The 140,017-nt window shown below is 34.5% G+C and overlaps 1 protein-coding gene across 3 annotated transcripts; it reads left to right on the top strand.

The window, feature by feature from the left end:
* The first annotated feature begins 30,244 nt into the window (after window positions 1-30,244).
* On the top strand, window positions 30,245-96,848 carry UBE2V2 (ubiquitin conjugating enzyme E2 V2). Of its 3 annotated transcripts, none has more exons than XM_012541334.3 (4): window positions 30,245-30,445; window positions 78,465-78,613; window positions 84,604-84,729; window positions 92,607-96,848. In XM_012541334.3, exons 1-4 carry the CDS (start codon window positions 30,430-30,432, stop codon window positions 92,751-92,753), a joined length of 438 nt encoding a protein of 145 aa, XP_012396788.1. In that variant the 5' UTR covers window positions 30,245-30,429; the 3' UTR covers window positions 92,754-96,848. The 3 variants fall into 3 exon arrangements, with proteins under 3 accessions (XP_012396788.1, XP_031802286.1, XP_031802285.1); XM_031946426.1 differs by lacking the exon at window positions 30,245-30,445 and adding an exon at window positions 54,278-54,438; XM_031946425.1 differs by lacking the exon at window positions 30,245-30,445 and adding an exon at window positions 81,206-81,401 and having other exon boundaries at window positions 78,478-78,613.
* The last annotated feature ends 43,169 nt before the right edge of the window (window positions 96,849-140,017 follow it).

Genomic DNA, 140,017 nt, shown 5'->3' with positions numbered 1-140,017 from the left:
TATCTTTATATTGGATAAACTCCCTTAGTTTACATGCATTGTCCAAGGTCAACTAATAAATGTTTATTGACTGACTAGTAGTCTAAGAAATTTCCCTTGGAAGAGGGATTTATAGGATTTTTTTTCCCTCTTCTGCTACATGCTTCCAATTGAACTTTGAAAACTTAGAAGATTTGTTCTTCCCATCTGCATTGATAGTGGATTCTTGGTACAGCAGTAGCTAAAGATAGTTGGCGTGGAGTTTCTGAGACACATGCTAAAGAAAGACATCTTTAAAATTTTACTAGGTCAATAACCTCTAGAGAAAGGCAGGTAGCTTACTCAACTTCATGGGAATTCCATGAAAGGAATTCTAATCCTCAAGAACTTTGAATCACCCTTAGATCATACATCCTCTCTAAGTTTGAACCCATCTCTCTAGTGATGTTGTGTATGGCAAAATGAATAACTCCTCTAAAGTTTGTTAAAAGTTGGGCCCTAAATTACACTCACACAAGTCAGTGATGATAAAATGCTGCAGCCTGATTGTAGCCAGCAAATGCCTTTTGTATTTTCTGTGATTTGAAATTTTTTCTGAGAGTGTATGTGTCCTGGTTAGTAGTTACACGGTATTACTAAGGTTAAGGAGATGGGCTTTTACAGTTTCAGATCTTTAAAAATATTGTGTATTTCTTATAGTGCAATCCAGCTTAAACTCCTGTTTAATTTTTGATCCACTAATTTCCATCTATTTTTCTATATTGATAGACTCATTCAGAGATTCTTTCAACCCAAGTTTAAGACTTGACATTTTTCTATTTTTTGCCCCAAGTTTTAGTCTATCAAGATCTTTCTGGATCTTGACTCTGTCATTCATGGTGTTAGCTATTCCTTCTAAGTGTGTGTCATTAGCAAATTTTGTAAGTATCTCAGATACTTACTTTCTGTACCTGTTTCTTCATCTTAAAAATGAATAGAGTAATGGTACTTACCTCTCAGAATTGTTGTGAGGGTAAAATAAATTATTTGTAAAATACTTTGAAAACTTTAAAATATTAGATAAATGCTAGTTAGCCAGGTAGCTATTCCTTATCATTCATTCAATTCATACATTCTAGATGTAAGGTATCCTGCTAGATACCAGAGGAAAAGAATAACACAAAAAAATGAAATAATTTTTGCCTTAGTAGAGTTTACATTCTATTAAAGGGATACAATATAGAACAACTAAGCATTTTATATAAATTAATTTCAAGAGGCAGAACACTTGGGGAAATCAGGAAAGCCAATGTAGAAGATTGTACCTAAGATATATTTTGAAGGAAACTGGGAATTCTATGAGGTTAAGACTGGAGAAGTATCCTTCCAGTATCTCTTGTTATGAAGATGTCCAAACATGACTGAAGTGATTGAACAAATTTTGTCTGAGGACAGAATACAAGTAAATGAGAGATGGAATGTCATACTTGTTAGACACCTGGCATGTAAGTTTGACTAGAATAAAGAGTACATGTAGGGGAATAATCCATATAATCTCTCTACTCATGAATTGCTATTGGAAAGGTAGTTAGGAACCAGATTATAAAGAACCTTAAATATTAGATTAAGGATTTCATATATTTTCTTTTATCTCTCATCCAGGGCTCCAAGCTCTAGGCTTTATAGAGGTTAGGTGAAAATTAGGAGTCTGACTTTGAAACTAACAATTGTTTTGCTTTCCTTAAGAAAAAGGAAAATTTTCACATTTTATTGTCTATGTATAAATCCAACATGGACAAAATGGACCTTAGATGCTATACAAATACTCAAGGTATCAATATATATATTGAGCACAAGATTGTCTTTATTTCACTCCACATATTATTCAAACCACACATGCAATCTGTGATTTACTCTTTTTCATGAGGTTCTCATCTTTGGTGGTGTCTGATAACTCAATATTCTATACCTGTGAGAAGGGTAGAACTGATGAGAGTTTTAGAGATAGCTCCTGGTCTTCTGGCTTCTACCTCCACGAGTGTTTTCTCTATATATATCGATAAAAGGAGAAAGATTTTGGGAAGAAGCCAACAGGTAGAGAAGCCAGCAATGCCAATCATGTCCCTATGATCAGTTTATTATACTGGAGCCTTTGGTGGTATTTACTCTTGGTGAGATCTGAGACTCACTTGAACTGAGTTACCTTGTTCCTTGTTGGAGGAGTTCATTTACTCTTTGAATTGCTGTTATATGATCTCCTATGTATACTTTCTTTGATTTCTGTTTTGCTATTGAGTTGAATAAATCAATCTATTTGCCATTTGCAAATATGTTCATTGCAGAATTGTCATTTGGTAGGAATGGGGTCAAACGTTGGATATAAAGTTTAAGATACTCCTCCTAATCAATGAATAGCAATTAGGATCATGGCCTAATACAAAAAATTATTTCTTCAATATTAACAATATTTAAGGGAGTACGCAGATACAATTATAAATAAAAGATACCTTTTACTCTGAAATGAACAAAATGGCCAACCTCCTGATTCTCTTCCTAAAATGAATCAAAATTTCAATCTAGATATCTATTCCTCTTTCAAGCCACATCTAGACAGATTTGTGTGGCTATAAGTAACCTACATCATCAAAATAGAACACCACCCATATATTTCTTTACACATGAAAAGATTTACAGTTTTCCACATATAAAACTGATTGGCAATTTTCCAGATGAATCTTACTATTCAAAGGATCTTGGTTCTATATTCTTTCTGGTCCTGCCTACTGACACCTTATTGATAGAACCAAAGATATTTGAATAAGTAATAGTGACTGGAATTGTTTCTAAAATGAATTGCCTGGTTGGGAGCTTCCATTGGTGCCTTTTGAAAAACCATTCTCCCCTTTCCTACTGCCACTGCATATTGATGCCTTCATCTTTCCATTCTTATCTCTGCTGCCAAACATACCACACCATATGAGTCCATTTTCTAGTGTTTAATCACAAAGGAAAATAGCATACAGATATGTCAAAAAGAGGGCTTCAAGTAAATGAGAGTGCATCTAAAGGAAACTACTTCATGGTATATTAGTACTCAATTTTTGAGTTATTTTTTAATTGAAATAACTAATACTATTATTGTTATTATATATATTAAACATATATTAAATTATCATAAATAATAATTTAACTAAAATCCTTGAATTTCACTATTGAAGATTACTTATAAGACTAATCTGTCAGCTCAGACTCTTAGAAATGAATGGAATCTTTGGGGAAGAGCCATTATTTGTTTTGGCCTATAAAAGGAAATTATCAAAGACTCAGTTGCATTTTTTCCTTTTTCCTTTTTTATCTTTCATTTAGAAACACCCCAAGATTATAGCATTGTTTCCTCTCTAACCCAAAGAGTCATTAATGGCTTTCTTGTGGAAGAGGCAGATGTGTTTTGCTCACATGTGGTAAGTTTGTGGATAAGGTCATTCTTGAACTTAGTCCTTCTAGTTAGAGGAAGAGAATGGTTTCCTCAATGTTATATACCCAGAATTCAGTCTTTTTAGTCAGAGAAAGGGAATTTCCTTAGTAACTCTGGTCTTGGCGTTTGCCTCATGAGTAAGCTCATGAATGAGAGTTCAGGGATCCAGGGGAATTTTCTGAGCATTATGTTTCTTGGTAAAAGAAGACATATAGAAAGTTTGAAAGACATAGATTCTGAGCAATTAACCATTTTATTAATCTTGCTAACAATGATTAATAAGAGTCAATGTCACTCTCAATGCCAAAGAACCCTCATGGAGCCAATTCAATCCTTATATGCCCATGGAAGAGTGAGCATTTCTGAGGGTGGCAATCAATTCTGATTGGTTAACAAGTAATAAAAGAATGAATATTATAATAAGAGGTGGGCTTATTCTGATGAAGGTCTGGGGGCCATGACTGGTTACTCACTCTTGGCTCTTAATATAGGAAAGAAATAATAATTTCTCTCTGAAATAATAGTGTACATTAAAAAAGTAATGGAAAATATTCTAAAGTCAAGTTATGAAAGTGAAATGGATTTAAACTTGCAATCCATTATGTTGATGTATTCTAAAGGTATAGGTTTAATGGGGAAAGGATTTTCTGCTTTATTGTCTCAAAAGTAGTTCCCTACCAAGGGAATCCAAAGAGAAATTCTGCAGAATGCTAAGATATTTTCTGACTAGAAGCACAAAGTTCAGCATACTTCAGAGAGGAGTCCAAACCAAGGTGAATGTGGGTGAGGTCACTCTGTCATAACCTTTAGATATATGGAGAATGTTGGGGAAGGCCTGTTGAGCAACTCGAAGTTCAGTTTCTCTCTGAGGGGAGTTCAAATTATGAAGTGGCCAACACAAATCTTGAGCGAGGTAGAAACCTGTGGTGAAGTGAGTCTCACTATAATCTGTGGGTTGCCTATTTAGTGACTTCAAGTTGGACTGTCTGAAGGTAATCTATACAGTGTGTCATTAAGTCTGGAGGACTTTAGAACCTTATGGAAAAGTGACACTCACTGGAGAAGGAGAATTATATCGATTATTTGTGGATCATTGTGAATACTTTATGTATTTTCTATATTTGTTTATCGGTGCCATGAATCCTTTTCATTTTATATGATAGTGAAATAAAGACTATTCCATACTTGAATAATACACTGAACTTTTTATTAAGTACTTACAAAGGAGATAGAGATTCTACTACCCACATTTTTGTAAAGCTAGATGTAAGTCACATTCTGAAACTTCCAAAATAAACTCTTGGTCAGGAAAATTGCAGCTAAAGACATATATAAAGGTAGTCCCTAAAATCAAGTCTAGGCTGTATAAGCCTGGAGCTTAAAGGTTCTGAGCTATGGGTTCCACAATCTAAAGAATTGTCCCCAATTAGAAAGGCTCTTTCTCTTAAAGAATTTTGGAAATATTATGTCTGTTCACATATATACATACCCTTACATATATGCACATATATATGTATATTTATATATAATATTGATGTATTCTCTATCCATTTTTCTATACCTCCTAGTTGGAAATCTCTCCTACTGCTAATTATTGCCATGCTTTCATTCATATTCAACTTAATTTGTGGGCCCATATTTCCAACTTTTTATTAATCCCTTTCCCCTTAGCACTGAGATTTGTATAACACATTTTCTATTATATTTTTATTTTATTTTATTTTATTTTATTTTTTTATTTTTTAATTTAATAGCCTTTTATTTACAGGATATATACATGGGTAACTTTACAGCATTAACAATTGCCAAACCTCTTGTTCCAAATAACACATTTTCTAACATGAACAAATTTCCATTTATGCACATGGGGCTCATTGGACTTCCTATCTAACTGAATTCTTTCATTCCATGATAATTTAACATTTCTCACAATGGAATCTATTTCTTCAATTCTCCTGAACTCATAAAGGAAAGGGGGCCAATAAACCGTTGTTACCCCCTACTTTGACTTCCAACAACTATTACTCCATAATGACTAACTACCCTTTTGAAATTCATGTCATAGGCTTTGTTGACCATTTCAGTTTCCCATGGTCTCAGGTAATCTTAGAGTTGTTTTGTCCTTCATTCTTGAAGAGGACCATTACATCAGGGAAGTGTTGCTATAACATGCAAATGCATTGGATTTAAGTGAGGGAGGATTGTAAGGTTCTTAGTTTGGTTTTTTGGAGGTCTTGGAGCAGCCTTCTTTTCAGTAGATTAATCACTACAAGAATAGCCAGGTGTTAAAGTTATTGTCTTCTTCATCTGGTGCTCAGCTAGTTTTCTCCTGGCCTTCAGAGGGTACTTGGTTTCAGTGGAGAAATGCAGAAAGCCAGGCCAGCCATCATCAGGCTATGAAGATGGAAATGAATCTCTCTCTTCTTGGCTCCTAGAGCTTAAGCTCCCGCCTCCAGTCCACTTGTCTTCTCTGGCTCTGAGTCTGAGTCCCAGCTTATATGCTCTACACTGTGTATAAACCAATCATTATATCACTAGGAAACCACTATTTGTTGTAAGATTAAATCAATTATACTGAACTTAGAGAACTATTAATCATCATGCTAAACTAGATAACCATTGTCTCATCAATTCCACTGACTTAACACCTTGTAAGAATTCTGTAGAGTTCTGGCCCATAACAGAGGGCTGTGCAAAGTCATCAGCCTTATTTTCTCCTTCAGGGCCATCTGGATCCAGTGACAAGATATAGATCAGGAACATTGGTATGGCCCTGGATGCAGTAGATGGGGGACCGTGGCCTTTTGAAGCTAAAGCCTTTAACAAGCCTCAGATTGACTGAGGTAATGTCTCCTTTCTCAGAGACTGATTCAGAGGACTATAGTCAGGCCTTGCCCCAGGAGGTATTTTTTTTTCTTTAGTCTAAATTTCACTGATGTCTAAATCTCAGTGGGAGTTATAGAGTCTGATATTGTTGATACTTAAATCTGTCTCTTTGGGGTCAGAGAATTTGCCTCATTTAGTTCTTATGTTAAAAATAACACTCTTGAGACTGAAAATCAGATATCAAGGAAAATTTATCAAAGAAGAATCTTAAGGAATTGTTTTAATGTTTCTGGCCCGAAGCAGCTTCCACTCCTTTTCAGGAAAAGGGAGCCCTGAGTACAGAAATGAGAGAACCTTTATACTTGCTCCTGTGACACTGCTCCTCCCTTCAGAGAGTGGATTGGTGGGTTTTATTCGGGATTATAGTCTTTCTGATACACCCACTACATGTTTCCTCTTAATATGTATAAAACATCCCCCCTTCCCCCCATCATACATTCCATGTTCAAAAATAGCTGAAAACTCCTCCTCTGGGATGTGTTGTTTAATATTCAATTAGTCTATTAAACAGGCCCAATAGTTATTTAGTTAAGTCAGGTCAATAACCCCAACTAGTTTGGACTGGATAGACTATTATCTTAAATTTGTGGTTTTTCTCAAAACCACAAGACTCTTTTTGATTGTCTAAATCCACCTGTGCCTTCCTAGCCCCCCAATTTTTTGTTTGTTCAAAGCTTCTATTCTATTGATCACTTAATATTCTGTGAATCCTAATATTCCTTAGCCTCTCACATTCTGAAAATGTGGTCAGTGGTCACCTACTATCCCAATCCCAAACTATCTCAAAGCTTGCAATACTATGGAAACCCAACTTTTCAGCATTTCTCACACTTAAATTACCTTTTTTCCTCCTTCTCTTGTCACTGTATTTTAGTACTCAATTTTAGTCTCAATTCTTTTTTATCCCTGCTTCTAAGTACAGTATAGTATATGAGAATACTTTCTAGTGATTATTCACATAGAGTAGCCTGCAGAAATATAAAGAATAGGACTGCAAGTAATTCAGAGTATATATAAAAGAAACTACTTGGCACATTACTATGTAAATAGAAGTACTTTTGAGCTCTTCTCTAGCTAAAGTTCTCTTGGTCAAAGCTATGGGAAATCTGGCACCCCAGGCAAATTCAATTTGGTTAATTGAAATTCCTCCAAAGAGTCTAGTCATGGATCCCATTATATTTGATGATCCATTAATCCTTATGAGAAAGTAGAAGTGAGTGACAAAGGTGGCAGAGGGAGAGCATAGTGGTGGGAAAATGAAAGTTATAGGAGATGAGAAAGACTTTCAGAGGTAGTGCTATATCTTCAGGGCCTGATAATCCATTAACTGAAGGCACTATAATCAAAGGAGAATTTAAATTGCAAAGCCTTCCTGTAGGATGCAGGATTTTAGCTGGGACTTGAAGCCAGGGAAACCAGGAGGTGGAGATGAGTAGGGAGAACATTCCAGGCATGGAAGACAACTAGTAAAAATGCCTGAAGTCAGAGATGAAGTGTCTGATGAGAGGAAGAGCAAGGAAGCTAGGATCACTGGATAAAGAGGAGCGCTTAGGGGAATGGAAGGTATAAGAAAACTGGAAAAGGTCATATTATGAAGGGAATTTAAAACAAACAGGATTATATATTTTATATTTGAACCTTGAGGTGATAAGGAATCACTGAAGTTTATTGAAAAGGGTGTAAACATGATTATACTTTTCCTTTAGAAAAATCATTTTGGTGGCCAAGTGGAGGACGGTCTGAAATGGAGAGAGATTTATTGTAGGAAGACCAACCAGCAATTAGGTGTGAAGAGATGGAAGCTGTAACAGGAAATATCAGAGAAGGGAAGATGTTGCAAAAGTGAACTTGATAGCTCTTGGCAACTGATTAGATATGAGGGGTAAGAGGGTGTCAGGATCCAAGACCACTCATCTCTTTTTACTCTTAGGAGAGTTTGTTTCAAAGCTAAGATCCAGCAATTAAGTTATGGCCTAAAAACAATCCTTTGGCTGTCCTCTCTGAATGAACACTGTTGAAACTAAATCACAGAACTGATGGTCCCTCAGGCTGGGCAAGTCCCAACAGGCCCAGACATGAAGCCTTCCTATGAATGTACTTTTTGTCACTAGACTACCTTGTTTCACTTTTGCTATTAAGCAACTGTAATGCCAGAGAAACAGAGGCAAGATAGAGATTAGAGAGTTTTTAATATTTAATTTGAGAGGGAGAGATTGTGCTGGGGGCATGTTGCCCCCAGGATTGATGTGAGGTTCCCATGAAATATATATACAGTGGCTCTTAAGCTATCAGAGTAGATAGAGCCAGGGGTGGAGTCCAAGCACTGAGAGCAGAACAGACCATCAATCCGGTTCTAATAGGGTGGTGGGCAGGATCATAAATTCTTACAAATTGGAAGTAAAGGAGATAGTCAAACAAGAGCCAGGAAGTCTGACAAGATAATGCCAATTAGGTATCTGAGATAGGATATCTGGAGTTTTATCTTTTGGAATGCAAGTGGCCATAGCCCTAATTATCTCAACCCTGATGAGCAGGAGGGGGAGGTGTTCCAATCAGGGGGATTTAGGTGGAACAATAAAAGGAACTGAGGCAGAACAATTAGGGAAACTGAGGCAGGACAATAAAAGGAAACTGTGGCACAACACAACAACTGCTGCTATACTGCACTTTCTCATTCTTTGTCTAGCCAGAAATATATAAATCAAGGTTTAGCCCCTTTGTCTTTGGCCTTGACATATGTCTAACTTCTTTTCCCTGGGGAACTATATAACTTTTTGCTTTTAACTACTATAAGCTCGGGGAAGATGGTGGGGTAGGTTGGTAAATGTCAAACTCTCCAGATTCCACCACAAATAGAACAAATTTGCACCTCCGGGTGAACATAGATTGATGAAAAATCCAGGAGATTTGGGGCAGAGCAGCAGTCCCCTAGATACAACCTGGAAGATCTGAATAAAGACCCCAGGATGGGAATTAGCCCTAATGAAATGCAAACACTTCCCTGGTAGTTTAGTGAAAACATCCAGTGGAGAGCCCTGAGGCTAGCAGAGCCTGGCTGGATCTTCAGCAGAAACACCTCCTGGGTTGTTTGTGGACTGGGGTCTGAGTCTAGGAAGACAAGTGAACCTAGCTGATCAGGAATGAGACTCAACTGTGCTGTAGAGCTATGGCCCTGGGTGAGAGGGAGTTGCACAGTTCTTGAGTGCAGAGACAGTGAAGCAGGGACACTGCTGGCTGTGGCAGTGCTGGAGACTGAAGCTCTTGGTTTGGGATTCCAAGTCAGGAGAAAGAACTGAAGTGAAGTTGGAGGACCATCCTCTCACCCATGATTAGAGGTTTGTACACTAATACCTCTTATTTTGAAAAATGAACCCACAAAGTAGAGCCACACCCTAGAAACTTACTATGGGAACAGAGAAGACTGGGATTTATCTTCAGAGGAGGACACTGAAATAAAAAAAGCTTCTACCCCAAAGAGTAACATGAAATGGCTCCCTGCCCAGAGAGAATTTATAGAACTCAAAAAAGAATTTATAGCTCAAATGAGAGACATTGAGGGGAAAAAAAACCCATCCAAGAAAAACAAGATGATTATGAAAAAAAGTTAATCAACTAGAAAAGGAGATAGAGTTTCAATAACAAAAGAGAACACGATTCTTTATAAATTAGATATAACTAACTCTTTATAAATTAGATGAAAATAACTCTTTATAAATTAGAATTGGACAAGGGAAGCCAATGAAACTATGAGAGACCAAGAAATAAAGATTATAAAGAAAAACTATATAATAGAATGTGAAATAGAAATAGAATGTGAAACATAAGAAAAATGATAAATCTGGAGAACAATCAAGAAGAGAAAATATAAGAATAATTGGACTGCCTGAAAGTTGTGACCATAAAAAAAAGACCCTTGACACCATACTGCAAGAAAAATTCCAGGAAAATTGTCCTGAAGTGATAGAACATGAGGGGAAAGTAGAAATAGAAAAATTCCACCAATCACCATTTCAATGAGATCCTTTATGGAAAATACATAGGAATATTATTGCCAGATTTCAAAACCTCCAAATCAAAGAGAAAATTTGCAAGAAACAAGAAAAAAATTCAAATATACTGTACAGGATTTATCAGCAGCTTATAATAAAAGATGGCAGGTCCTGGATTGTCCATATCTACGGACAATCAAAAGAACTAGGCTTTTAGCCAAAAAATATCATATCCAGCAAAATTATATAAAAAAAAAATTGAATGAGAAAAAATGGGACATTCAATGAACTTGTGTATTTTTATGACTTTCTATCAATCAAATTTGAATTTAATAGAAAATTTAACATGTAAGAGTCAATATCAAAGATCAATTTCAAGGAACTCAACATGGTACAAATTGTTTTCTTACACTAGAAAAATATACCATTTGTTTAAGATTGGCATCAGGAATAAGGTAGCTCAAAAGAAAGATTAGGGCAAAGTTAAGATAAAAATAGTAATTATGTTATCCAAATGAGATGCAGAGGTAGACACAGAGCCATTAGAAATGGGGAGGAGGGCTTATAGTTCTGAAAACCTACTCACATTGGAATATGTTAAAAAGGCAACACTATATAAAGGGTAGAGCGTCCTCCAAAATTTATAAAGAAATAAGGAGGGGAGGGATAGGTGGAGAGGGAAGCAAAGGGTAAGGGAAGAAGACAAGGGAGGAATCCATAGGTGGGGGAGGTTAAGTAATGGCAGAATTAAATCAAAGAGCAGTGACAGGAAAAATATGTGTATAAGTGGGGGGGCAGTATGTGTATGTATGTATGTATATATTTACATATGTATATATAAATATATCCTTTCTTAACTATAGCTTGCTTGAGTTGGGGTAAGGGGAAGAAGGGGGAAGAAAAGAATAAAGTAAAAAGGAAGAAAAGAATAATTTACAATTAAGTAAAGAAAAGATGGACATTCACGAATATAATGGTAATTTTTTGTTATATATTTTGAATCCTCCCTGATGTTCTGCTGGGCATATAACAATGTTCTCTTTTATTTTGTTTTCCTTTTCTGTTTTTCTTTTTTATTCCATTTTAAAAAATAAAATAAATTCATAAAAATATAACTAGTATGAGCTCTTTGGTATTTTTGGAGTTAATAGTACTTGCAAAACCTCTGTGACCCTTTGGTCATTTGTTGCCAGAGTTGATTTTTGGTGGTAGCAGTGGAATTAGAAACAAATAATTACCTTCTACCCTACCCTCAGTGTGAAATGAAGGTGTCTTCAGGAGCCTTTTGAGCTGTTTGATTTATACTTGAACAGTAGAAGTTAAGCATTTTTCCTTCTCTGATTCTTGAGTTCCATCTTTGGTTAAGCTTTGTTCCCTTGGAGAATTGATATTTTATCTCAACTGAAGATAGATTTTATTTGGCCCCTCCATGGGAGAAGTATTGGATTTCTGTCCCTTAAAGGAACTTTGTTTCAACATGAATCTTAAGATTTTTAAAAATAAGTAACACTTTCTCTCAGTCTTGTAAACAAACTGAAGATGTTCTGCCTGAGAAAAGCTGCCTAAAGTCTATATCATAGGCTGAAAACCTGTCAGTATATAAATACTTTGCAAAAATGGGTTCAAGATGATTCCCATCACTATTGGTCAACTAGGAGTTTTTTTTTTTTTTTTAAATTGGGATAAAATAAACTACCTAAAGAAATGTCTTGAAGAAGCTTGAGAAAATTAAATATACCAAATGGGGTGTTTTTAATAAATGGCTACTCAAAACCACTCAAGTGAGAAACCTTTTGTAACTTTGATACCTTTAAGAAAAGCTTAGAATTATCTTATGTGTTTTACCATTTTGTGTTTCTTCATTAAATGTCAAATGTCTATGCTTGTCATTTGAAAAAATCCAACATTCATTCCTATTAAAAACACTAGAGAGTATAGGAATAAGTGGACTTTTCCTTAAAATAGTCAGTAGCATCTATTTAAAACCATCAGCAAGCATCATATGTAATGGAGATAAATTGGAACCATTCCCAAAGAAATCAGGAGTGAAACAAGGTTACCCACTATCACCATTACTATTCAATATTGTATTAGAAATGCTAGCTTTGGCAATAAGAGAAGAAAAAGAGATTAAAGGAATTAGAGTAGGTAATGAGGAGACTCAATTATCACTCTTTGCAGATGATATGATGGTATACTTAGAGAACCCTAGAAAATCAACTAAAAAACTATTAGAAATAATCTACAACTTTAGCAAAGTTGCAGGACACAAACTAAATCCACATAAATCATCAGCACTTTTATACATCACTGACAAAATCCAACAGCAAGAGATACAAAGAGAAATTCCATTTAAAATAATTGTCAATAGTATAAAATATTTGAGAATCTATCTGCCAAGGGAAAGTCAGGAACTATACAAACAAAACTATAAAACACTTTCCATACAAATAAAATCCAATCTAAACAACTGGAAAAATATCAAGTGCTCTTAGATAGGTCAAGCAAATATAATAAAGATGACAATACTCACCTAAACTATTTATTTCGTGCTATACCAATCAAACTCCCAAGAAACTATTTTATTGATGTAGGGGAAAAATGTTTGTGCTTATGTTGTTTATAGATTACTTTGAAAGATTTTAATTAGCCGGGAAAACTGCTAAAGGATATAGCCAAAGAATTTAGAAGAGTAAAAATGAACTTTCATACTTGAGGCAATTGTCCCAGGAAGATGAACTCCTATTTTAGGCTTTTCAAGGGAGATTAGGCTATAAGAAAATTGAAAAACAAAACTTGCAAAATACTTTATTTATTTTTTTTATTTAATAGCCTTTTATTTACAGGTTATATGTATGTGTAACTTTACAGCATTAACAATTGCCAAACCTCTTGTTCCAATTTTTCACCTCTTACCCCCCACTACCTCCCCCAGATGGCAGGATGATCAGTAGATGTTAAATATATTAAAATATAAATTAGATACACAATAAGTATACATGACCAAACCGTTATTTTGCTGTACAAAAAGAATCAGACTCTGAAATATTGTACAATTAGCTTGTGAAGGAAATCAAAAATGCAGGTGGGCATAAATATAGGGATTGGGAATTCAATGTAATGGTTTTTAGTCATCTCCCAAGAGTTCTTTCTCTGGGCGTAGCTGGTTCAGTTCATTACTGCTCCACTGGAAATGATTTGAAAACACTTTATTTTTATGTTATTTCAGCTTTGGTTACATTGGAATTACAGAAATAAAGTCAGATAATCAAAGTTTTTTTTTTTTTTCTTGCTACAAAATTATCAATTTAATAATCACCAAATAATCCCAAAAGTGAAAATTTAGAAAATCAAATGAGAAGTAAACAGAATTTAAAGCAAAAATACAGCAGAGCAAACAAAACAATTTTTTAAAGACTTAAAAAAATATCATTAGCTTATTTGAATTTTTATTTTTTATTATTATTTTTTTTTATTAAATAACTTTTTATTGACAGAACCCATGCCAGGGTAATTTTTTACAATATTATCCCTTACACTCACTTCTGTTCCAATTTTTCCCCTCCCTCCCTCCACCCTCTCCCCAAGATGGCAAGCAGTCCTATACATGTTAAATAGATTACAGTAGATCTTGGATACAATATATGTGTGCAGAACCGAACAGTTTTCTTGTTGCTCAGGGAGAATTGGATTTAGAAGATATAAATAACCTGGGAGGAAGAACAAAAATGCAAGCAGTTTACATTCATTTCCTAGTGTTCTTTCTTTGGGTGTAGCTGCTTCTGTCCATCCTTGATCAATTGAAACTAAGTTAGATCTTGTCTTTTTTGAAGAAATCCACTTCCATCAGAATACATCCTCATACAGTATCGTTGTTGAGGTATATAATGATCTCCTGGTTCTGCTCATTTCACTTACCATCAGTTCATGTAAGTCTCTCCAAGCTTCTCTGTATTCATCCTGCTGGTCATTTCTTACAGAACAATAATATTCCATAACATTCATATACCACAATTTACTCAACCATTCTCCAATTGATGGGCATCCATTCATTTTCCAGCTTCTGGCCACTACAAACAGGGCTGCCACAAACATTTTGGCACATACAGGTCCCTTTCCCTGTTTTAGTATCTCTTTGGGGTATAAGTCCAATAGAGATACTGCTGGATCAAAGGGTATACACAGTTTGATAACTTTTTGGGCATAGTTCCAAATTGCTCTCCAGAATGGTTGGATGTATTCACAATTCCACCAACAATGTATCAGTGTCCCTGTTTTCCCACATCCCCTCCAACATTCTGCATTATCTTTCCCTGTCATTCTGGTCAATCTGACAGGTGTATAGTGGTATCTCAGAGTTGTCTTAATTTGCATTTCTCTGCTCAATAGTGATTTGGACCATTCTTTCATATGAGTAGTAATAGTTTTAATTTCATCATCTGAAAATTGTCTGTTCACAGATAATCAAAGTTTATAAAACAGAAATATTTTGGTAGATTTTGGAGGATGAGAGTTATCATTTAAGGAATTAGAAGATTCATCATTTTTAAGATTGTAGGGGAGTATTCCTGGGATTTTGGATAATTATAGGAACTTGCTCCCTTAGTAGAATCTGTTTTAAAGAGAAAATAAGAGTTAAATCCTAAAAAAGTGAAAATGTCTTTTCAACTTCCCTTAAAAAATTGGTTTCATTGTTTTAGGGCAATGAAATAATTTGGAGAAAGTTTAGATGTAATCTGAGAGAGAGAAAAGAAAATGTTCTTATTTTAGAGAAATCTTTTATCAATCCTTCCTTGACCATGAAAAGACAAAACACTCACAAGGGTCCTCAAACTATGGCCCGCGGGCCAGATGCAGCAGCTGAGGATGATTATTCACCTCACCCAGGGCTATGAAGTTTCTTTATTTAAAGGCCCACAAAACAAAGTTTTTGTTTTTACTATAGTCCAGCCCTCCAACAGTCTGAGGGACAGTGAACTGGCCCCCTATTTAAAAAGTTTGAGGACCCCTGGATTTAAACCAAAGATCTGTGAATCCCCTTTCCCAAATCAAAGACTCTCTCTCTCTCTTTTTGTTAGTCCCTCTCATTTCAGATTAGGTTCCCAAATACAGATATTAAAAGAAAATGCTGTAAAAATGTAAACAAATTATGTTCTGGTTGCAGAAATTTATTAGCTAGATAATCTCAAGCAAATTGTTTTAATTCTGTTTGCCCCAGTTTCCTGGTTTGCAAAGAATAAAACAACAATGGTAGCAAGTTTGTTGTGAGGATCAGTATGATATACTGATGTTTAAAACTGTGATTGGCATATGCTAAGCACTTATAATTTCTTTAATTGAATGTAATTGTTACAAATCTAAAGTGCATTTTAAAATGTCAGATGAAATAAGATTACTCATTTTTTACATTAGATAATTTGGAAATGAAATTGGATGACATCTGAAATTGTTTCATGTTTTAAATACATAATATTGTTTGTATTATTTCTAAAGTTTCTTAAATTGTGAAATTTGAGAAGCGATGATAACAGAAAAACTGTTAAACAAAATATCCCTTTTAATCTGAATACTATTAGATTATGAAATGGACTTTAAAAAGAAGACATAAGAAATATATATTTGAAATAAATATTTAATGAGCAAGTTTGCTAAAAATAGCAAATTTTCATTTGAAAGAGTTTAGCTATTATGAAAATGTATATGTTGGCTTAAAAATATAGCCACAACATACTGAGTCACTATTGTATGTTTATTGTACGTCTAAAGTCCCAAGATATGGTTTTAATTTATAAAGATAAATAAAATGTTAACCATTAGGGAATTAGAAAAAATATTCATGCCCCAAGTTCTGGTTAAATATTTCGATGTAAAGTAAAAATTCTTGGGACTGTAACTGCTATTGTTTTGAATTTTTATTACAGGGATGGTTGTCTGAAATGTCATAAAACCAATAATAGAAAAAGGCTATAGGGGCAGCTAGTTGGTGTAGTGGATAGAGTACCAGCCCTGAAGTCAGGAGGACTGAGTTCAAATTTGGACCCATACACTTTATGCTTTCTGGCTGTTCCTGGCTCTGTGACCTTGGGCAAGTCACTTAACCCCAGTTGCCTCAGGGAAGAAAGAAAAAAATGCTGGATATACTCTTAGGGGATACTCTGTTTTCCAGAGCTAAGGCTTAGAAAGCAAACCATGCTCTGAACTTGGCCTAACAATCCTTTGTGCTTACTTTCTGTGCAACAACATTCTTCTGATTCTGCTCACATTCTTTTGCCTAAATACATGTCTTTCCAGATTTTTCTTAAACCACCCACTTTGTCAATTCTTTCAGTGCAAATGTGTTGTTACAATCACCATAACTTGTTCAGCCATTCTACAACTGATAGGCATTTCGTCTATATCTAATTTTTGTTTGCTACCATAAAAAGAGCTGCTATATTTTTGTATAGATGACTCCCTTTTCTTTTTCTTTGATATCTTTAGGTCACAGACTTATTTGGGGAATTTCTGGGTCAAAGAATATTAAATTTTATAGCCCTTTGAGTATAGTTCCAAGTTATTCTCCAGAATGGTTGAACCAGTTGATACCTCCACTAAAAGTAAGATTATATTAATGACACCTCCTTCAGCATGTTATTTTTATTTTTTGTCATATTAGTTAATCTTCTGGGTGTGAGGTGGTACCTTGCAAGGATCAACAAGCATTTATTAAACACTAAATTTCTGATAAACTTATTCTGTATTCTTGAGTGCATACAGTATATCTATATATCTATATCTATATCTATATCTATATCTATCTATCTATCTATCTACTCCACAGTGTATAAGACAAGTATTTACCTTGACTTCTTTTGCTGCATAAAATTGATGCTTTCTAAATAGGCTCCCTTAATCTCATCTCAAAATCTTTTCCCCTTTGGAAGGTATTATTCTCCTTACAAGTCTGTCTTGTATATTAAATGTCCTGAGGTCACATGAGTTCAAGTTTATGATTCTTCCACTCTCTCTGATCACCATTAAATGCTCACCCATGAGCACTTAAGGATAGAACTCATGGATACCCCCCTGAAAAATACATTTTCACAGAGTTTCTTGAAAAAGTAATTGTAGGCTAAGGTTCTGCCACAGGAACACTGATTATTGATGGTGTACCAGTACCACCTGGCTGCTGTTTCTTGTCACTGTCATCAGCTACAGGAAAAGTTGTGGCCACGTCATAGCATGTTGTGGATATATTGCTTTTCTCAGCAGATTCCTTTCATTATCCTCGATCCAGCCTCCTTTCATCAAGAAAGCTTTGAACTTTGTTCATTAGCTCCTTGTCAGCAATACAAGGTTTAATAACTAGTTTCTAAGAAGCCTTCTCAACAACTATCTGAGAAGGGATCTTGAAATAATCTATTTTAAGACTACTCACACAATACAACTATCACACTGTCTTATTTACAGAATGATTAAATATGTGACCCTTCTCAAAAGTGTCCATACCATGTAATGGTTTTTTCAAAATCAGGATTATTCTAATCCCAATCAATAGATGTCCCTAACCAAATATCCTTTTTAAGGGTCAAAGTCTGCCTCTTCCAGTTCTTCCATAACTAAATTACTATGGCAATTATTCACTCAGAACACAAATATGTAATGTATAAGAGTCTAACATAGTAACTTCAACTTTTATAATCATATATGTAATTTAAATTATATTTCATTTCTAGCCATATAAAAAGATGCTCCAAGTCATTATTAATCAGAGAAATGCAAATTAAGACAACTCTGAGATACTACTACACACCACTCAGATTGGCTAGAATGACAGGGAAAGATAATGCGGAATGCTGGAGGGGATGTGGGAAAACAGGGACACTAATACATTGTTGGTGGAATTGTGAATACATCCAACCATTCTGGAGAGCAATTTGGAACTATGCTCAAAAAGTTATCACTGTGCATACCCTTTGATCCAGCAGTGTTACTACTGGGCTTATATCCCAAAGAGATCATAAAGAAGGGAAAGGGACCTGTATGTGCACGAATGTTTGTGGCAGCCCTCTTTGTAGTGGCCAGAAACTGCAAACTGAGTAAATGCCCATCAATTGGAGAATGGCTGAATAAATTGTGGTATATGAATATTATGGAATATTATTGTTCTGTAAGAAATGACCAACAAGATGATTTCAGAAAGGCCTGGAGAGACTTACACGAACTGATGCTGAGTAAAACAATCAGGGCCAGGACATCATTATATACTTCAACAACAATACTATATGATGACCAATTCTGAGGGACCTGGCCATCCTCAGCAATGAGATGAACCAAATCAGTTCCAATGAAGCAGTAATGAACTGAACCAGCTACTCCCAGCAAAAGAACTCTGGGAGTTGACTAAGAACCCTTACATTGAATTCCCAATCCCTATATTTTTTCCTGCCTGCATTTTGGATTTCCTTCACAGGCTAATTGTACAATATTTCAGAGTCCGATTCTTTTTGTACAGCAAAATAACGGTTTGGTCATGTATACTTATTGTGTATCTAATTTATACTTTAATATATTTAACATCTACTGGTCATCCTGCCATCTAGGGGAGGGAGTGGGGGGAAGGAGGGGAAAAATTGGAACAAAAGGTTTGGCAATTGTCAATGTTGTAAAATTACCCATACATATAACTTGTAAATAAAAAGCTATTAAAAAATAAAAAAATAAATTATATTTCATTTCATCACAGGTATTTCAGCACAGAGTATCATGCCACTCAATAAACTAAAATAAAACAGAGACACTTCAATATGTATTGTTAATTTGAATTAATTTGTCTAGCTTGAAGTATTCACACTGAGAAAAAAATTGCCTTCCAAATAAATTATGGCTTAGACTCTGGTAGAAAAAGGAGGGGGGGAAGTTTTAGCAATTGTAGTGTGCTTTCTAAAGCCCCCAAATTAGCATGCCAAAATAGACTGTCTGGACTACCTCTCTGGAAGATCTCAGGGCCAGCCTGAGTTCTTGGTCTTAGAGAAGTGATGAGGCAGGGACCCACATGGATGGTCAAACATAGACTCCCTTTATTTCAAGTTCTTAGTCCTTATATACCTTAGTACAATAATGTTACTACAGCACATTGAACATGTACCAAGTATAAGCACCTTGCTATTAATGTGCAAATGCCTCTTTTACAGTGAATAGCTCTGTTTCAAGTTGAATACAGATTTGTCACACCTTGCCTGACTTCTCAAGAAAGGTGAGAACCCCAAAGGGAGATGGCTGAACCAGACATTGTCAGCAGGTTTCCTCTGGGCTGAAGGGTCTTATAACTCATCAAGAGTTCTCCCACTGTCTGTGGCTCTCTACAAGCAATGAAAAGATTGTTGCTCATTTTGGAAAGTTTTAAGCCACTGTTGGGGACAGAAGCCAAATAGGGATATAAGAAAATGAAAGTACTTATGAAGACCTCTGGAAGGTCCTAAGGGTAGATCATAAGGAGTAGTCTAGACAGCTGGATGAAATGTCAGCGTAGTTTAACAACAAAGTTGTTAGAAAGCCAGATTGGTAGATATTAAATGAAGCAGGTATGCATGTATGCACATACACACATACATATATATATATATATATATATATATGTTAAAAAGGGACTTTAAAATATATTTATTCAATATTTCTTAATCACATGTAATATTTTTAAACATTCATTTAAAACATTTTTGAATTCTAAATTCTCTTTCTCCCTTCTACTCTTCCCCATCCAATAAGACAAGCAATATATTATGCATGAGAAATCATGAAAAACATATTTCTATATTAGTCATGTTGCAAAAGAAAACCTAAGAAAAATAAAGTAAAAAAAGTATGCTTCAATATGCACTCAGTTCATCAGTTCTCTCTTTAGAGAAAGGTAGATACCATTTTTCATCATGGGTCCTTTAGAATTACTTTGGATCACTCTCTTGATCAGAGTACTTCAGTCTTTCATAGTTAATCATCATTACAACATTTACGTTAGTATGTATAATGGTTTTGCTCACTTTACTTGCATCAGTTTATATAATACTTCCTGGGTTTTTCTGAAACCATCCTGCTTGTCATTTCTTTTTTGGGTGTATTTGTGTATGTGTGTGCTTAATTTTTCCCCATAACTACAATTAAAGATAGTTTTCAACATTCATTTTTTTATTATAGCTTTTTACTGACAAAACATAATTTTTCAACACTGACCCTTGGAAAACCTTCTGTTCCAACTTTTCCTCTCCTTCCCTCCACCCCCTTCCTTAAATAGCAGGTAGTCCCACACATGTTAAATATGCTAAAGTATGTGTTAAATACAATATATGTATATATATTTATACAGTTATCTTACTGCACAAGAAAAATCAGATTTAGAAAGAAGGTAAAAATAACCTGAAAAGAAAAACAAAAATGCAAGCAAATAATAACAGAAAGAGTGGAAATGCGGGGACAGCTCCCACCCCAGCATGAGCGGGCTGCATGTTGACCGGGCCTGGCTGCCTGGGGTGCAGGAGGTCCATCAAGATTTTGCTATCCTTGAAGATGGAGCCCTGGCTCATTGTTTGCAGAAACAAGAAATTGAACAACATTATGCTTCCAACGGGCAGAAGAGTCAGCTTGTTCAGATGGACATTCAGATAGCCCAAAAGCTGCAAAATGTGGAAAATCAGGAAAGAGAACTGGGAAAATCTCACCAACAGAAAAAAATGGAAGAGAGTGACTCTGAGCTGGCTCAATCAATCCAGGAAGAAATTCAGAGGAAAGCGGAGGAGTGTCGGCAGAGAGAAGAAGATGATCAAGAAATAGCCAAGCAATTGCAAGAGTTAGAAGAAGAAGAAGTTCACACTCATTTACTAGTGTTTTTCCACTGGGTGTAGCTGGTGCTATTCATTACTGATCAATTGGAACTGATTTGGATCTTCTCATTGTTGAAGAGAGACACTTCCATCAGGATTGATCCTCATATAATATTGTTGTTGAGGTATATAATGATCTCCTGGCCCTGCTCATTTCACTCAGCATCAGTTCATGTAAGTCTCTCTAGGACTTTCTGAAATCATCCTGCTGGTCATTTCTTACAGTACAATAATATTCCATAACATTCATATACCACAGTTTACTCAGCCATTCTCCAATTGATGGGCATCTATTAAATTTCCAGTTTCTAGCCATTACGAAAAGGGGTGCCACAAACATTTTCCAACATTAATTTTTGTAAGACTTTGAATTCCAAACTTTCCCCCCTTCTTTCTCTAAGAAAGCAAGCAATCTGATGTAGTTTTTACATGTACAATCATGTTAAACATATTTTTACATAAGTTATGATGTAAAAGAATCAAAACAAAAGGGGAAAATCATGAGAAAGAAAAAAAATGAAAATAGTATGCTTTGACCTGCATTCATATTTTTTTTTCCTCTGGACATGCTTAGCATTTTCTATCACGAGTCTCTTGGAGGATAACTAGATGTGCAGTGGATAATGCACATTCCCTGGAATCAGGAAGGACCTGGGTTCAAATATAGCATTAGATAGTTAACACTTACCAGCTATATGACCTTGGGCAAGTCACTTAATCCTAATTGCCTTGCCAAAAAGAGCTTTTTGGAATTGTCTTGGATCATTGTATTTCTGAGAAAAGTTAAGTTTATCATAGTTGATCAAAACAATGTTGCTATTACTGTGTACAACGTTCTCCTGGCTCTGCTCACTTTGCATCACTTTAAGTCTTTCCAGGTTTTTCTGAAATCTGTTTGCTATCATTTCTTACATTACAATAGTATTCCATTACATTCATATATCACAACTTGTTCAGCCCTTCTCCAACTGAGGAGTATCCTATCTCATTTCTTTGCTACCACAAAAAAAGCTGCTATATTTTTGTACAAGTAGGGCCTTTTCCCTTTTTAACGATCTCTTTGGAATGCAGACCTAATAGCTCCATTGCTGTGTCAAAGGGTAGGAACAATTTTATAGTCCTTTGGCATAGTTTCAAATTATTCTCCAGAATGATTATATAAGTTTACAATTCTATTATCAGTGTACTAGTGTCCTAATTTGTCTACATTCTTTTCAGTGTTATTTTTCTTTTCCGTCATGTTAGCCAATATGAAAGTGTGAAGTAGTATCTCAGAGTTGTTTTATTTGCATTTCTCTAATCAAATCATTAGACTTTTTTTTTTGACAGGTTTGATGTCTTCTGAAAACTACCAACTCACATCCTTTAACTATATATTAAGTGCACATACATCAAATGGAAAAATTGGATTATTTTATAAATTTGGCTTGCTTCCTTGCGTATTTGAGAAAAAGGCCCTTTATCAGAGAAATTTGCTATAAAATTTCCTTCCCCAATTTCCTGTTTTTCTGCTGGTTGTGGCTGCATTCGTTTTGCAAAAGCTTTTTCATTTTGTGTTATTGAAATAATCCATTTTACTTCCTGCCATCTTCTCTATTTCTTATTTGGTCATAAACTCTTTCTTTATCCACTGATCTGACAGGTGCATTTTTCCATGTTTCCCTAATTTGTTCAAAGCATACATACATTTGTAAAACATCAACAAAAACTAGGAACCTAGTTTCATTCTTATCACACAAAGTATTGAGAAAAACTCTAAATATAGCCTTAAAATTCAACACAATTCAATCTAATAGGCATTAAATTTATATTTTGTGCTTAGGTGCTAGGGTTATAAATATGGGTTAGTGAAATGAAAGGGTCCTTGCCTCAATGAGCTAATTTTCTATTGACATTTTAACTACATACATTTTTTGTTGAAATAATATGTATCTTTTTTATTAAAGTTTTTTATTTTATTTTATTTTTTTTAAAGTTTTTTATTTTCAAAACATATGCAAGGATAATTTTTCAATATTGACCCTTGAAAAACTTTGTGTTCCAATTTCCCCCCTTTCCCTCCCCCCTCCCCTAGGTGACATGTACCAATATATGTTAAACATGGCAAAAAATATGTTAAATATAATATAGGCATACATATTTATACAATTACTTTACTGCACAAGAAATATCAGAGCAAAAAGTAAAAAAAAAAAAAAAAAAAAGTAATTAAAATTCAAGCAAACCACCACAAAGAAAGTGAAAATACTATGTTGTGATCCACCCTCAGGTCCCACATTCTTTTCTCTGGGTGTAGATGGCTCTGTTCATTACAAGATCATTGAAACTAGCTTGAATCATCTCATTGTTGGAAAGAGTCACATCCATCAGAATTGATCATAGTATAATCTTCTTGTTGACATGCACAATGATTTCCTATTTCTGCTCATTTCACTTAGTATCAGTTCATGTAAGTCTCTCCAGGCCTCTGAAATCATCCTGCTGATCATTTCTTATAGAACAATAATATTCTATAACATTCACATGCCATAATTTATTTAGCTAGTCTCCAACTGATGGCTATCCACTCAGTTACCACAAAAAGGATTGCCACAAACATTTTTGCACATGTAGGTCCCTTTCCCTCCTTTAAGATTTCTTTGGGATATAATCCCAGTAGAAACACTGCTAGATCAAAGGGTATGCACAGTTTGATAACTCTTTGGGCATAGTGCCAAATTGCTCTCCAAAATGGTTGCATCTGTTCACAACTCCACCAACAATGTATTAGTATACCAGTTTTCCCACATCCCCTCCAACATTCGTCATTCTTTTCTTGTCAGTTTAGCCAATCTGAGTAGTGTGTAGTGTTATCTCAGAGTAGTCTTAACTTGCATTACTCTGATCAATAATGATTTAGAGCACCTTTTCATATGATTAGAAATGGTTTCAATTTCTTCATGTGAAAATTGTTCATATGCTTTGACCATTTATCAATTGGAGAATGGCTTGATATTTTATAAATTTGAGTCAATTCTCTATATATTTTGGAAATGAGGCCTTTATCAGAATCTTTGATTGTAAAAATGTTTTCCCAGTTTATTGCTTCTCTTCTAATCTTGTCTGCATTAGTTTTGTACAAAAACTTTTTAACTTGATATAATCAAAATTTTCTATTTTGTGAACAATAATGATTTCTAGTTCTTCTTTGGTCACAAATTCCTTCCTCCTGCACAGGTCTGAGAGGTAAACTATCCTATGTTCTTCTAATTTATTTATAATCTCATTCTTTGTACCTAAATCATGAACCCATTTTGACCTTATCTTGGTGTACGGTCTTAAGTATGGGTCAATGCCTAGTTTCTGTCAGACAAATTTCCAATTTTCCCAGCAGTTTTTTGTCAAACAGTGAATTCTTATTCCAAAAGCTGGGGTCTTTGGGTTTGTCAAACACTAGATTGCTATAGATATTGACTATTTTGTCCTGTGAACCTAACCTATTCTATTAATCAACTAGTCTATTTCTTAGCCAATACCAAATGGTTTTGGTGACTGCTGCTTTATAATATAGTTTTAGATCTGGTATAGCTAGGTTACCTTAATTTGATTTTTTTCATTAGTTCCCTTGACATTCTTGACCTTTTGTTCTTCCAGATGAATTTTGTTATTTTTTTCTAGTTCATTAAAATAGTTTTTTGGGAGTCTGATTATTATAGCAGTTTATTCTGTTTTTAAAAAAGAGTTCTTCAGTGAATTTTTGTGTTTCTTTTATCATTAGACTAAGTTTTTAAATATTTTTAGTAATTTTTTTGTTTCTTTTAGCAACCTGTTCTCTTTTCATAATTTCCTTGAATAACTCATCTCTTTTCCCAGTTTTACCCTACCATTCTTATCTCCTTTTTTAACTGTTCTAGTAATTAGCTGGATCCTATTATCTTTTTTTTCTTTGAGGCTTAGCTTTTAAGCTGTTTTTATATTGTTAGTGAAGATTTTTTTTTTTTTTTGGTGTTGTTTATTCATTTTCCTAGTCCATTTCTTCACTTTTAACTTTATGTTAAAGTTGGGTCCTACTCACCTGGAAGTGACAAAGCATTTTTCCAAGCTTCAGACTTTTGCTGTTTTCATTCAGTTCATTCTAAAGTGATTTTATGTAGACCAAGCAAGGGGATTACTGGGTCAAAGATTATTATCAACTTTGAGACTATTTTATGCTGCCAGAGTATTCTCCTGAAAGCTTGCCAATAATACAATATTTTTCTTCCCTGAAGTCCTGCCAACACTTTAATAATTACTAGCTATCTTTGCTAATTTGATATGTGTAAATTGGTGCCTTGAAGTTTTATTTGCTGGTTTTTGATTATTATAGAATTTGAACTTTGCATCTCACCATCCCGGGCACCTACTAGTTTCTTGGACAAAGTAAATGCTTGATAAATTTTTGCTGATGTGAATTTTTAAAGTGGCAATTAGCAATATGTATTTTTTTCTCTTAAAAAAAGCTATATGGCCATTGACTTATTTCTCCATCCTATTATATACTTAGGGTTCTCAAACTCAAGCTTATGATGATAGAGCAGAGTGTCAAAACAGGTACCAGATCAAAAGTTTAATCTGGGTTGTATATAAATAGCTTTGTCACAGCCTCAGTCCCTACCAAACAACTAGCATATCACCAGGAAGGATACCAAATGCTGCCATGAGAAATCCAAAAAGAAATCTCTAATTACACAATTTCTTAGCTGTTTCCATGCTAGTTCAGTTTTTGGAGAAGTACAGAAACACTCACATTAGGAAACATCCAGAAAACTAGAGCTAGGCTCTAGCATTAATTTTCTCCCCAAGCCCTAAAGGCTTACTTGGGTCTGTCTAACCACTCTGGAATACTCTTAACCTACCTAGAGGTACCAAGATTGTGGCAAGCATACTTGTCTACCTGGGACCAGGGCTTCCCATATCTTAAACATCCCAGCTAACAATGGTTTCTGTGTGCCTCTGAGATCCTCCATTTCACCTGATCCCAATGCTGGAAGAATTACTGTAAAAAACAGGATTCCTAAAGAATATTGTGGAGGGAGGGTATACAGGCAATATAATTACTGTTGCTGAGGTATAAAATAGAGAGTTTGCTGGAAACGAACAAAGTTCAAGTACCAGAATTTAGTTACAAGTTTAGCATAGAAACAGTAACAAGGCTGAAGAGATGAAGTCAGATATAACAGAAAAAAGCACTTAAGAGAAACTTGGGTTTGAGAACCAATTGAAATAATAACCATTATTGAATTAGGATTAATGTGTTTCTTTCCTATTTCTTCATTCAGAAATCATTCTCTGAAGATTGTTGTTGGCCTTTCATTTTTGTAGAAGACCATGACATCAGAGAGATGATGCTATAACATGCAAATAAATGGGATTTAAGTGAGGGAGGGCTGTGGAAAGTTTCACTTTCCCTTTCAGAGCCATCTGTGGTCTGTGGTAAGATACAGAACAGCATGACTTGAGATGGCCCTGGATACAGTGAGAAACCTAGGTCTTGTGAGGCAGCGCCTGATCTGTAATTTAGTCAGTCCCTTTAGTATATTGGGTATATGCTTCTAAATCTTAAACGACCTTACAGACAGAACTCAGTCTAGGAAAGTTCTTGTTTTTAGGAAACATGCTCTATTCTTGGGATCTTACATTAGGATTTAGGGTGACCCAGCTTATGAAGAGGAAAACCAGCCAGAATAGTCCAGGCAGAGATAGATTCTTTTGTTTTAGATTGCTGGAAGTGGCTGAGATTCGTGATTAGATCACATTCTCAGCAAGGAGCTGAAGACCTTTGATTACTTCCTCATTAATATGTCCACCCTTCATCGACTGTTAATCAGAGTTGATTCCCACCCTCCAGTATACCTCTTTCCCAAAGGCCTTTTGTGAATTCCATGATCTGGGGATGCTCTTTTGCTTTACAAGAGAAAGCCACTGACCTCAATCTATTATTTGCTGTCCATAATTTATAAATTGATTAATTATCTAGAAACTATGTCTCTCTAGATTTTTCATTCTCGAGTTATTTCATTTACTATGTAACTAAGGGCATCTCTTCTTTCTTCTGTAAAATAAGGAAATTTGTATTGAGAGTAAAGTGTTTTATAAACTTAGAATTATGTAAACTATTTGAGTTCAAACCATTTGAATTATAGATATGAAAGACCTTTCTTTCACTTCTGAACAGAGGCTATTTAAGTAGATAAGTGCCAAAGAGTGGTGTACAGCTAAGTCAGCTAAATCTCTAGTTAGGTGACCCTGACTGGGAGATTTGAGAATAGAGAGCCAACTGGGTCACTACATATATAGTCTGTGAAAGACAGTCAAGTATCTGTTTAAATATTTATGTACCTATTATGTGCCAGGTAATATATTAAGTGACAGTCATACCAAAAAAAAAAAAAAAAAAAAAAAAAAAAAAGGCAAAAAACCATTGTGGCTTTGAAGGACCTCATACTGAGATAGGAGACAACAGACAATTATCTGCTACCATGATATATGTAAGACAAAGTGGAGATAATCACTGCAGGGAAAGGGATCTTGAAAAGGCTTCCTATAGAGGGTAGGATTTTATCTGGGATTTAGAGTTGAGGGAAACCAGGAAGCGGAAAGGAAGAAGGGGGAATCCCTGATACAGGGAATATCCACTGAAACTGTCTAGTTGAGAGACATAATATTTTGATTGATAAATGGCAAAGTGGTTAGTGTCCAGTTTTGTTCAGTGGCACATAAGTAGGAGTGAAGGCAGAGTATTTCAAGGCTAGGACTTGTCAGGGCAATAAAAGAGACAGGAAAAGAATAGTGTAGAATTGAATTGATTTACCAAAGGATCAAGATGGAGAACAGAGATTAAAGCAGTTAATGTAGAGGTGAAGGCATGGGGAAGAGCAGAGAGGTGGAGTGACTGGAGATCAGATGAAGGGATTGGAGGTGAGGTGAACATGAAGAATTGGGTTGTAACACTAAGGAAAAGGTGAAATGAAAACAGATTATTAATAAAGGCCATCCTCAGCAACGAGATCAACCAAATCATTTCTAATGGAGCAGTGATGAACTGAACTAGCTATGCCCAGAAAAAGAACTCTGGGAGATGACTAAAAACCATTACATTGAATTCCCAATCCCTATATTTATGCACCTGCATTTTTGATTTCCTTCACAAGCTAATTGTACAATATTTCAGAGTCTGATTCTTTTTCTACAGCAAAATAACGTTTTGATCGGGTATACTTATTGTGTATCTAATTTATATTTTAGTACTTAACATCTACTGGTCATCCTGCCATCTAGGGGAGGGGGTGGGGGGGGTAAGAGGTGAAAAATTGGAACAAGAGGTTTGGCAATTGTTAATGCTGTAAAGTTACCCATGTATATATCCTGTAAATAAAAGGCTATTAAATAAAAAAATAATAAAAAAAAAAAGGAATTTCAATACTGATGATTAAAGTGAACAATAATGATAGTTGAATTTCAGAACCAGCATTTGGTTTAAGATTCTGTGAGACTGAAAATTTAATAGTAATTAGCCTATAGACAAATTTCTCTCTCTCTCAGATAACCATAGCAGCCTGTTTTATTCTAGTAATGAAAACTGGCCATAATGATTCAACAATTGAGACATAGTGGAACAAATTGTGGCATATATCACTATAACAATATCATTGCAACCAATAGGAAGAATACTAAAAAACATGGGAAGACATAAAAGATGTAGTGAGAAGAAAGTAGAACCAGAAGAATACATACTAAAACAATACAATTTTACTAACAATCTTTGATTCTTCCTTTAAACATCTGTGTACTGTGCATTGTGAAAGATATTAGAGGAAAATAGTTATTAGATTAAGACATCATCTTTGCCCTCACAGAGCTTACATTTTACTAGAGGGTAAGGAACAAAAAACTATAATATATAAGTGATCTTATTTACATACTATGTAAGAATTAAGCGAGATTTTTGGAAGAGAGATCATTATAACGCATTTGGGTGGAAAATCGCGGACATCTGTAGCGCAGCATATTGAAAGAGGGACTTTAAAAAACATTTTTGACTTTTAAGTAGAAGTTATGTTTTTTGTTTTTTTTTTTAAGCATTAGATACTGCAGTATAACTCAGAACATTTTATATATATATATATATATATATATATATATATATTTTTTTTTTTTTTAAATAGCCTTTTATTTACAGGATATATACATGGGTAACTTTACAGGATTAACAATTGCCAAACCTCTTGTCAGAACATTTTTTAAAAAGTTATAGCTACACTGAATAATCTAGCATCTTATTTTTCAGATTATAAAGGGTAGCTACAAGTATTATCAACAGGATAGTTTAGGCTTTTTTGTGTGAAGTACTAAAGGGTCAGGCACGTGCCTCTAATGTTTAAATAACATTCGATACTAGCAACACATCATTTTGTAAAGCGGCCTGTATATGGTGATCTTAACTCTTAGAAAGTAGCACAGCTTTGCCTTTGGGGTGGTGCTACAGGTAGCTAGTCACACTTTCCCCCCTCTCTCCTGGCGGCCATACATCTAGCTAGAAAGATGCTCTTCCCTATCACTTTCTCAGGTAAAAGTGAAGGGGCTCCGAAGCAAGGGTCGCAAACCTTTCTCCCTTCCTGCTTCCTGTGTAGTCTCTAGAGCCCAACTAGGGTGGGGGATGGGGTCGGCGTTTCCTCAGATCCCTTTGTATGTCCTCTCCCCTCCCCCTCGAGGCATTCCAGAAGCTCCGCTGTGGGGGAGGTAGGGGTGGGGTCGACGTTCCCTAGGGTTCCTTTATGTTCCCCTCCCCCCATTTCCCAAGCTACGGGGCATCATCGAAGCTTGGATGGGGGGAGGGGGTGACGTTCTCGGGCTCACTAACTACTAACGCCTCCGCCCCGCCAGGGGACATCCACGAATCTTGGCGGTTGGGGGTGGGACTGGGATGGTGGTGTCGGAAGTGGGATGGTGGCCGAGGTCACAGAGTCAAAATACGGGTAGATAAGGACCAAAACTCGGGAAAGGTCTTCTCGCCCTCAGCCGCGAAGGCGACGGGTAAATACTGTAGGGAATAGGAGGGGAGCCTGAAGCTGGGAGGAGGGAAGCTATCGGATCCACCTCTTTCGAGTCAGTTGGAAACCCCGGAGAGGGGGGGGCAGGGAGGTTGGGGTCGGCAGCGTTAACAGCGGCGCGCGCGCGCCCGGAAGTGACGCCGCATGACGCGGCGGGGCGCGTGCAGGGCGGCAGAAGTCCGGGGTTGCAGGAGAAGATGGCGGTCTCCACAGGTCTGTTTTCCGTGCCGGTTTTCTTCACTTTTTTTCTCCTTGGCCCACTCCTTCTCCCAACTCTCATTCTGTTGCTGGTATGGATTTGGGAGGGAGGGCGAAGCTTTTCCTTCTTTTTAGGATTTGGGTTTTCCCAGTGGGCCCAGAGCCATGAAAGGCGGCCGGTGGATGGTCCCCGGGGCCGGGGCAAGGGGCCGAGGGGCCGAGGGCGCTTGGACCACCGAGACCGCTCAGAGGAGAGTCGGGGCCTCCGCCGCTCTTGCGCTGCTCCATGGCTTGCGATCCTGGCAGGCTCGACCCTGGTGGTGGTGGGGGGTGGGGGAGGAACGGGCCCTCCAGACCCACGCACACTCATTCGCGGACGGAGCTGGGGGGACGGGGCGGCTGTTTGTCCTTCTTCGCCCTTTTAACGGCAGAACTTGGGGGAGAGCAATAGGGGGGCATGGAAACCATAGGGGGCCTGACTCCTAGTTGGAAGGACTAGTGCCTGTGTCAAATAGAAGCTATAAAATTAAGTGGGCACCTGGGATTTAGCAGAGGCGGGGAAGGGAGCATTAATGCTACCGTTTATAGAGGTTGACACTTTTCAAAACAGGAATATATCTGTTTTACTGAAAGCATATAAGTGTTGTATTTATTTTGTTTTGTAACACAGTGAAATATTAGCTGAGCAAGATAGATTTGTTTTTAAGAAGGCTAAAACCTGTTATTTCTTAGATGACCTGTTAAACTTCCTGCCTGCCTTGTGTACATTTCAGGTTTCTTTAAACTTAGAGATATCGAAATTATTGCACTTGCTAGTATTAACAGAGGGGTGGGGTTTTTTTTTTTTTTAAGTTTGGTGTAATATTTTTAAAAATTTCTTTGTAAGCAAGTCTTGGTTAATAACCATTTCCTGACTTGTAGATGTAAGAATGTAAAACTTGTTAAACAGAATTTTTCTTCTATTATCATTCATTTTAAATAGTTATGATTATTTAACTAATTTGAGCACATGTAGTGGTATATGATAGATTTTATTTTAAGGAAACATCTAATAATACTGTGTAAATTGCTGAACATCTGTGGGCCTCCTAATCTGTAAAAAAGACTAGTTGACCTCTAAGATCTCTTCATTATAAATCTGTGAACTAGTGACACATTAGAAATAATCTTTTTCTTTTTTAAATTTATTTAATAGCCTTTTATTTACAGGATATATGCATGGGTAACTTTACAGCATTAACAATTGCCAAACCTCTTGTTCCAATTTTTTACCTCTTACCCCCCCACCCCCTCCCCTAGATGGCAGGATGACCAGTAGATGTTAAATATATTAAAATATAAATTAGATACACAATAAGTATACATGACCAAAACATTATTTTGCTGTACAAAAAGAATCAGACTCTGAAATATTGTACAATTAGCTTGTGAAGGAAATCAAAAATGCAGGTGACACATTAGAAATAATCTTTGAAGAATCTTTTAAATCTCATTTTCACTTCGTTTTCCATGCAAGTATTACAGCTGATTTGTTGCCTATCTCATGCCTTCTAAACAACACTTAAGTCTAGTAGTAGATGATAAAAATTCAGTAATTTATTTGTTACTGTTTTTTGAAGCAGATTTTTTTTTTCCAGTATAAAGTTACTTTAAAAAATTTAGTATAACTACTATTTGAAGAGAGGGGCTGTCTTATAGTTTATAAATATTGGTAATAAAAGTACATATTTAGTTCGATTTTAGAGTTTACACTTTTACTTAATTAGGGCAATTGCCCTTAGGCTATCTGATACATGAGAGAATATAAAATCTTCCTATTAAAATAGCAAAGATCATGAACTCATAGCTAATAGTATTTATTTAGAGCCTATAGTGTCTATATAGTGCACTTATTTAAGTGCCTTAAGTTTTGCAAAGTTAATTTACATGTTATCTCTTTTGACCCTAAGAATTTAGTGCTATTAATAACATGCCCATGTTACCCATGAGAAATTGAAACGCAAAGATCTTAGAGTCATTTAGTTAGAAAGTACCTGAGGCCTGATTTGAAAGATCTTCATAGCTCCTGAGTCTGGTAACTTATCTTGTGATTACTAATTGTTTTTAATATATCTTTATCCTTTTAGTGTTTTTAAAGTCTATGTTGTCCACCTTTTATTTCAGATGTATTATTTATAAGAAGAAGAAAAAAAAAACTTTCAAATTTGTCCTTATTGGTGGATTGAAAGTCTGTGTTCCTACATTTATGGAGTTTGGAATTTTGAAGTGATTAAAATCTTTATGTGAATTGAGAAGGATTATTATCTTTTTTGTGAAAATAATGAATTTTATTAAAAATCATGAATCATATTTTAAAATTTCCCTTATCTCTTAAATCCTGCCTTAAATTGCAGTTAAAATCCTATCTTCTACAGAAAGCTTTTTCCAATCCCTTTTTAAATTCTCCTACTTTGTTCTCTATGTTAATTATTTTTTCTTCCGTGTACATCTTGTTTGTACATATATTTGCTTGTGGTATCGCATATTAATTTTTGAGTTTTTCTGGGGGAAGGATACATCTTTTCCCAAATTCTTTATATCTCCAGTTCTTATCACAGTTCTTGGCAGTTAGTAGGCCAGTAATAAATGCTTATTGACTGACTGAAATTAGCATGGGTAAATTCCAGACAATCTGAATTAGAACATTGATAGGGTTGAATCTGAGGTGAACATAGAAGTAGCTTTTTTTTTTTTAATCACTCTGCAAAAGTAAAAATAAGTTACTTTTTCATCATAGTTTTGTCTTTCACATCTATCTAGCGTGTAGGAAAATTTGGAAATTCACTTTATTTCTATAATTTTAAAATAACTATCATACTTTAAGCAAATTAGAAATTGCAAAAATTGTATATAATATAAAGTTGATTTAATTTATAATGTGTAGATAGATAGTAATTTTTATTTTTATGAAGGTATTTAGATCTGACATACAGAATACAACCTTTGACACTTAAATTTGTAATTCTATTCTCGTGTTTCTAGAAAGCAAATTCTACAGACGTTTCTAATGAATTTCAGATCAGAAAAGCATCTTGAATTAAGCTATACATTTTTCATAAAAGTAAAATAGTTTCATGTTTTTTTAGAACCCCAGGTCTTTGCTTCAGAGAAAACATTCTAATGATTTTTTTGGGGGGAAGAATGTGATTGATCCAATATTTTTATATTTTAGTTATTTAGCAAGCATTTATTTAGTAAGGGCCTCCACTATGCTAAAAACCTGAAGCAAAAAGGTGAAAACAGTCTGTCCTTAAGGATGTTCATTACATATTCTAATGGAGGTGGCCTTATTTTAGGAGCACCTAACAGTTTCTTAATCATTTTAGTATTATAGTTAGCTAGAATGTTCGAAGATACAATTAATATTTGTAATAACACATCAATAACTCATAAAGTGTCTTATTATGTTACCATCATATTGTGTCTTATTATATTACCATCATATCCCTTCAAGTACATCAGGATGTATGTATATAAAGTATATCCCTATTATTGTAGCATGCTTTTATTCTCATCTGATATCAGTTACAGTGTTACAATGAGGTTTTATTGCACTTGAATGCTAAAATGAAGAGGATAATAAAATGCTTTTAAGAATGAAGGAGCTCAAGAAAGATATTGGATTTTTTTTCCCTTTTGAGATTTGGAGGAACTTTTCAGGCTTTCCGCATTTTTGCCTACTGTGTAGAAACTTTATCCTCAAAAATGTGTTCATGAGGTGAAATTATTTTTCATAGGCCTTATTTGCTTCCAATAGTCCTAACCAAGTCCTGAGCTTGTTTCATGAATTTCATGAACACATGAAGTTAAATCTGAATTTTTGAATTAATTTCAGTTAAATCTGAATTTCCCTCTCAGGGATACTGTTAAGTGTTGGATCTAAGTCAAATATGCAAATGATAATTTGACTTAATCCATCTTCTCTGCAAATAAACTCAAAAACTGAGGAAGGGCTGGCTGGATGGTATGGTAATTAGATCAACAGATTTGTAGTCAGGAGGACCTGAATTCAAACTTGACCTCAGACACTTGATACACTAGCCCATTGCCTACACACACACACACACACACACACACACACACACACACACACGGAAAACTACTTCTATGCTTGTCCATAGTTCTTAATCAATGATCCTAATTTAAGGTTCTTTTCGCCTCAACTAGTTTTTTTCCTGTCTAAGATTAGTGTACTTCCAAATCTCATGGCTTATAGACTGTGGCAAAGGAAAGAAGGGTATTAATAAATAATAATAATTATGACAAAAAAGGTATTAAATTAAAGAGGTATTTCCTTAAGACTATCAGAACCAACTTAGATTTTCCAGAGTAGCTCTTTGCTAGCAACTTAAAGAAAATCCTAAATCTTAATATAATGGAATTATAATCATTGAAGTATATATACATATTAACTTGATAGTTACAATTTTGTCATATACCAAGCTGATCTGAATAAAAGCCTAAAATATTTTAAAGGAGAATATATACATAGGAATACACTGAAAAAGAACCTGATAATTGGCCTCACTCAATTTTTATATAAGCCATGACTAATAGATCTCTATTTCAACCAATATGGCATTATGAACATGAAAAGTACCTTTTTTGGGCATGATTGCATTATTTTAAAACAATCTGTACAGTGAATAAGAGGTAAATAAAGAGAACATGAAAGGAAATAGAATTTTAGCATACATATTTGTTTATATATATGTGCGCGCGTGAGTGCACCAAGCACACACTTCTCACCCATCCTTATCTATTTAATTTCAATTTAGATCATTTGAAACCTGGCCATTCAAGTATCTATAGATTGTTTTACATTAAATTGTTGTTCAACATATTAGCTACTCTTAAAGGGAAAAACAAGAGTTCTGGATTTTCAGTTCCTTAATTTACTTAATTATTCAAAAACTTAGTAAGATTATGAATATACTAGTTAAAGGAAGGCCTTTCCAGATCTCTGTCAACATATGAATTTGGTATTTATTGTAGATCCACACATATTATGGTAAAGTTTTCTTGTATTTAATGTATCCTAATTCTGGTTAGCAATTACTGTAAATTATTGGCTCTTATACTAGTTGAGTGGATATAATCCTTGAAATTTGGGATATGCAAAAGGAAGTTGTAGAGGTCATATATATTAGGAGTAAGGTCAGGGTGATATTTGAAATCTTCATTCCAACCCTATTTAAATACCCTTTCATTTTTTTTTTCCCAACTTTTGCTTGAACCTATAATCTGGATGGGGGATGATATGGTTATCAACAGATTAGATTCTTATTTTACCCTTGCTCCCTTGCTTCTTAGTTGCTTTTTCAGTAGCCCTTTGAAGAATCATTGGGTTTGCCAATTCTGTCATAGTTACATAGATTATAAAGAAACTCAATGCCTTCTTCCTTTGTGCTTGTTGGGTAACACTATAATGGACTAACACTATAGAAAGTGATAGTGGATTTCCTGAAAGTCTAGAACTGACTAACCTAAGCTTTATATGAAGCTGCAACATTTTATTCCTTTGGGGCTCTGATTCTGAAGATCATCATTTGCCTTTTTATGATTTTTATACTTAGAGGAAATAAAGGACCATTGTTTGAGTTATGTCTCTGCCAGACTTAGCTGTGTGATCCTAGGAAATGACTTTAACTCTCTGAATCTTAATTTTCTGTTTTTGAAAATGAATGGTTTGGATGTAGATGATCTCTAAAGTAACTTTCAATTACAATTTTCTGTGATTCTAAATATTTGACTATATCTTCATCTTTCTACAAAATTACAAACTACTCAAAGTTTAGTGACTTATTTTAATAATCTATATCATAATAAATTTCTGGTGGAATTATTGGTAACCCACCTTTGTGACTTACGGAGTTTTTCCATGCAGGCACCCATTTCAAGTAGATGTCCATTGTGCATTGGATATTGAGTTTCTATTTCATGAGGTGAAATTATTTTTCACAGGCCTTATTTGCTTCCAATAGTCCTAACCAAGTCCTGAGCTTGTTTCATGAACTTCATGTACACATGAAGTTAAATCTGAATTTTTGAAGGCTGGATTAGCATTGATCTATCTTATCTAGAACTTACACTCTGCTGACATAGCCTTTAAAAACTTAAGTATGGCCCTGGCAAGAGACCAAAGACTAAGTATAAAAAAGAGTCAGTACCAATAGGATAGCCATTTTGGTGACAAATTCTTTGCCTAAGCAAAGAATCCATGAACCAAAGAAAAACACAAAATACCTCTCATCCATGTGCTGTTCCCCATTTGTACTCATTGAGTCAATGATAGGAAAAAAGGGGGTAAAGGATTCAGAGAATTATATAATTCTCTGTTTATAAATAGCAGTTTAGCTATGATATTCTAAAGATGAGATCCTTATTCAGTGACCAAGTAGATAGAATATTGGAAAAATGAATGTTTAACAGTTTTGATATTTTTATTGTGAATGAAACTCAGAGATAGAAAGTTGTAGTTGAATGGAGAGAAATAAAGCTCACAGATATTCCTTGAAGAGAAATTGATTTTATCATCTGTAGAAAAGCAATAAGAAACATATCTTGTCAAATACTGGTGATAAGAAATTTGGGAGTGATAACATACAGCAGATGATAGGGTTCAGAGAGAGTATTTGATCAAATAGAATAAAGATCAAATTTAAAGTTTATATTTGAGTTAAAAAAATAAACTTTGCAAATACACAGTAGGGGAGCATGGCTAGATAGCATTTTGTTTGGAAAAAGTTAGATCTATAAATTTTAGTGGAAAATTGGCTCAATTTGAATCAACAGTGTGATAAGACAGCCAAACTATTGAAGGCTATATTAGCTTTAAGATAAAGACAACTTCCCCTCCCCCCCAATTAAATTTATTTTTGCTTCCCTATCCCCTTGAAAAAGAAAAGCAAAACATAGATAACATATGCATGTCAAGAAGAAATGTTGCTGCAATGTCAATGTCCAAAAAATGTATATCACAATCCATGTTCATCACCTCTCTCTATCAGGAAATGCATAGCATCATGTATCCTCTGGAATTGTACTTGGTCATGAAAATGATTACAGTTCTTAAGCCTTTTGAAATTGCTTGTCTTTACAATGTTATTGTAAAAATAGTTCTTTCTGTTCACTTTATTGTATTATTTCATATAGGTTCATATTTCATTGCATTATTTCATATCTCTGAAACCATTCCCTTCATAATGTCTTATGTCACAGTATTTTTATATTCATTTACCATAATTTCTTCAGCCATTTCCCCATTTCCCAATTCAGTTTTTTGCCACCTCAAAAAGCTATATTTTTGTATGTACAGGATCTTTTCCTTTTTATTTGATTTTTTTGGGGGTATAGGCCTAGTGTTGGTATTGCTATATGGAAGAGTATATATATTATATTAGCGTTTTGAGCATAGTTTCAAATTGTTTGCTGGAATGTCTGGAATAGATCTTTTCTCTAACAACAGTGAATTCATATACTCATTTTCCCGCAGTTCCAGGATTTGCCATTTTTTTTTTGGGGGGGGGGTTCAGTTTTAATAAAGGAATAGCTTCAAGGATTAAAGTAATATAGTTCTGTTGTACTTTGCTCTGGTCAGACCATATTTGAAGTATATCTTCTATTCTGTGAATCATGTTTTAGAAAGAAAATGAAGGATTGTCCAGAAGAGGGCAAGCAGTATAGTAAAGCCCTGAATTCATGCCCTCTGAGGATTACTTAAAGGCAGTGGAGATGTTTAGCCATGAAAATAATGATTTACAGGGAATTACCTGATAACTATCTTCCAGTATTTGAAAAGCTATCACATGGGAGAGTTGGACAGGAAAATACTGGTATTACCCATGTAGTAGTCATTTCTGAATCAGCTGTCTTTGTACAGTCAGACCATCAGTATGAAGAAAGATTAGTGTCATTATGTAAAAATCACTTGCCACAATGTAGAGGTTAAAAGAGTTTAGTAAATCTTACTCAGTCACATCTTTATTTCTTTGCCAAATGGAGAGGGATGGACACACAGGGGAAATGCAAGTTTTGAATAGAAACTTGTATACAAAGTCTTAGTTAAATTATGAATAATATCAACTTCAAAAAATAGCAAGAAGAATTTTGGGATTTACTGGCTATATTTCTTAAGGACAATCCCTTAAACTAAAACCAATCTGATTATCATTGACTGGCAATTGGTCCTAGACTAAGCCCCATTTGGTCATTTTGTGGGTCCTGTTTGACTCAGTAATCCAGGATATATTAAAAATAGTAGAAATATATGTTAAATCCAATATATGCATACATATACAATTACCTTGATGCATAAGAAAAAAATTAAACAGGAAAAAATGAGAAAATAAAATGCAAGGAAACAACAACAAAGAGAGTGAAAATGTGTTGTGAATCTGAATCATACTCAGTTCCCACAGTCCTTTCTGGGTGTAAATGGCTCTCTTCACAAGATTATTGAAACTGATATGAGCTGTCTCTCTGAGAGAGCCACGTCCATCAGAATTGGTCATATAATCTTGCTGTTGCTTTGTAATATAGTTCTGCTCACTTCACTTAGCATCAGTTCATGTCTCTCCAGGTCTCTCTGAAATCATTCTGCTGATTATTTCTTATAGAACAATAATATTCCATAACATTCATCTACCAAAACTTATTCAGCCATTCACCAATTGATGGGCATCCACTCAGATTCCAGTTTCTTGCCACTACAAAATGGGCTGCCACAACCATTTTTGCATATACAGGTCCCTTTCCCTTCTTTAAGATCTCTTTGGGATATAGGCCCAGTAGAAACACTGCTGGATCAAAAAGTATGAACAGTTTGATAATTCTTTGGGCGTAGTTCCAAATTGCTCTTCAGAATGGTTGAGATCCTAAATTTTTAAAAAAAGGTTTTGTTCTCTCAAATATGTCCTTCAAACAATAGAAATATTTTTTGTTACTTTGAATGTACTTTAGATTTTTAACTCTAGCAATTGAAGTGTTTTTGTGTGATGCCAATAAAATTACTAATGCACATATCGAGAAGCAGCATTGGTATAGTGCAGAGGTTCAGGATGAGCCAAACAAGATTAAAAATATTCTTGGGAAACATTTTACAAAATAAATTTTTTGCCTCTTCATGTGATGTAACTTAGCCCATTTTCTCTTCTAGTACAATCCCTTTTTCATCCTTAGTTTCTTTTTTATTTCATCATCATCATTTTATACCTACACCTGATAAGTATACCCTTAACAAAGATACAGTTCTCAAGAGTTACACATATCTTATGTAGGGATGTAAACATTTTAATCTTGAAAAAAAATAATTTTTTTTCTTCCCTTATTCTCTTCTTATGTTTTTCCTGAGTTCTGTATTTGAAGATCAGATTTTCTGTTCAGCTCTGGTCTTTTCATCAAAAATAATTGTCCATTTTTTTCTTCTGAAAAATAAGGCTTAATTTTGCTGGGTAATTGTTGATTCTTGGCTGCACTCCAAGCTCCTTTGCCCCTAGAATATCATATCCCAGGCCCTTTGATTCTTTAAAATGCAAGCTGCTAGGTCCTGGGTAATCCCGATTTTATGGCTCCTTGATATTTGAATTGTTTCTTTCTGGCTGCTTTTGTAATATTTTCTCCTTGATCTGATAATTCTGGAATTTATGGAGTTTTCATTTTGGGATCTAAGGAGGTGATGAGTGGATTTTTTCAATGGCTTTTGCCCTCTGGTTCTAGGATATCAAGGCAGTTTTTCTTGCTGATTTCTTGAAAGATGTTATCCAGGCTATTTCTTTAATCATGATTTTCAGGTGGTCCAAGAATTCACAAATTGTCTCTTAAATTTATTTTCCTGGTCAATTGTTTTTTCAATGAAGTATTCATATTTTTCTATTTTTTCATTGTTTTGGTTTTGTTTGACTGATTTTTGTTGTTTCATTGAGTCATTCATTTCCATTTGTCCAATTCCAATTTTTAGTGAATTATTTTCTTCAATTAGCTTTTTTACCGCCTTTTGCATTTGGCCAATTGAACATTAAAGTGTTGTTCATTTCACCAATTCTATTTTTCCAAGGAATTGTTTTCTTTTTCCATTTTGTCAAATTATTTTTAAGGAGTTATTTTCTTTTTCCATTTCACCAAACCTATTTTTTAAGAAGTGTTTTTTTCCAGTATGTTTTTGTTTCCATTTCACCAATTTTTTAAAAAAAGAGTTTTCTTCAGACTATTTCTGTGTTTCTTTTTCCAAAGCTCTCATGTTCTTAACCCATTTTTTTTCTAACTTTTTTAAGAACATTTTTGAATTCTTCTAAGAGTCTTTGGAGTAGGAGACCAATTCTCATTTGGAGACGTTTTGCCTTTAGTGTCCTCAGGGTTTGAGATCTGTCCTTCTTTGTCTCCATAATAGTTATTTATTGTCAGAGCTCCTTTTGCTTTTTTGCTCATTTTTAAAGGTTGAGGTCTGTTCTTAGGGCAAAGGGGAAATTGTCCAGAGCTTCCTCTACAGGTGACTTGGCTTCATGCTGTGTTGGTGGTGGTGCTGCTAGTTTCCTTCCCATGCTGGGTGGGCGGAACCGTCTTGCTTATTATACTGGGATTCAGGGGCTCATTGGTAGTTCTTTGTAGGTGTGTCAGCAAATCTGATGATCCGCTGTCTTCTGAATCAGGTAGAGTAGCCAATGCTGTTGTATTCTGCCTAAGAGCCTCCCACTAGATTTCCCTGATGTGGGGAGGCCCTCCCTGCATTGCATCTGTATTGGGCCACATCACCCCCTGCCCAATTGAGACATGCCTTTTTTGAAGTACTTCCAAGATAATCTTCTGCTGGAAATTTGTTACATTTCAAATATTTGTGGGTTCTGTCACTCCAAAATCTGTTCAAAGGCTTAATCTGGTGTGCATTCTGAGGGAAATCAGGAAGAGCTCAGGCAAAGACCTGTCTATTGTACTTCATCTTGGCTCCATCTCCAACAAAATAAATGCAAAAAAAAAAAAAATCCATAGAAAATGTTTGTGATTTTCTGATTCAGCATGGATTTATTTCTGTTTAAATTTGACACTATTGACAGTGGATAGAGGCTTCCCTTAAAGGAAGAAAGTTGGATTCCAGTTTTTAATTTCCACATACTGGCTGTGTGACCTGGACAAATTCTTTGAATTCTCTGTTCCAAGATATTCTGTAAGTTATAGTAGAGTTGTGGATCTGCTAAAATTAGTAGAGAGAGTTTTCCATACTGCTGTTTCCTTATACCAGTTAAGTCATAGATATTGAGCAAAAGAAAAGCAAAAATCTATTAGACCATACCAGACGCTATTCACAGGTGTTCTTGCCATTTGATACTTCAGTTATAGGATTGTTAAGAAAGAAGAATTGTAACAACTTAATTTGACCTAATTTGAGCCCTAGTTTCACATGTAAAAAGGGCATAACAGCACCTAGCATTATTCTGGGCTTAAATGAGTTCTAAGTTGCAAAATTTTAAGAGTTGTATAAATGTTATTATTAGTGATAATAACTATTAAATTTAATATTTCTCTTAACTTAAGGGACAATGCTCTTTCCATTGAAACATGTTTCTCTTGGAATCTCTTGATTCTGGAACTCAAAATCAACCTAATTAATAAATTTATTCAGCCCTAGTAAATTAAAATCTTTTTTTACTTATTTCATGTAATCATAGGGTTTAGATCTGAAAGGAAACTTGGGAATTAATGTAGATCTTGGAGGCTAGCACTTTATTGAATAGATGAGGAAACAAGTTCCAAAGGGGCCAAAAAAGTCTGCCAGAGGTCAAATAGTTGAATCGTTAAAATAAATAGTACTTAAATTTTGCCGGAAAAAATATTGAAATTATTGGAAAATCTTAGTTTGACAGAATTTGTTTTTTATATATCAACTATTTGATGAAAAGAAAAACTTGTAAAATGTTTTTTCTCACTAGAACATCCTTGAGGTTATTATTATTATTTTTAGTTCCTTTGATATAGTAACCACGCAGGGATCTTTTATGTAGAACATTTCACAGAATTTACTTAAGCCTTTAATGTAATTCTTACTATATGTTTGATGTGAAAAAATTTAAGTAGTTGCCAGTGTTTTGTTTAGAGCACTTAGTTATAAACAAGTAAGCTTTTGTCATCCTTTGTGATAGTTGATTTCTCCATGATGATGATACACTTGGTATTAGAGTACAATAAGATTATTGGAAATCATTAGAACCAGAAAAATGTATTCTTTTTATTCTTTTTCTCTCTTTTGTAATGTTTGTGTGTTGCTTCTGTTTCTATATTATAGTGTTTTACTAATAAATTTCTCTTCAGGTGGTTTTCTTCTGTGAGATAGCAGAAAAAGTAAATTACATTCTTATGAATTCATTTTTCAGTTTATTTAAAAATATTTAGTAAAGTTGGTGTTAAGTATGCATGCAAAAGCCTAATGTGTAAGGCTAAATGGGGATATATGACCTTATTGTCATCTTAAGATGATGTAATTGATCCATGCATTCAACAATTCTTGCTTATCTAAAGATGAAAATATTATAGTTCATTAAGATCAGTTTCACAACTTGAACTTGCCAAATCAGATTAAAATGTAAATGAGAAATATTTAACAAAATAAATAAAAATATAGTACAATATATAAATTTTTAATTTGTAATTTTCTAAGTCTGTATCATTTTCTTCTATTTTTCTTTTAAAAATGTTTTTAGTGATGACTTCTGTTATTTACATCATCATAGTTACCCCAATTATTTCTCTTGAACCCTTTCTAGAGAGCCATAATGTATAGCAAGGTTTTTTTTTTTAAATAATGGAAAAAAATAAACATGACTGACAGATTGAAAAAGTCTGACAAAGCTATGCAATGTGTAATACCTGTAGATCTCCTATGTTCACAAAGAGATGGGTTGAGGGTGTCCACTCAACTCTTCAAATCCTACTTGATATTTGTAATTTATACATTTATAAATGTAAATTGCATTTACATTTAAATTTTTGGTGCTTTCTATCCCATCTCGCCCTTTCCTATTTGACACTGCTGTTGAGGTAATTCAAAATTGAAATGTTGAAAAAATAGTTTAAATGAAAAAAAAAATCTTCCCAACTCAGATATATTTGAATAAAATGGTCTGAAAATTTTGCTTTGCAGTTCAAATAATATAATTATATGATAACCTGTGAATATCTCAACTTTTGGGTAAACTTGGCCCATTGAAATAAAGAAAATTTTTGATTCAGAAGATCTTTTTGTAAAAATAAAAAGGAAGACAACTCCTAGTTTTTTCAAACTGGAAACTGAGTTTTTCATTTCAGTTCTCTTCAATTCAATATCTTTAAGATAGGCAGCTTGTGTAAATAGCTTAGTGGAAGAAATGAGAAAGATCAGAAAAGAGTTGAGTAGAGTCAGGCACATTGTGACAATCAAGATTTTTTTTTTTTTTTTTTTTTTTTTTTTTTTTTTTTGATGAGAGGGGGCAGGGGAGGAAGGGGAGTTAAGCATCTGTAATCCTTTATAGATGTTTTTTTGAGACCCAACCATGTTTGTTTTAGTTAATGTTGTTATTCAGTGGTGTAAGTAGTTACTTTTAGTGTGGAGGCTGTTTCCTGTTTTAGGTATCCCATACCACCATAGCTATGATAGGATATTTTTCGTTATATGAAACCTTAATTTGCCTCTTCATAACTTCTATATGTTGTTAAATTAATGTTCTTAAGTTAAGCAGAACATAATGAGTCTTTTTTTTCTAGATGATCAATTTTAAAGTCTTATCTCCCCAACTTGACTCTTCTTTGAAATAACTATTCTCAGAATGAATTTGACAGCTGTCCTGATTGTCTACATTTGATAGTCTGTAATTTATAAATGCTGTTTATAAAAAACAGCACCTAGAATTGAGAGAATATAATTGTCTGACTAGAGATGAGAAGTACTTTGGTTTCTTTCTTCCTACACTCTGATTCTTTTAATTCAAACTATTAATTTTTTTTTTCTGCTGCATTACACTGTTAATATATATTGAAGTTGTAATTTGTTAAACCTCTAGATCTTTCTGTATTTTCTAGCCAAATCTTGCATTTCTTAAGTTTGTTTTTAAAAATCTAGTTTTTTGAAATTAAGAAATTTCATAACTTTGCTTTTTTGAAAACTTTTGTTTATCTTTATTATATCACTTTACCTGATTCGACTCTTGCGTTGAGAAACAGTAGTTCATATACCATATATGGCCTCCTGTCTTTTTACTTCCCAAGATTTTGAATTCCAGATTTTTTTCCCTCCTAAAAATGGCAGGCAATTTGATATAGGTTATGTGCCATCATGCTATATGTTATATATATGTTAACATATGTTTTTGTATTTCCATATTAATCATAGTTGTGAAAGAAGAAACAATCAAAAAGAAAAAACTCAAAAAAAAAAAAAAGAAAAGAAAAAATGTGTTTTGCTCTACATTCGGAGCCCATCAGTTTTTTATCTGGTGTGTATGATATTTTCCTTTGAATCCTTGGATCATTGTGTTAATGAGAAGAATTGAATCATTCATAGTTGATAGTCACACAATGTTATTGATATTGCGTATACACAGTAAGGGTAAGAGGGTGAAGCACAAATCTGCACTTCAGCTGAAGTAAGAAAATCAGGGTTAGCATTTCTGGTCTCAAAATGAAAGCAAAAATAGACAATTGAAAGAGAAGAAACTACATCTAGTGAAAAGGTACCAAAAACAGTGAAGCAGTATCAATACTAAAAATATATCCACTATGTAATATAGCATCTAGATTCTCAAAAGGAGAAGTTAAATGAGGTAGAGAAAGAATAGACAGCAAAATTATACTAGTGGGGGATTTCAACTGTCCTTTCTGAGAATTCAATAAATCCAACCAAAAAATAAACTAGAAAAAAACTAAGGAAGTAGAAAAGTTAATATGACAGACGGTTGAGGAAAATGAATGGGAACAGATAGGAATATTGTGTACCTTTTGCTCAGGATGTACATGGCACCTATATAAAAATTAACTGTCTTGTAGGGCATAAAACATTTAGAATCGAATGTAGAAAGGCAAGTATATTAAATGTATTCTTTTGGCTTCATAATGAAATAAAAATTACATTCAACAAAGGGCTCTGGAAAGATACGTTAAAATTAATTGAAAACTAATATAATCCTAAAGATTGCATCAAAGAAGAAATCATAGAAATAATTTCATAAATGACAACAATGAGACAATATACTGAAATTTATGGGATCCAGCCAAAGCATCCCTCATAGGGAAAATTTTATTTCTCTAAGTTCTTACATCAACAAAATAGAAAATGAACAAATTAAAAATCCCCAATTTAGCACCCAATTGAAAATTGTGAAAATCAGAAGTGAGAATAAGATTGAAAGTAAAAAAGCTATTGAGCTAATAAGTCTAAGAGATGGTTTTATGGGGGGAAAAAGATAAATCATTGGTTAATTTGAAAAAACCCAAATATCCAGTATCAAAAATGAAAAGGGAGAAATCACCACCAATAAAGAAAAAATTAAGGCAATCATTAGGAAATATTTTGCTCAATTATGTCATAAATCTAACAATGTGAGCAAAATTGAATATTTATGAAAATACAAATTATCCATATTAACAGATCAGGAAACAGAACGCCTAAATCACCCCATCTTAGATAAAGAAGTTGAATAAGTTAATGATGAACTCCCCAAGAAAAAATTCTCAGTGCACATGCGTTCACAAGTGAATTCTACCAAACATTTAAAGAATAACTAATTCTAATACTACATAATTTGGAAAAATAGGCAAAGAAGCCCTACTCATTTTATGACACAAATAATGGCACTGATACCTAAGCCAGGAAGAGATTACATAATGAATATTGATATAAACATTTTGAACAAAAGCCAGTGAATCAGCAATATAAAATGAGGATTATACACTATGACCAAGTAGGATTATATCAGCAATGCAGATCGTAATGGACCGTATCAGTAACAAAACCAGTAATACCTAGCAGCAAGAGATAGAAAGAGAAATTCTATTTAAAATAAACAATATAAAATCCTTGGGAGTCCACCTACCAAGACATACCCAGGAACTATGTGAAAATAGTTACACAACATTTTTCACACATAGTCAGATTTAAAAACTGGAAAATTTTCAGTTGCTCATGAATAGACAGAAGCAAAATAATAAAAATGACAATCTCAAATTACATTATAAGTAGTAATCAAAACTGCGTACTAGCTAAGAAATAAAATGGTGAATCTATGGAATAGATTAGGTATATAAGATGTAGTAGTCAAGATCTGCTCACCTCATGCACATCAGTTTATACAAATCTTCCCAGATATCTCTGATACTTTATCATTTCTAATGGTGTAGCAATATTACCTCATATTCCCATACTGTGCCTTGTTCACCCATTCTCCAAACTGAGGACTTCCTCTTAGTTCTCAATTCTTTGCTATGGCAAAAAGAACTCTCATAAATATTTTTATACATATGGTTTCTTTTACTTTTTTCTTTGATTTCTTAATGGTTTTGCTGGATCATAACTTTTTGGTCATAGTTCCAATTGCTTTCCAGAAGGTCTAAGCAAGTTCACTTCTCTACTAATCTTACATTAATTTATCCGTTTTCCCACACCTGCTCCAACATTTGCCAAAATTTTTTTTATCAGCTTTTGTTAATATGATGATTTTAAAGTTGTTTTAATATGTTTCTTTATGTAATTTAGAACAATTTTTTTCATTTGACTTATGATTGGTTAGCCTGAATTTCTTTCTCTGAAAACAGCCTATTTCATATATCCTCTTGACTATTTATCAGTTGGGGAATAGCTCTTATAAATTTGAATGAGTTTTTTTTTGTGTGTGTGTGTGTGTGTGTGTGTGTGTGTATACACACGTATGTGTGCATGTATATGTATGTATATATACACACACACATCCCTACCTTAGAAATGATTATGTGTCCCCTAGAGACGCCGCAAATATTCTCTTTTCCCCTTTCCTCCTCCCTCCCTTCCATTTACTTGCTTCTCTTCTAATTTCAGCTACTTTGGTTTTATTTGTGCATTCACAGTCATGACTGCTAATTATGTACTTCCCCCTATTCTTACACTTTTCCTTCTCTTTGTTTCCTGGTCCCTTCTTTATAAAGAATGAGGCAGTGGAAATTATTAATAAATTAGAAGAAAATAGGATAGTTTATCTCTCAGACCTGTGGAAGGGGAAGGTCTTTATGACCAAAGCAGAACTAGAGATCATTACTGATCACAAAATAGAAAATTTCGATTATACCAAACTGAAAAGTTTTTGTACAAAAAACTAATGCAGACAAGATTAGAAGGGAAGCAATAAACTGGGAAAATATTTTTACAGTCAAAGGTTCTGATAAAGGCCTCATTTCCAAAATATATAGAGAATTAACTCTTAATTTATAAAAAATCAAGCCATTCTCCAATTGAAAAATGGTCAAAGGATATGAACAGACAATTCTCAGATGAAGAAATTGAAACTCTTTCTAGTCATATGAAAAGATGCTCCAAGTCATTATTAATCAGAGAAATGCAAATTAAGACAACTCTAAGATACCACTACACACCTGTCAGATTGGCTAAGATGACAGGAAAAAATAATGATGATTGTTGGAGGGGATGCGGGAAAACTGGGACATTGAGGCATTGTTGGTGGAGTTGTGAACGAATCCAACCATTTTGGAGAGTAGTTTGGAACTATGCTCAAAAAGTTATCAAACTGTGCATACCCTTTGATCCAGCAGTGTTACTACTGGGATTATATCCCCAAAGAGATTATAAAGAAGGGAAAGGGACCTGTATGTGCACGAATGTTTGTGGCAGCCCTTTTTGTAGTGGCTAAAAACTGGAAACTGAATGGATGTCCATCAGTTGGAGAATGGTTGCCTTTAGTTCTAAGAGATATAGTCAGTTTTATGATTTCTTTACGTTGATTTCAGTGTTCTCTTTGGTCATGGTTTTCAGGTGGTCCAATGATTTATCAAATTTTCTCTTTGATTTCTTTTATATGTTGGTTATTTTTATTTTTGTTATGTTACATTTTCCTCTTTCAGTCTTTTGACTTTGTTTTAATATTTCCTGTTTCTCATGCATTCCTAGGCTTCTATTTGATCTGTTCTAAATTTCAGAGTTTGTTGCATAGGTAAAGATTTGTACCTCTCATTTCAGTTCTTTTTTCAGTAGTTTTCATTTCTTTTTCACTTTTTCCTTTAGTGCTTTCATTTAATTAAAACATTAAATTTTATTTTTAACTCTTTATCTCTTCTAGGAATTCAGATTGAATTTGTACCCATTTTTCTTTGATTTTGTAGATATTTTAGAGTCATTTTCTTCTAAGTTTATGTCTTGAGCATCCATTTCATACTAGCTCTTTATAGTGGGTTCCCTTTTCTTTGTTCTTCCAGTGTCTTTCTAGATTTTGGGTTAGGGCTGGAATTGCATGGACTGAGTTTATGTGCACTAAGTTTGTGTGCTCTTTGGTTCTCCTGGTGCTTTTTTGGATTATTGAATATGATGTTGTTTGGGGATTTCAGGATTGCTTGGGCTGGGGACCTGCAAGGGATCAACATTCCTTAACTGGTCTGGTTCAGAGTAAAGGCTTATCAGCACCCTCCTTGCTTGAACTCTTCCATTTTCTTACCTGGGTTTGAGTCTGGAAAGCACTCTTGTGGATTTGCCCCTTTAATGGTTCAAGTCTAAGTAATGTTGATTTAGTTATTATCTAGCTGGAATACTCTGCTGGTTCAGTGACAGAGCTGTATGTTTCTCTTTGGTCTGCCCTGGTTTTTCATCTATAGACTTCAGATGAAACTGAAGGCTAGAGCTGAGACCGTACCCTACTCCTTTACAAAAATTAAAAATTAAAAAAAAAAATAATAGCCTTTTATATTCAAATTACATGCAAAGATAGTTTTCAATATTCACCCTTGCAAAACTTATGTTCCAGATTTTTCTCTCTCCCTCTGTAACTCTCCTACCTTCTTCCCTTAGATAGAAAAAAATCCAATGTAGATTAAACGTGCATTTCTTCTAAACATATTTCCACATTTATCATGCTTCACAAGAAAAATTGAATTAAAAAGGAAAAAAATGAGAAAGAAAAAAAAGACCCAAGCAAACAGCAATAAAAAATGTGAAAATGATATGTTGTAATCCACATTCAGTTCCCAGAGTCCTCTCTTTGGATGTGCATATGGCTCTCTATGACAAGTCTCTTGGAATTGGCCCAGAATCTCCTTGTTACAAAGAGCCAAGTTCATCACAATTAATCATTACATAATCTTGTTGCTGTGTACAGTGGTTCTGTTCACTTCACTCAGCATCACTTCATGGGAGTTTCTCCAGGTTTTTCTGAAATCATCCTCCTGATCGTTTCTTAAAAACAATATTTCTATTGTTCAGTAAGAAATGACCAACAGGATGATTTCAGAAAGGCCTAGAGAGACATGAACTGATGCTGAGTGAAATGAGCAGGACCAGGAGATCATTATATACTTCAGCAACAATACTATATGATGATCAATTCTGATGGACCTGGCCATCTTCAGCAATGAGATGAACCAAATCAGTTTCAATGGAGCAGTAATGAACTGAACCAGCTACACCCAGTGAAAGAATTCTGGGAGATGACTAAGAACCATTACATTGAATTCTCAATCCCTATATTTTTGCCTGCCTGCATTTTGGATTTCCTTCACAGGCTAATTGTACAATATTTCAGAGTCCAATTCTTTTTGTACAGCAAAATAACGGTTTGGATGTGTATACTTATTTTGTATTTAATTTATACTTTAATATATTTAATATCTACTGGTCATCCTGCCATCTAGGGGAAGGGGTGGGGGGAAGGAGGGGAAAAATTGGAACAAAAGGTTTGGCAATTGTCCATGCTGTAAAATTACCCATGAATATATCTTGTAAATAAAAAGCTATTAAAATAGAAAAAAACCAATAATATTCCATAACATTCATATATAATAACTTACTCATCCATTCCTCAACTGATGGATATCCACTCAGTTTCCAGTTCTTTGCCACTACAAACATACTCTACTCCTCAGATCAGAACCACACAACTTCTGAACTTGCTCTTGCTCAGTTTATAGCCTTATGGCCCATAACCTCTCTTGACCGTGGAATGTGACTAATAGGCTAAGGTTTTTCTCTTTATTCCATCATGGATCTGTGACCTGGAATTGGATATTGATGACAGAGCTGTTTTTATACTTTATATGGGATCATTTCCCTCCTTGTGACTTTACTTTCCATGGTAAACCACCCTGATCTTCTTTTAATCCTTCTGCTGTAGTGTTCTATGCAGCTATGGCTAGCTAGATCCTGCCCTCAGTGTCCATGAACCTTTGTGTCTCTATATTTACCAGAGCTGGAAAAAATTCCATACAAAAAAGTTTTTTTTAAAAAAATTTCCTGATCAGGAATCTTTTGGTACATTTTCTAGTTTTGTGGAGGAATTAAGAGAAAGAGAACTAATTAGCTAAACTTCCTGCTATTCTATCTTACCTCTGCCCACCTCTGTCCCTTTGTATATGTACATATTCTTCCCCATGCCTGAAATATTCTCCTTTCTTACTCTCTACCTCTTTAAATTCCTAGGACACTTTTAAGTCTTAGTTTAAGTGAGAACAATTTGTAGAGTTCTTTCCTGGTTCCTAGTTAGTATGCTTTCATCCTCCCTCTCCCCCCCCCCCCCCACCTTTTTTTTTTCCATGTTTATACATAATTTACTTCTCTGTGTACAAATTTACCTTCAGTTGAGTTGAAAATAACAGACTCATTTAGGGAGGATTTGTTTCCTTTTTTGTCTTTGTAGGCACTTAATAAATAAATGCTTATTGTATAGAATTGAATTTCTTTAATATGATTACTTCTTCCCTCCCTTTACCTATGCTGTTCTTGATGTTCTTTGTAAACTACTCATTCTGAGCTTTAGTGTAGCATTATTCTATCTTCTGAAGAATGAAGTCATTCTAAACATTTAATTTTTAGTTTTTAAAATTTTATTTGTTTCTATTGCAATCACCTGTCATGCATTTCTTCACGCAAAGCAAGAGAGAAAAAGAGAACTGCACATGAAAATATATCTATAGATTATTTTTCTTAGGATGAAATTGTCATTAAAGCAAGTCAAGAAATTGACTCTTAGAAGTCTAAATGTTTAGATAGACAATTGAACATGCTCATTACTAGTAATCATGACCTGCCAGGCTTGTGAGCTGTTTCTTGAACTCATCTGTTTCCTTTTTTCATGGCAGTCTGTCATATTACTCTCATGAGAGTATATTTCCTCTGTATTTCTGTTTTTGTTAAAATCCAGTTATTCTTCACTCTGCTTTACCACTTTGAATTCTGAATTTTCTTACTTTTAGAATATTTTCTTACTATATAGTGCAATCCTAACTCATATCCTATTTAAAAAAAAGAAACAAATCGTATGTCCTGTTTTTTTTATATTCTAGCAATGAATTTTTCATCCCATCTAGTTATTTTGATACCAGTGAGATCAAATTTGCTTTTTTATCTTAGGCTCTCAATTTGTGTAACCATATTTTGTGCATTTGTGTAGATATCTGATACCTAGAGTTTTATGACTGGTCCCTTATATTTTATTTTTTGAAAGTAAAGCCATTGAGGGGAAACTAATTAACTTGGCCAAGATCACATTATAAGTGTCTGAAGTGGGATTTAAATCCATGTGTTTCTGATTAATTGGTAATTATTATACATAGGTTACCAGTTTTAAAGGAATTGGGAAACAGCAATTAATAAGCCACATTTAATGTGGCTCACTAATTTTTAAATTAATTTAATGTTAGATTTATAGATCTTAAATAGGGTGTGAGTTTGAACATCAAATATGTAGATTTTATAGGATGTATTAGTTAAAATGTTATTTTGATCCCATGACATGTTCTAGAAGTTGATTTTTTGAATAGATCTCAGTTGTCACCTAGTTTTCTTAGAATCATATTAGAATTTTAGAGCAGGAAGCAATTAACCCCATCTTCATTTTATATAAGAAGAAACTTAGACCTAAGTAAAAGTTACATAGTCTTTCAAACAGGGCTTAGAGAAATAATGATTATGCAATAGGTCATATTTATAGAGCATTTTAAGATGCACAAAGTGTTTTACACCTATCTCATTTGATCCTCACAATAACACTTTGTGATAGGGATTATTATAATAAATCCTTATTTTTACAGATGAACAGACTGGGTGAGAATAAGTGACCTGCTTAGGGTCAGACAATTAATTTCTTGAGGCAAGATGTGAACTCAAGTCTTCCTGATTTCAAGATTAGGATGATATCCTATGTGCCATGCTGCTTCATATAGGCTTATATCATTATTATTTATTATATTTTTTCTCTCTTAAAAATCTGTGTTGTAGAATATGCAAAAGTGATTTTTTGATATTTGTGATAGTTTTGACTTTTAGGTCAATTAAAAAAAACATATAAAAAACATACATCCTACCTCAAGAACTTTAAAAGGTTTCAAATACTATTTGTCTTAAAATTATGTCTCTTTTTAAATTTTAATATAGTGCATTTTACACTAAGGAAGAAATCTTTTATTAATTTTGTTAATAGAATGCTTGAAGGGAGTAGATAAAAGAGATTAGGAAAAATTATTCTTCAGGATAATTTGGGAATACTACAAATTGTAAACAGAAAAGGCATGCCAAATTTTCAAAAGTTTTTTTTTTTTTTGGGGGGGGGTTCATTTGGATTTTCTAAATAGAGATGTTTAAGGTAAGATTAGATAATGAATTGTCCCTGGCAGATTGGTACTGAAAACAGAATACAAAATTTTTGTTTCTCAGCAGTTACTGTATATCTAGTTTCCCAGGTTTTACTTACCTTAATTTTTCAAAATTTTATATTTTCCAATGTTTCCCAGTTATCATAATCATTATTTCTCATGACACAGTAATATTTCATTACACTCACAAACCACAACTGGTTTGGCTGTTCTCCAATTGATGGGTATCTACTTTATTGGCAGTTCTTTGTTACCATGTAAAATGTGTTACTAATAAATATTCTAGTATTTATGGATTCTTTTTTTGTCATTGGTCTACTTGGGGTACATAGCTAGCAGAGAAATCTTTGGATTAAAAGGATATACATAATTTTATCACCATATGCTTTTACATAATTCCACATTGATATCCTTAAATGGATAGACTAATTTACAGTACTTATCATTGCCTATCATTCTATAACGTCTCAGACATTGGCTATTCCTCTCATATCATCTTTACCAATTTGCTAGATGTCTAGTGAAACCAAACATCTGGTTCACTTCATGTTTTAATTTGCATTTCTTTTATTATTATCGGTTAAAGTATTCTCGTGACTTAGGAATTTGCAGTTCTTTTGGGAACTTTTTTCTCTTTGATCATTAACATCTATTAGGGAATGATTTTTAGTCATATATACCTAGTTGCCTTTTTATCTTTGATATTAAATTTTTATTAGAGATGTTTGCTATGAAAATTTTTTCCAGCAGTTGTTTCCCTTCTTATCCTTGTTGCGTTATATGTTAAAATATATATATATAAATGCAAAACACAGTATTGCATTTTAAAACTTAATTCAATATGTAGCCCACAGGGATCTTTAGGTGTGGATTTTAGTGACCCCAGTTTCTACTTGAGTTTGATGCTTCTGTTCCACACTATATACTGCCTCTCAAAAAATAGTCTATCTTCTGGGACATACTCTTTTTTTTTTTTCCCCACAAAAAGATCTAGATAAGCAAGATGACAAAATAAATAGAGAAGAGAAGGAAAAGGTGAGAAGTGCCTCGAAGTTATGTTAAACATGATATTAAACATCATATATCAAGAGAAGAGCCCATGTTATATAGCAAGCAGCTAGCAACAGGATGAACAGAGAACTCTCGAGATCCCTGCTCCAGCAAAGTTAAGGGTAGGAGCAATTTTCCATTCACCTTATGTTTATTTCTTCCATTGTTAAATAAAAGCTATTAACTATGTATGCCATACAGATTGAACTAATACTTAAGGGAAATGTGAAAGGACTTAAGAAGGAAAATATTTCTGTACTGTCCCAAGTTATTAGAAAAAATGAAGCATTCTTGGAAAGAGTGGAATAAAATGCTTCAAACAGAAAGTGAAGAAGGCAGAAGGGAATCCAAATGAGTGTCAGGAGAATGGAGTGGTACAAAAACATTAGAAGGAAAGTAGAAAAACCCTTGGTTACGGCCAAGTAATAAATTTCTGTGGAGAAGGGAATTTGTGATGAGAATACATGGGTTTTTCGAGGACAAAGATAAGCTATCCAGTATAGTTTAAAAAGAAATGAATGTTAATTCCCTGTTGTAGAATATCAAAGCAGTTGTAGAAATAAACATTAGGAAAATTTGCTGTTTTCCTAGGGTGTATTTAGGAAATGATTGAAAGTATACCAAAACTTGTCAAAGTAAAAACTGCTACTGTTAGATTTTCTCACTTGTCTGGAGCACAGACTACACGTTGTGGATTTTAGCCCTTTAATTCCTGGAACTGTTGTCCTGGGGCTTTGACTTCCTGAGTTGTGACTTCTTCACGTGGTCTACTGTTTCTGACATCTCCCAGGCATACTCTTCATTTTTCTCCCTGTGCCTTGGCCATCTTCACTCTTCTTATTTCCATTTCTGGAACTATGATAAAATCAATTTCGTTACTGCTCTCCGAGTATCATTTCTCTAGTAAAAGTGCTTCTTCCTGGCTACTATTTTCCTTTGTTTATTGGCTTCTTCATTATAATATAGCTTCCTTGAGGATCAAGACTGCCTTTATATTTATATTTCTAATACTTGGCAAATAATAAATGATCAATATTTTTTTCATTCATTCATTATACATATTAATGATTTTGGGTGAGAAGGTAAATATACTTTTGGGAGGAATCTAGAAAACATTGCTTTCATGAAAGCCTGGCTAGGTAGCTATTTAGAATGATAATTGTAATAACTTTTATATAGCTTTTACTGTTACCCGGCACTAGTAAATTATTATTTCAGTTGATCCTCAAAACAGCCCTCAGAGGAGGTGGGTGCTAGGAAAATTTGCTGTTTTCTTAGGGTGTATTCAGGAAATGACTCAAAGTCATTGTCAAATTAAACTGTTATATTACCTGACCATCTTCTCATGTGTCTTGAGTTTCTCCTTGAAAAACCCTATTTTACAGATGAGGACATTGCTGAGGTAAACAGGTGACTTGCCCAGGATCACACAGCTAGTAAGTTTCAGGGGCTGAATTTGAACTTTTGCCTTCTTGACTTTAGACCCAGTACTCTGTCCCCTGCACCATCTACTTGCCCTTGGAGGAGATAGGTGCCTTGGTCAGCAAGCATTTATTAAATGCCTACTATATGACAGTCACTGCTGTGAGCTGGGGATGCAAAGAAAAAAAATTGTCCTATCTCTCAAGGAGTTCAGTTTGTTGACAAGGAGACAACATGCAAACAATTGCATATAAGTTCAAGATATACAAAATCAATTGGGGATGGTGCATTTGGCATATGACTAGTTGATTAAAAAGTTAGGGTCTGAGGAAAATATTTGGATTTCTAGATTGTTGTTTGTGATTTAAGAAGATGAGCTTTTGGCTAACAATGGAGATATCTTGAGAGAGTTGGTAAAATATATATTTTCCTGGACATTTGTGTTCCACTAAACAGGACTTTAGAATGAAAATAGAGAAGGAAGTGGGGGGAAAAAAAACCACACCACCAAAATGTGTCATCATGCTTCCAGCAAGCCTATTTCTAAAAGGATCAATAAAAGTACTTTTGGTTTCAGATCTCTATGTAAAAGTGTGCAGAAAATGAATAAGGTGAAGTATAATGCTTAAAATAGAGTTTTCCTAAGTATCACCTCAATTATTTTAAGACCACTTTCTAAATATGGAACCTTAGGAATTATCTCTTCCTATCCCTTCATATTACAGATGACGCTAAGGCCCAGAAATTTTAACCAAGCCAATACCTTTATATGTGTATGTGTATATGTATGTATGTATGTGAATTTCTAAACTTTTAAGGCAAAATGTATTATCTTTCCATATTTCTTATGTGATTTTAATTGTAGTACTATTTAATTGTCCTTATTTTAGAATTATCTAATGAATAATAACTATTTAGGCTGCTCCCAATCTTTATATATATATATATATATATATATATTTTATTATAATACAGTATATTGTATTTAATAACAAATATAATAGGCACAAAGAAAATATTAATTACAATAGTTCCAGTTTTTTCAGGTCATTATAAAGATTAGCAAATATAAAGTGCTTTCCAATCCTTAAAAGTGCTATATAATGGTATTATTATTATTATTTTTAAATTTATTATAATAACTTTTTATTGACAGAACTTATGCCAGGGTAATTTTTTTACATTATCCCTTGCACTCACTTCTGTTCTGATTTTTCCCCTCCTTCCCTTCACCCTCTCCCCTAGATGGCAAGCAGTCCTATATATGTTGAATATGTTGTAGTATATCCTAGATACAATATATGTGTGCAGAACCAAACAGTTTTCTCGTTGCACAGGGAGAATTGGATTCGGAAGGTAAAAATAACCTGGGAAGAAAAACAAAAATGCAAACAGTTTACATTCATTTCCCAGTGTTTTTTCTTTGGATGTAGCTGCTTCTGTCCATCATTGATCAATTGAAACTGAATTTGGTCTCTTTGTCAAAGAAATCCACTTCCATCAGAGTACATCTTCATACACTATCGTTGTTGACATATATAATTATCTCTTGGTTCTGCTCATTTCACTTAGCATCAGTTCATGTAAGTCTCTCCAAGCCTCTCTGTATTCATCCTGCTGGTCATTTCTTACAGATGCTCCCAATCTTTGTACAGATAGCTCTTTAACTGTTTTTGATCATCAATGATAATAAAGTGAATGAATGAAAAAAACATTTATTTATTGTATGTTATATAATGTGCTATTTTAGCAATTGATCAACTAAGGCCAATGTCGAAAGTAAACGGCTAGATGAAATGTTAAGTACACCTTGATGCATGGAGGAGACAATTGTTCATCTCATATGTCTGTTTTTATCATAAAGGTGAACTATTTTTCATCTGAGAAGATGGATAGGGTGTAAACATAGTTAAGAATTTGAAACTCAAGATTGAAGGGATGGTAAAAAAAAGCACTCATGTCCTCAGTAAGTTCACTTTGCTGTGCATGCACAGATGTTACATGCCAGTAAAAAGAAAAATGGTTGCACCTCTCCTTGGTCATCTTAGAAAAATTAAAAATGGAAGAGGTGTTACAGGACAGGTTTTAGGTTTGGGGGGGGGGGGTCTTCTGATTTTCTGAAAAAAGTGAATTCCTCAGATTATAAATCAGTGAATTTGACTTTCATTCCTGGAAAAATTCTATATTACTTTATTAAATGAATGATTGTTATTATTTAATAAAAGAAATTATTGTGGACTTAATAGTCAAGGGGAATTCAACAAAAACAGGTGGTGCTAGACTAATCTCATTTCCCATTTTGACAGATGTTAGACTGGTAGATAAACCAGGGGAATCCCAAAGACTTATATACCCAGATTTTGTCAAAGCATTTCAATTTCTCATGATATTCTTGTGGGCAAAACAAATGTTGGTTAAGTGGTGATGTATAAGTGGTGGCTGATTTTCTGTCATCCAACTGGTTCAAAATCAATTGCATTAATATTAGTATGAGAGAGATGTGCTTAGATGACTTGATTGTGAGCAGAGCAATCTGGGATTTTCAGTGGTCTCATATCCTTGATGAATCATCAGTGTGAAGTGGTATCTGCAAAAAGTAATATGAAATTAGGTTATTAAAATGATCTAGTATCTAGGTTGAGGGAGGTAATAGTCAATTCTGTTCTGTCCTGCATTTTGGGGAATTATGTTCAGTCCTTGGGACCACATTTTATTTGATATTTGATATGAAGTTACTTTAGTTTTCATTGATAAGTATTCAGATATATAAACAAAAGTATTACATTTCTTCTGTTATTAGTTGTTAACCTCATATATACATCTTTCAGATAGTGGTTAATTGATAAATAACAAATATATCTTGCATGCTTATTTTTCTTTTCTCTTTTTCTTGAAAACTTGATTTTATCAGTGGAAATTAAAGATTTTATTTATCTACCACTATTTTATTTCATATTTATTTATTTGATGCCAAAGATAACCATATGAGTTTACCCTTTTTTGTTAATTCCCTATCATTGTGGATCTAGTTTTTTCCTCCCTCCCTTCCTCTCTTCCTTCTTTCTTTTCACCCCTATTAATTACCATCTTCGAAAACAGATAGCTCTTACTTCATGTAAATTTGCATTATATAAATTTGACTTTACATAGAGTTCTGAAAGAAATCTGCATTCTAAAGAAATTATAAAAATTCCTTAACACAAAGTAGACATTGTACAATAAAGTGCTGTAAGATGTTTTGTGTAAATGGTGATGGGAAGCTAAGATTCATTTCATTTGGAAATAAAAATAATTAGAAAATATGAAGGACAAAGATTGTTGTCGATAACATGTGAACTTAGTCTTGTGGTATTGACTGAACACTTGTAAGTGAAGGATGCTGCCAGATAAAGGAGAAGCAAAAGAGAGCCCTTGCACAAAATTGACTTTCTGTGGGAATGAAGAGATGGAGAAACCACCGACTATGTGGATAGAAGACCAGACTCAGAAGACACTTCCTTCAAGCTTGATGACAATTCAAGCCAAGACTTAAAACTTGTTCTTGTGCATTTTCAGAAAATCCTAGAGCTTAGAAACAGAAAGGATTTGGCAAAAACAACACACTACTGTGCATTTTTTTTTTTTTTTTTTTGGGATAATCCTACCATTCTTGTATATTAGTTTATATACTATATTCCCAAAATTGAAAAAAATTTTAATGATAATGGCATTCCTTTCAAGATTCTATTTATCTTGGGTAATATTAGCTGAGTGATGCACCCCCCCTTAGGGTAATTTTAATGAAAATGTAAAAGTCCCTTTCCCCTAACATTATCTCATTATTACAACTTTTGTAGCTTTGGTTGCAGATAAGAACTTGACATTGAGAGATTAATGGGAGTCCTACAATATTTACCTTGCATTCTGGAATATTGCTAGGGCATAGGAAGATGTAATAGAAATGTGTGAAGTTTGAAAAAAAATATGCCCACATTTCTTTCCAATTGACTTGGGTTTGACAAAGATGAAATAACAGAGGAAATGAGTAAAATTAGCACAAGAATTGGAAGTAGAAGTAGATGAGAATGGTGTGAAGGTTTTGAATCATGGAGAACTCTTGATTGAAAAGCTGAACTACTAGCTGCAAAAATTTCAGAAGAAGAAAGGGAAGCTTTATAACAGATCAGCAGAAGCATTTCATCATTTGAGTGACTTTTTTCTCCCTTGTATTGAAAAGTTGAATCCAAATACTTAAGGATTTTTAAGTTCAAAGATTGGTTGAGAATAATATACTTTATGTCCTCAGATATATGAGGGAAAAAAAGAGAGCTACTGTCTGAACATCCCTCAATATCTTCATCAAAAAAAAAGTTGTAAGAATAATGGCATATGGGATACAGAAGCACTGAATTCTCTCTCCTCTCCCCCTCCCCCCAATATATTGATATTGTGGTTTCAGAATTTTCCCTTTGCGGTCCACCAAATGTTGAGAAGAAGGGATTAAACCCCAAAAGTATATTGGGATTTAGGGCCAGTGTTGTGAGTAATCTCAAGAATTTGTAAATTTAGCCCATCTCCGAATTGAAAAATAAAGATTATTTAAACCACTGACTGACACTCATGGATTTAAAGTTCTATTAAGGAATTTTAGCAGTTAACAAGGGGAATACCTCATAAGAAGGGGAAAGATATAACAAGTAAGCAGGCTAAATTCCTAATAGGAGTTGGGAGAGGAGGGAATTATGCCATTGAGTGGCAAGCCTACCCTAACATATTAACCATTGTTATTTTTAGTGATTGGCCTAAAGGGAAGATGTATGTAACAAGGAGAAAGATTCCAGAAGGCAGACAAAAGCTCCTAGGGAATTTGCTACCATAAGAGGGGAAGTGTTCCTAATGAACTCACCATTATGGTGCTTTAGTAAGCAGGCTAAAAGAAGTTAATAATAAGGGATTAGAGTGCTGGTAGGATTTTTTAATAGGAGAGAAATAACTTTGGGGGTTAATATCATAATTTGGCCTTCTGATGGATGATTTTGTTTTTGCTTGGAATTCAACCAGGAACCTCTAACTGCTGGAAAAGTCCCCTTGAAGATAACAAAAGGTCTAATTAAGATCAAAAGGTTGAGGTAATCTGTGCTCTTCCCTGTTTGCCTTAGGGAATAGCCGATAAAATTTTGGCTCTCTTCCCCCTTAATTCACTTCTTGTTACAAGGAACCAAGGACTAACAAGACTGGGGTCTTTTTGTTGGGGTCTTATTCACAGCCAACTATCAGTGGTCCAAGCTAGATGCTGTGGGTGGTGAAAGGACAACATGCCAATTTTACAATACTTGGATCTGCATTATTCTTGGCTTTGATTTTATAATTGTTTATTATCGTGGGACAATCTTTAATATGCCTGCATTTTAGTATAATATATGTTTTGTGTAACAATATTATTTTGTTACATGCCTTTGTTATATAGACTAAGTGGGAGATTGGGGGCAAATGTGCATCCGTAAAAATGGCTATCCCTAGATAGATTTATTAAATAGGAAATCATTAATAGAAGGAAGGTACTGGATTTAAGAGGGGATGGGAGTCGGGAAGAGAATAGAGAAGGTAGAATTCGAGGTGGAACTTATAGGAAGACAGGAAAGTCCATAACTGAATGGAGGAAGGAGTGTTGCAGGCATGGGGGGACGTAACAAAAAAACTGTCCAGAGCTGAGAAATTGTGTCTTGTTCATGGAACAGCAATGTCACTAGATTGAAGAGTTATGTATTGGGGTGGGGGGAGAGTAAGGTATAAGAAAACTGGAAAGACAGGAGGGGTAGTTATAAAAGACTTTGAGATCCAAATTGAAAGCCATTAGAGTTTATTGAGCAAGAAAGAGGAATGAGAGGCAGGGCCCAGCTTCAAGGTATCAATCAAAAGACAGATGGGGCATGATAGCAGCTGAGGTTACACCCAGAGAGCCTTTAGAAATTCAGGACTCTGATGTCATCAACCAACAGAAAAGCAATCAGGATTACAGTTGGGGAGAATACAGGCCTTTTAACCCAACATGGCAGTGTCCAGTGCACACAGCTCCAATGTGAATTGCCAGATGAGATGAGAAATCCCAAAAGTGGCAAATAGAAGGGAATTAGATAGGTTAACTGAATCAGGAATCAGAGTCCTCTTCCACCAACTCCCATTATCTTTTTTGGAAGCCCTGTCATTACAGACCAACAGATTGGCATCTGGCAGCCAGTGTTTTCCACAGATCTACAGCGTTGTTAAGGTCCAGGGGCCTCGGGGCCATTATCTCATCATTCCCATCTCAAGCAGTCCAGATCTAGATTCATTTGGGACAAAGGGATGAAGGTCTCATCTTTCTGGAGCTGCTTCAGGCTGATAAGGGACATGAAGCTGATTCTGCCCAGTGGGGGTCCAGACTGAGGAGGGGATACAAGTGACTTATAGGTGGTATCAGCAGTGTCTGGTGCTGAATGTCAGAATCAGGTCTCAGATTTCAGGTTGAACAAGTAATTGGGATTTCATGGCTTATAATTGGAAGAAACAACTCTCACAAGTGGATTAAAAATGCAAGGACCACAAATATGAGCAAAAGAAAAAGAATAAACAAAAGTGGAATTAATATGGAGGTTACTAGGGACATGAACCCCACTCAGAGGAAGGAGGGGGGGGAGGGATGAGGCTGTTATGAATGTCTTCTATACAATCAGCTTTTCCTAGGATAAATACCAAAGAATGTTTTCCCCAAATTCCTACTTTTGTTTCCTCAGAAGGAGTTAGGGGCAAGGAGAATGAGCTTAGGAGCTTCCTCAATTAGAAAGGGCTGCGGCAGCTAGCTCTCAGGCAGGAGGGTCACCCTAAAGAAACCAAGTTTCTTTGAGAAGTAAACAAAAGATCTAGGATACAGTTCCAGAGACTCCTAGGACCTGGTCCCTGCCTTTCATCAATGTACAGTGTAAAAGGTTTTAGGTAGGGCTAAGATCCAGGGAAGAGTTTAGTTTTCAGGGTCCTAAAAACGGTGGCCTGATCAGGGCATACTAAGATTGTCTGCTTCCTCTCCAGTGAGCAAAAGGGAAAGTGGGAGGTAGCCCCAAATACTTAGGGGCAAAGTGGGCCTTCAGACAAAGAAACTCTTGTCTCAGGAAGCAAGTTGCTTCAAACTTGTATTATGCTTATCTTCCACTAACTACTTGCTCTGATTACAGAAATTTGCTACAAGAAGAAAAAACAGGGACATGATTATAATATAATTAGTCAAAACTGATTCTTCAGGACCTCAGTTTGAGAGTACATACATGACAGGATAAAGCATCCTTAGTTCTGACAATAGTCATGCAGTTTCTACCTCATAGCCAGACTCAGGAATAATCAGGTGGGAAGCAAAGAAACAACTGGGAAACTGAGTCAGAAGGATCCCACTTTAAGCAGAGGCTACAGTTGTCTTTCTAGCTCTTGCCCAGATAAGCTATACACTTGTCAGTCATCTCTCTGAATAACTTATTGCATATTTCCTTCAGGTGGTAGATCACTGGCTTGATGTGATATCAGTCAGGCAATTATCCAAATTTGAAACTTAAAACAATATTAATACAGTCCTAAGAGATTTCATCTCACTGGTGAGTTTCACTAATCAGGGGCTTCAAGATCTATATAAAAACAAACAAGACATCTAACAAACAATTGTGCAAAACTTATTGAATGAACCTGCAAAAACACAGAAAAGACTAGTGCAGGGGTATCAGGTTAAAATTCTGCTCTAGGTACTTCAGGAAATCTATAGATATTTGTTATATTCATTAAATGAGACCATTATGCACTTAAATAAATATTAAATAATTTGCTGAAGACAGATGGAGACCTTGGTAGAAATAATAATTTTCAGAGAACTTGCAGTCCTAACAAACCTCCTAAAAGTTTCTTGTATTACTAAGCCGTGGAATTTTTGATACAGCATCAAAGACTTTGCCTTAAAGCAGCCATAAACTTAAAAACTAAAAACACATTGTTATTAATGCCGTGTTTCTTTAAACAATAAAAGCAATTAATGTTAAAGTAATTTCATTTAACCAGCAAATGTGTGTGGGGTGTTCCAGTAAGTGGAATAAGTGGAATTTGTTCTCTCACATTTAAGAAGCATCCACACCTGTGTGTGTGTGTGTGTGTGTGTGTGTGTGTGTGTGTGTGTGTGTGTGTGGTGTTTGTGGGTGTTGAATTAAATCTTTATCTTTCTGTAGGGTTGCCTACAGCTCTTTCCTTTTGCCTTGCCCTATTCCACGAGGTATCTCAACTAACTTCACTATGCTTCCCAACTCCACTTCTTTTTATAGCTAACTCTTTTGGCCTGCCAGCTAAGGATATGCTCCAACTTCATGGGGTATCTCCTTTTCTCTGGTAATTGGCAAGTTCCAGTAGGAGCTTGCCCCTTTTCATCTTTTAGCAAAGATTATGGCCAATTCTAATTCCTTACATGACCGAACCTTAACTTTGGTGCCTATCATCATCTAGTGTTTACATAACCCATATACCTTAACAATTTTTAGGTTTTAATATTAAGGCAATAAACCCAAATAATTTAATTAGCAATTTCACAATCTTCATAAATGGTAACCAAATAAACATAACAGGCTATCACAAAAATGGTTAGGAATCTCATGTAATTTACAGTTTCCAATTTTAACACCCACACCAATTAAGTTATTTTAAAAGTCAATACTTTACCTTGTGATATTCTAACTAGATGTTCCATTCAAGCTATCAATTGCTTTTTACCAATCGATCTTTTTTGTCCCTTGTTTTTAAAATCACTTTTTTTTTAATCTTAAGATTCACCATATAGCTAATATCCAAATAACTTTGGACCAAATTTCATAAAACTTATACATATGTCCAACAGAGCTGACAAATTTAAAGCATAGATCATAATTTTTACAAATTATCCAATGATTTTAGAAAGTAACATACTTCCTCTAATTAGGGGATACATACATGTGATCCCCTTGAGGTAAGCTACCAATATTTTGTTTTAATAACCTGTTTTGTTTTTTAAAAACTTAAAACCAAATCAAATATAGCTTTAAATTACCAGTAGTAATGTTTAAATATTTGCACACAAATTTCTAAGATCTTGTGGTTAAAGTAAACAAACTCTCAATCTTACCACATACCGTTTAATAGCGAGCATCTCATATAATAGTAAGACTTCTTTTACAATTATGGGAGTCATCATAAAATTTACAATTCATCTTGGTATCTGAGGAGGTGGTTTTAGCCTCAACATTACTGATTGAATCCAATCATTATAAGTCCTCCCTCCCCCCCCCCAAGTCATTGCAAAAGGATTACAATTTATATAAAACTGCTTTTACTATCATATCTCAAATAACAAATTTCACTGAACTGATTGAGCATAGTTAGTTTCTCTTTTTCTCACCCTTTTGTCCACGTATCCCTGCTGTAGTCAGGGAAAGAGAGAAAGGGAAAGAAAAAGAGATTCTCTTTACTCTATGCTCTATGCTTCTCACAGAGGCCTTAATTTAGTTGAATTTGCTTCCAAATTACTTACACACACATGCACAACATACACACACACCCACCATTTATCTCAACATTGGTATTATAAGTTGGTCACATCTAAAAACCAGTATAAAGTCACCAAATATGAAGCAATTAAATCCAATAAAGAAGTTAACACTCATATATAGCATTTGTTTTATGCCAAGCACTTTTGCTATCTTGAAATGACCAATTTCCTAATTCCTCAATTATTGCTCTCAAAAATTAGCTAACTTTTTCTGCAGCCCCCAGCTTGGTTAGAGATGAAGTCTACAGAAAAAAGGCTTTTTTTTTTTTTTTTTTTTAAATAATGAAATCTAGCCCACAGAACATACATGACACAGACATTCTGCACAAAGACACAGACAAAAATTACGTGGAAGAGAACCCTCCTTTCCCCACGCAAAAAAGAAATATCTCATCAAGTGTACCCTCTGTGATATTTTAGATTTTTTTTTTTTTTTTTTTTTTTTTGCTCCAAAGATTTGGTTTAGACTGTTCTTCCTCTCTCCTGGGGAGAGCAGTTCCAATCTCATGGCTTGAGATCCTGTAATACACAGAGCTGACCCCTCAACTCTATCCTCAACCCCTGGAGGGGTCTCCTCCATCCAGCAGTCATCCAGAACTCCCCTGCCTTTGTGCCATTTATCAGGACTACTTTCTGGCTTTCCCCTTCCACCTAAGGACACAGGCAGTGCACTGGGGAGAGAGAGCTGGACTGCTCTTTCCTCTTCCCTCTGGATTGTGAGCACATAAGTTACCTGATTGGCTATTTGTCCTAGGGCTGCTGCTTTTTCTTCAGAGACTTGTCCTCTGTTTGTATTTGAATGCCTCTCTTGAGGCCCATATTTCCCAAGAGAGAGACTGAGGGTCTGATCTCAAGGACAGGTCAGAAAAAACCCAATCTGGAACCTGCCTTGAATCAGCACCCCAGCCAACTCTCTGGGAAGTCACAGATACCGGGCGAGCCCCCTGTAAACTGTGTGGGGACGGATGCTAAGATCCCCTTACCCAGATTGACTGCTCAGAAGCATTTTCAGGTACAAAGAGGAAACATTTATTTGATCCTTACAAAAGAGATTCAAACACGCAAGCTCAGCTGAGCAGATCCAGAGCCCTTTAGCTCCCCTCTCCCAACATGGTGCCATGCCTGAATAGTGAATTTGGTTAAATAGCAAAAGACTTGAGTTCAATGAATGGATTGAAAAGGAAATAACTACTGATCAATGGTCAGCAATGTCGTCTACTTCCTGTGGGTCATGCAACAAGTTTAGAGCTAGGATCTGACCTTTACTGCCCTACAATCCTCTGAGAGAATGGGGATTACATGATGTCCTGCAATTTAGGTCTAGGGTCTGACCTCTACACCATTTCATAGACTTTTTGAGAAATCTTAACCTGGTTTCATTCAGGGGAAAGCTACAGATTTTTTTTTTAAAAGAAGCCTTTTACATCTATTGTTTTGAGTGTTTTACTCTTTTATTTATTTGGCCAATCTTAATTATACTTATTTGTAATATCTTTATAATTATTACTAAAAAGGCTTCAAATTATAATGAAATACAAATATATGCTGATCATTTGGTACAGATCTTGTTAGCATACCTAATTTTATGTGATATATAGATATTATTGTACTCATATCTCACTATAGTTTCATTTTTGGCAATTTAATCAATTTCTATAGTTCCCAGTAGGATCTCATTGCAGAGATGGAGAATTTTAACCTTTTCCTAACTTTTTCTCAAATTTTTACCTTTTCAGAATAAAAATAATAGATTATTGAGTAAAAAGTGTAACCTTCTCTGTTTGTGACAATGTTTGCCTAAATAAAAATATTTGTGATTTCAGTGTTACTGGTGAATGGGATAAACTGAGTGAAGGCCCTCTCATAAGAATGTGGCCTCAGTCTATGGCTTGAGACTTTGCAGTATCAAGTCTCTGAGGTATAGCTAAAAGGTGCAAGTGTTTGATTATCTTAGATAAACATTTCCCTCCAATCTTTCCCCTCTCTCCCCACCTCTTAATTAGCATTTAAGTACTTAAAGGGTAAAGAGTTTGTTATTTACTAGTTTTCTTTTGTTTCTGGTATAGATTAACCCTGACAATGGAAGAAAAAGTCAGGGGAGGACAGGGGCTTCTTCCTTATGTTCTATATAATCCTGTGTTTTGTAGTTTATGCTTTATACTCTTTTATTGACACCTTGTCTGTTGGGAATTGCCCTTTCTCTCCAGAACTGTAATATATCCTTTTTTACTTTTGACCTTGAGAGTTTCTCATTTTAATTTGGGTAAGGGTCACTGCCCCACACACTGGTAATTAGATTTTCAGTCATTCGGTAAATACTTACTGAATGTCAGGGCAGTATATTAGGAACTGGGAATACTTGTACACAAAAATGCATATCAGCCCAAGTCTACAAGTTCTTATTACATGCCTATTATGTGCCAGGCACCATATTAAACTCTGGGGATACAAAGAAAGAAAAATGTAAGTTTCTGCCCTTTAGGAAATCGTTTTCATAATATGGGAGGTAACTATGTACAAACAAGATATCATCAATTTGAGATATTCAACAGAGGGAATAGTCCGAAAAGGGATTTTGTAGAACAGTAATGGGGAAGGCCTGCTGCATAATGCCTAGGAAATTATTTAAGGCTACTGCAGGCAATGATGAGCTGAAAGCTAGGTTACAACAAACTTTTTTTTTTTTTTGCTTTGGCAGTTGGGGTTAAGGGACTTGCCCAGAGTCATACAGTGTTATGTGTTCAGTGTCAGTTCAGAATTGAATTCAGGTACTCCTGACTTCAGAGCTGGTGCTCTATCCACTGCGCCACCTACCTGCCCCACAATATACTTTTTGATAATTTTGTATGGGTCACAAATGATACATCCAAATGACCCTTGGCAGGAGAAAAAAAAAAAAGGTTCTCCACTTATATGAGAAGGTAAGATTTTAGTTGGGACTTGGATTCCATGGAGGAAAGAGAGAAAATTCTATGCATAGAGGATAGCCATTAAAAATCCAGTTGTGAATTGTCAAGGAACACCAGGTAGATCAATGTCACAAGTTACAGAATATAGGAAAGGTGGGGAGTAAAAATGTAAGAAGACTGAAAATGTAGGAAGGAGTCAGTTTATGAAGTGCTTGATAAGGCAAACAGCGTTTTAGTTTTGATCTTGGAGTTGTTGGGAATTATTGGCGTTTAATGAATCCCTATTCATCACATTCAGGCAGACACCAAGCATTTATATGATAAAAAATGGATGACATAATCAGACTTGAACTTTAAGAAGATCAGTTTTATAGCTGACTGGAGGATAAACTGGAATGAGAAAAGATTTGAGGCAGAGAAAGCAACCAGCATGTTATTGCCATCATAAAAGTATGAGATGATGAAGACCTGTTCTTGAGTGATGGCAATGACGGAGGAGAGAAGATAGTATAGATGAGAGGTTTTAAAGGTAAAAATGACTAGTTTTGGCAACAAATTGAGTAAGTTGTGAATCTGGGTGACTGGGAAGAAATGTAGTGGGTGTCCTAGATGGTGGTAGTAGGGAAGTTAGAATTAGGGTAAGGTCTTTGGGTAAAAAATGAATTCTGTTTTGGACATATTCAGTGTAAGTGACTTCCAGAGAATTATCAATATAGAGATCTAATCATTGAAACCATGGAAGCTGATGAAATCACAAGCAAAATGGTATAGAGAGAGGTATGTTCAATTGAAAAGCAGACCCCTGCCTGCTTTATGTTGACAAATTACCATATGTTTGGATTGCATTTTTATTTATTTTGTAAAACATTTTCCTTTTGTATTTTAATCTGATTCTTGCCTGGAGTTTAAGACTACTAATTTGACACCTCTGGTATAGAGGGATAAGAGAAGAGGGTCCAGGACAGTGTTGGGGGACAACTGTGGTTGAGGTATGACCTAGTTGAAGATCCAACCAAGGAGACTGAAGAGTGGTCAGATGGGAAAGAAGAAAACAGTATCACTAAAACCCAAAGAGAGAATCAAAAAGAGACTGCTTGATTGTATCACAAGTTGTAGAAAAGTTAGGATTAAAAAAAGGTGATTAAATAAAAAATAGTAAACATTGAAAACCAATACATTATAAATATAAAGTGATTTAATACTTAAAGCAAAACAGTTTAAATCCATAGTGTTTTTGGAGAGAGGATAAAACTGTTTGGAATCGGGAAATGATGAAGCTGGTCTTTGAGTTTTGTATTAAAGAAGGATTCTAGAAAGAGGAATTATGGTAGGAGGGCTTTCAGGGCAAGGCATGAAATTGACGGTACTGTTTGAGAACCAGAAAGAAGAACAGTGTGACTAGATAATGGGGGGATGGGTTTATCTGATGAAGGGATAATAGCTAATGATCTAGAAACACAGCTTGGGGCCTCATCATAATTAAGGCTTCAAAAGCATTTGACTCAAACCATTTTGATAATTGGTGTCTATGTGTTTCAATGATTCTAAAGCTTTTTATGGTGGCTCAGAACTTCATTTTGTTACTTAAAAATATTTATTTTTTTTTTTTTAAATTTAATAGCCTTTTATTTACAGGATATATACATGGGTAACTTTACAGCATTAACAATTGCCAAACCTCTTGTTCCAATTTTTCACCTCTTACCCCCACCCTCCCTAAATGGCAGGATGACCAGTAGATGTTAAATATATTAAAATATAACTTAGATACACAATAAGTATACATGACCAAAACATTATTTTGCTGTACAAAAAGAATCAGACTCTGAATTATTGTACAATTAGCTTGTGAAGGAAATCAAAAATGCAGGTGTGCATAAATATACGGATTGGGAATTCAATGTAATGGTTTTTAGTCATCTCCCAGAGTTCTTTAAAAATATTTTTTCAATCAGCAAAAATCTGCATTTTCTTCCTCTTAACCATTCCTTCCCTATCAGGGAGAAAGGGGGGGGGAAGACCATACAATTCTTGTTATAAATGTATAGTCAAGCAAAAGAAATTGCCACATTGACCATATCCCTCCCCCAAAATAGATGTCTCATTCTGTACATCTTTAATTTCTCTATTGGGAAGTCTTTAGAAATCATGGTTAGTCATCATGCTGATCAGAATACCTAATTCTTTTGAAGTTACTTTTCTTTTCTTTTCTTTTCTTTTTTTTTTGGTTTGTAAATGCACAATATATGGCATGGATAATTATTATTTTTTTAAATTTTTAATAATTATAACTTTTTATTGACAACCCATGCCTGGATAATTTTTTTTTACAACATTATCCCTTGCACTCACTTCCCTCCTTCCACCTTCTCCCCTAGATGGCAAGCAGTCCTATATATAATGAATATGTCACAGTATATCCTAGATACAATATATGTATGCAGAACCAAACAGTTCTCTTGTTGCACAGGAAGAATTGGATCCAGAAGGTAAAAATAACCCGAGGGAAAAAAAATGTAGACAGTTTACATTCATTTTCCAGTGTGCTTTCTTTGGGTGTAGCTGCTGTCCATCATTGATCAATTGAAACTGAGTTAGAGCTTCTCTTTGCTGAAGAAATCCATGAAGTTACTTTTCTTTACCACATTGTTGTCATTATAAAAATTATTTTCCCGTGTCCAAAGATCTATCAAACTATGCCTACACCCCTTTGATCTAGCAATGTCTCTATTGGGCCTGTATTCCAAAGAGATCTTTAAAAAAAGGAAAAGGACCTTACATGTGCAAAAATGTTTGTAGCAGCCTTTTTTTGTACTGGCAAGGAACTGGAAACTGAGTGGATGTCCATTAGTTGGAGAATGGCTGAATAGGCAATGGGTTATGGATGTTACGGAATATTATTGTGTTATAAGAAAAGATCAGTAGGATGATTTCATAGAGCCCTGGAGAGAGATCATGAACTGATGCTAAGTGAAATGAGTAGAACCAGGAGAGCAACAAGATTATATGATGATCAATTCTGATGGACAGGCCTCTTTTCAACAATGAAGTGATTCAGGCCAATTCCAGTAAACTTGTAACAGAGAGAGGACTGTGAGGACTAAGTGTAGATCATAGTTTTTTTTTTTTTTTCCCCACCTTTTTTTTTATTGTTGACTTGATTTTTGTTTTCTTTTTCATTTTTTTCCCCCTTTTTGATCTGATTTTTTTTTTTGTGTGTGTGCAGCATGATAATTGTGGAAACATGTATAGAAGAATTGCACGTTTAACACATTGGATTATTTGCTGTCTAGGGGAAAGGGTGGGGAAAGGGAGGGAGAAAAAATCTTGCAAGGTTTTGCAAGGGTGAATGTTGAAAAGTATGCATATGGCTGAGTGAAATGAGCAGGACTCAGGAGATCATTATATACTTCAACAACAATAATATGATGATTAATTCTGATGGACCTGGCCATCTTCAGCAATGAGATGAACCAAATCAGTTCTAATGGAGCAATAATGAACTGAACCAGCTACACCCAGCGAAAGAACTCCGGGAGATGACTAAGAATTCCCAATCCCTATATTTTTGCCTGCCTACATTTTTGATTTCCTTCACAGGCTAACTGTACAGTATTTCGGAGTCCGATTCTTTTTCTACAGCAAAATAATGGTTTGGACATGTATACTTATTTTGTATTTAATTTATATTAATTTTATTTTAACATTGGTATCCCCATCTAGGGGGGGTGGGGAAGGGGAAAAACTGGAACAAAAGGTTTGGCAATTGTCAATGCTGTAAAATTACCCATGCATATATAACTTGTAAATAAAAAGCTATTAAAATAAAAAAATAAAATAAAAGAAAGTATGCATGTTTTGAAAATAAAAAGCTATTATTAAATAAGATTATTATCTTGTTTTTGTTGTTTTGATCTGTACCAGTTCATATAAGTCTTCCCAGGTTTTTCAGACACCATTCTTTTCTTTTCTTTTTTAAATTAAATTTTATTATAGATTTTTATTTACAAAACATACAGGTAATTTTTCAACATTGATCCTTGGAAAACCTGTTTCAACTTTTCTCCTCCTTCCTCCCCATCCCCTCTCCTAGATGGCAAGTAGTCGAATACATGTTAAATATGTTAAAGTGTATTTAAATCCAATATATGTATACATATTTATATAGTTATCTTGTTGCACAAGAAAAATTGGATCTAGAAAGAAAGGAAAAAGCCTGAAAAGAGTTCACACTCATTTTCTGGTTCTCTCTCTGGGTATAGTTAGTTGATTCTCTTCTTTACTGAACAATTAATTGAAACTGGTTTGAATCATCTCATTGTTGAAGAGAGCCACATCCATCAGAATTGATCATCATATATAATCTTGTTGCCATGTATAATGATCTCCTGGTTCTACTTATTTCACTTAGTATCAATTCATGTAAGTCTCTCCAGGCCTCTCTGAAATCATTCTGTTGGTCATTTCTTACAGAATGATAATATTCCATAACATTCATATTCCATAATTCAGCCATCTCCAATTGATGGGCATCCACTCATTTTCCAGTTCCTTGCCACTACAAATAAGGCTGCCACAAACATTTTGCACATGTGAGTCTCTTTCCCATCTGTAACATCTCTGGGATATAAGCCCAGTAGAAACACTGCTGGATCAAAGGGTATGCACAGTTTGATAACTTTTTGAGCATAGTTCCAAATTGTTCTCCAGAATGGTTGGATCCGTTCATAGTTCCACCAACAATGTATCAGTGTCGCAGTTTTCCTGCATCCTCTCCAACATTAGTCATTATCTTTTCCTGTCTTCTTGGCCAATCTGAGAGGTGTGTAGTGGTATCTAAGAGTTGTTTTAATTTGCATTTCTCTGTTCAATGATTCGGAGCACCTCTTCATATTACTAGAAATAGTTTCAATTTCTTCATCTGAAAATTGTCTGTTCATATCCTTTGACCATTTATCAATTGGAGAATGGCTTGATTTCTTATAAATTTGAGTCAATTCTCCATATATTTTGGAAATGAGGCCTTTATGAGAACCTTTGTAAAAATGTTTTCCCAGTTTATTGCTTTAGACATCATTCTTTTCATCATTTCTTTTGTTTCATTTTTATGTACTGCAATTATTTAGCCTTTTCCTAACTGGTGGGGATTGGTATCCCCTTTAGATTTATTCTCATTCTTTTCCACTTTAAAAAGAACTACAAATATTTTTATACATCCTTAGGATTTGTTTTGCTTAGAACTAATGTCTTTCATGATGTACTCTCCCTCTAATTATCTAATCATCTCTTTTCAATTTTCCTCTTATTTTCCTGTGCTTGTGTGTATATGTATATCTACTTCTCTTTGATCAGTTGAGATGAGTGTCAATTGTCAGCTCACAATCCCTTTCTCCTTGTTTCAATAGATATATACTTGGTGTAGCCCAATTATGAGATAGCTTTCCCCAACTTTCCTCCAGTTCTCTTTTTTCTTTTGATCCTCCCAGAGTAATATTCTTCCTCATCTTTCCAGACTTCTCTTAAGATTATTGATAACATAAGAGAATCACTGCTGGGCCTTGTCTAATCAGATTCTTCTATGACCCTTAATTATGATAGGATTCAAAGGGGGCACATCATATCATTTATCCATCTTGGAGTGTGCATAATCTCTATACTGGAACATAGGCAATTGATCCTTATAATTGTTTATTTGTATTTCCTTCTTCTCTCCCTCTCCCGTAGTTCTTTTTAAAGTGGAAATTGGGGTTGAGTGATTTGCCCAGATTCACACAGCCAGGAAATATTCAGTGTTAGAGGTCAAATTTGAACTCAGGTCCTCCTGACTTTAGGGCTGGTTCTCAGTCCACTAAATCAACTAGTTGATACCTTTTTTATATTTATCAGTTTTAAGATTTTGGACCCCTCTTCCTTTTTAAAAGGAATTCTTGAAAGTCTTGTGTTTTATATTCTCCCCACTCCACTCCTCAATAATATGGTACTTAGTTTTGCTGGCTAAGTTATTTTTAGTTATATGTTTTATATCCTTTGCCTTCCAGAATATTATATTCAAAGCTCTCTTTTTTTAATGGTAGCTGTTAAATCATGCATGATCTTGACTCATATTCCTAGGTACTTGAATTATTTCTTTTTGTGTACTTACAATATCCAGAATTTTCTTTTCTTTTACCTGGAAGCTCTGGATTTTGGCTAAAACACTCTTGAAAGTTTTTATTTTGGGATTTCCTTCAGAATGTAACCAGAAGATTCTTTTTGCTTCTATTTAATTTTGCTTCTAAGCGATCTGTGTAGTTTTCTTTTTAAGATTTCTCAAAATATGATGGCTAGCCTTTTTTTGATTAAAACTTTCAGGTTGTCCAATGATTTGTAAGTTTTTTCTCCTAAATCTTGTTAGTCAAGTGAGTTATTTTTTGCTATGAGATAATTTTCTTCTATATTTTAAATCTGTTGAGTTTGTTTTAATTTGTGTGTGTGTGTGTGTGTGTGTGTGTGTGTGTGTGTGTGTGTGTGTGTGTGTGTGTGTTTCTTGGACTCATTGGCTTTTATTTGGTCCATTCTGATTTTTAGGAAGTTTGTTGCTTGAGCAATGATTTGTACTTCTTGTGCCAAACTATTAATTCTCCTTCCAGTTCTTTCTTCCATATTCCCTCATTTCTTTTAAAATTAAAAAAAAAATTCTTGCATTCTTTCTTCTGGGTATTGTAGTTGAATTTCTGCCCAAGCTGTATTTTTTTCTCCGAAGTTTTGCTTGTAGATATTTTGGAGATTTTCTCTTCTGAATTTGTCTCTTAATCATCCATGCCATATAATAACCTTTTATGATGGGATTCTTTTTTTGTTTGCCTAATTTTCCAGACTTCCAACTTCTTCTGACTTCTAAATTCTGACTTACAACTTAATATTAAGGCCAGACTTCATATTTGTGGAGGAAAATCTGCACTGGAACTTGTTGATTCTTTTGTTATTTTGAAATCTAAGAGTAAACTGGGCACTTGCAGTATCCAAAAATAGTCTTATCCAGGGCAAAGTGTGATTGCTGCATCTCAGCCACTCTAACCCTCTTCTCCTGAAGAGGGGACCCTGAAACTCAGAAAATCCTTAAAGGAGAAAATCTCCTTCAACTCTGCCTCAGTGAGGGACCCCGCCCCAAGGACACTTGCATCTTTGTTATCTGGGTGGGGTCTGCTCAGTCCTGAAACTCATTGAATTCAATTAAATTCTAGCCCTAGCTGAAACCCAGTGAGAAGTCAACTTGGGACTCCACCTTCCGGCCCCCTTGAGCTAAATCTCTCATTATAAAAAGAGCCAAACTAAAATCCTCTCTTCAGAGGTTCCAAACATGCCCTGCTATTCTATTCTTGGCACGCCAAGGGCCTCTGCCCACTGGAATACTGTTTCCAGTACTATCCTTTCTTTACCCTCACCTATTTCCCTAACTAGACTTTAACCTTATTTCCAATCCCCATAATAAACCTCTTTTATCAATCTAGGTTTTCAGGTCTGTAAATTCCTTTACAGGGAACTTTTGGGCCACCAGAAGGGAGTTCCCCAAAACTCCCTATCCTTGTCCTGAATCCAAAGGAGGTGCAAGGGAGCTAAACTTAACCTGAACCCCAAACCTGCCACTAGACCTCATTTAACTCCCTGACCACCAGAAACCCTAATTTCATTTGGGTTCCCCAAATCTAAACGTCATCACTCTCTCCCCCCCAGATCTCTAAAGGTTTGACCTGATTTTTGATCTATATAAGAGTAGACTGTTGGACTCATCCCACTCTGAATTAACCTGGGAAGTTCTTGTGATTCAGAGGTATAAAATTATAGGTTCCCTTTTGGTCTGGTATTCCTATCCTAGCTTTTCCTTTGAAGATTTAAGACTGGGCTAGAAACCCACTCTGCTTCTGGGGTCTGATCTGTATTATTGCTGTTATTTGCTTCTGAACTTGTTTTTTCAACTATACTACCTTGGACTGCCAACATTCCCTATCGTGAAATGCTACTTCTGGGCACAGGTCTTTTCCTCACTCTGCCTTGGATGTGGGTAGGTGGGTGGTGGGTGACAAAGCTTCTTGATATCTATTCCCTTGATTTATTAGAATGGCTGGAGTTACCTGCCTTTTGTATTTTCATCTACATTGTTTAGTATTATTTTGGGCCTTAATGGGTGCTTAGTAAGTGCTGTTTCATTTCCTGATTCTACTTGTTTATGCATAATGGGCCTAATAAAGAAGCAAAAGGTAAAACCTAAAAATGGACTCACATTTTATATATTTATATATATACATATATATATTTTTTTTTTTGTATTTGTATTTTTTAAGGCAATTGGGGTTAAGTGACTTGCCAGGGTCAACAGGAAGTGTTAAGTGTCTGAGGTCAAATTTGAACCCAGGTTCACCTGACTTCAGGACCAGTTCTCTGTCCACTTCACTATACCATCTAGCTGCCTCTGTTTATATATTTCTTAAATGCTGGTTGGGATGGAAGGACCATAGTAAAAAAAAGTTGAACAGCTAGGTGGATAGAGTACTAGGCTTGAAATTAGACTAATCTTCATAAGTTCAAGTCTGGCTTCATATGCTGCCTGTGTGACCTTGGACAAGTCACTTAATTGTGCTTGATAAAGTTTCTTCATCTGTAAAATTAACTGGAGAAGGGAATGGCAAACATTTCATCATATTTGCCAAGAAAAGCCCCAAATAATGTCATAGATAAATGGAAATAACTGAAATGACAGACAACAGTAAAAAGCCAACTTCTTGACCACATGATTTTGAACAAGTTTCTGGTGTCTCCCCCCCCCCCCCCCCCCCCCCCCCCCCCCCCAGTCTATTAAATTTCTACACTTGCACGACACAGATAAATGGGTTTTTCATTGTACTTAATGTTGGTGAAACTAAATTTTTTTTTGAGGGGCGAGATACCTTAACGTTACTATGGAATACTAATATTTAAAAGTTGATAAACCAAAAAAAATCCTTCCTTCTGAATCTACTGAATAGTTGAAAGTTTATCCAAGGGCAGTTGGCCCCTCAAAGTCCACTCATTTAACACTTTACTAATTCTTTCCCTCCTGTTTCATTTTCTTATGCCATTAATCATAGACTTACATAGTCAAATGGATATTGTCCAGTTGCCCATCTTTTACAGCAATACCCTGTATAATATCTAACCTTCATTTGTACTTTGTCAAAATGCTTCCAGTGACCATCTATCATAAAAAGTAGTTAGTTCAACTTTTGACTGGTTATGAAACTTGTTGAGCTACAGTTTGCCTTATAATTTCTATTGGTTCAAAATCTGCTTTCTGAAACTATAAAGAATAAAATGAATTCAGCTTCTTTATAATAATTCAACTCTTCTGTATTTTTGTTTCTGTAAAGTATATCTACTTTTGTTCATAAAGTTGTTATAAAAGTAAAATAAAAAGACAAGCAATTTTTTTATAGTCAGCATGCTAACTTTAGATAAAATTTATAATTACCTGAAGTTGCACTGTTCTTTGTGCTTATATAATACATTAATTATGGAGGAAGGGGTATTCCAATGTATGGGACAGCTAGATGCACATAAATATAGCACCCTTGCCCAGTCATGAAGACTCTTATTGAATTCAAATCTGGCCTTGGATACTTAATTAGCTGGGTGACCCTGGGCATGTTACTTAACCTTGTCTACTTCAGTTTCCTCATCTGTATGATGAGCTGAAAAAGGTAATGGCAAACCATTCCAGTATCTTTGTTAAGAAAACCCCAGGTGTCATCATGAAGAGTCAGACATGACTGCAAAATGATTCAGTAACATCCCAGTATATACATTTTCTAGTACTTGGAACATAATTTTACTATTTTAAATTGTAGAAATTTCTTCTTTGAATATTTTATTGGTCATTTTTAAGATTTGTTTGATATAGAATACTAGACCATAAATCCATCCCTGATTGTGATAATTCTCCTTGTGGGAAAACACAGCCCAGTTTATGATAATCTGCTTTATGATGTTTTTAAATGTGGGGAAAAGTACTATATATAACTAGGAAAGTTAAAAAAGTATGTAAATGTACTAATATTCAACATGGTTCTTTCTTTAGCCCTTATGAGCAATTGTAAGAATTTTTCCTTTCCTTGGAAAAGAATTTAAATATTTATTACTAAAAAGAAGTATGAAGATTGTTTCACTTACCAAAAGTTGAATTGGGATGTTTGTGAATATTCAATAATTATGAGCTTTTTACATTTCCATTTCCTTTGTGTAGGAGTTAAAGTTCCACGTAATTTTCGCTTGTTAGAAGAACTTGAAGAAGGCCAAAAAGGAGTAGGCGATGGGACAGTTAGCTGGGGACTGGAAGATGATGAAGATATGACACTTACAAGGTGGACAGGCATGATTATTGGGCCACCAAGGGTCAGTCTCCCAAGTTTTTTTTTGTTAATACTGATTTTAAACTAATAAATGACTCACTGAAAAAATGTTAGCATAAGAAATAACTATTAATTCTAATTTTAAAATGTTTCCTGTGTTTAATATAGATTTACAAATTCATTTGCAATAAAAAAGGTATGTTAGAATTTTTTATCAGTTTCAATCATATTGCATAGTAAAGGTGTATATATCCTTTTATCTCTCTCAAAGTTATTGGCTTTTATTTTAATTTGTAGGATTTTTTTCCTGGATTGAAGCAGCATATTCCTCATTTCAAGGAATTCCCTCACTGAGGGTTAGTCAATTTTTTTGAAACCTATGCTAAAATTCTCTTTGGTTTGATAAATTGAACACCAATTCAAATTTTTCTTTCATTTGGTATAATTATTTTGGTATTGAAAAGAGCATGGTATAGTAGATAGGGAAGCTGACTTTGAATTCTAGAAGATTTAAGTTCAATTTCCTCTTATATATACTAGCTGTGTGACCCTGAAAAAGTCAATTCCCCAAGTAGTTTCTATGAGGTTTTAACTCACACAGAAGAAATTTTGTTGTCTTGGTAGAAGAAATTCGTTACTGGGGGAATTTTCTACATTGATGAAATCATAAGGCCTACTAAAGGCAATTTTATTTTTTTACACAGTGGCTCCTATATTATCAGACTAATAATACAATTGTGTGTGTGTGTGTGTGTGTGTACACACACACACACACACACACACACACACAAATAAATGGTAGTGGAATCATTATATCTGAATTCTTAAAATTATAATTCCCAGTGAAAAAGTATAAATTTTACTAAAGAAGAGTATCTGGCCTAGACTCTGTGTAGGAGAACGAAGCTTTGGGGAAAAAAAAACCCAACAGATTTTATTATAAAAAAAAAAAAAACAGATATTCAAGACAGACTATAACTACCTTTGTGTATGCCTACTATCCTAGAGATTACTTGAAGATTCTGACAGTAGGACAGCTTGTCATTTCCTTTGGTTGTTGTCAGTTAGTCAGCAAGTATTTATTAAGACCCTGCTATGTATCAGGAATTTTGCTGTGCCTTAAATTATATTAAGCAAGGCATAAAACAAAAATATTTGCTTGCCAAATATTTTTGCTACTATGGGAGGTTCAAAGGGAAGGAGTTCCTGTAGTTGGTGAGGGTCCTATCATGTCTTTGTTGGAGATTTTATCAAGCCCCAGAATATTGCAGAGTCTTTTAAGTAGGGTCCATTATTAGTTATAAGAGTTTGGCCTATGCAAAAAACAAAGTGAATGAAGATTGCTAGGTTGTGATATGTAGTTGGATTCATAGTTTCTCCGTCAGTACATGTATCTCAGGCACTGTTCACTGATAAGCTGGGCTTAAAATTAAATAAATCTTTGATAATGGCCTAAATTATTTTTGGCAAATTACACACCTAAAATGATCCCAAATTACCTTCAGAAAGAGTCATCTTTTTTAACACGGCTTCTAAAGAGTTTAAATTGAGAGTCATTCAAAGGGCAGTAAAGAGGCACATAAGTGCACATAGGGAGAGTATAATATAATAAAATCAATTGTACAAGAGAAGTTTTGTAAAGAACATCATCAGAAAAATCTGTGTTCAGTAAAGAACAAAGGAATAATTGTTGAACAGGCCATGTATTCCATTGGGTATTTACTAGTGCTATATCAAGAGAGCTAGACAAATAATCAGCAGCAAGTTGGGTGGAACTTCTGTTGAGAATTTATTGAAGAATAGGATAAAAGTCACAAAGAAGAGGAAATGGATAGCTTGCAATTCATGTTGGAGTACTGCATCAGTGAGATTACAGATCCTTTTGAGAAATGAATTGTAATACAGTATATTCAGATATATTTTAGCTATTTTGTCGGTTAACACAATATTCACAAGGAAGCTAAGATAGAGTAAGTAACAATGATAATTTCTTGGAAGGAATATTTTGTTGTTGTATGTTCGTTTTTATTTTGCTATGCTGATGCATATTTAAAAGTTAATCAGTTTTCTAAAAAAATTTCAGGTGTTAGGAAAGAAATCACATATAAGCTCTAGCAAGAAGAATTATTTTTCATGTTCATCAACTTTATACAGTATGTATTTAGTACATATTGAATTTGTTGTAAATAATGATTTAAGATACTTGCTTTAGCTTGTAATTTAGTTATTATGAAATTAATTTCCTAGTTAATGTTATTTAAATGTAAATGACATTCATAATTAAGTCCACTAGAAATAACATTTTAAAATAATTTGTTTCATTTTGCTAACTTCACTGGTTCTAATACTCTTCCATTTTTTTATGAGTTCAAATCAACCAACATTTGTGTAAATTACTTAGAAGGAGGAATTAGAATTGGAAGAAGCCTTAGAAATTATCTAGTCCAACCTCTCATCGTACAGTTGAGGAAACTGGGGCCCATTTGCTAAACTAATAAGTAGCAGAGCTGGGATTTTTATTCAAATCCTCATATTCCAGATTTATTGCCTCTTCTCTCCCTATCCCCCTTATGTCATTTTTTCACTCTCCTGCTCTTAGGATAAAATCCATTTATTTTGCTCTTGGTTCTTTTAGGCATCAGGGAAAGCTGCAGTGTTTGAATTATGGTCAAATCATGTATCAAATTAACCAAAGATGCCAATGGAGTGCAAGTTCTAACAGGTTCTACCAAACTGGAAAGGCTACTAGTATGGGCCCAGCGACGGACTGTCGCTTGAGGATCAGCCTCACTCTGTGCGGAGAGGCTCATCACCAAAAGGCTGGCCACCAGGTGATGAATTTTTTTGGTCACAACTCATGAAACTTATCTACAAAGGTGTGCGTGGGTTGTGATCTAGTTTGGGAGAGGGAATTACTTACATTGAAGAAATCACATTTTGAAGAAGGCAAGATATGCCACCATGCCTTTATCTCCACTCTGTTTATACTCAGACATTTCTGGGGAATTATCGATTGATTCTCAAATTTTATCTACTATTATTATGTCACTGGTGTTCCAAAATAAGTCTGTTACTTTATTACCACTTTTTTTTTTAAGGCATGCCTAAATTTTTTACAAAACTTTAAAGCATTATATGGATGTGAGCTGTAAATATGTTGACTTTTAAAAATGCATAATTGAGGGGGAAATCAGAAAGTGAGTGTATATGTGAAACCTAATTTTTGATTCTTTTTGTTAGGTAAGTAAAATGGTATACTTATACACCATAAGTCCCCATCTTTTTCCACTTCCAGTCTGGTATTTTGTAAAATAAGCATACATAGATGATTCTCTTCTCCTTAATTTCTGATTTACTTTATATTATTGTTCCATTTTACTTTTTTTCCTCCAGGGAGTTTTTGTGTAATTTTTGGAGCTTTTGCTCTTCAGACATCCTTTATGTTTTTATCTTTGACTCATTCTTCTGTTTCTGCACTGTTGCGTTTTTTTTTTTTTTTTTTTTTTGTGCAAGTTTGTTTAATCCCTAATTAAACTATATTAACAAATAGTACTCAAGAATCCAGATACCATTTAAAATAATGTTCACATTGGTATATTCATTGTATTCAAGATTCCAAACTTGGAGTATCAGGATTATATCTTCTTTTCCTGTAACTTTCGCATTGGAAATATGGATTCTTATCATTTTCTTCATAATGATAAAAGAAATCCTCGTTGCTTCAAAGTCCTAGGATTGACTCCCATAATTGGGGGATAGCTGAGTGTTTCTGTGGTTGTCTACACTGGATGGGGAAGGACATAAGGAAATAAAACAGGATTTTCTCTGAAGGGAAAATAAAGATTAAGGGGAGGGTGAATAGCAGAATTCTGGTTCTAGAGTCATGTGAAAGCAAAGTGTGGTAGGATGATAGCATCCGTGACCTGAAGTGGAGGGAAGCAAATATTATAGGTAAAAATAATATACTTGGGTTGGGATAGTGAGAAGGAAAAATTGAGTGGTAAGTTTGGTAAGGTTCCTTGGAGAAAAACTGATTCCAGTTAGAGGACAGTGAAAATGTTGTGGCAAAGTTTAATGGAAGAGGAATAGAAGGAGAAAGGTAGCTAAGGTAGTTTTCCTCACTGTAGGGGTCTGTGGGGAGTAAAAGACAGACTGACAGAAGTATCTCTGTTGATGAGGACAGGGAAAGTAGGGGGAGGGAAAGGAAAATAACTAAGATAGCGGGATAGGTGTTCCTAAAAGAACATTTTTAATTTGTAAACTGCTTTTTGTGAAAAAGGGATGTTAAACTTGTGATGCATTCCATTCCATCTAATTTTTTTAAGACACTCCACTCTTATCTACTTTTCTATTTGATAGCCATTTCTCACCTTGTTTATTCCTCTGTCTGTTAACTGTCTCTGTTTCACAATGACTAGCAATAATTTTAATTATTCATATCATACTTCTTTGACTTTTTCAGTGTATCGCAACATATTTATTAAATTCTGTGCCTTCCTATAATTGTACCTTTTCTGCATAAAACATACTCCCCATTCTCCACATACTTCTAATGATTTATCTTCAGGTAGATAGTTAATTGACCCAGATTTAGTTGCAAGGAGGAATACAACATAAAAAAGTCTTTGAACTGGATAGTTGTCATAAATAATTTAGAAAAATAGTTATACCAGCAAGATCAATTATTAAAGAAATATTTGGTAATGATAAATCTTGCATTTATGTCTCTCAGCACAAATGGGTAATTTAGTAAAACAAACTAAATGCATATATCAATATAAACACAAAAAGAAATGTGAAGTAATTTTGAAAAGTTGTTGACTTATATGTTTGAACAACTGTGACTAAAAATCTAATATGTGACTTCTAAGTTTCTATAGCTCATGGGTTCCCAAATAAATTGGAATTTTAAAAAATCTTATAAATATATTATATATAAATATAAAATATTATAAATATTAATTTGTGCCATAATAGATATAACATGGGATTAAAGGGATTACTAGGGGAACTTTGAAGCTAAAAAAATGAAAGCCTCTTTTAATACATAATTTGGTACATCATAAGAAAGATATTGCTGATTGGTATTTTTCACTGCACCTTTGCTTTTGGTCATGAGAAATAACTAGATTTCTATAGTATATAATTAGGGAAATGTTTATATATACCCTTCTGGAATGGAGGCTGATAATATATTTACTCCCATAAAATTGGGAATTAATGCCATAGCATGTAGGGGTTACATTGGGTAATTTTATGTGGCTCTTCTCCTCCCACCCCCGAATAGTTCACTTTCCCTGGATTCTTAATGTGCAGGTTATATCTGTATATAATAACCCTCATTGGTATTTAATAAAAATAGCTCACATTTACATAATACTTTAAATTTTATGAAATGTTTATCCCACATGTTATATTTATAACCTGTGAGGGTTTATAGTCCAGCTCTTATCCCATTTTGACAAAAGAAGAAGGTTGTGACTTGCCCAGGGTGAGGTCACTCAATCCAAGTCAGTACCTGAACTTCTGATTTCCAGGTCAGTGCTTTTTACACTATACCACGATTAATATCTTCATTTGGTTCTTTATGTATGAAGTTTTTGATAATAGAAGTTACTTTTAGTATTTTATGTGGGACCAAACAAGCCTGATTTTTGTTAAATTTGCTAATTTTATCTTTAGTTTCATTAAACCTTGCTTTAAAGAGTATTGATACTAATTTTTTTTTTTTTTTTGGAGTAAGAGGAATAATTGCTTCTAGAATTTCTTTTATTTTTGATTAATTTATAAGACAGTTATTCTCTTATTTACTTATTACTACATTGATAATTTTAACTATAGAGGTTTAATAACCCAAAGAGAAATGTATCCCTCTCTTCTAACACCTCTTAAAACCATGAGCCATAAAACAGCATAATTAAATTAGATATATTTCAGTGCATTTATTTTGGTATCTTTTGAATTATTTTAAAGTTTTGTCATTTAAAATATATCTCAGTTCTTAATAAGCCATTGATCTTTTTTGCCTTCCAGACAAACTATGAAAACAGAATATACAGTCTGAAAGTAGAATGTGGATCTAAATACCCAGAAGCACCTCCAACAGTTAGATTTGTAACAAAAATTAATATGAATGGGATAAATAATTCCAATGGAATGGTAAGTTGAAATCATCTCTGCCAAACTCCATTATTTGAAGCTCTTAATAATGTTCTGGAGGAAAAATACCCTTAAACTTTACAGCACAAAATTTCTTGATTAATATTTCATAAATTTTTTTTGTTTATTAAAAGAAAAAAACAAAATAGGAAAAATAAAGAGAAAGAAAGCAAAACCGAAGAGAACATTGGCATATGCCCAGAAGAACTTCAGGGAACTTCAGGGAGGATTCAAAATATATAACAATAAATTTCCAGTTCAAGAAAGCATATATAATAATAGTAGAAGAAATTATATTTATGAGTGTCCACCCTTTTTTTTTTTTTTTTTGCTTCCTTGTGGTGGTTCTTTTATTCTCTGTTGCACATTTTTTAAACTTTATTCTTTTTTTTTTTTTTTTTTTTTTCTATCATCCTTCCTACCTCCCCTAAGCAGGCTATAGTTAAACACAGAAGCATTTAATAGTTGCACTCGCATGTACGCACACACATACACACACTTTTCTTCTCTCTCTCACTCACCCATAGACCTATACACATATGCATATAGCTATATACACCCATATTTAGGTGATACACATACATATCTATATATATTCAGATACACACATTTACCCATTTGCTAATCTAAATCTAAAACAATATTAGTATGACTGACATACTGTAGCTTTTTTTCTTGATTGAATCTTTGTGTGACCTAGCTGCCCCTAGATCTGTTGTTTTTCTTAGAAGATGTTTCCCATTCTGTTCTATTTTTCATTCTTTGTGTTCCATTTTATTATTTCTTGGCCTCTTAACAGCTTTACTAGCTTTCCCTTATCCAGTTCTAATTTTTAGTTACTTTTGTGTTTATGATTCTATCCATTTTTTCCTCCCTCTGAGACAATTGGGAGTAAGTGACTTGCCCAGGGTCACACAGCTAGGAAGTGTTAAGTGTCTGAGACCAGATTTGAACTCGGGTCCTCCTGACTTCAGGGCTGGTGCTCTATCCACTGCTCCATCTAGCTGCCCTTCTATCTCCTTTTTTTAGTTGGTTAACTTGTTTTCATAATCTTCTTGTTTTTATTGAATGGTTTTTATTTTTATTTTTTAGTTTTTTCTCAATGTGTCTCATTTGATTTTTAAATTCTTTTTTGAGTTCTTTTATAAATTCTTTCTGGTTAAAGAGCCATTTAATGTTATTCCTTGAAGTAGAATCTTTTTTTCTTCAATGTCTTCCTCTGAAGATCAACCCTGGCCTTCCCTATTCCCATAGTAAGTTTCTGTGGTTGGGTTTGTTCTTTGCCAGTTCATTTTTTTTTTTTAATGGAATTCTCTCAGTCTTCCGGGACTCAGACCCGGACTCTGCTTGCTGTTCAGGAGGTAAAAGGTCCTGTGATTCCTGCTGAGACTCCAACCAAACCCAGATCGCCCCAGGGGTTCCTACTTGGTGTTTCTATAAAACTAACCTGGAGGTATTTGCAGTTCACACAGGTTAATTCCCCAGCCTGACATTCTGATCTCCCTGAGTTCAGCCTGTTCTGCCCCAAGTCGTCTTGATTTTTCACCAATCTGTGATCTTCCTGAGGCACAAATTTGTTGTTGGTGGGGAGCTATTTGGAGAGCTTTTGAAATTTACTGACACATTCCTCCACCTTCCCAGGATCTTTCCTTTAGCATTTAAAAAAAAATGTAATTTCTTGGGTTTTGTTTTTTGTTTTTTTTGTTTTTTGCATAAACTTGGCTTTTCTTAGAGACTGTTTTATCAATAGAAATTAGTTTTTTGGTGAAGTTCATATTTTTTCCTTTTTCCCCCCTCCTAACATGTTTATTTAATCTTATACTAGTCTTTGTTGATTTCACTCTATTCAGTGGAAACCATTTGCTAATTTCCTACTATGTGACAGGTACAAGAATTGAGCTTTAAAAATCTCGTATTTGATCAAGGCAAGGTAACTTATTTTTCTCTTGAAAATTGTATTAGTCTGAATGTAGACTGTACAATGTTCCTAATCTCACTTGTATTAAATCTGAATGGATTAGTTTGTCTGTAGTATGCATGTAAATCTATAACACATACACACACAGATTTTTCTCCATCCTGCCCACTCTCCCATAGAGATCGTTATTTTGAATTTTGAAACTAATATCCAGGTGTTTAGTATTTTCTTTTGTTTAATTCTGTATAACAATGATATTACAGTTATAGGGAATTTATATTTAACCATCAGGTAGCAGATAGAAAGCTGTCCCATTAACTAGAAAGTCTTGGGTTAAAGTTCTACCTCTAATACATTTAGGATACAAATGAAAAGAAAAACTAGAATATTAATTAAATTTTTTTTAGAAAACATGATTAGTGGTTACTAATTTTTTTAATGTCCTGGTAATCATTTAGTACATATTAATTTAACAATAAGTTTATTTACCATTCTTTTATAATGGATTTTTCTCACATAATAGATTCATTCAGTAGATTTTGAGACAAAAATGCTAGGAAAAATGTATTTCCTTATGGGATTGGGGGGAGGCTTTCTAAGAAAACAGTATCTTATAGGGTTGGGGAAGAAACATGAAGACAGTGTGGGTAGTAAAGACTATTCTAAAAAAAACAATAAGAGACATGTTTTAGATAAATGGAAACTGCCCAGCTTTATATTTCCAATTGTGATATTTTAGTGATTCCAAAGAATTGATAATAGTAAACTGAGGAGAGTAGTAATTTAAGCATTTTGCAGATGTGTGTGGAGTATTGTTCTAGCTTATGAAATATTTTTAGCCATTCTTGATCTTCTTATGCTTATTATTCTTTATAAATATTATTTTCTTAATGGAGGCTTTACCTCTCTTTGCTACTTAGCACAAAGCCTAATTTAACAATAGATGTTTAAATAGAAGTGAACTGAACTGTCATTCTGTTATAGTTTGGGACCACCATGGGTTTACCCTTTACACCTGCTTCATTTATTTATTTATTCATTTATCCATCTGTCTATTTATTTGTCCACCCATCCACTCACTTATCTATCTATATCTACTTATTTATTCATTCATTCAAAGTAATCTTGTAAAAGAACCTTGCCTGGATTGGTAGAAAAAATGGAGATGCATCTACCTACTATCATTATAATTGTTCCTCATCTCTATTTTTACTGGAACTTATATACAGTAAATTCTTTAGCATTGTGTTTGTGTGAAAGGTTCTTAAAATTATAATTGGAATATCCTTAGAAAAGGTATTGGAAATGGGCTTTTCTCTCTACTTTATTTTCCATGTATACCTACATAATGGTATTGTGGATAAATCTTAGGTTTATGTGCTTGTATTTACAGAAGTTAGGTGCCGTAATGAATTAATAAGCCTTGAAACCCAGAAAGACCTGGGTTAATGTCCATACTGATGACCAAGGGCGGGTTTTTTAATTTCCATTGGCTCAGACAACTCTCAAGACCAAGTTAGGAAAGAATTTCTGATCTACATTTGTTGAATAGGCTTTCATAGAGGAATAACACCTAGCTATAGATATATTTGTTTAGACCTGTTAGGTGAGTTTATATGTGTTAGAGACAACTCTTGGAAATATAAGTACTACTTTAGTATCCATGGAAAGTGGGTTTGAAAGAGCAGCTGTGCATTTGTTCCCAAAATCAAATTAATTCACTTCAAGTCTCTTTTTTGAGGTTTTCAGAAATTTTATTGGGGCTTTTCTTTGAAGCCTGGGATAAGAATTGAGGATTAGGACTTGAAATTTATAACCCAAAGTAATGGTATTCTGCCCCCTCAAATAATTTTTGTCTATGATTAGGATTATTAAATAGCTTTCAAAAATCAGGAGTATCAATCATTTCTAATTCTGAATCAATTAACTGCTCAACAATTTTCTTTCCAAATTAGTTTATTTTAATTGAAATTAAATGAGGATAAATATTTTAATGGTAGACATAACTTCATAAAATTTTTAAAGCATAAGAATGACCTGCTTAAAACCTTATAAACATGACCTGCTTAAAACCTTATAAACATGGAGGATGGAGGAGTGTAGTAGGAAGAAGCTTCTTCTAACCCTAGCTTCTTCATACCTACTTCATCAAAGTTCTAAGAAGCATGCAAAACCGAGGAGTGATCCTGAAGTCTTAAGGAGAAACTACCTCCTTGAGCCTTAGTTTCCTCATCTGTAAAAAGAGAGATTTGGGGGCAGCTAGTAGGTGCAGTGGATGGAGCACGAGCCCTTAAATCAAGAGGACCTGAGTTCAAATCTAGCCTCAGACACTTAGCACTTCCTAGCTATGTGACCTTGGGTAAGTCACTTAACCCCAATTGCCTCAGATGAGAGAATCAGACAGAGACAGACAGATATATATTTGGTTTTGATGGCCCCTGAGATGTTCTCCAGTTCTAGATATATGATTTTATGCAGTACACTCTAGGATTTGCAAGACTTAAGACTGCTTGAGGACAGCTCTTATTTAAACCTTGATTGTACATTCTTGCCTCCTATTTACAATTCTTTCTTCATGATAATAATTTATATTTACATAAATATTTATATTTTGCAAAATCCTTTATTCATTCTCATTTGATCCTTAAGACTACTGTGAGGAAGGTTGTGTATAAGTCATGTTAGGATTATCTCCTTTTTACTAGTAGGTCAGTTGACGTTTTAAAAAAATAGTTTTTTCTTTTTCAAAATACATGCAAAGATAGTTTTCAGTATTTACCCTTGCAAAACCTTGTGTTCCAAGTCCAAGTTTTTCTCCTTGCTTCTTTCCCTGCTATTTCCCTTTCTCCCCCCATAGCAAGTAATCTAATATAGGTTAAACATGCGTAATTCTTCTAAACATATTTCCACATTTATCTTGCTATGAAAAAATGTATTTTAATATATATATATGTATAAATATTTAAAAAGGGGAAAAAAACAAGCAAGCAAACAATAACAACAAAGGTGAAATATAATGTGTTGTAATCCACATTTGGTCCCCATAATTCTTTCTTTGTGTACAAATGGTTCTCTCCATCACAAGTCTGTTGGAATTACCCTGAATCACCTTGCTTTTTTTCACTGTTGGGTCCTCTTTTATTTACATATGCTATATTGTGCTTTGAGACCTCCCAGTAAGCAAATAAGAAATGTTATTGAATTGAATTATTAGCTTCACCTGTAATACAAACTGTTTAACCATGAAGGGACTTTGGCTTTTAATCTTTGTAACCCTTATGCTTAAAACACATCTAACAGCAGGTGCTTTACTGAATGTTTGAACTGAATTTTATTATCTTCTACTTTTGTCATTTGAAAAATGAAACATAATACTTGGCATTTAGGGTGTGTGTGTGTTTCAATTAGATTTTGTAGTGTGCCTTTAAAATCATATTTTTTTGTGTTTATAAAATGAAACTATGCAGAAATATTTCTTATTTTCATTATAAAACACAAATTATAGAGTTTAAATGTTGTGAGATCTTAAGCTTGGGAGATTATTGTGTATTGTGGACTGATGAATTGCAGATTTTATTCTGACATGATATTTATTTTCCATTTATCTTCCCCATCTTTCACCCCATCAAGATCTTTATTGAAAATTTATGAACTTCTTGTGGAATCTCTTTGGTGCTTCATGGGATTTGCAGTCACTTACATTTATTTAACTACCATTACACAGTGGCAATATTTGTTTCTGTTTTGGAAATATCTTGGGTTTCTTTCCACTAATTTTATAAACTCCATTCAGTTATAGAGACAGTTTATAATAGTCTTAGAAGATTGTATTATAAACACTGTTATGTAGCATTCCCTTAGTTTTTAATAACTATTAAGAGAAATTCTTCAGAGAATCTCTATTCTTAGATAATTCCCAGTTAACTGCCTTCGTTATGTAGAATGTATTACATTAATTGTGGTCAGTGGAAATGGTAATAGAATATCTTTTATATAGAAAAGAGATAAGCGTTAAAACAGAATTTACTATATAGTAAAAATATAAAGGATATTGGTAATCTTCTAGTTCAACATTCTGATATTACAAATAAGGAGGATTAGCTCCAAAAAGGTGAAGTGAAGGGTCTTGCCCAAAGTGATTCATTTTATCTGGCTTGTTTTCCATTATAAAATGAAATACTTATAATTTGATAAGTGTATGTGCTTATTTTGGGATTGGAGTAGTTAAAAAGGAGAAAAACAATGAATCGTCCTTGTTTTTCTTTGATAAAGCAACCCCTATCCTGGTGTCATTTTTCCTTCTTTCAGGCCATGAACTGTAATCAGTAATCAGTCCAATTCAGTGATGTACTGTAGTCTCTTCTATCTTTGAATTCCTTGACCATTGTATCATCTGATGTCTTCAGTGTTGAGAAATTTATTAATTTCCTCTCCTCCCTGGTTTATCCAAGTGGCCAAATAGTGTTTAACTTAAGGAACATTCTTTGATCTACTATAGATTTGTTCTCAGTGTTAACTGACCCTAATTGGGCTCATTGCTTTACAGTCTTCCTTTTAATAATCCCTTATTAATTCATATTTCTTTTGGTGGCTATTACAAACTTATTCTTCAGTTCCCCAGTTCTACTTTCATTCAAAGGAAATGATTTTACCTCTTATGGAAATCAAGATCACCCACCACAAACTCTCACAACTCCACTTTTTAAAGTCTTTATTTTCTCATGTTTTCTTCTTTCTTCCCTTAAGACTTCAGAGGATGAGGTAGCTTTATTCAAAATCACCCCCTTCCACATTATTCTTTGTGATTCCACTCCCTTAGTTATTGTCTCTTTAGTGTCCATCTCCTTCTATTGATTCCTTTCCTATATGCTTAAATATATATTAATTGTCCCCCATTAAAAAAAAAAAAAAAACTCCCCTGCAGTCTTAAACCTCACCATTTTCTACCTCTTCTCTTTCAGTGCCAAAATTGAAAAAAAAAATTTAAAAAATGAAAGAGTAGTTTACACTACTGAAGAGTGGGTCATTCAATGTTAATCTTCCCTCTCTAATTTTTAGGAAGTGATTTTGTGTGTGTGTGTGTGTGTGTGTGTGTGTGTGTGTGTGTGTGTGTTTTATTTGATCTCTTTGACTTGACTCTCCTTTCTTTGCACATTTTCTACCTTTACAAACTCACAGCTTTGATTGACATGACATTTTCTAAATCTGCATCTTTTGCACATTTTCTACCTTTACAAACTCACAGCTTTGATTGACATGACATTTTCTAAATCTGCATCTCTAGTCCTGACTTTTTTGTAGACCTTCAGTCATATGTCTTTCATGTTTCCAAAATTGAATCTTAACTATTTTCTCAACTAGTCCTTATATCGCCGTCTCTGCAAGATTGTCAGCCATAAAAGACTTCATTGAACCCTCTCATTAAATCTCATTTACAACATTTGATTTTAAAGCCTTTTTTTAAAAAATAAAATAAATTAAATAAAAAAGAATTGATTTTAGCTTGGCATGTTATCCTCTCATTTTACAGATGTCAACTCATAATTATAGAATATTTACAAAGACAGAGTGCTGTCTTTGCAGTAATCCATTTTGTGTGTTTTTCTCATTTTACAGATAAGGAGATTAAATTTTTGAGATTATGATCCCCCTTCCCCCCCCTCTCTCCCCAAGACAACATTGTAACTTAAAGGTAGCAAGTAAGAACCAGGACTTGGATTTAAGTTTAATATGTCATGCTGCCTTTCTTTTTATAGATGAGGAAATTAAGGCCTAGTCAACATCCCCAGAGTTATATATCTTAGAGTGGGACTAACTACGCAAGCTTCTGATTCTTGGTTCATGGAAGATTGAAAGAGAAATTGTAGACTTAGAAAGTTATGCCTAAAATACTTTATTCATCTCTATAGCTATACTATTTTATGTACATTTATTTGTGGTCTTTCTTTTTTTCTCTTAGGTGGATGCACGGAGCATACCAGTGTTAACAAAATGGCAAAATTCTTATAGCATTAAAGTTGTACTTCAAGAGCTAAGGCGTCTAATGATGTCCAAAGAAAACATGAAGCTTCCACAACCTCCAGAAGGACAAACATACAGCAATTAATTTTAACAAATCTCAAACTTATCTAAACCAACAACCTTCTACTCATGTTAATGTCTTGATTAAATCTCACAATGCAAAACCCACACATTAAAAGAATTCCAGCTGGTATACATGACCTGGACATTTGTAAGAATATATTTAATATATGTACACCCATTATGTTTTCAGGCACAATGGGAAGAAAAATGCAGCACAATTTTTTTTTTCCTCTTATCAAGGCACTATCATTTAAGCATAAACCTGGAGTACTCCAAATGGAATTCAGGTTTTACAAGATGAAAGCATGGCAAGAAGTGTCAGATTGCTGTGGAGTAATGTATGTTTCAGAAATCTAATTTCTCAAGAAGGAAAATTATAAATGGCATGCTTGATCCATCTTGCTTAGTGAAAGAGCTGCAATTTAAATTGTTTAAAATAGCAGGTACAATAAATACTGTTGCTAATTTTGTTTAATTTTTGAAGAGGTGTGGGTACCAACTACTAGTAGTAACAAAGAGTATGTTCAGGATTGTTTTGATACCTGTATTTATAAAACGGGGGGAGGGATTAAGGGAGGGAGATGGATTTCTGTTTTAAAGCAGCTCCTGTGTGTTACATGTAACAGACATGGTAAATACTTGTTTACAGTCTTTGTTATGATAAACCATGAATTTAAGTTTTAAGTGAAAAAACAAAGGAAATAGGTGTATGGATATGTGATTCTGAGATAAAAGTTAGTCTTAAAATGTAAATAAAATGTGGAAAGTATCCTCAGAGACTGTGCCATTTCTATGATATTGCTGTATTATATGTACAATAATTTGCCGAAGTAGCTGAAATCAGAATTATTGTATCCTGTTGATCTCTCTATTTGTTCCCCTATTTTTGTATATTAGTTAATTAGACCTTTGGTTATAATTGCATAGGAGCAATTACATAATTGATTTTATCCTGAGAGAATAGAAATCCCTTGTATTGTGTTTTTAAAACCTCACAATTTTTAATCACACCAGAATTTTCAACACCTGTCTCTTATACTCTTTGTTTTCACATGCTTTTAGTTTTTTTAAACATCTTTTTTTTTTTTTTAACATTTTCCTGTAAAACAGGTTGTTCCCACTAAAATACTCAGTTACATGGAAGTATATAAGCATGTCTCTTCTTTTGACTATACTGTCAGCCCTTGACTGCTTATGATATGAGAATGAATTTCAGCCATACCTCACCCAAAACATTTCCAAATCATATTTTCATCATATTTAATAATGGTTTTCACATTAGCAGCCTTGGTGTTTTTCCATTTAGTTTGTTGAAATGATTCAAATTAACAGTAGATTTTGTAGCATTGTGTTATTTTTCTTCATCAGATTATGTAGTTCATCAATGTGTAAAAGATACTTTGGTTAAATTGATATATTTTAATATGCTTCTAACCCTTTAATTATAAAATGATTCACAAGAAATAAATTATTATATTACTAAAGACCACACACATAGGCGCCACTACTTATGTAGTGTGTTAAAAATGTTTTGAAATAATTATTACTGATTTAAAAATATATTCTACTTCTAAAATGTTAATTTTCAAATAGTTGGAGAAGAAAGGAAATTGATGTGGTTTGCCATAAAACTTTGTAAGGTGTTCATGGAACTTGGACAGTCTCAGTCAGTGTGCCTATGTATGATAAGTGCTTTTTCACTGTGAGAAACTGTCTTGCCCTACGTGGAAACTCGTAAAATGTAGTGGGAATATAAATTATTTACTCTGGGAACTTTGTATTATTTTAAATCATCTGTATGCTGTTAAAGTCTTTATATACTTGTGAGGTTGAGAAACTAGAACTATTTCTCTTGTGTTCCTTCCTCTCAGGCCCACAATTGTGTTCAAGTGTTGGTTTTCCAGCTATATGTTGTCTTAAGTTAAATCTGCAACGTATATTTGTCATTAATTTTGGGGGACTATGGATTTCTGCAGAAACTTGCATGCCAATTAATAAATTTAGGAAGCAGAATCCATTTTTGCATGCTACAATTGAGCTGTATGTAGCAGTCAAAGCCATGCTGGTTGGTTATAGAAGGGGGATAATATAGAGCCACTCCTACAATAGAGTAACATCTAAACAGGGCAGTTTTTATGCAATTTTCCCTTTGTCTCTCTTGAAAAGAGGCTAAGGTCCTAGGAGTGTATAGTCTTAAAAATTTTAAGTGAACTGTAAAATTGCCTTAGATGATTGTTTAAAAAGGTTAGTAAGTGAAACCCTTAAAGGGTAATCATATACTAATAAAGGATTGTAAAACAACTTCTTCTTGTTCTATTAGGTCAGTGTTCTCCTTTCTGAATTGGTCATATGTTAAACTCTCCCCCTGTGGCCCACCGGATCTGAACTAATGAGATTTATATTCATGGACATAATATGATTTTCCAGTGTTTTGGAACAACCATTTACAACCTTACAAACATCTATATGTATGTTACAGGGCCTCATCATGACATTAAAAAAATAGAATAGTTTATCAGCTTAAAGAGTAGCTTAGCTTGGCCCATGTATATTCTAGCAAGTAATTTCATAAGAAAAATAAGGTACTTAAAATGATAAAGTGAATGTTCTTATTTCTTATGCATTTTATTGACAAATGAATAATTTTACTTAAATACACTAACATTTCATCTGTATAATTAAAAAGGAACAGTTAGAAAACACTAATATTAGTTGTAAAAGATTTTCACATGTATGACAATATGTTGACAATTCTTACTGTGTTAATCCAAAACGTAAAGACTTGATGTCATAGAATTTGGTTTAGTAGGAAAATAAATGTTCAAATATGTTTATATTTTTAAACTACACAAGCAATAATGATAATACCAATTTAGTCTAAGGCTTTGTAAACATTTAGGAAAACTGAAACTTTATTTCCCAAATCATTTTTTATATACTCAAATTTTAGACATATATAATTTTGTAAGCTAGGGATAAGACTAATAAATGTTTTATTTTGTAGAAAGATGTTAAAGGCTAAAGATAGGAATGAAACAGAACATGTTGTACCTTATTTGTGTGCTTCTATAGTAAATTTAATTTATGAGTTTTGGCTTATTTTCTTAGATATCAAAATGTCAGATTATTTTTTGCTAAACATGTACATTCTAGTGTATTTTATCATATCTTATAACATTAGTACATTCCATTAGAATGGAATTCTAATACTTGACATTTTTATTTTTATTTTTTGCTTATGATGTCTCCTTTCCCTAATCTCATTCTATAGTTAAGCAAATAACCATTACTTAAATTTTTTCCAAATACTACCTTGATATTATATATAGATAATGATATAGAAGTTTTTCTTCTTTTTGTTTGAAGATTCAACTTTCAGGGTTTTAAAAGTGTATGTATATATACAGTGTATGTGTAAAGATATACATGGAAAAGGAATGTATAAAATATATTAAGAGAGGGGTTACATGGGAAAATTTGGTTAAATAATTTATATTTTTTATAATGGTCTTTCAAATGAGAATGAATAAGTTTTATCAGAAGTTACCAAATATATGAAATGGGAATATCCGGGTGATAGTGCTACTTAGAAAATGCTAGTAGGTTTTTATTTTAAAGTAATTAGAATCATGGAAAATGACAACAGAATGGTTCCCATGAGACTTTATTTCTAGAGGAAGCCTGATAATTAGAAAGAAAGAAACCAGTATATAAAATTAATGGGGGAAAAAATGGTAAAACTTTTGTTTTGAGAAAGTGCTGTTGAATTTGTACTTTTTAAAAAGATAGATATGAAAACTCTACTACTGTTAAGTACTAATTGGGATGTATGCTATCTAAAGTGTTTTATTAGCATATATACCCATCACGTGCTAGGTCTAGTGAATAAAACCCAAACCAGGTTAATTTCTGGTTGGTGCAATTTTTTGATGAATCTCAGTAATAATCAAGTCTGTTTACAAATGTTAAAAAAAGACCCTGGTGGGTTTGCCCTTCTAGAGTGAATATTTGAACAAGTGTGTAAGTATTGTATAAGTGTCCTTTTTGTTGTAAACTGTCAGTTATGAGTCCTGAAAGAACCTGGTTTGGGTTCTGATTAAATTAATATTTACTCTTGTTTTTGCTGAGTAACTGGTGGTTACTTTCAAGGTTATTCAATTAATTATTTGAATGCCTAATATATACATGGCATTGTGCTTTGGGGTATGGCAGGGGTTTGAGAGATAAAAGTAAGACATCTTATCTTAGAGGAATTTATCACTTATTAGAGTACAAGTAACAAATTATAAGTTAATCATTGAAATGAACTTTAAATTTTTTTTTGTGGGATATTGTGTTCTGTTGCTGGGACTTAAAGGAAGGCTTTGCAGAAGAGTTAAACAAAAGAGATTTTGCCAAAATCATTAGGTTTTTTTGTTTTTTTTTTGTCTAGTTTAAGGGAAGGCTATATGACAGTGCTATTGAATGGAGCATTGAGGGGTAAAATATGACTAACAAGGGACATGTTGCTGACAACAGGAAGCAATTGACCTGTTCAAAATAGGAAGGGGAAGGAATTTAATCAGGGATGCCTCCAAAGACTCCAGCCTAATGGTTTCCAGGCCATGGCAAGAGGAGTTGGTACATGTTCACACCAACTTACTAGTTCAAGGGCTGGAATTCTTCATATCATTCATCAAGAAAACTAAAGCGAGTCGGGTGTTTTATATTGGGAGGGATATAGTCTCACTCAGGAATCTTTTGTGTTCCCACTTCTGATGAGAGAGATACTTGTCCAAAAGAGAGGAGGAATCACATAGATAGGGGAGTGGCTGGGGCAGAGGCAATCTCGTAGGAAAGACCTAATATATACATATTTACATACTCTCAATTGATATTTCTGAATGAGGAATTGATTTCATAGTATGAAGCTGGTAACATGTTTCTAAAAGTAATTTGAAGATGTGACTAAATTTATCTTAACTCACTTCTGTACAAGGCTAAATAAAAATGCCTAAGAAAGGTATTGTTGGGGATTTGGAGGGGAGAGAGGGAGATGGTGGATGGGCGGCTAGATGGTACCATGGACACAGCACTGACCAATCAGGATAACCTGAGTTAAAAATCAGCCTCCGATACCTAACACTTCTTCACTGTATGATCCTAAACAAAAAATGGATTTAGAGGAAAGGACAAATAGTTTGTCACAGGTACATGGGGAACTGAAAGCTTTCATAATGGAGGCATTTGAATTGAATTATGTAAATGAAATACAATTTTGTGAGAAGATAGTAGGCAAACACACACACACACACACGTGGAATTTCTATTAGAGTTTGAGGACATAGATTCAAATACTTGGTTACCTTTGTGACCTTTTAGCAAGTTTTCACCTTTATAGATTTCATTTTATTCATGTTAAATGAGAAGATTGGATGAGATGATTTCTAAAAAATGTTTTAGCTCTTGATTGTTTCCTCAAGTGATACTTGAGTCTGTAAAGGTGCTTAAGTATATTCTTTCAGAATATGTGGTTAAGAAAATTGGTAATTGAATTTTTAAATACTTGTTAACTAAAAAATGACCCCTATGAATTAATGTCAGTTCCAAATATCCAAAGATGTTTTCATTAAACCAATGGTTCTTGATCCTTTTTTGTTGGGAGCAGGTAGGTGGATAGAGTGCTGGGCCTAGAGTCAATAAGATTCTCATTAAAATCTGACCTCAGACCCTAGCTATGTGACAATGGACAAGTCACTTAATCTTTGTCTCACTTTACACATCTATAAAATGGGGAAAATAATAGCACCTATTTCCTAGGTATTGTGAAGATTAAAATACCATATTTCTGACTTACTTTGCAAACCTTATGGCATTTATATACATGTTAACTGTTATATCATGGAGAGGGTTATTGTAAATATTAAAATGATGTAATATTTCTAAATTACTTTGCAAGCCTTATGGCATTTATATACATATTAGCTATTATGGATCACTGTCAATATCTTGAAACTTGTGAACCCCTTTTCAGAATAAGTTTGTTGTCAACAAGAAATAATAAAGTTCAGTTAGATGTTAGTGAAAGTAAAGATGGATTTTTCCCCCCACCAACATTCACACATCCCCCGAAATTTATGAATCTCTTTAGGGGTAGGGAGTTCCATCGGCTCTAAGTTAAGAACTTTTTGTTCCAAGAGCCTTCTTAAGGTAGTTAATTTAATTTTAATTTTCAGGTATAACTTGGAATTTTGTTTTATAAGACAGTTCTCAATTTATAATTAGCCTTAAGACTTAAGATTTTGTCTCCCAGTCCCATTGCTCCCAAATCAGTAAATTTCTGTGCTGTTGGGGGAGGAGTATTCTGTGATTAAGGAAATTTGAATTTTAGTCCCAATTGTGCCACCGAAAGCAATTCTGTATCAAAATATTAGACCTTAGGAAAGCCTCAATTTCCTCAATAAATTGAAGTTAGACTAGATTATCTCTACGAATGTGTTCATATCTGCTATTTCAAGGAGTTTGATCTTAGGCAAAGAGAAATGAGAGTCTGAAGGTACAGTAAAATGGAGGTGGTTTTTTTTTTTTTTTTTTCCAAGACTAGGGCAAACCTGAACATATATATGAATGGGCTAAAGGAGTAAGTAGTGAGGGCTGTAACTTGATGTGTAGGAAAGAATTTAGGTGCCTGGAGATTTAATTAAACATTTTACTAACTGCAATTGTGGTCTCAGGAATATCCTCACAGGAGTACCGCAAAGAAATGTCTTTGTAAGCCTTGACAGTGTTTTATTAATACATTTTTATCATACTTTTAAAATTTATAAAGAATTTGCTTAAAAGCTATCTGTCGAGATAGTTTTTCAGTCACATCCAACTCTTTGGGACCATGTTGACATTTTTCTTGGCAAAGAAAAGTGGTTTGTCATTTCCTTCTCCATTGACTATATATATTGATTATACATATTGTATAATATATATATATAAAAAATATGTAATATATATATAATATTGTACATATTGCATTGATTATACATGTTGTGAATTGTCTGAGGTTGCTTTTGAACTCAAGACTTCCTGTCATCAGGCCCATTAATCTTTAACACTATCCATCTAGCTGCTTCAACTTTAGAGATAATTTCTAAGTGACTATTGGGTAGAATTTGAATCCAATTCTCTTGATTTCTGGCTCAGCATACCATATTTGTGTTGCCTTATAATGTGTTTTAATATATTAATGAGTTATTGAATATATAGGAAGCATGATGTAGGAAGATCCCCTAGTATATAATATGGATTTTTTAGAGTAAATTTAATCTAGAAAACTCACTGTGGTGAACTATAATTCTTATTTAGGAAAAGATTAAGCCAATTCTGTTTAATGTTTGGTACTTTGATCTATAATTTTATTAATGTGGCTATAGTTCTACCACTATGGAGTAGTATAATCCCTACATGCCTTTACAATCTTCCTTTTTGTTCATGCTTTTTCCAACTTGTAATTAAGGGATTATACTGTTAATTTCTGTCAACTACTATAACTATCTAAACCATTATACATTGCACAGTTTAGTCCCAAATAATCTTAATTGTAATAGGAGTCAAATTAATAATTTTGATTAGAGCTAAAATATGAGCATTACTTTAACATTAACAGTTTATCAAGCTTATTAAAAATCTGCAATGTAAAATCAGGAATTTTGGATTCCAGTTCTGTTTCTGGCACTAGCTAGTGTGAATTTGGGAAAAGCAACTTAGCTTTGTTAAGACTCATTTTCCGTAGTAAATTGAGGAAATTAAACTAATTCTTATCCCTTCAAATATTTGACATTTTAATGTGATTCTATATCATGATTTAAAAATGTTTTTAATTGAGATTTTTTTGTTTTTTGTTTTTCATCACTTCCATTTCCTAATATATTTTTCTCCTCTACTTCCACATTATAAGCTGTGTTCCATTTCCTGAAGTCTTTTATGTCTACAAAGAAGGGACATACTTTCTGTCTTTGTTGTCAAACATAGTTATAGGAATAAACAATGTTTAGTTTTATTTATCATTTATTTATTAATTGGTGGGACAATTGAGGTTAAGTGACTTGCCCAGGGTCACACAGTGACTGAGTGCCTGAGACTGGACTTAAATTCAGGTCCTCCTGATTTCAGGGCTAGTGCTCTATTCACTGCACCATCTAGCTGTCCCTAATGTTTAGTTTTAATGTAGTTATCTGTATCATTTTCCTGGTTTTGCTTACTTCATCCTGCATCAGTTCATAAAAATCTTAACCTGTAATCATGATATAATGGTCCAGTAATATTCCATTCCATTCATGTATCACAAATTGCTTAGCATTTACTCATTCTATGGGTGATTTACTACTTTGTTTCAAATTCTTACCAAAAGTACTCCTATAAATATGTTGATGGGTATTGGATTGTTCTTTCTAACTTTGTCCTCTGGCACATGCTTACCAATGGGACCTTTGGGTTTGAGGGTATTAATATTTTATTTATCTTTTTAAAAGTAGTTTAATTCCAGATTGTTTTCCAAAATGGTTGAACTAATTTATTCATGGAGTCAGGAAGACTTGAATTTAAACCCCACTTCAGAATCACTTTACTAGTTATATGGTCTTGGGCAAGTCATTTGACTTTTTGTCTGCCTTAATTTTATTATCTGTATAATGAAGAGGATAATATCCTCTTCCCAGAGTTACTGTGATGATAAAAATAAATAATATCTATAATATTTCACATTCTTTAAAACACTGTATAAATGCTAGCTATTATTGTGTTTTTTAAAAATATAAATCTTACCCAAAAATTCTTGGAAGGATATTTATTCCAATTGACCCTGTTTTTTATTATGATTACTGGTTATGATGCGCATAGAACCTTGTGATTTAATTTCACAGATATACTGTAGCAGTATAACAGTTCTGAGCAGTATAGCATCAGTTGTTTTGTCCTTAATATGCCCTCTGAAGTAGCACTGAGGAGAGGCTATGAAAGGACATAGCCACAGTTCCTGTCTCAAGGTGTTTAATCTTTTTAAAAAAGAACTTTATTGAAAAGACAAGAAAAATAAAGCTCATTGCAATATGTAAAGTCATGCAAAACCAATTCCTGCATTAGCCTATTCTTTCTCCCAACTCCCCAGTCACTTCTCTATCTGGCAAGTGGTGATAGCATGTTTCATCATGAGTCTGCAGCAGTTTAATCTTAACTTGCAGTGACAAGACACTTAATTGAATCATTAAGATTGCCATCCTGGTCATGACCAGGTTAACTTTGAGAAGAGCTAGCAGAGACATATGTAGAATTATGACCAGAACTTTTACTCCTAACCCATTTATAGTCTTATGGTCCAATTTTACATATGATTAAGAGTGAGTGGTATTTCATATGCCAGTCACCAAATATTTAAGCATCTTCTATGTGCCAGATACAGTGCTAACTGCTGGTGAGACAAAAAACCAAAAGCTACCAAACACCGGTCTCCTCTGCCCCTCTATCCCCCAAAAGAAAAAAAGCAGTTTTGCTTTCAAAGACCTGAATGTTATAGGGAAGACAACATGCAAGCAACTATGTACCAATAATATAGAAGATAAATGGGAGATAATGGAAGGTAATAGTACTAAGGAATCAAAAAGGGCTTTTTATAGTTGGGGGGCTTTAGCTGAGACTTGAAGACGGAAAGGAAGATAAAAAGTTAGGAAGAGTTTACTAGGAGGTAAAGAAGAGAGAGAATTCCAGATTTGGGAGACAACCAGTGAAAATGCTGGGATTGGGAGCAGTCTCTTGGGTCTGGACTGGTAATGGGGCCAGTATCATTGAATCTGGTGGGAAGTAAGGTACAAGAAGATTGGAAAGGTAATGAAAGGCTGTGAACATCAAAGAGGATTATACATTTGATCCTGAAAGTAATAGGGAAAGCACTGGATTACTAATTGGAAGAGTGGAGACTAGGAGTGACTTAGACATGGGAAAGAGTAGAATTTTAGGAAGATTTGAGACTGGGGCTTAATACTATTCAATACATAGTGCTTAATGCTTGATTCCACATAAATTTTTATTTTTTTTTTGCTGAGGCAATTGGGATGAAGTGACTTGTCCCGGGTCACACAGCTAGGAAGTATTAAGTGTCAGATCAGATTTGAACTCAGGTCGTCTTGACTTCAGGGCTCGTCTCTATCCACTATGCCACCTAGCTGCCCCTTCCACTTAAACTCTTAAAAGTATAACTTTTAAGGTCATAAGTAAAATGAGATGGATGGATCAGATGATCTAGCTCAAAGATTTTGACTTGGAACTTCACCATTGTCAACAATCAAGTATAATGCTGATGCTATGGATCATGCTTTAATTTATACTTAAAATTTCCCATTTAAAGCAATATTTTATAAGCCTTTCATTATCTGGTGCTAATTTTTTTGGTGATATTTCCTTAGTATTTCATATATATTTCATAATAGTCAATATTAATTAGTAGTCAACATTTATTAAGCACCTGCTACATATTTGGCACTGTGGCTAAGTATTCAGGTTATGAATACAAGAAACATTTTGCCCTCAAGGAGTTTATAATCAAATGAAGGAGGACAACACACAAAAAGAAAGCAGAATAGGTGGGAAGGGAGAGAAACTTCCCCTGGGAGGCATACAGGAGTTAAAAGCAATGTAGCTAGTGGGAAATGGAAACAACTGTGCTAAGCCCCTTCTTTAAATATTACCTTGATTAGTTTAATATTTCTTTCTCCTATAGTAAAGATGACCTATTAATAGCAAACCTGACTTGCCTTTCATTTGGCAGAAAGGTAAATGGGAACTATTTGTGGTGGAAAAACAAAGAGTACTGATATATACATTTTAAAACTTATTTAAAAATTTTTTAAAAATTTATTTTGAAATTATTTCCCCATTTCAATTTTTTAAACATTGTTTTTATTTTTTAAAGTTTTGGGTTCCAAATTCAGTCCCTACTCCCTCCAAGACAGTAAGTAGTCAAATATATGTTATACATGTGTGATTATGTAAAACATTTCCATTAGTCATTTTGTACAAAAAGACTCAAAAGAATAAAAATTTAAAATAGCATGCTTCAGTCGGTCTCCAAACAATGTAATTTTTTTTTTTTTGCCCTGTGGAGGCAGATATAGTATGCTTCATCGTCTTTTTGGGATTTTCTTGAATTGTGTTGCTGAGAATGGCTGTCATAATTCTTTAAACAACATTGCTGTTACTGTGCATAATATTCTTTTGATTCTGTTTCTCTATAAGTTCATATAAATATTTCCTTGTTTTTCTGAAATGACCTGTTATTTCTTATATCAGAATAATCCATTACAACTCTACTACAGCTTGTTTAGTCATTCCCCAAATAATGGGTTGGGTATCCCTTCAGATTTCCAATTCTTAGTCATCTTAGATTACAATATTTTTGAACAAACAAGTCCTTTCCCCTTGGTTTTAATGTTTTTAGGATATAGACCTGCAGTGGTATTGTTAGATTAAAAGTATGCCTGGTTCTTTAGCTCTTTGGGCATAGTTCCAAATTACTTTCCAAAATGTTTGGATCAATTTATTATTCCAGCAACAGTATATTAGTGTCCCAGTTTCCCCCCTTCTATTCCAATATTTGTCCTTTTCATATTAGCCTTTCTGAGAGGTGTAAACCTTGGAGTTGTTTTAATGTGCATTTCTCTATAATCAGTTATTTAGAGCATTTTTTCAAAAGATAGCTTTGATATTTGAAAACTGCCTGTTCATATTCTTTGACCATTTATCCATTGAAGAATGATTCGTATTTTTATATATTAGATTCAGTTCTCTATACATTTGAGAAATGAGGCCTTTATCAAAGATGGTTGTTGAAAATTCTCCCTTCCCCTTTTCCTCCACTTCTCTTTTCTGCTTTCCTTATAATTTTGGTTGCATTGGTTTTGTTGGCATAAAATCTTTTAGATTTTATATAATCAAAGTTATCTATTTGTGCTCTCTACCTCTTGTTTGTTCACAAATTCTTTCCTTCTCCATAGGTCTGACATAAACTATTTTATGTTCTCCTAATTTGTTAATTATATCACCCTTTTTGACTAAATCATGTACCCATTTTGACCTTATCTTGGTATACTATGTGAGATGTTGGTCTGTATCTAATTTCTGCCATACTGATTTCCAATTTTCTCAACAGTTTTTGTGAAATAATGAATTTTTGTTATAAAAGATGGGATCTTCGGGTTTATTATATATCAGATTACTATGGCCATTTATTATAATGTAATTTGTACCTAATCTAGTTCATTGATTTACCATTCCTTTTCTTGACCCGTACCAGATAGTTTTGATAATTATCATTTTATACCAGTTTGAGATCCGGTATGGCTAGAATGTCTTCCTTCACTTTTTTTTTTTTTTTTTCCATTGATTCCCTTGATATCCTTGACCTTTTGCTCTTCCAGATTAATTTTTTTTTTTAGCATTTTTTCCTATCTGTATCTGACTTTTTTTTGTAGTTTGATTGGTATGCACCTCATAAGTAAATTAGTTTTTGCAGAATTGTCAGTTTTATTATATTGACTTGGCCTACCCTACCCATAAGTAATTGATATTTTTCAGTTGTTTAGATCTGACTTTGTGTGAAAGGGTTTTTTTGTTGTTTTCATATAGTTTCTGATTTCTCTTGACAGGTAGATGCCTAAGTATTTTATGTTGTTTACAATTATTTTAAATGGAACTTTTCTTTCTAACTTTGTTGGTCATATAAAGAAATCCTAAAACTCATATTTTTAAGTAAGTTTTTGTGCAATCTCTCAAATTTGATTCACAAATCTGAGGATAAAGAAATATGAAGATGAAAACTCTTCACTTCCACAGAGAAAACTGATGAACTCTGAGTGCAGATGTAAAACATTTAAAAATTTTTTTTGCAAACATGGTTAATATGAAAATGTTTTGCATGACTTCACATGTATAATTGATGTCATATTGCTTGTCTCCATAATGGCTAGGGGAGGGGCTGGAGGGAGAGAGAACTGGAAAGTAAAAAATGAATCATAAAAAACAATTCTATATGGGTATTCAATTCCCAGACAAACTGTGGGAAACTTTTTCTTATACTAAGATAATTCTCCTTGATCTAAAGATAAATCACTTTGTTTGATTTTGTAGAGTCTCTTTTTGATAATCCCATCTTATCCCCTTTTTTGGTACTTTTCCTTCTACTCCAGGTCTGTAGGTAGGTGGTTTGCTTATGGTCCTTGGTCTCATATTGGATAACCTGAATACTGATCTGAAATCATTCTCATTCCTCATCTTTGCCTTTTCTTATATACATACTCAATTTCTAAGTCTTCAAGCCATGGAAGGTTCCAGCACATGTTATATTGCCAGTCATGCCTTTGCTCTCTGGGCAAAGATCTCTAGATCTGGGGCAAAAAAGAGAACAGTATAGGTATATCATTTATAGCAAATTTCAGTTCTTTTTAGCACTAGGTATCCTCTAGTAGTAGGCTTAGAATGTATATTATGTATATTTTATTTTATAAAAGTAAGGTAAGATACATATTAATTAGGTACTCCTCCAGGAAAGGGGTAAGACTCCTACTTTATGAGAGAAAAATGATTGGCTTTAAGGTCAGTGGGAAGCATCTGGGAGCTTCTTAAACACATTGGGTTGCCAGCCAAATTATTGATGTATAAAAAGCAAAATAAAAGAGTGGAAAACTAGACATAGTCAGAAAGTACTCAGTTTGATCCCTGTTTTTGCCAATTACTGCTTATGTGTGATTGTAAATCACTTAAACTTTGTCTCTGTATGTTTAAAGTAGGGATGATATTACTTTTAGTACCTGCTTCATGGGGCTATTGAGAAAATCCAGTAAGATATGTTTTGCAAACTTACATAGGCTATTCTTTTATATGTCAGTTATGTGAATAATTTGAATTTATAATGTGATTAATGTTGGAATATAATAATTCAAAGAATGAATAGGGGTCACAAAGTTGCCAAATGTATACACATATTCAGTTTGTTCAGACTTTGGCTAAAAAGCCCCACAAAAATCTACTGTAAGGGAATCTCAGAGCCCACTTAATCTGACCTGTATTTGAGCAGGATTTATTCTACAACATACTGAAGGAATTATCAGCAATCTATCAAACTTTTACTAAAGCACTTGATATGTTACAGGCACTATAGTCCAGGCACATCAGGACAAAAATGAAACTGCTTTAAAAGAGTTTACATTTTATTAAGAAAGGCCCAAATACAATTTTCAAAGCAGGAGAAGCACTAAGAGTTATTGGAACAGGAAGGATAATAGCATTTGGACAGTGAAGTGGCACAGTGAACATAGAATCAGAAATATTTTATTAGATCACTTCCAGCCTCAGACTCACTAGCTGTGTGATTCTGGGTAAGTCACTTAACCCCGTTTGCCTTAATTCCTCTGTAAAAATTAGCTGGAGAAGGAAAAGGCAAAGTACTGTGATATTGTTGCCAACAAAACCTCAAATGGGGTCATAAACAGTTGGACTGGACTGAAATGACCTATCTACAAAAATGCAATGTGACTAAGTCTAAGTTATTTTGCAATTCTAAGGGAGATAAAAGAGGGAAGCATTCTAGGCACGGTAGACAGCCATTGCATAGGCCATAAAATTGATATGTCAAGGACATAAATTGCAATGTCATATAAAAGATACCAAGAAAGGCCAGTTTGGCTTGATAGTTTGAGGTAGGATGGAACTAAATTTGGAAAGTTTTAAATGCCAAAAAGAATTTGTGTTTGTTCCTCTAGGAACAGGGAACCTAGATCCTGCCACTGTCTTCTGTTGATTGCTTCAGGGCCTTCTCCAGCTCTGGACCCATGTCTACTTTCTTTTTATTCCCACCGGGATCCTACCACCCATTTTTTACTTATGTGACCTCCAAAACCTGATTTGGGGAGAAGACTTCTCTTTCCCATCCCTCAGAGCAGGCAAGATAGTACTGCCCCCTGACCTACCTTCTGTACCTCCTCCTCCTTCATGCTCTGAGTTAGGTCTCACAGGACATAATGTGAAATTGAACTTTGAGGAAAGACCATAAAAAAGTAATCACAATTCAATACTATGCTTGGATTCATTGTTCAAATGTTGTCTCACTTCCACTCCTTTGTATTCTTCCCCATCTCAGGGATTCTGAACTCTAGCTGCCTATGTCCAGACCCTGTTCTTGGGCCAACTGGGGACTCCATCCATAACCCCACTCCAATGTCCCACTCCAGATCTCCTTTTCCCTCTTTAGAATGCCTGCTCCATAATAAATTTACTTTCATCTTAAGTCTCTTCTCACTATTATTTTCTGCTTCACAATGAGAGACATTGCTTTCTCTTGATAGCCTTTTCATTCTTTTTAGTACTGATTACTTTTATGACCCTCTTCTCATTGGTTAGGAGGAAGAGTCAGAATATGTGACACACTGCTATTTCCAAATTCTCATTCAGCACACCCTGATCTTTTAGGTTCATGTTATCCAAATGTTTCCAGTTGCTGGTGACTATTTCCTACTGGTCCTCTAGGGGAATTCACCTTTCCTGAATTAATTTCACTCATTCTCAATAATCAAGTCAATGTCAAAACTCGTCATTTCTACCTTCACCACATCTCTATACAGTTTCCCCTGTCTACTCACATAGCTGTCACCTAGACCAGGTTCTCATCACCTCTCACACTGAATTTTGCAGTTGCTTTGCAGTTGCAGGATGTCCCTTCCATCTCTCTATGCATCAATATATCTACTCAAATGCCAAAGTTTCTTTTTTTTTTTTTCCCCATAAAACCCAGATCTGACCATATCTTCCCCCTGTTCAGTAAATTCTATCGGCTCCCTGTTGCCTCTAGAATCAAATATAACTTACTTTTTGTCATTTAAAAATTCTTGATATCTTAACCTCTTCCTACTTTTCCAATTTCTTAGGCTTTATTCTCAGATGCTCCATGGTCCCGCTAAAGTGACCTTTGCACTATCCCCTATGCCTAAAAATGTTCTACCCCTGTATCTCAGCCTCAGCTTCTCTGGCTTTCTTCAAGATTCAGCTCGTGTATCACTTTCTGCAAAAGGCATTTCAACTTTCTTCCAGCTGCTAGGGCCTTCCCCTCTGAGATTTCATTTCACCTATAGTGTGCATAATTTGTATGGGTCTAGTTAATGTTTGCTTCTCTGTTAGAATGTGAGCTCCTTGATGGGAGGGATGCAGTTTTTGCCTTTTTTTTTGTATCTCCAGCACTTAAGCACAGTTACTACTTAATAAGTACATTTTCACTTATTCACTGATTCATTCAAAGAGAGCTCAGCATGTTCCAGAGGCATCACTGTAGTTTTTGAAATCCCTATATTTGAGGACAGTCATTGAGGTAAAGTGGAAATTACAGATACTGCGTGACTGTTTCCTACTGGTCCTTGAGATAGTGAGTTTCTTTCTTTTGTTTCTCCTTTCCTTCTGAAGATAGTCCCTTATTCCTTTAATTTCCTTCTTCTAAGACTGTATACCAGCTGGAAACTGCTTTAAGTTCGATTCTTTTCTAGGACCAAGGTAGTATGAGGGAGTGTATGACTCCAGGTGCTGGAGAGGGAGGATGCTTTATTAACTTCTGTTTTGGCTATAGCTTTAGAGAATATATTGCTTTATAAAAGCCCATTTATGTTAATTGGTTAAATGGTAGTTAACATTGGAAGAGAACACAGTGGACTGGGGCTTTATGGAGCTAAATATCAATATAGCACTTTTTTCGGCCATTGTCTAATTGTTGGACATATATTTTCAAATTTTCATGTACTTATTTTTGCAAATAATGCTACTATTGTCATTTGTGTACATAGGAGCCTCACTGTGTTTAACCTTTTTAAGGTATATGAATCAATAGTAGGATATCAAGTCAAAGGTTAGGAACAATTTGGTAACTTATAAAATTCCAAATATTCTAGACATATCTTAAACTAAGGATCATGAGCCTATATGGGGTCCCGTAACTGAATGTTGGTGTGTGGTTCAGAAATGGTGAGGGGTCACCATTAAATAAAAAAAGCTGAAGAGATCTCTAGTGGCAAAGCAAAGTTTATTATACATTCTAATGAGAAGGGCGTCCCACACTTGGAGCAGACAATCAAAGGAAGCACCTTTTGGGGCAAGGTCAACACTTTTAATCCCTAATGCAAATATTCCCTCCCATTAGCTGAGGATCTTACATTCTAAAGGCGGGAAATTGAACTTGACCAATAAGTACATAGTTGCCCATATTTGACTGAAAAAGGGAGAAACTGATGTCATAGGAGGATAGCAGGAAGGGGACTTAAGTATGCCCTTAACTCAATCTTCAAAGTCCTTTAGGCTACTCAAACTCTGAAGTAGATGAAGCCTTACTCGATTTTCACAACTGTCTTGAAAGATCTCACCTCATCTCATTCATTGGGGTCTCAGAATTATCATTTATCAGTAAATGTTTGATTTGTATATCTTTTTATATACCTATATAGCCGGGGTTATGTAAAAGTTTGTTGGGTGAAAAGGGGTTGTGAATGGAAAAAGTTTAAAACCTGTTCTAGAACATTTATAACAGCAGCTCCATGAAAAGGAAATTAGTATGTGTCTTTCTAAATAAAGCCTTATTAACATAGAATTTGGTGGATAACAAGCAAAACCTCAGAATTGTTTGAATTTGAAGTTTTGGATAACTAGTGATTTTTAAACAATATTCCCATGTTATTTGTAGTTTTCATTTCTCCATTTTATACCTTTTTGATAATTTGTTGGAAAATATATAGAAACTCTTTTTTACTTTCTTTTAAAAATATTTTTAAAATTTCATTTTTTAACATTTTAAAAAATTTTGAGTTTCAAATTCAATTCCTCCTGTCTCTTCCCCAACCAAAGAGAAAGCAAGCAATATCAAATTCATTTCTTTTGTCTTCAAATTGAGGGTCATTTTTGATCCCACTTACTCATCCCACACATTCAAATTGTTAAGTGCTATTTTTTTTTTTTTTTATCTTTGTAATAGTAATGATAGCATTGGTTTATAAAGTACTCTACAGTTATTTTTTCCTTTTTATTCTCACCACAGTTCTGGGAAGTAGGTGCTGTTATTGTCTCCATAGAGGTTAAGTGAATGTCTACGATCACAGAACTAATAGGTGTCTGAAGCTAAAATTAAATTCAGATCAAGATTCAATGCTTTATTCACTGTACCACCTGGCTGCTTCTGATCTGTGTTGTGTGTGATTTTCATAAGCCTTTGTCTCTCCTAGTCAATGGGATATGCATATAATGATGTTTATTTCAGATCTAATATTCACTAGAATTAATTATCAGAACCACATAAATAAGATACTTCTATACTCTTGAGTTATTTTGTTAAAGTCTTTGAACATTGACCAGATTAACCAAGTGTGAGTCCACTAGCCCAGTGGTAAGGAGTCCTAATAGAAGTTTGCTTGCCTATCTGTCCTGTAATATTGTTTTGTTAATTGACAGCTCCTTTGAATTAGCTATAATAATGCATTCTTTCCCCACAAACTCTAGCCAGAACAATTGGACTTTGAAAAGGAGTCAGTGATGGGTCATATGACTGGATTGAGGGCTAGGATTCTTGGGTGATGGTACACAGAATTGCAAACCTAAACATTCTGACACTATTGTTTTTGACACCTAAAGAAATGATGTTTACACCTTGAAATTCCTCCTACATCATTTGCAAGAATTTCAAGTAATGTCGCTGACCTGGGAGGGAACTATAAAGGATAACTAATTGGTCCTGATGAAATCATTCTTAACCAAGATAAAAATTTTGGGGTTCCTGATCCAATAGAATAGTTTTTTTCTTGCTAAAAAAATAGGGTCTTCTTGATCCAAAACAGACCTATTATTTTTTAGAAAGCTGACATTTATATGATGTTTTAAGATTATAAATTGCTTTACTCTCTCCCGCCTTATGTCCTCTTAGCTCTTCTGATTTCCTGTAAGTCTCAGCTAAAATCCTACCTCTCAAGGAAACATTTCTCCATCCTCTTAATGCTTGTGGTTTTCCTCTGACGATTATGCCCAAGTTATAATATTTATATCTTATTTTCACATTTTCTTCCTTATTAGATTAGAAGCTCCTTGAGAACAGAAACTGTATTTTACCTTTCAATGCATCCCAAATCTTAGCACAATGTCTATTACAAAGTAAGTGCTTAATAATTGCTTATTGACTGACATATGTTATTTTATTTAAATGGATGAATGACCACTCTCCTTTTACAATGAACTTTGTACAACATATAGTGAGGAACATATTGTGATTTCATTTTTAACCATAGGGATGAGCAAAAGAGCAGGCTATAGAGATGTGAAACAAAAAGGTAGGTTAAAACCAAGAGAAGATGAACATAAGATTTTCTTCCTCTGTTTTCTTGCAGCCAGATTAGAAACCAAGTTACCCCTTTCTCTTTTGAATCCCTGCCAGAAGCCACATCACTTTCTATTCTCTTTATTGTCTTTTCTTGAACTGGAGGCCACATTGTTCTCTCTGGATCTGGCTTCCAGCCAGGATTAGATATGGTTCTTTCCTCTAGTCTTTCTGTTTGGGTTTGGAAAGGGCTATGATTTGTATTCTCCTTTCATCCTGTATACATGAATGCTTTTGTATTTGTTTCTTTAGGGGTTATTGTTTAAAATTACATTCTCAATAGATACTTGTTTTTAATAAGATTTACATCTTTATACCTAACTACAAAAATGTCCACATAGCTATATTTTACCATTCCTCATGAAATACTCATATTGCATTCCCAAAGTATAAAAATATACTGATGGAAAGCTTTTTTGTTGTGGATTTGTTGTTGTTGTTTTAAATTGAGGGAGAGACTATTAGCCCTACTCTCTACTAGCAGTTAAATAAAAGATTCTCAGAATTTCTTCCTGGAGTGAGAATCAGTTGAACCCTGATATTTCTCTCTAAGGGAGGATTCAGATGCTAGAAAATAAAGATTCACAACAGGCCCCATTTTTTTTCTTAAATTCTTTTAACTGTATGGACCAGAAAGTTGACTCACAAACCCCAAATCATGAACAGAGTTTTTGGTTGGCAGTATGCAGAGGAAAGAACCTAGAGCATCCTGACAATATTTCTTCTATCAAAGTCTACTCCTGGTAGATTCTCCAAGACTTTTGAGTTTTATTTTGAGTGCAAGGATATGAAATTTTACAACTGACCTATGGAGGACACTGAAAAGATTTCATGTAAGTTCAATTCTAACTGGTGTTGATGAGACTAATTGGAATTATGCGGAGAATTCTGGGATTCCTGATCGACTCTCATTTAACTGAAATTAGGAACTGGTAGAGAAATAATTGAAGGTGAGCCAAGCAAATAAAAATATAAATGAGGCTATCTGTCTTGTTCTATTGTTACTTGTTGATAGTATGAGCCATGTGGAGAGGGAAAAGCAAAGTAAGTATGGTTGAGGTAAGTAATGGTATTGTACTTCTGGCATCTGTTAGGTATCTGAGCACTGTAACATCATTTGGTAATCCTCAAAGGATTGTTGTTAAAATTCTGTCAGTAATCCCATCATTTGACACCAATTAGATTGACTTTACAATTTATAGGATTCAGAAAGTTTAGGAAATTAAAATGGACAATCTAGTCAAAACCAATTGATGTGATCCAGTATCTCTAGAGAGAAAAAAACATGCAAGTACTCTTGACTCTGCTGCTCCCATTCCCTTTTTAGGCAAACTATTACAAAATAATCTAAAATCCTTAGTCTGAATGAGAAAGTATCAATTCTCAATATACTGCATTGAAAACTTGTTGCATCATTTTTAGTAAAGATTTAATCACTTTCTTGAAACTGGGGAAAAGTTTAAAAAGGAACTCTAAGCATCTGGAAAAATAGATTAAGGTGGTGACCAATGTAGAGTGTGTTTAGTCCATGTAAAATTATGCATATGTTTGTATGGGTTTATCTAAATGTGGCTCTTGAGGCTTTGATATTTCAGGAGTCTGCCTACACCTTTCCAAAGAAATCCTTTTATTCCTTCCTGGAGGAAACAGGATAAGCTATCATGAAGCTGGCTGCTCTCTTTTGCTTATAGAAAAAGCACTGGATGAGAATATTTATCCATTTTCTAAATATTCCTAGTTTAGGGGACATATTTTTATTCTCAGGTTCATACTACTTTCCTGATTACTATCCCTTAGAGCTGAAGGGGTGTTTCAAGCTTTTATCCAAAAATTTCCAACCAAATGCCAGTTTCACAAAAGAACATCATAAATAGTAAATGTCAAATAAACCCATTCAGTCAGAGAGCAAATATGAATCAGAGAAGTTTTACAGGTTAAAATATATTGGACAACATATAAAGTATGAATGAGCCTCTCCCATTGGTAGTGAGATCTCAATGAGAAAGACACACAGAGACAGAATGCCAAATTTCACCCAAACTTAAATATCCTGAAGTTTCTAAGGAGATAAATTGGAAATCATGACTACTATTGTCTCCTAAATGTCTGTCTTTTAGTTGATACTCAAACTCCTTGTTAACCTTTCTGAAACAGAAGAGAAAAACAGCTTCCTTTTTGTTCCAAGCTGACCTAGTCCCTCATATAGGCATGCACTATTGAGTTACCATTCTCTCCATCAATTGGGAGTATGTTATACAAATGTTTCAGGCTTGAATCCAGGGTTTCAATAGATTCAGAGCCTATCTCTACCCTTAGAGTGAATGGTTTAGGAAAATGATTCTTCAGAATCTAGGACATTTTCAGTGACTATATTTACCTATTTATCCTATATTTTTTTATCAAACAATATGTCAAGTCAAATATTTCAGTATTTGACCTGAACTTTATTTTGTGTTATTTTGGAATTTTGTCCTTTAAATTTTTAAAAAATTTTAATAATACATAAATTATTAGTGGAAATGGTTTGTGTCAGGGAGAGATTTTGAAAGGCAAGATGAATTCCTAAATTCCTCTTTGTCAGTCTTGGGTCCAAAATAAGAACATTGAATTTTTGCTTCAACAGAAACATAGTTTAATTTCTATGTAATGCATTTGTCACTCTGAAAAATTTCCTTTTGTCATTTTAGAGGCTCATACATCTTTTCTGGTATTAAAAATAATATAAGTGGGTTTGAATAAATGAATTATCCTTTAATTGTCCTTTATTTAAAAAGTCTTTTGAGAGAAATAGGAATAGTGTTAAGCAAAGTGAATCTTGGGAGTTTTGAAATGCATCTGATATATCTAATGACACTGGGAAATTGTAAAATGAAGATAATGGGAAAATTTCACAAAAGTAGGGTGAGAATTCCCCAAAGCATATCAGCATTGGAGGGAAAAGTGGAGTTTGTTGTTAATTAGTCATTTCATTCGTGTCTGACTCTTTGTGATCCCAATCAGGGTTTTCTTGGCAAAGATAACTAGAGTATTTGCCTTCTCCTTCTCCTTCCCCAGCTCATTTTACAGAAACTGAGATTAACAGGTAACCTTGACTTGCCTAGGATCACATAGCTAGGTCATATTTGAATTCAGATCTGACTGATTACAGGCCTGTGCTCTATACACTGCACCACCTAGAGATGTCTCTAGATGCAATAAACTGTGCTAAGTTTTGTTATATCTTTATGCAACAGAAAGCTGAGAGAACATATTTGATCTTTGAAGTAGCATGGATTTAAATTCAGAGAGTGGCAATTCAAATCTCAATTCTACTACTTATTATCCATTTGACATTAAATTAAGTTACTTAATTTCTCTCTACCCCAACTTGAGATCTTTGGTCCAGGTGGCCTCAAATTTCCAGACAGAGGAAAAATAGTGGGTTTTGAAACAAACTTGTGAAAGGGATGGATAGAAAATAGATAAGGAATAAAACATGAAAACATGAAATAAAAATCTAAAAACAGAGTTAATCATGGAATAGGAAAGATAGACCCATACCTAAAATTATTAGCCTATAAAATAGGGAAAATGAGTTTAATTTACAAGAAAGTAATATCTTAAAATCTGAAAATTATTGCTAAATATTATTTGATAGAACATGACAAATGACCATAAAACATTAAGTTAATTTCCTTATGGGTATGTTTTAGTTTTTAATCTTTGCTTTCAAAATCAGCATTTTCTCCGTCCTCTGTTTAGAGTTTGGTGTTTTTTTTTTTTTTTTTTTTTTTTTTTGAGGAGGGGAGGTTGATCATACCCGTTGCTACCTGTCATGAACAGTGCTTCTAGTCCATGTGATTTAAATAAAAGGACATTTTTATGCACACTGCCTGATGTTTCTTGGTTGTTATACAGGAGATAGGAACCATTAGTCTTTTGGGCATAGAAAACCAAAAGAGAAAATGTTGGGTTTTCACTTATTTTTAACAATTTTACAAAATTCTGAGTTCCAAATTCTCCACTTTCTTCTTGATTCTCTCCCCTCTTTATGAAGGAAGGTAATTTGAAATTGATTATACATGTGAAGTCATACAAAACTTTTCCATATTAGCCATGTTGGAAAAGAAAATATGAACAATAAAAACAATAAAAATAAAGAGAATTTTTTAAAAGTATGTTTAATCTGTATTCAGCGTTTTATCAGTTCTTTCTCTAAAGGTGGATAGCATTTTTCATAATAAATTCTTTGGAGTTTTCCTGGAGAATTGCTGAGAATAGCTAAATCATAGTACAATATTGCTGTTATTGTATACCATGTTCTCCCAGTTCTGTTCACTTCGTTTTATATTAGTTCATGTCAGTCTTTACAGATTTTTCAGAAATCATCCTGCTTGTCATTTCTTATAGCACAAGAGTATTCTATTACAATCATACCATAATTTGTTCAGCCATTCCCAACTGATGGACATCTCCTCAACTTCCAATTCTTTGCTGCCACAAAAAGAGCTGCTATAAATCTTTTTGTACAAATAGGACCTTTCCCTTTTGATCTCCTTGGGATACACATTTAGTAGTAGTAGTCACAATTTTATAGCGAGAACTATATATTAAAACCTAAGTGAAGAGTAATTTAGCCAAAATACTGGCCTTGTAAGTCAGCAATGAAATTACAACCCCTTTCTAGGACACATCAGGAAGAAGGCATTACACATTAGTTAGGCATAGTTTAGGCATAGTTCCAAATTGTTCTCTAGAATGGTTGGACTAATTCAAAACTCCACCAACTGCATTAGTGTCCCAGTTTTCCCACATCCTCTCCAACATATGTTATTTTCCTTCAGAAAAGACTTTTGTTTATTTATTAAGCTTGTTTCCTCTGTTTTCTACCGTTGATCAAGTATTAGGTTGTTATGGTGACCTCTTTTTTTAACCTTTTCTAACTTTCGGGATGAATGTCAATGAACAGCTATAATTGAACAAAACAAGGGTAAGGATACCTCGGGGATCTAGAAAAAAATTTTCAATGTTGGCCATGGTTTTTTTTTCCCCCATAGTTATATATTCAAAGTTGGTGGAGTCCTTTGATATCATCTAGTCCCTCATTTTACAGATGAGGAAACAGACCCACAGAGAGTAAGTAACTTAGCCAAGATCTAAGAATTAGTCATTGGCAAAGCTGGATTCCTTGGCCAATGCCGTTTCCCTTGCACATGCCTATGGTCTCTTTCTCTGAATCAGTTTGCCTGGTTTGTTTTTGTTACTATTTGTTTCTTGTTTTTTATCTTAATTTTTTTTTTGGAAGTACAGATTCTATGATAACCATTATGATTTTTCCATTTTTTAGGATAATATGTAATAGAAAAAAGAATGAAGGAATATATATATATATATATATTTTTTTTTTTTTTGATTCTGAAGAATGAGAAACACTGAATTATCTAATGCTTTATGTTCACACTTGGTTATAAGTGTAATAAGGAGAATAAAATTGGATCAGAATAAAGTGTATTTTCCTAAAGTATGAGGAAAAAATCTTTAAGGTCCTTTTTTTTTTCTTTATAGAGCTGGTGATAGGAACCTGAACATTTATATTTTTGGGTTATGGTTGAAAGAGTTCAGGATTTTGAGTTAGGAGGGTTTTAAATTTGAATCTCAACTGATTTACTGATTGTGTGTTCTTGGGAGATTCACTTCCAATTTCTGACCCATAATTTTTTCTTTTGTAAGAGGAAGGAGATAGACTAGATGATGATTGTTTCTTTGCTATTTACTAGCTCTAAATCCTACAACCTTGGAGAAATGAATAAGGAAGGCAAATATTATTCCCATTCTAGTAATTTTGGAATTAATTAGGTAAATATATTAAATTTCTGCTTGCTGTGGAGCATTGTATGAAAATTTGGGAGGTGATAAAAAAAGAATAATTATAGTCCCAAAGCCCATTGATATGGGACTCTCTGTATATTGGTGGATGTCAGTCTGTATGAAAGGCAGGAAGTGAAAGTGAAACTGAAGAAAATATAAGATTTAATGACTTGCCCAGGGTCATACCACTGCTGTCTGAGAGGAGATTTGAACTCAGGATTGGGATTAGCAGAGGTTTGGGTTGTGCAATTGTTCCAAGTCTAAATAGTACTTTTTTGGGGTTGATTGTATTTTTTATTTATCTGGGAGGAATGTTGGTGGTGTTTGGTTATATTGTGGCTATGGCTACTGAGGAGTATCCGGAGAGTTGGGTGGGGAATTTGGTAGCTTTTAGTATGTTGTTACTTACCTTATTAATGGAAGTAGTCTGATTTATGATATCTGGTGAGGTTGAGGCAGTTACAGCCGTTGAGTTGTTTGATTCGTTAGGTAATTACTGTGTGGGTCAGGATTGAAATGGGGTATCTTTATTGTATGGTTGTGAGGATTGAGCAATGGTGTTGTTAGGTTGGATTTTGTTTATTACTATTTTAGTAGTTTTGGAAGTTATCTGAGGTCTTTAACTATATGATTAGTAGGATTAGTGTTATGGAAATTATGAAGGATAGGAGGAAGTAAGATTTAATAAGCCCTTTTTGGGTAGGAGTAGTGGTCGATGATATGGAACTGTGGAAGTTAGCTTGACCTTTTGGTCCTGTTTTTTCGTATCAGTCTAGATCAGTGAGTATGGTAGCAATGTGTTGGCCTATTTGTAGACTTGCTAGTGGGTAAATGTGGGTTTGATAGGGTATATATGGTGGGTGAATTTACCTTGCTGGGAGGTAATTAGTATGTGGAGTGAGTAGAGGGCAGTGATCACTGTGTTGATACCTAAGAGGATGAGTGAGAAATTAGATCAGGAGAATGTAGTTATAATTACTATTAGTTTTCCTAAAAGATTGATAGAAGGGGGTTGGGCTAGGTTACCAAGGCTTGCTAATAACCACCAGGTGCACATTAGTGGAAGAATTATTTGGAGACCTCGAGTTAGGATTAAGGTTCGGCTGTGAATACTTTTGTACTTAGTATTGGTCAGACAAAATAGTATTGAGGAGGTGAGTCCATGGGCAGTTATTAGTACTGTGGCTCCTATAAAGCCGAGAAGAGATTGTATGAGGGCAGCAATAATTACTAAGCCCATATGGCTAACAGAGGAATAGGCAATAAGTGATTTAAATTCAGATTAAGATTTTGGACATAGTCATTACCGTGGGTAGCTGAAATTTTGACTAGTTGGGTGAGGCCCATTCCTGCCTCACAAGCTGAAAAGACTAGTAGGATTAAGGGGGTTATGGATATTGAGAATATGTGGAAGTGGGTGATTAGGAGGATTATGAGGATGAATAGGGATAATATATTTCCCTCCAGGCATAGGAGGGTGGACATTAGATGTGATCAGTAGATAAAGACTCCAGCAAGGGCTACCTGGAAAGCTATGGTTAGGTTTAGTTAATAGGGAGCCTAAAGTATTCATGGGGTAGAACCATGATTTATTGAGTCTAAATCAATTATCTTAATTAGATTAAAAACCTTCCCATAGAACCTCTATTTGCCTCTATTTTTCTTCTGTTGACTATCTGGACTGAACTGTGTTACTTTTTGTTAGTCAAAAACTAATTATATTATGCTCTAAATGACTTCCAGCCAATAACATTTTAGTCCCTTATCTTTTTTAGCTGGTGAGTCACCTACCTCCTTTAATGCAATTTATTGTTTGAAAGATGTTGGTGTGCCAGGTAATTTATGAAGCCTTTTAGAGGCTTTGTCTTATTTAAGACTTCACAAAAGTGTATCTCCAATGACTCATCATGGTGTGGAGATTGACTTAAGAGGCTAGAAAGAAAGCTAAGGAAGAGGAGCATTAGCTCTGGCACAATCTAGTGAAAAAGCCTTGGTATATGGGGCTTGTGATAAACTGTATCTGCTGTCCTAAAAATTTGGATCTTTTATGTGGTTTAGAGCATATATGCTTCTACTAATTGGTTCTGCAGGCTGGATTCTGACATCTTATTTTCTATTATAAACACAGATGCTCCTGTCTTGGACCAAGAAGGGGCTATCTGGGGGGCATTTGACTACAGAGTTCCACTCTTTATGGTTTACATATGCTTGAGAACATGTGATTCTCATGTAGTCATTAATCAATCCTGGGGAACCCCAATTCACACACCTCTAGCCCCTCTATGACAGAGGCTCAGTCTTTGCTTTGTGTAGATAAATGAATTTTAAAAAGAGGCTCTTATTTTTCTCACCTTCTCTCCCTCCCTTCTTCCCTCTTTTTTTTTCCTCCCTCTCTCCCTTCCCTTTTTCTTCCTTCCCTCCCTCTTACCTTCACTCCCTCCCTTCCTTCTCTCTCTCTCCTTCCTTCCTTCTTTTCCTCCCTCCCTTCCTCCTCTCCCTCCCTTCCTCCTTCCTTCTCTCCCTCCCTTCCCCTCCTCCTCTCTTTCCTTATCATAGGTATTCATTCACCTTTGACGTCCATCTTTCACCTGTGGCTTCAAGAAGCTGTAATATGTGCAGGATACAAAATAAATCCACAGAATTCATTAGCATTTTTATACATCACCAACAAAGTCCAGCAGCAAGAGATACAAAAAAAAAAAAAAAAATTCCATTTAAAATAAGTGTAAATAACATAAAATAGTTGGGAGTCTACTTGCCAAGGCAAAGGCAGGAACTATATGAACACAATTACACAACACTTTTCACATAAAGTCAGAGCTAACCAACTGGAAAAATAGGAAGTGCTCATGGGTAGGCTGAGCTAATAAACATGACAATATTACCCAAATTAATCTACTTATTTAGTGCCATACCAATCAAACTCCCAAGAAATTATTTTACAGAGCTAGAAAAAATAATAAAAAAAATTGGAAGAACAAAAGGTCAAGAATTTCAAGAGAATTAATGAAAAAAAAAATACAGATGAAGGTGGCCAAGCTGTACCAGACCTAAAACTATATTATAAAGTAGTAGTCATCAAAACCATTTGGTTACTGGCTAAGAAATAGAGTGGTTGACCAGTGGCATAGGTTAGGTTCACAGGACAAAATAGTCAATGACCATAGTAAACTAATATTTGACAAACCCAAAGAACCTAGCTTTTGGGCTAAGAACTTACTATTTGAGAAAAACTGTTGGGAAAATTGGAGTATGACAGAAACTGGGTATTGGCCCACACCTAACACTGTATAACAAGATAAGTTCAAAATGAGGTCATGATTTAGACATAGTGATATAAGTAAATTAGAAGAACAAAGAATAGTTCTCAGATCTCTGGAGAAGGAAGGAATTTGTGGCCAAAAAAAACCTGGAGCATATTACTGAATACAAAATGGATAATTTTGATTATATTAAATTGAAAAGTTTTTGTACAAACAAAACCAATGCAGACAAGAGTAGAAGGGAAGCAATAAACTGGAGAAAGAATTTTACATTCAAGCGTTCTGGAAAAGGTTTCATTTCTAAAATATATAGAGAATTTACTCAAATTTATAAGAATACAAGCCATTTTCTGATTGATAAATGGTTAAAGAATATGAACAGAATTTTCAGATGAAGAAATTAAAAACATTTCCAGTCATATGAAAAGGTGCTCTAAATCATTATTGATCAGAGATATGCAATTAAGACAACTCTGAGGTACCACTACATACCTCTCAGATTGCTGGATGACAGGAATGGATGATGATGAATTTTGGAGGGGATATGGGAAAACTGGTAAACTAATACATTGTTGGTGGAATCGTGAACCAATCCAACTATTCTGAAGAACAGTTTGGAACTATGCTCAAATTAGGAATTGTGCATATCCTTTGACTCAGCAGTGTTTCAACTGGGCTTATATCCCAAAGAGATCTTAAAGGAGGGAAAGGGACCCACACGTGCAAAAATGTTTGTGGCAGCCTTTTTTGTGGTGGCTAGAAACTAGAAATTGAATGGATGTCCATCAATTGGAGAATGGCTGATAAGTTAGGGTATACAAATATTATGGAATATCATTGTTCGGAAAGAAACTATCAGCAGGATGATTTCAGAGAGGCTTGGAGAGACTTACATGAACTGATGCTAAGTGAAATGAGCAGAACCAGGAGATCATTGTACACAGCAACAGCAAGACTTTTCTCTATCATGAACTTCGCCCCTCCTTACTCCTCCAACACTTTTTCACCTCTTTCAGGAACTTATAAATCAATGTGACATTTGTTCCTTGAAGGATATGAAGATTTTCGGTAGGATTTATTGGGAATATCAGTAAATAACAGTTATATAGCACCTTAAGTTTTGAAAAGCACGTTTACATATACTAATTATTTCATTTGGTCTTTAAGATATCCCTGTGAGGTAGGTGCTATTATTATCCACATTTTACAGATGGGGAAATTGAAATTTAGAGAAGTTCCCCAAAGTCACATAGCTGGGTAAATATTAGAGGAAAGATTTTTCTGAAATTACATTTTATTTTTTAAATCAGTTAAGGCTGAATCTGAGCTCTCTCAGAGCTAGGGAAGACAACTGGACTGGAGGCTGAAGCACAAGCTCTTGGACTCAGATTCATCCCATCTCCCACCACCTTGGTGGCAGGGCTGTCCTCCTTAGCTTCTCCACTGAAACTAAGACTCTGGAAGGCCTTTAAGAAAGCTAACCCAGCCCCAGAAAAGGTGACAAGACTTTGAAAGAGATAATAAAGGATTTGGACTTTAACCCCTGGCTACTCTTGTGGTGATTACTTGACTGAAAAGAAGGCTGCTTCACAGTCCTCCAGAAAACCAAACCAAGAACATTACAAAAAGTTTCCTTTCTATTTGTTCTCCTATAGTATTATATTCAGTTTTGCTGGGTAAAATATTTCTTGACTATAAGTTCATATGCTTCATCTTCTGAAATATTGTTTTCAGAGCTCTCTGATGCTTTTAATGGTAGTTGCTAAATCTTGTGTGATCCCATCATACTCTTGGGTATTCAAATTATTTTTTTTATAGCTGTTTGTAGTATTTTTTCTTTGACCTTAAAACTCTGGATTTTGGCTGTGATATTCTTGGGAGTTTTCATTTGGAGGTTTCTTTCAGGAAGTACCTGGAAGATTGGTTCTCTGCTATTGGAGGTCTTCAAATAAAATCTGGGTAATCTCTTGTTGGAAATATTGTGGAAGAAATTTATGTTCAGGTATTTCTTCCTTCAAAACTTAGCTTAAAGGGCAGTTAGATCGTGCAGTGGATAGAACACAGAAGTCAGGAGGCTGTGAGTTAAAATGTCGCAGTAGACACTTAACAGTTACTAGCTGTGTGATCCTGGGTAAGTCACTTCACCCCAATTGCCTTGCAAAAACAGAATAAAACAAAAGAACTTAGTTCAAATACAAAATACAATACTCATAAGATCTTTTCTGATCCTTTTTATACCAGCCTTCAAGCTACTAGTACCTTACTTGGAAGTGACCTTGTATTTACTCTGTACATATTTTGCATATATTTATTAAATCAATCAGCAAACATTTCTTTTTTAAAAATAATAATAGCTTTTTATTTTTCAAATATATGCAAAGATAGTTTTCAGCATTTACCTTGTAAACCTTATGTTTCAAATTTTTCTCCCTCCCTCTTCCTAATCCTCTCCTCTAGGCAATAAGTAATCCAATATAGGTTACACATGTGCAATTCTTCTAAACGTATTTCCACATATATCAAAGCATTTTTAAAAAAAAATATTTTATTTCCCTCCAATTACTTGTAAAAACTTTTTTTTATCCTTTTAAAAAAATTTTGGACTCCCAAATTCTATCCCTCTTTCTTTCTTTCCACCTTCCTCCTGCAGACAGTTTTCAATCTGATATAGGTTATATATGTACAACCATGCAAAACATTTCCATATTAGTTGTTTTTTGCAAAAAGACAAAAAAAGAGAAAAGGGAAAATGAAAAAAAGTATGCTTCAATTTATTCAAACAACACCAATTCTTTTTTTGTAAGCAGATAACATTTTTTTTTTTTTTAAAATCATGAGCCCTTTGTGATTGTCTTAGATCATTGTATTGCTATGAATAGCCAAGTTATTTACAATTCTTCATTGTATAATATTGTTACTTTGTGCAAAGTTCTCCTGATTCTGCTCACTTCACTTTGTATCAGTTCATGGAAGTCCTTCCAGGTTTTTCTGCAACCATCCTGTTTGCCATTTCTTATAGCAAAACAGTATTCCTTTACAATCTTATACTATAACTTGTTCTGTTATTCCCTAATTGCTGGTCATTCTTTCAGTTTCCAATTCGCAGCTACCACAAAAAGATCAACCATCATTTCTTATGTGGTTGATACTGAGCTAGATGTTGAGTAAAGAAATGCAAGTAATAAAAGTATCTCTAATCTCAAAGCCCTTACTTTCTAATATACTTATGTATTATATTCCCTGACAAATATAAATTCCTCAAATTTTATTTTTGTCTTTATAACCTCAGTAGATTTTTAGGAATTTCTGAAAAACAAACAATAGCAAAAAAGCATCTAAAAGAAAAGGATCATCTAGTCTTTTATTTCCCTTCCAAAGCCCTAGTACTAGTTCTTGAAAACAGTAGTTTTCTGCTATTGTAGAAGGAATTCATGTTCAGGTATTTCTTCCTTCAAAATTTAGTTCAAAGGGAAGTTAGGTGGTACAGTGCATAGAACAAATACTGGCCCAGAAATCAGGAGGATGTGAAAACAGTGGCTAATAATAATTATCCTTTTCACATATTAAAGGTTAGAGGAAAAGTACCTTCCTGTGATCTGGAAAACTATGTAAACCTTTTTTGTTCCTCCCTCATTACCAGAAAAGTTTGAATTTTTCCTTTTTCTTTTATGAGATAGTTACAGAACTTTATTGTAAAATTTGAGTTAAATATTTTATCATAAGTTCTGTGTTGTCTGCAGGCCTTCATGTGTGTATGACTTCCACAAAATTCCCTCAAAATTCCCACTTAATTTCTTATATTGACCAGTGATATATGTTGGAACCATGATGGGGAAAATTATGATGTGGAATGGATAACAGTATTGCTTGGCTAAATTAAAAATTATTTATAAATATTTATTTCTATTTACACGATACATAATTATATATAATGTTTGTGACATATATAATTACATATAACATATTTACATATATGTAACTGATTTCAGAGGAGAATGTGTATATAGCAGAAGGAATTGGAGGAAGAAGGATAGAAGGAAACAAATATTTACCAAGCACTTAACAGTGTGCCAGGAACTTTGGAAATGGTATTTCATTTGATCCTTAGAATAAACCTGGGAGGTGGGTGCTATTATCCTCATATTGTGGATTAGTAAACTGAGGCAGACAGAAGTTAAATGACTTCCTAGGTAACTCAGGAAGTGCCTAAGACTAGACTTGAACTCAGGACTTCTTGACTTCTCCTGTCTCTATCCAGTGTACTACCTAACTGCCTGAAATGAATTTGAAAGTAATTTAGAGAGTTTTCTTTTGATATTTGAAGAAAGATAACTATTGAATTTTGGAAGGAGAAATTTGGGAGAAATTAAGGACAAATAAAGCAAAGATTATTACTGTTGAAGAAAGAAGGGAAAGAAAAGGAGATTTGGGAAATAGCTGATTAATAGAATAGTGTTTGAGAACGAGATTTGGATTTCTGGACTATTGTTTGTGGTAGAGCAGTGATAAACTGGGATAAATTACACCTTGGATTATCCACACACACACACACACACACACACACACATATATATTGGCTTGGATTATATTTGCCTGATGTCATGCAAGAGTAATCAATAGAAAAGAATGAAGATGAAGAAAACTGGCCATTGTGGAAGCATCAAAATCCTAGGACCATTTTATTACCTCTGTTACAACAAATGCCATGTCTGTAAGCAATAAAAGATCATGGGAGGCCCTCTGAGGCCAAATTGCTGACTAAGTGCTTACACAGCATGTACTTTTCTGTTGTATTGTTCCTCTTTTTTATGTGACAACCAGTGTTCAGATAAGTTACAAAAATATATCTAAAAACTGCATACTCTGTCCTGATCTTTCCCTTTATGGAAGGAATATCGATTGTACCCACCCCTTGTAACCCAGCTGCCACTGATTTATTTCTATATTTTATGGTGAATGTGCTGAGTACAAAATGCTACGTTCAGGGCTCCTTGGCTAAGATGGGGACATTCTGTCTGTCTAGTCAATCAGCTCTCTCTTCAGTTGCTTGTCTTGCAATTGCTTATATAATCAATAAAGTGTTTTTGACTGGTTTTTGATCTCAATGTAGAGTGAAGATCATTTCCCATCCCCCTCGTACTTTGTATATTCACCATATGCTAGATACAAAAGAATAGTAGTCTCCAAAGTGGGCGCTGAGATGTAATTCTCAGGGTGTTGTAGACTGACACCGAAGGAAATATGTGATTATCCAGGCAGAGGAAAAATGATGAGTTCTATCTTGTTTTCCCTCTGATAAATAAATTGTGCAACTTATTTCCAACACATTCACATCTACCCTCTAACATTCCTCCGCTATGCTTCTTCCCACTACACTATGAAATTCTAACCTCCCAACTCCTATGCTGCCAATCTAACTCTCAGGGCAATTATAACCCAAGCATCATTCAGGCACGGAGAGAACTTCTCAAGTCTTTAAGATCAATTTATGGCTGTAGATTGATTTTTACCCTGTTTGAATAGAAGCTCCTTGATAGAAGGGGTAGTTTTTTTTATTTTCTGTGTATCCTCAGTACCTAACACAATGACTGACACATTATAGATATTTAGTTAATGCCTGTTGATTGATTGAGACTTGGAGGGATCCTAGGACCATAAGATAATACTTCTAGAGCTGGAAGGGGTCTCAGAAGCTATTTAGTCTAACCGCTTCATTTTAAAGTTGAGGGAAGTTATGGAACTTCTCCCAGTTCCAACAGGTAGCAAGTATAAAGTTCTACATAATGGGTCAGCCTTATTCCCTCATAGACAAAGAAAATCTTTTTTTGGAACCTGACTAGTGACTTTGGAATTCATAGTCTTCCAAACATGAGAAAATACAGAACTTTTTTATGGTTTAAATCAAGGGGTAAAGTTATCATAGCCCAGAAATTTTCAAACAAGCCAAGGGATGAAGGGAAAGAACTGCAGCAATGGGATTCAGGAAGACAGCAAGCATTTGTCATTTGTTAAATACTTACTATGTAAAGTAGTTAGATGGTTCAGTGGATAAAGTGCTAGACCTGATAGCAGGAAGACCTGAGTTAAAATCTAGCCTCAAACACTCACTAGTTATGTGATCCTGGACAAGTCAACTTCCACTTGCTTTCATCCACTGGAGAAGGAAGTAGCAAACCATTCCTATATCTTTGGCCCCCCTCCCCCCCCCAAAAAAAATCCCATGGACGGTATTAGTATCTTGGGGTCAAGAAGAGTCTAATATAGTTAAACAACAATATGTCAGGCACTATGCTAAGGAGATAAAAATGTAGAAAAAAAGTATAGATACATGGACAATATAGATAAAAATAAGGAGATTGATAGCCCTCAAGGGAATTGTATTCTAATCGGGAAAGATAAAAATAAAAACTTTATAAAAAGGAGAGAGAAAATACCTAGATGGGGGTATGTTGATGAAATTTGGAAGTTTACCACATGCTTGGTACTATAGTAATTGTTTAGGATACAAAGAATGGTAATGACAATCTTTGCTTTCAAAGAGCTTACATTCCAGTGGGGGAGACAACATGGAAGTACAGACAATACCCATATAGAGTAGGCTTTAGCAGTTGGGCTGGGGAGATTTTAGGGAAGATCTTCTGTAGAAGGTGACACTGGAGTTATGTTCTGAAGAAAATTGGGGATTCTAAGAGATAGAAGTGAGGAGAGAGACCATTACAGGGATAGCCAGTGAAAAGACATGGACTCCTGAAGTGTTGTGTTCAAGGAAGATAAAAGTAGACCAATATAAATAGATTACAAGGTGTGTGGAGAGGGCCAGGTTGTTAAGGGTTTTAAAAGCAAAGCATAGGATTTTATGTTTTTTTTTCCTTGCAGTAACAGGAAGCCACTGAAGTTTATTGAGTAGGGAATAACATGTTCAGACATGCCATTTAGGAAGATCAAATTGGTAGCTGAGGATCAACTAGAATGAGGAAGGAGCTGTGTCTCGATGATCCTAAGCTATATCACTGCCACGACTTTCCACCTATTCCTACAAAAAATTTTCCTGCTCTATAGTCTCTCTCCTATCACTTCCCAGCAAGACTTCCAGATTTGTTTCTGCATTTCTGTACAGCACTATTTATAGTTTTCCAAGAAAAGATTCATCTTTTTAAGGAATGTCATGCTCAATTTATCAAGCTGACAGGATCATACATCCTATTGCATACTGTGGAATTCTGTTCTGATTCCTCAGGTGTCCTTGTGCATGTGTCCAGAGTGCATATTTTCCTGTTAATTATCACAGTTTTTCCTGGTACTTATCCTACCCTACATAAAAAATCCTCCAAGACTGATAACATCAAGTAAGGAGGAGGTGGATCAAATCAAAGCCAATGCAACCTACGAACAGTCTATATGAATATTTTACTTTTCCTTCTATATATCCACTTGCTCCAGTTATAATAGACAAATTTCAGCCTTGAAGTATAGACACCAAACCTTTGTCCTCTGCCTATTATTGTGGGGGGCGGGAGGGAGAGGAACACATAATTTAGGAGATCCTAGACTCACAAAGGCAATATTTTACAATATTGCCTCCTTTACTTGGATAGGACATGTACCCAAGGAGAAAAAGGTGGAAGCCCTGTTCAAAGTGCAACTGTAGGCATGTCAAGAAATGCTGGATTATCAATGAAGAGAAGGGGAAGGACCTACAAAAATGTGCATCTCAGGAGGTTCTGGCATACCTTTCTAGGCACAATTATGTGGATATACTTTATAAAGGCCTTTTTCTACCAATGTTGTCCTGAAAAGCTATATTCTTGTGTCCCAAATAAGTGATTTAGGGTTTAGGATCGTATCCCATGTCACGAGAGAACCAATTTGACAGATTAAGGCCAGATCCAAGCAATATATGAGGAACAAGTGAGGTCATGACACAACCTTATAAAGTTCTCTCTCTCTCTCTCTCTCTCTCTCTCTCTCTCTCTCTCTCTCTCTCTCTCTCTTTCTCTCTGTGTCTTTGTCTTTTTCTCTCTTTTTCCCTGTCTCTGTCTGTCTCTCTGTCTCTGTCTCTGTCTCTCTGTCTCTTTCTCTCTGTCTCTATTTTTTTCTCTCTCTCTGTCTCTGTCTGCCTCTGTTTCTGTGTCTGTCTCTCTGTCTTTCTCTGTCTCTGTCTCTCCTCCCCTGTGGGATCACAGATTTAAAGTTTCCTGTGGTAAAATACCTAGTAAATGATTGGATGAGGATTTAAATCCAAGTCATCCAAACTACCACATGACCCATGTCTCTCATTCCTTTTTATAGTATGTCTACCTTACTATGGGCTCACTTTTTCATTTTTACACATTATTTTTTCATTCTCCATATCTTGCCTCCTATCTCATACACTGAATTTGATAAATATAGGGAACTTGAGCTTGCCTCAGCATGGCCTCTATTGAATTTTTCCTCAGTTTAGATACCTCTCTGACCTGAACCCCTGGTGATTCCCCTAAATCACCTACCCACTGGCTCAATTTACTAGAGTGGACTGGGACAGGACAGCTCTTGCTTTATTCTTCTCTGGCTGTTGCTTATCTCTTAAAAGTCAGTTTGGGAAGATCATCCTCCATAACCTACAGATAAAAGTCCAGCTTGTCATGCTGCTGACAATGCTATTCAGTAGATCTCTGTAGCTTTCTTTCCCCTAGGGAATCTTGGCTGGCATGGTTAGCAGTCTTCTGCTTTGTGGCATTCTTCCCATTACCAGTGAGGAGCAAGATAAGCCCTGACATTTGAGGTATAAAAAGAAGGGAAATGTAAGAAGATGAACATTCTTTTCTCTGCCCCAATAATATAAACTAGAACTGTGTGAAATAATCACTTGAAAGCCAGAGTGTAGACCAAATTGTTGTCCACAAGAAAGAATGAGGTAACTGAGCACAATTTTTTGGTGAGAGTTTTCTTTTTCTTATTTTCTAAGAAAGGCAGTCATGGCTATTCCGATGGCCATCTTTTAAAATACACACACACATACACATACTTGCAGTTCATTTAATGGATAAGAAATTTAAAAATCATCCATTAAAAACTTTAAAAAATATTTATTTTAAGTCTTAGATGATGAGAAAGAGGAAGAATATGTTAATTTGTGGATGCAAAAATGAGAAAATTAGATTTTTTATTATAGTTTTTTATTGACAGAACATATATATGGATAATTTTTCAACATTATCCCTTGCAATCATTTCTGTTCCGACTTTTCCCTTCCTTCCACCTCCCTCCCCCCCAGATGGCAGGCAGTCTCATACATGTTATACACGTTAAAGTATATCTTAAATATAATATATGTGTATACATCCATACAGTTCTCTTGTTGCACAAGAAAAATCGGATTCAGAAAGGTAAAAATAACTTGGGAAGAAAAACAAAAATGCAAGTAGTCCATATTCATTTCCCAGTATCCTTTCTCTGGGTGTAGTTGATTCTGTCCATCATTGATCAATTGAAACTGAATTGGATCTTCTCATTGTTGAAGATATCCACTATCATCAGAATACATCCTCATACAGTATTGTTGTTGAAGTGTATGATGATCTCTGGTTCTGCTCATTTCACTTACCATCAGTTCATGTAAGTCTCTCCAGGCCTTTCTGAAATCATCCTGCTGGTCGTTTCTCATAGAACAATAATATTCCATAACATTCATATACCACAATTTACCCAACGCAACAATTTACTCAGCCATTCTCCAATTGATCAGCATTCACTCAGTTTCCAGTTTTTTGCCACTTACAAAAAGAGCTGCCACAAATATTCTTGCACATACAGGTCCCTTTCCCTTCTTTAATATCTCTTTGGGATATAAACCCAGTAGTAACACTGCTGGATGAAAGGGTATGCACCATTTGATAACTTTTTGAGCAGTTTCCAAATTGCTCTTCAGAATGACTGGATCTGTTCACAATTCCATCAACAATGCACCAGTGTCCCAGTTTTCCTGCATCCCCTCCAACGTTTGTCATTATCTTTTCCTGTCATCTTAGCCAATCTGACAGGTGTGTAGTGGTATCTCAGAGTTGTCTTAATTTGCATTTTTTCTGATCAATAGTGATTTGGAACACATTTTCATATGAGTAGAAATAGTTTCAATTTCATCATCTGAAAATTGTCTGTTCATATCCTTTGACCAGTTATCATCAATTAGATTTTTAAACACACAGTGTTAGTATATCACTGAATTTAAATTTATTACTGATTTTTGCCTTCTTAGTACTAAAAGGCATTTATGGAATTACAAAATATGAAAGACATTTAGTAAGGAAATCAAAGGAAGAAGAATGTGTGTCTGAAATTACAGTCACATGTCCCTAACTTTAAGCTGATTTTATTCTGAGCATCACCAAATTATAGTATCTTGAAACAGAAAGAGATATCAAAAAGGGTAATCTAGTACCATCTGTACTTTAACAAAAATTCCCTTATTGACCATCAGTCTATCCAACCTCCACTTATATGCCTCCAAAGAAGGGAAACATGTTATCTCTTGAGGCACTCATCCCCCTCTTTTGTATTCAGTCTTGATTAACTGCCCTTGGGTTCAGTTTCTGTCTTCCTCCTTCCCTTTCTTTGTCTTGCTCTGTCTCTGTCTTAGTCTCTGTCTTTCTATATCTTTTAAAATTGTAAAGTGATTATGAGTTTTTAATGCACCACCAATTGTAAAAAAATTAAAAACAGAAAGAGGAAAAAAGTAATTCAGTAAAATTAACTCCTATACTTCTACAGAGTTTGATCATATGTTCAATATTTGACACTCATAATTCCCCACTTTTGCATGGAAGGAGGGAGGTGCATTCTCTCTTCTCCAGAGCCAGTCTTCTTTGTCATCATAATACATAGAATTAAAAAAACCCAAAATATTCCATTTACATCATTGTCATTATGTATATAAATTTCCTGTTTCTCCTTTTATTCTCTCATTTTATAGAAGTCTTTTAATACTTCTCTATATTCTTTGTTATTTAGGATGAACTTATGCCCTCCTTTCCATCTAAGGTTTTTTTAAGACCAAACCTGGCTCTAGGAAAAAAAGGTTTCATTTTTCCTTTCATCCTTTCAACCCTTTGTTGGTGCCACCATTCTCTTCCAGGTACTCCAATTGCTGGGGGTGTGAAACTGTTTCCTTTTGATCTGTAAGATTAACACTCTGAAATTCTGTCCCCTTTGATTCCTGACCCCTTCAGACTTCAGAGAGTCTAAGAAAGCATATCCTCCTGGCTGGGCCATTTCTAAGGCAAATCACCTCCATTGATAGCTGGATCTCCATTCAAATTCAGGCTGAAAAAGCCTTCAAAGCAATTTCATTTGGGAGATCCTGGTCTGAGCAGTTCAAACTATTCCCAGCCCCCTACCAAGATCTGCTTATAAAACAGGTTTCTGTTTATGCATTTCTTTACAGAAGGTCAAAAGTAGCATGCTCTGCCTCTTTGGTACAAGGACTCTGCCCACTGAGAAGGCATTCTCTTCTTAGTGCCAGCCTCCACTTCCCTAATAGGACTTTGCCCTAAAGAAGTCAGTTTTTCTAGCAAAGCTGATTTCTTATCCAACAATAAACTTCCATTTTTCCACCTAAAACTCTTCAGGTTAGTGAATTCTTTCACAAAGGATCTGTGGCTCCAACCAAAAGGGGATTTCCACAATTCTCTGCCATTAGAACCCCATCATAATGACTTCCTGTTTTCTCTAGCCTCCCTTACCTAACCTCCTATAAAAACTTATTCTCTTCTAGTTGTCTTATTGGAAGTAATTTGATAAATCTTATCAGATAATTTATATACATAAAGGTATTTTGTATAATCATATTAATCCTAAGGTCATATCCAAATTATTAGGGCACAAAGATTTACTAAGGAACAAAAGAATGAATCTTTATGGTTGACTTTTGGTTGTATAACCTTAAGATCATGCATGAAAATAGATGCCTGTTTATTGTACATATAAGCTATATCTTTCCCCTACCAATTATAAGTATTCCTCTGGAGGCAATATCTTCTGACTGTCTATTCTAACCTGAAGTAATGATTGTATTAGTGAGAGGATCACACTAGATATGAGAAGAAAGGACCATGGTAAATCAACAGAATGGTATCATTAGGTATATGGAGGCTCAAATGCTGGGAGTTTTCACTGGATTGGATGGTTTTGGCATCTAGTGAAGGACAAAAATTTAAGGTTTTCATTAATAAATTAGAATGGCTATGTGTTTTAGTAGAAAAAGCCCTGGACTATTTTAGTCCAATTAAGGATTTTTATTGAATTAAAATAAATAATTTAAATAGATGGGTAGAGTGTGATAGTTGAAAGAAAAATAACTGAATTATCGAAAGACATACAGTTTGAATCCTGGTCTATCCTGGCTTTGGTCAATGGTATTTCAAACTAGCTGAGAAGAAATTGTCTGTAGTCAGTTAGTAAATGTTTATTAAACAGCAGTAATACTGTGTGCCATAAATTGTGCTATATTCTGGGCATATGTAAAAGTCAAAAAATAGCTTCTGCTCACAGTCTAATGATGGAGACATGCAAACAACTAATTACAAACAACATATGTGTGTGTGCCTGCACATATACACATTAAGAAAGTTCAAAAAAGTCTTTAGGAGGTGGGATTTTATCAAGGACTTGAAGGAAGCCAGGGAGATTATTTGGCAGAGATGATGAGGGAGAAAATTCCAGACATGGAAGATAGTCAGTGAAGGTTAGACAGGATTGGAGGAAGGACTAAATGTGGAGTACCCAATGGAGTTAAAGTTAGGCTAAGGGTTATAAACACCAAGAAAGATGCCTTTTAGGTATGGAGAATATTGGAAAATACAGTTAATGAGAATTCCAAATTTTCAAATTACTGAGAGATATATAAAATGGGCAAGACAACAAGAGGAACTCTTGAGACAAATTTTTCTGAACACCAGAGATTACATCAGTTAGTTATGGGGAAATGGCCTTTTCTTTGCTCATTGACTTAATGGTCTGAAGTCTCCTTTGTAGGAGTACTAGGCCCACTCCAGAGTGCAGAATTAGAAATATTGAATGGAAATTGCAAGAGGCAGGTTTAGGCTTGAAAAACTTCCCAATAATTCAAGCTATCCAGATTAGAATGAGCCACATAAGTAGTGTTGGGAGTCATGAACTTTCAAAAGAAATCTTTTTTCTTTATTTGCATATTTCTGAGACTTCACTTGTAGATGTTTTCAAATCATTCTCTTTTGTTTGCATGTTAAGTTTCCTTGCCACTATAATACTATAGGGATTCTGGATTTGTGATGCAAGTGTCTCAAAAGAATTTGAAGGCTTAGACCATTTCCAAGTCAAGAGACAGAATTTTTTTTTTTATAATTGTAAGGTTAATTACACAGACTAAATTCCAACAGAGGAAGATAGCAAAGCATAGGGAGTAAGCAGGTAAATTCATTGTAATCTGGGGAATACAGAACAAAGAACAGAGAAGGATAAATGACATCATGGGATTGGAGTTCATATGATTGGTGGGAAGTTTGCTAATGAGACTAACAACAACCCCCTTTTTTCTTTCATGAAACTAAGACACGCTCGTTGTTTGAATCTAGGTGCAAAACAGCAGCCCAGACTTTTGGATGACAAACCAGACATCCTTCAAAGATAGCTTTGTGGGGTAAAGATATCAGGCTCAAATTCCTTCCTTTCACACACATTCTCCAAAGCTGTGTCATATCACTCCCAATAACTACATTGTTAAGGTGACCACATCATTTCCAAGGCTGGGTATCCTGGGGGTTATTACTATAATATTCCTAAGGGCTGCACCACATCAATAGGTCTAATATGGTGGGTTTCTTTTTTTTGTCTGATATTCTTCCAGACTTCTTCTTGACTTTGGACTTTATGTTAGTGCTGAGCTCTGTGCATCTTTGGGGGTTTGGAGTACCTGTGGCCTTAATCTCTGTCCTTTTGGTTCACCTGCTGCTTTAACAGGATGGGGACCTTGAAACTTTTAATGTTCTCCATACCTAAACACATCCCAAAACAGATTTGGATCTGTTGGCTTGTGTGTGGTTGAGTTTTAGTAGACTGCTGATGGATTCAGTCATGGTTAACTTGCTTAGAAGCTTTGTAGGTTTGGAGAAACTGAATTTTTGGCTTCCCTTTGGCTTGGGACTCCTTCCACGACTATTTTACTATTATATTATGTTTAGATTCAAGGCTAAGAGCTAGAAGTAAGTTACCACTCTGCACCTGGGATTAGAATGACATCTACATTTCAAGAACTAATTCCTTGCTCAGTATACAGTTAGGGCACATATGGAATCTAGGACACATACAAAAAATATTAAGAATCTCTAACTGTAAAAGGATTGTTATTCAGAGTCAAGGAGTTGGCATTAATAGCCTTTGAGTTCCCTTCCAACTCTGAAATTTTTTGATTTTGTGATCCAGTTGCTTTATAGGGACTTTAAAGTGCTTACTAATTTGCAACTTTTGTATTTTCTTAGCCTTGATTTCCTTACAATAATCTTAATATTATTTTCTGTAAGGTGGAGATTATAATTCTTGCTCACTTCTTTTATATTTGTTAGGATCAAAAGAGAGTATGACGTATTAGTTATTTTTGGTTATAAAGGGCAATATAAATGTTATCTATGGTTATTATTAACACAGAAATGGTTAAAATAATTTTTAAATCATTGAAAATTTCTCATTTTGAGTTTTTATGATTGACTCTATTCATGTCTTTCTGTTCTTTCTAAACGCAAGGTTAAAAAATGAAAACAAAAATTAAGATTATGAAACTAATGGCACATCTTACAATTCTGGTGAAAGAAGAGATTCTTTATCTCAATTGCTACGTCGTCTTAATCACTGAATGGGTACAACATCAGTCAAACCTGTTGAAGATCTTAACTTCAAAAGGCCAAGGTCTCCCATTGCATCCAGGGCCATCTCCGATTGTCTTGAACTATATCTTGCTACTGGACCCAGACATCTCTGGAGGGAAAAGTGAGGCAGGTGACCTTTCTCCCTCATTTAAATCCAATTTACTTGCAAGTCATGGCATCCCCTCATGATGTCATGGTTCTTTTTGAGAATGAAAGAGAAACAACAAAATCTACAATCTAGTGGTCTGCTACGAGTATTCATTTTTTTGGTCTGCATCTTCAGCCCATAGCACAGTGCCTGGTACCAAGTAGATGCTTAATAGATACTTGTTGCTTATTTGATTGATAGGATCCAAATTCTGGGTACAGACTTTTAAAACAAAAACTCAGAGAAGGAAAAGTAAGAGGAAAAGAAAGCCAGGAGTGAGAATTAGAAATGAATTTATTAAACTTTATTTACATTTTAGTTTTATACATTTTTCATTTCTAATGTGTAACCAAAGCAAAATGTAGTAACAGAAAAATTAATGCATCAGTCACATAGTGAGAAGGAATAACTGGACAGTCACATGTTCCATTAATAACAAACCAGATGAGGAGGACTAGAGCAAGATTCCCAGCATGTTGAGTGACTGACTTTGTGTGGTGGATTTATGAGGGAACATGAATGAGATTTGCAGGAGATAGATGTATGGGCTGTAAGTTGCATCCATGAAACAAGCACCTACATCATTGGGATCACATTTCTATTGAGGTATTGAAATGTTTCTAACATATTCATGTAGGGAAGAACAAGATTTTACTTTGGCTATTATATGCCATAAAAGCAAGGATTTTTATTGTAAAATTTGCATTGTTAGAGCAAGAATATGACCCCAGAGGTTGGAGTGGGGTGCTCTGGTCCTTTTAACCTAGATTTTGTTTTAGTTTAACTTTATTTGCATAACATGGGGGAGATCTCAAGAAGGAAAATGATTTTATAGCTCCAGACTTTTCCCAGGTCTTATGTGGCTTTTTGGTAAGAAGAGTCTCTACAATAAGTTTGGCGGTATAGAAGTTAAAAGGAAATAACAAATGGTTTTTTAAATTTAATTCAGATAAATGTCTGAGACTCTGGATTTCAACTCCAACTTCAGCGCAGAAAACAAAACAAAACAAAATTGACTTAATTTTAGCCTGGAAACAAGCTTTCCAGCTTTTGTTGTCTGGCCTTTATTAGGAGTGATTCATAGTATTGGCTCTGGGCTAAAAGATCTGTTAGTCTTGTTAGGAAGAGACTTTATATTTACATTTCTAAAGATGACCCTGAAGAGGTGAAGACCAGAAGATGATAGCTCAGTGACCAGAGGAGTCTTGTAGAGAACAGTAGAGATTACATACATTAGTATGTGACATTACCAGAGACATCAGCAGCAATGGAGGTATATGCCATGTATGTTCCTTGCTGAGTGTCCTCCTTGTATTCCTTAGTGTCTGTGTGTGTGTGTGTGTGTGTGTGTGTGTGTGTTCACACATGTGGTGTGGTTTAATAACTTTTGGGAGACTATCTCATTTTTGTTTGGTAGAGAGTTTTTCTTGCCACTTTTTTTTTTTTTTTTGGCTATACTGCTTGATTAGATATTTTTTTCTTCTGAACTAAAGTGTAAATACATTGATTGGAATGCTTAGTCATGGTTTAGACTGTATACTGATCCACAGAGTGCTTTGAATTTTGAGTAGGAACCCACATGTGAGAGAGGGCACCTCAGTTACTATACTCAAAACTCCCCCAAAAGACGTACTGAACATGGATTGTGTTTTGGTTGTTTATGTCTCTCTCTCTCTCTCTCTCTCTCTCTCTCTCTCTCTCTCTCTCTCTCAATCTCTCTTACACACACACATAAATATATATATATATATATATATATATATATATATATATATATACACACATATCTCCAGACATACACAAAAATACATAGACATATATAACATAATAATATTATCTGCAAATGTGCAGATAGTTGATGTCCTAAAAGGGCATTAATACAATGGCTGGAAGAAACAAATACAGTTACATAACAGATGTAATGACAAACATAGGAAGGGGATATAGAGAAGCTCAGAGGGCTTTATTTGGTGTCATTTGGGTCAGGCTGCTGACCCAAATAATAAATAAAATAAATAAATAAAGCACTGAAGAAATGATTACCTTAGAGTTAAAAAAAGAATAAGATTCATTAAGCATCCATAGTCATTGAGGGATTTACAATTGGCTTTCATAGTGGACTTCAAGGATGAAAAGAAGTATAGGATTAATTAAGAATCCTCATGCATAGAGGGGTTTAAAAGTGATTTTTCACTGTGTACTTATTCTAATTAAGAGATAAAGCTTGATTTTGGGAAAAAAATAGTCACAATAACAGGAGAAATTTTTAGATAAGTCAGCATTAGAGATGCTTTCTTGGTTGTACAGATAATTTACAACCTCGGAAAGCTAAAAGAGAGTTTAAACGAGGATTGAAGTATTGTAATGGTCTTAACTGCAATGGCTTTCTCCTCCTAGTTCAATCAGAATTATAGAATTTCAGGATTAGAAAGGACTTTAATGGACATGTGGTGTAATTCATTCCTGAGAAAGAATCTCATTTATGATTTGGTAGGAAAGTGATCACATAAATTTTGTTTGGAGATCTCTAATTTAGATACAGTTTGCCTCCTCTTGAGGCAGCCTATTTCACTTTGTGGATAGCTTTAATTGTCAGGGATTTTTGCCTGACCAGGTTTAAGGTTCTTGTCTCATTCTCCTAATACTCACTCTTTTGTCAGGTTGAATTATCGAAACTCAGCTATAATTTTTCCTCTCAGGATTTTGGGGGTAATTCTGAGGATTTGAAATTAATTTTCTAGTATTGTTTATAAGCCCCCCATTTAAATGTGGCCCCCAAAATATTGCTTGTTAGTATCTCCTCAATATCATTTGACCAATTAACATCAATTACTTTTTATAAAAGGATATTTACTGAGAAAGTATAGTAAAAATTGAAGTACATTTAACTTCCCATTCTCCCCTCTAAACACCTTGACCTCTGAGGAGAATGGGCTCCAACTTAACTACAAAACATTTTTTCCTTCTCTTCCCCAAGTTCACTTTTATGTAATATATAATTAATAAAAAATGCTTCCTTTTTTACAGGACACAGTGTCTTGGCTGCCTGGTCAGTTTACTAGCAAGCTGGTTGCTCATCATGACTGACTCCTTACAGGACTTAGCTGCTTCAGTGGTCTCACCTATGCAAAGCCTATCCCTCAAAATACAGAGGAGTCCAAACTGAGTTGAAAGTAGAACAGTTTTATTAGGAGGAAAATCAGACACTAGTTTTGTAACACCCCAGTGCTAAATACAAAGGAGCCCATAGTTTAGGTGAGATAGGGGCATTTTATATTTGAAAACCACAAAGGGGAGGTTCAGGAAGGGGTTAGGGTAAAGAATGGACAATCTCAGGAACAGGTGTGACACAGAAGCAGGATGTTTTGCAGGAACACTTGACCATGAGGCTGGTTTAGGCTAGTTTAGGCTGGTTTGGAATACACAGCTTACAAGGTCAGCCAGTAAGTACCAGCAAAGGTGTCTGGGAGTGAGCAAGATTTAGATTAGCTGCAGGCTTCTGATGGGCAAACAGGCTTACTCTATATCTGGTGCACCTGCCTGGTAAGGTAACTAATAGAAAACAGACATATTAATCTTAGGGGTTGGTTAGTTGTTCATTGTTCTCGAAAAGAACCAAAGTGACATCACTATACTAGAATCAAGGAATCAAAGTTGATCAGACCAAGAGGAACTCAGAAAGCTCTCTTATAGTTCAGACACAAATACTCTATATGAACATTTGGGACAAGATATTTCTAAAGT

The sequence above is a fragment of the Sarcophilus harrisii genome, chromosome 1, assembly GCF_902635505.1.
Source record: "Sarcophilus harrisii chromosome 1, mSarHar1.11, whole genome shotgun sequence".
NCBI classification, from domain to species: Eukaryota; Metazoa; Chordata; class Mammalia; order Dasyuromorphia; family Dasyuridae; genus Sarcophilus; species Sarcophilus harrisii.
This window is presented reverse-complemented; position numbering and strand designations above follow the sequence as displayed.

Coding starts and splice junctions, on each gene's coding strand:
- UBE2V2 (XM_012541334.3), top strand. Junction 78,614..84,603: donor TGATTATTGGGCCACCAAGG/GTCAGTCTCCCA, acceptor TTTGCCTTCCAG/ACAAACTATGAAAACAGAAT. Junction 84,730..92,606: donor TAAATAATTCCAATGGAATG/GTAAGTTGAAAT, acceptor TTTTTCTCTTAG/GTGGATGCACGGAGCATACC.